This window comes from Daucus carota, chromosome 8 (genome assembly GCF_001625215.2).
Source record: "Daucus carota subsp. sativus chromosome 8, DH1 v3.0, whole genome shotgun sequence".
NCBI lineage: Eukaryota > Viridiplantae > Streptophyta > Magnoliopsida > Apiales > Apiaceae > Daucus > Daucus carota.
Window position 1 is genome coordinate 5,044,643 of NC_030388.2, and position 144,179 is coordinate 5,188,821.

The 144,179-nt window shown below is 36.6% G+C and overlaps 8 protein-coding genes, 1 long non-coding RNA gene, 1 other non-coding gene and 2 pseudogenes across 11 annotated transcripts; 4 read left to right on the forward strand and 8 right to left on the reverse strand.

Annotated features, from left to right (window-relative positions):
• The first annotated feature begins 942 nt into the window (after positions 1–942).
• LOC108198048 (F-box protein At5g07610) lies at positions 943–3,503 on the forward strand. The gene has a single exon (XM_017365830.2). It carries the CDS (start codon positions 958–960, stop codon positions 2,110–2,112), a length of 1,155 nt encoding a protein of 384 aa, XP_017221319.1. The 5' UTR covers positions 943–957; the 3' UTR covers positions 2,113–3,503.
• A 1,765-nt stretch (positions 3,504–5,268) lies between these two features.
• On the reverse strand, positions 5,269–7,849 carry LOC135148431 (uncharacterized). Its single transcript, XM_064083648.1, has 3 exons — positions 7,619–7,849; positions 6,341–7,402; positions 5,269–6,268 (listed from the first exon to the last, which is right to left on the reverse strand). Exons 1-3 carry the CDS (start codon positions 7,847–7,849, stop codon positions 6,173–6,175), a joined length of 1,389 nt encoding a protein of 462 aa, XP_063939718.1. The 3' UTR covers positions 5,269–6,172.
• A 3,562-nt stretch (positions 7,850–11,411) lies between these two features.
• LOC135148432 (uncharacterized mitochondrial protein AtMg00810-like) lies at positions 11,412–12,302 on the forward strand. The gene has a single exon (XM_064083649.1). It carries the CDS (start codon positions 11,412–11,414, stop codon positions 12,300–12,302), a length of 891 nt encoding a protein of 296 aa, XP_063939719.1.
• An 8,672-nt stretch (positions 12,303–20,974) lies between these two features.
• On the reverse strand, positions 20,975–29,175 carry LOC108198049 (uncharacterized; annotated as a pseudogene).
• A 17,947-nt stretch (positions 29,176–47,122) lies between these two features.
• On the forward strand, positions 47,123–48,613 carry LOC135148353 (uncharacterized). The gene is made up of 2 exons (XR_010286461.1): positions 47,123–47,196; positions 48,402–48,613. It is a non-coding gene; the product is annotated as an uncharacterized LOC135148353 (long non-coding RNA).
• A 940-nt stretch (positions 48,614–49,553) lies between these two features.
• LOC135148561 (small nucleolar RNA R71) lies at positions 49,554–49,660 on the reverse strand. Its single transcript, XR_010286641.1, has one exon. It is a non-coding gene; the product is annotated as a small nucleolar RNA R71 (small nucleolar RNA).
• Positions 49,661–53,440: 3,780 nt separating this feature from the next.
• LOC108198051 (uncharacterized) lies at positions 53,441–54,061 on the forward strand. The gene has a single exon (XM_017365831.2). It carries the CDS (start codon positions 53,441–53,443, stop codon positions 54,059–54,061), a length of 621 nt encoding a protein of 206 aa, XP_017221320.2.
• An 11,726-nt stretch (positions 54,062–65,787) lies between these two features.
• On the reverse strand, positions 65,788–66,330 carry LOC108198052 (uncharacterized). The gene has a single exon (XM_017365833.1). The coding sequence runs from the start codon at positions 66,328–66,330 to the stop codon at positions 65,788–65,790; it is 543 nt and encodes a 180-aa protein (XP_017221322.1).
• A 3,872-nt stretch (positions 66,331–70,202) lies between these two features.
• On the reverse strand, positions 70,203–77,860 carry LOC108200089 (WD-40 repeat-containing protein MSI4). The gene is made up of 15 exons (XM_017368156.2): positions 77,504–77,860; positions 76,202–76,265; positions 75,969–76,055; positions 75,828–75,890; positions 74,999–75,064; positions 74,653–74,727; positions 74,247–74,322; positions 73,844–74,003; positions 73,511–73,592; positions 72,461–72,534; positions 72,181–72,277; positions 71,983–72,057; positions 71,485–71,558; positions 70,573–70,672; positions 70,203–70,490 (listed from the first exon to the last, which is right to left on the reverse strand). The coding sequence occupies exons 1-15, from the start codon at positions 77,749–77,751 to the stop codon at positions 70,380–70,382; spliced, it is 1,452 nt and encodes a 483-aa protein (XP_017223645.1). The 5' UTR covers positions 77,752–77,860; the 3' UTR covers positions 70,203–70,379.
• An 8,120-nt stretch (positions 77,861–85,980) lies between these two features.
• LOC108199031 (U-box domain-containing protein 1) lies at positions 85,981–88,333 on the reverse strand. 2 transcript variants are annotated; one of them, XM_017366794.2, is made up of 2 exons: positions 86,854–88,333; positions 85,981–86,697 (listed from the first exon to the last, which is right to left on the reverse strand). In XM_017366794.2, the coding sequence occupies exons 1-2, from the start codon at positions 88,118–88,120 to the stop codon at positions 86,081–86,083; spliced, it is 1,884 nt and encodes a 627-aa protein (XP_017222283.1). In that variant the 5' UTR covers positions 88,121–88,333; the 3' UTR covers positions 85,981–86,080. The 2 variants fall into 2 exon arrangements, with proteins under 2 accessions (XP_017222283.1, XP_017222282.1); XM_017366793.2 differs by having other exon boundaries at positions 85,981–88,331.
• Positions 88,334–123,184: 34,851 nt separating this feature from the next.
• LOC108198054 (transcription factor MYB73) lies at positions 123,185–124,224 on the reverse strand. Its single transcript, XM_017365835.2, has one exon. The coding sequence runs from the start codon at positions 124,078–124,080 to the stop codon at positions 123,373–123,375; it is 708 nt and encodes a 235-aa protein (XP_017221324.1). The 5' UTR covers positions 124,081–124,224; the 3' UTR covers positions 123,185–123,372.
• Positions 124,225–127,790: 3,566 nt separating this feature from the next.
• LOC108197358 (GDP-Man:Man(3)GlcNAc(2)-PP-Dol alpha-1,2-mannosyltransferase-like) lies at positions 127,791–132,107 on the reverse strand (annotated as a pseudogene).
• Between the last annotated feature and the right edge of the window lie 12,072 nt (positions 132,108–144,179).

A 144,179-nucleotide genomic window follows, 5' to 3' on the forward strand; every position in this document is an offset into this window, starting at 1 on the left:
CCAATTTTTATACTAAATTTGACGAATCCAAAATATATATTTTGTGTTGGTTAACAATATCTATCTATCTATCTATTCTTGAACACATAATGATTCTTCCCCACACATGCTTGATCTACCCAAGCTATAGCTAAAATAAATACCGATACTTATTAAAACGGTTCTAATTTGGTGACAGAAAGTAACTAATCAAAATGCTGATGAGTGGCCAAATAATAAGGCCATTAGAGCATCTTCAACCATCTAAAACCCTTGGCTAAAAGGTGAGTTGGCATACTTAAAATAAAAAAATTTAGCCAACAGCTCCAAAAACTCAACTCCAACCATGATCAGCTGTTGTCTATAAATTTAGCCAACCTCCTATGAATGGCTAAATTTATCGAACCTCTACAGGTCTGTAAGAAAATTTGTAGGAAGATTGTAAATCATTTATTACCATATTGAACTGATATATTCTATTTTAACAATTTAAAATATTAATAACATACTATTTTTAAATTATAACCAACCAATATAACCAGTACCATTGAAGCAAAATGTCTTACAGGTTCAGCAAATTTTACATAATGTCTTACATGTTCAATTTAGCCAACGATTATAGCCAACACCGTTGGAAATGCTCTTAGGAGAATTGAAGCTTCCTTCTCGTCTTGCGGAAACACAGCGTAGAAAGCCAAGTTCTTGCTCAAACTCAACAAAAAATCCTCGAGACAAAGCGTCTTTTTGTCCTGGTGAGATGAAAATTTTTAGTGCATTTAGCGACCATGGATAAAAATAGAACAAAAAGAGTTTCTGGAGGTTTCAATTCTAATTAGGACTTTTAGAGGAGTGTTTGAGCTGCCCTTGCGAGCGGTTGTTTGAGGGATTGGAAGTTTTCCTAATCCTATTCGGATTCTCTGATTGGATATATATATATACTCACACACACTTATAGATATATATAATCAGTGAATAACCATGTCTATGAACCTCGTTGATTCATCATCTAACGATCCGGTTATTTCAGACGATGACCTTTTGAGTTTGATACTATTGAGAGTCCCTATACCATCAGTTTTGCAATTCAAATCTGTATCAAAACGTTGGCTCTCTATCATCGATACTCCCCGCTTCTCTCTCCTCCGTAATGCTCTCCCTCTCCGAACCTCTGCCCTATTCCTCCTACCCCCTATTTCCTTTTATGGTGTACCCGATATCATCCATTTTGTTCCCCTGGACGACCACACCCACATAACTTCCCCCTTCAGAAACCTCACTTTTCTCGGTGATCCTGGCTTGCTTTCAAAAATACGTATTGTGCATTCTTGTGGTGGACTGTTGTTGTGTTCTTCTGGCCCATTATGTACCTCACTCTCAGAAATTACAGAATACATCTACAACCCCACCACCAATCACTTACGAACCCTTCCTAAACACTGGCCTCTTCATTATGGCAGTGCCTTAGCTTTTGATCCATCAAAGTCACCTCATTACAAGGTTCTTATTTGCGGTTCACCCCCTGATTTGTCTACCGATCACGGCCAGTTTCAGATCTACTCCTCCAAAACTGGGTCTTGGAGGGCCTCCGGTCACCCTTTCAATCTTACATGCAAGGCTGATAAACTTGCTTGGAGGAATAGTGTCTTTTTCAATGGGTGCATCCACTGGATAAGTAATTTGGAATACGGTTGTTCCTATTTTAATCTGGACGAAGAAAGGCTACACACGATGCCCAGACCTCCTGTTGGTCAGGATTTCTTCGTTGGGGTTTCTCAAAACCATTTGCATGTTATTGAGGCTTGTCCTCGTGATAATTCAGTCCAAGTGTACGATATGAAGTATGATTACTCGGGCTGGCTTGTTAAGTACAAGGTTGATCTTTCTCCGGTTTGTCAAGTCTTTCCAGAGATGTACGGTAATTGTAGTTTGGTTAAAGTTCTCTCTCTGGTTAGAAGAGAAAATTTTAAGGATGATTCTTTCTTGGTATTTAAGATACCTGGTAAGGTTATACGCTATAATATCGTGGATAGAACTTTCAAAGCCATATGGGATATTCCCGTACCTGATCCCCTGACGAGTACCCCCGGCGACTTCAAAGCTTTTCAGTACATCGAATCTCTCTCCTACGTGTAAGTGTTGCGTCGCTACTTGCTGGAGCTTTAGCCACTCACTATGGAGTCAGTAATTTATTAGTGTTATCGCTTCACCTTGTACTGAAGCTTCAGCTATATGTTTTCTTTGAGCTTCAATATTTACAAGTTATATAATTTGAGTTTGTCAATGGTTTCATTATTCATTGTCGGACCAGGAATACTTTATGCACTAGGTCGAAGAAGTGAACACTGTTTTGCTAATGTAACGTTTTGGATGCTGATCTTCTTTAAATTAAAATCTGGTCTTCATAATGTTTTATTTTCTATTTTATGAAATATCAAGCAACTTTACGACAATATCTTTTTCTAGTATATGTGTTTGAATAAATCATCTGTGTGTATTTTGGAATGATTCTGATCTCAGAGCTCAATCCACAGAATTCATTCAGAAGAATATTGTGGCGTATTTGTTCAAAAATTGTATGAAATTGACTATCTGTGCTACTGCTAATTTCAACTGAGGGGAGCATGCAGCTTAATTTTATTATCAATGAAGAATATATTCTAACTATACAGAGGAAAACAAAAACTCCCAGACAAAAGAAGTGACCAAAGATAATACTAATTCTTGTTATTGTACTGTGTTTTATTGAATGGTCCGGAGGGTTAAAGCTATTAAGTGTTTGTTTTCTGTGTTGGGACTTCAATTGGAAGTAATTCTGAAAGATTTTTCAAAATTAGTTGATGAGTTTCTTTCATGGTATGAGGTCTAGGACTTAATATATTGGTCGATTGTGGTATGATGCTACTTAACACGGGGTCTAGCAATAAAAAATAATAAATATATATAATTGGCCAGGTTTACAAAAAAAGAACTCTAAATTAGACCGAGGTTTTGATAAGATACGGTACTCTAATAATCTGATATATGTAGATATCATTTGAGTGTCCGTATGAATAAAAATCAAGGGGAAAAAATAACAATTCAGTGGAAAATAAGGCCTTTACCATATTATTATTCATCAAATTTGACTTGTTAAAACATAAACAGAGGACTCAACAGGAGGTGTGGTGATGTTAATAGCATCTTGATTAGAAATATATTTTCTTAAGTGTCATTGCATCTATTATGATATCTCAAATGTGTGGTGAAAGAAGGAAAAAAAATGCTTTACTATATTCTTTGAATTATATAAATATCTAAAATAAGAACTGTATATCTGGCTACGATTAGAGTTTTAAAGTATATTAGCTTGTTAAAGTAATATTAAGTCTTTGATTTGCCTATTAATGACAAGGTTGTGGGATTCATGGGATTTTTCTCTGTTAATTTCAAGGTTCAGATCAGGCAAGTATCCTATTTTCTCTCTTTTCTTTGTACATTCTAATCAGAATTATTTACTACTGAATAGTTTTTTTCCCCCCTCTTATTTTGTTCTTCCTTGTTCTGGAAATTGGGAATAAAAGTTCTGGAAATTGGGATAGATTTATTCTGTCATATCGCATACTTGAACAACTTGTGAAAAAAATATATTCTTTTAAGCGACAATGGTGTTGACTGAAATGAGAAATCATATCGAGTCATATTCAAGTAGCCTACATGGCTAGGTAAACAGGGCAGTATGAATTTAAGCTAAGTTATACTTATAACAAAGTGGTGGGGGTTTTGCATTATTCTTTCCATGTTAGGAGTCTTCTATAAAGGCAAGTTCACTGATTTCGTTTGTTATATGCATATCTACCGGGATCTTTTACTTCAAGTAAGTGTTTTTAAATTCTTTATTGTCTTCATGTGAACTCTCAAGAGTTTGTGAATTTTGTCTTCATGAGAACTGATATTCATTGTTGGGTGTTCTTAATGATTTGTCGACCCCTTTATATCTTGACTTTTGTTTATTACCTTGATTGTTAAGGGGAAAACTCTTATGAGATGGATCATTGAGAAATCTTTTCTTTATCAATATTTCTTATCAGTTTGAGGAATATCATGAACTTTAGTATGAGGAATATCAAATTCTCATTAGAGCTTACTTCAGTATCGTTCTTTACATACTGAAGCCATAAGTGGCTTCCGAAATTTTTGTAGTTAGTGTACTAAAATCTAGTAGAAGTCATTTTTACTTACCCAGAATAATATTCTTGCTGAGCATATCTCTAGCTCACACTTGGTTTTCTTTGTTGTGTTTTCCCCCAGTTAGACATAAGGTAAAAGAAGCATCAAATCCGAGGAAAAAAAAGGAAGAAGTATGTCGATATGCAAAGGTCTATTCATTCTTTGGACTAAAGAGGTAATTTGTTAGTTCTTTAAGGCTTTGTTTGGAACTCGGAAAGTTGGAGGTAGTATACTTTACCATGTAAAATGAAATACAAGGAAAGTAAAGATGGAAGTAAAATGTTTTTCAAAAGTCTCTAAATAACAAAGGATTTACCATTTTACTTCCTATTTTTATTGCTATCCAAACACAACAAGGAATCTATTTTACCTTGTATTTCATTTTACTTGTATAGTTGTATTTCATTTTACTCCCAGCTTTCCGAGATCCAAACACACCCTAAGCAAATAAAAACATGTAGAGTGTATGAAGTGGGCGTATATACATGTAACGAGAATGTTCTTGTAAGATACAGTATTGTAGGTTACTTTGTGATTCCTTGTCTAATTAAAGGACTTTGTAGAATTGTTTATTTAAGACTACGTTATGAGATGTAAGATCAAATCTGGGGAGTTACAAGTTGTTATCAGAGCCATAGCTTATATCTCTAGGTTCCACTAATCTAGGGATATACACTTAAGAGTCCGAACAATCATTAGAGAGAACGAGATAAAGTTTATTTATTAATACCGGAAGCAAAATTCCGTTGAACGTTTCTTTCTTCCTTGTTAACTGTTTCCAATTATTTGACATAGTGGTCATTCTCCAGTCTGCATACGTATCATTTTCTCTTTCACTTATACGTGTTTGGGAACTAATTGGAGACTTTCTATCTTTAGTTGGATCCACAATTCTAGTTTTTTTTTTTCGAAACTTAAACTACTTGTACCAGCATTTGATGTAGCCTCCTAAACTTTCCTGATTCTGAATCTTTCCATATTAGAGTTTTAGGAGAATCATAGAAATGACCCTGCCTTATTATTGTTGGTGGAGTAATGAGTTTTGATGTAAGAGTGATTCCAAGGAGAGAATAGTATGGCATGCTAAACATGAGCATACAAGATCTGGAGCCCAAGAAAATGACTAAGACAATAGTGCACATAAGTAAATGTGAATGAATAAGCATGGGATGAGAGCGATGTCTAAACACCAATCGGTCTAGTTTAGCTTGAGCACCAACCTATCCATAAGACAGTGACATGTATCGTATCCATATTTACACGAAGTTGCACCAATGCCTACTTAACAACATCTGATTTGGCCACTACGCTCGTGACGGATCAGTTAAATCAGAACTTGTTCAGCAGTAACAGAAGTGGGGATTATACTGTGGAGATGACCACTTGAGAGCTTTATATGTCTCTTTCCTCATTCGGAGAAGACCAGATACAGTAGCTACTAGAGTGCCACAGTGGTTGTTGAGATCAGTCTGCAAGATTAAAAGTTTAGAATCCTTCATATATATATTGGAGGATAACTGACGTGTGTCATAAGGTAGTAGAGGAGGGATATCAATGAGTGGGTTTTGATCATATGATTGTCTGAGTCACTTTATTTGATCTTTTTATATATCTACTTTGTGGGGGAGCGGAACATACTCTTTTGCAGTTTCAGATGGATCAACAAATTGCAAGAGGGGAGCCTGCATCCGTTTTCTGATGATGCGTTGGCAGATTTGATGGTAGTGTTTACTGCCAACATTAATTTGATGCGAGTATCTTTAGGTACTTGGGATGAGCCTTAGGTACTCAGTATTGGTTGTATGTATCCGGATGTTAACTATGGGAGTGTGACTAAAAACATAAAAATATATGATAAGCAAAATTAGGCCAATCTCTGGGGAAGGTGAATAGAAGAAGGTAGTAGTAAGTAATTAACAGAAAGGAGAGTATTTGGAGTTAATGTGCGAGAGTTAAGCTTTAACTTGGTAGGTGTGTTTGTCCTGGATTAAGATGAATTGTAGAAGGGGAGTTGAATATAATTTACCGATTCTTTGACTGGTTTTCCTTCAAATATGAAGTGACAGCAGTCTCCAGAATTTGCCTGCAACATTAGTTAAATTATCATGTAGTTCTTGTCATATTTCAGGGGAAACACCAAAACCTGCAACCTTACCGCAGCTTTTAGCTCTGTGGCTGTTTCTCGGTTGCCTATGAAATCTGTTAAGGTATAAGGCCGATACGTGTCTGCCCAAGTGAATGGCTTCCTTTTACCCTCAGTATCACTTTGTTCTGTTGGGTTCATCTCTTTTGTTTCTGATGTTTCTGCTGGCTGTGATACTTGTGGTACTGGTGGAAGTTGTGTTTGTGACGTTTGTAGCTGTGATGGTGCTGCATGGTCTGTTGGTAAATCTCTCTCCCTCAATGGCTTCCCCTCGTTAAAAAGATGGGCTACGTTGCTTTTAGTTAAGGTGCTTTTAACTTCTTTCCCGGAATCTCTGTCCTTTGAAATTCTTGATTGTGATGATGAGGAAGAAGATGAAACATATTTCTTTACCTTGTTTTTGAAAAAGAAGCAAAACGTTCCTAATTGTTGCATCCTGACAATGAAACTTGATCTAGTGCTGGAGGTAACAGAAGCTGCCTCATGGATCTCAATCACTGGAACTTTTTCCTTCTTGATATCTAGAGTAAAGTCAGTCAGCCCTACATAATAAGGACTAATATGAAAATACCTCTTCTCCTCTAGAATTGCATTCCTTCTATTAAATTCCTCGAGGCTTGATTCTGTTAGATCTGAGCTCTTCTTTTTTGTAAAGAATCTGGTGGCTTTCTGGGACCAAGTAGATCCTTTACTTGTAGCGCTACTATCAGAGGATTGGTCAGGTGGGAAGATATCTGGCTTAGAGTGACTGGGAGTTGACTCGTGGCCAGTGGTTGGAATTTTTTCTTTATGGATGTCTAGAGTGAAGTCAGTGAGCCCTTTATAGTAAGGACTACTGGCAGTATAACCCTTCTCCTGTAGAACTGCATTCCTTTTGTTTAATTCATCAAGGCTTTCTTTGTTTAGTTCTAAGTTATTCTTTCCGGAAAAGAGTTTGGCTACTTTTCTGAACCGGCTGTTGCCTCCTGGAATGGTGCTAGGCTGGGCAGACTGGTCTGTCGAGAGAACATCTTTTTCAAACTTATCAGAATTTGCCTCGTAAAACTCGATTGCTGGACTTTTTTCTTTGTTGATCTAGACTGAAATCAGTAAGACCTTTATAATAAGGACTTCTTCTAGTGTACCTCTTTTCTTCTAGAACTGCATTGATTTCCTCAAGACTTTGTCCAGCTATGTCAGAGTTCTTTATTCTTGTTGAGATTTTGTCTTTTGCAATGATGCTTTCTGCTAGGCCCGAAAAGCTTCCGTCTTAGAAAAGGCAGAGGAAGCTGCCTCATTGATATCGATTACCTGAACCTTTTCTTTATTGATATCTAGAGTGAAGTCTGTGAGCTCCTTGTAGTAAGGACTGCTAGAAGTTGAATACCTCCTCTCTTCGAAGACTGCATTCCTTTTTTTAAACTCCTCGAGGCTTTCTTTAGGTAATTCTGAGTTCCCTTTTTTGGCCGAGATTCTGCCTTTTTTCAACCAAGTAGTGTTTTTCGCATGAGGGGCTAAAATGGGAAGCATCATGGATTCCATTTAATAGAACTTTTTCTGTATCAATATCTAGACTGAAATCTGTGAGACTTGTCTATAACAACAAGCCTTCTCTTGTACTCCTCAAGTTTGTTAAAAGTTAAACTTGATTAGTCTGATTCATGTATCTAGTATGTTATTAAGTTCATGCATGTGTGTTGATGTCTAGTTCAGTGAATTAAGGAAGACCAGGAGCTAATCTTTATTACTTATTCATGTACCCAACTTGCTGCTGAAACTATAAATTGGCAGTCCTACAATCATTTCTAATATATAAGAAAAAGTTTGTTATATATCAGTAGTCTCCAGTTTTTCAGAATATATAATTTCTTCTGTTTGTTTGCCAACAGAGTGGCATCAGAGCAAGGTTAAAAAAGAATGAGTAATTCGTTTCCTTTTGTTGTGCCTAAACTTACAAAGGAAAACTATGGTCATTGGTGTCTTCGCATGAAAGCACTGCTGGGCTCACAGGATGTGTGGGATACTGTTGACAAAGGTGTTCAAGAACCAGAAAATGAAGCTGCCTTGAATCAAAATCAAAAGAATGCGTTGCAGCAAATCCGGAAGAAAGATCAGCATGCTCTTTCCATCATCCACATGGGCTTAGATGAATGTTTGAGAAAGTTGCTGGAGCCACAAAGGCAAAAGAAGCCTGGGAGATACTCGAGAACAATTTCAAGGGAATTGATAAAGTAAAAAAGGTTCGTCTTCAAACTCTACGTGGTGAATTTGAAGCATTACAAATGAAGGAAACTGAATCAGTCCAAGACTATTTCACAAGAGTATCGTCAGTGGTCAATCAAATGAAGCGCTACGGAGAGAAGATTGATGATGTACGTGTTAACGATAAAATTCTCAGATCTCTAAACACTAAGCTACAGCTTGTTGGAGTCTCCATTGAAGAAGCAAAATGATACGGAAACCATGACGGTAAATCAACTCATGGGATCTTTACAAGCATATGCAGAAAGACTAATAAAGAAAGAAGAGCCAGATTCTCATGCACTTCAAACTAATGTCTCATATAGAGAAGATAATATGAAGGAGCAGGATCAATTCCAAAGAAGAGTACAAAATCGTGGACGAGGAAGAGGCCGTGGCAGAAGTGGAAGTTTTGCTCGAGGTCGTGGTCGTGGCCGTTCTACTGAAACCCAAACTTTTAATAATGAAAGGACATCCAACTACTCAAGAGGACGTGGGTATCAGGTTCCTAGAAGAGGTGGAGGCAGAAGGTATGACAAATCAAACATTCAATGTTATGCTTGCACAAAATATGGTCATTATGCCAATGAATGTAGGAATTCCAATGTTAAAAAAGTTGAGCGGGCCAATTATGTTGAAGCAAAGGAGGAGGAAGAATTACTTTTGCTAATGGCAACAAGAGAAGAACAAGATAGAAAAGTATGGTATCTTGATACAGGAGCAGCAAATCACATGAGTGGCAACAAGGAGCTGTTTTCAACTTTTAATGAAATGGTGACGGGAAATATTGTTTTTGGAGACAACACCAAAGCACCAATCCGAGGAAAAGGTGATGTTCTTATTCGGTCCAGAACTGGAAATCATATTCTAATTTCTCAAGTTTATTATGTTCCTAATTTGAAGACAAATTTATTGAGTTTGGGACAATTAGTTGAGATGGGTTAGGATATTCACATGAAAGACAATCATTTGACTTTGAAAAATGATTTGAATATGCTAATCGCAAAAGTCCCAATGGCAAAAAATAGAATGTTTTTGCTAAATATTAAAGTTGATCATCCAAAGTGCTTGAAAACTTGTGTTGAAGACACTTCATGGATTTGGCACTTGAGATTTGGCCATCTTAGTTTTGAAAGTCTAAAGTTATTATCAAATGCAAACATGGTGTATGGTCTGCCCAGAATCAATCATCCTAATCATATGTGTGAAGGATGTCTTCACGGCAAGCAATCAAGAAGAAGCTTCCCACAGAAGGCGAATTTCCGAGCAACAAAGCCGCTGGAACATGTTCATGCTGATATATGCGGACCCATCAGACCTTCATCATATGGTAAAGCAAATTATTTTTTGCTTTTTATTGATGATTTTTCTCGCAAAACATGGGTATATTTTTTGAAGACAAAAGATCAAGCTTTTGGTGCTTTTAAGGAATTCAAAGCTCTTGTGGAAAAGGAAATGGGTTGTTACATCAAAACTTTAAGAACTGATCGAGGAGGAGAATTTACATCAACTGAATTTAATCAGTTTTGCAAAGATAATGGAATTCATCGATTTCTTACTGTTCCACGAACACCACAGCGAAACGGTGTTGTGGAGCGCAAGAACAGAACCATTTTAAACATGGTTCGTAGCATGCTTAAAAGCAAAAATTTGCCAAAGGAGTTCTGGGCTGAGGCAGCAGCATGTGCTGTATATTTGTCAAATCTGGCAGCATCAAAAAGTGTTCAGGGTGTGACTCCTGAACAGGCTTGGAGTGGTAAAAAGCCCACAGTTTCGCACTTGCGCGTCTTTGGAAGCATTGCCTACATACATGTTCCTGATGAAAAAAGATCAAAGCTTGAACCTAAAAGTGAAAAGCGTGTTTTCATTGGCTACGATCCAGGTACAAAAGGTTACAAGTACTATAATCCCGTTAGTAAAAAAATTACTATCAGTAGAGATGCTCAATTTGATGAAAAAAGTTGTTGGAATTGGAATATCCCTCAAGATGAAGAATTTGTGGTTTTTCCTCTCCTGGAAGAAGAATCAGTTGAAATAGAAAATGCAGCGACACCACCTCACTCACCTAATGTTTCTCAATCATCTGGTAATGATGAATCTTCTGAAGGGCCAGTTCGTACAAAAAGACTTTCTGATATTTATGCAGAAGCAAGTGAGGTTGATAATCCAAGTTCCTATATCGATGATAATCCAAGTTGTTTCTGTTTATTTGCTGAAACAGAGCCACTGAATTTTGAAAGTGCGGAAATGAATAAAGATTGGAAGCATGCTATGGATGATGAAATTAAAGCAATAAAAAGAAATGATACATGGGAGCTTGCTACACTTCCTAAAGGTCATAAAGCAATTGGCACGAAATGGGTATATAAAGTGAAGAGGAATGCGCAGGGAGTTGTGGAGAAAAATAAAGCGAGACTTGTCGCCAAGGGATATAGTCAGAAGCATGGAATTGACTATGAAGATGTATTTGCCCCTGTTGCACGCTTGGAAACGATTCGATTAATTATCTCCATGGCTGCTCAAAACATGTGGAATATATTCCAAATGGACGTCTGCGTTTTTAAACGGCCATCTCGAAGAGGAAGTATACATCCAACAACCTGAAGGATACATTATTAAAGGTCATGAAGACAAAGTCTTGAAGTTAAAGAAGGCATTGTACGGACTGAAGCAAGCGCCTCGCGCGTGGTATAGCCGGATCGATAAGTATTTTCGAGATCATGGTTTTATCAAGTGTCCAGATGAGCATGCCCTCTATATTAAAAATGATGGGAATGGAGGTTTTATGTTAGTATGTTTGTATGTAGATGATTTGATATTCACGGGAAATAATGCACAGTTGATTGAATAGTTTAGAAGGGCAATGACGCTGGAGTTTGAAATGACAGACCTTGGTCTCATGTCCTACTATTTAGGAATGGAAATACAACAAAAAGGAAATCAAATTTTTGTTTCCCAGAAAGGTTATGCAGAAAAGATTCTTAAAAATTTCAGGATGGACAATTGTCAGCCCACAAGTACTCCAATTTCTTGTGGAACCAAGTTGTCTAATTTTGATGGCAGTGCCAAAATCGATCCATCACTTTTTCGAAGTCTTGTTGGAAGCCTCAGATATCTAACATGCACACGACCTGATATCCTTTATGGCGTTGGTCTGATCAGTAGATATATGGAAACACCTACTATCACTCACATGAAAATGGCGAAAAGGATACTGCGTTACGTCAAAGGTACTCCTGAATATGGTCTGACTTATTCTCCATCTACACATTTTAAACTTTATGGATATAGCGATAGCGATTGGGGAGGAGATGTTGATGATCGCAAGAGCACTACTGGGTTTATATTCTTCCTGGGAGACACTGCTTTCACCTGGTGCTCAAAGAAACAGCCTATAGTGACTCTCTCCACTTGTGAAGTTGAGTATGTTTCTGCTGCATCATCAGTTTGTCATGCAATATGGTTGAGAAGATTACTAAAGATGATTCACATTCCTCAAGAAGAAGCAACACCCATATACGTTGATAACAAGTCTGCCATTGCGTTGGCAAAGAATCCTGTTTTTCATGATCGCAGTAAACATATCGACACGAGATATCACTACATAAGAGAATGTGTTGAAAAGAAAGTAGTGGAGCTGACCTATATCAAGACAAATGATCAGATTGCGGATATTTTCACAAAGCCGTTAAAATTTGAAGATTTTGTTAGACTGCGTGCTTGGATTGGAGTTACAAAAAGAGATCAAGTTTAAGAGGGGGTGTTAAAAGTTAAACTTGATTAGTCTAATTCATGTATCTAGTATGTTATTAAGTTCATGCATGTGTGTTGATGTCTAGTTCAGTGAATTAAGGAAGACCAGGAGCTAATCTTTATACTTATTCATGTACCCAACTTGCTGCTGGAACTATAAATTGGCAGTCCTACAATCATTTCTAATATATAAGAAAAAGTTTGTTATATATCAGTAGTCTCCAGTTTTTCAGAATATATAATTTCTTCTGTTTGTTTGCCAACAAAGTTTTGCTTTAGTTAACTCTGACTTCTTTCCTGTTAAGAGTTCAGTTGGGCTTTTAGGCCAAGTGGTTCCTTTAGCAGAGGTACTAGTCTGAGGTGACTGTTGAGACGAGTGAAATTCAGGTGAACATAGGGCTACTTGTGTTATGAATCCATCAGGTGCAGTTATGGAACATGCTCGGCATTGAAAAGCAAAAGCTTTAGAAAACTTTTTTAGGTTAATGAGGGAGATGAAATATATACATACAGGTATGGCATGGGAGCTGTCAGGTGTTTTTGTTTCGGTTTTTAGGTGAAAACATCAGTATCTCGTGATGAAACCGAGAAGGTGCAGAGTTTTTAATTTAAAAGAGAATCTGAATATGATGTAAACAATGTTTGTAGATTGGATGTAGTAAATGATATAAATATTAGTGCCTACCTGTACCTCTTTGTAGTTTCTGTTATACCTGAACTGCTCAAGATTCATTGTTTTGTCTGCTTGCATCAGCTGTGAATATTGTTAGCGCTTGTGAAACTCAATTATCAGGAGTATATATTTTCGTAAAATTATCCTGATAGTAATACGAAGATAGCGAATATCATATCACAAGTAAAGGTAAATAAATGATAGAGAAATATAACTTTTAGGAGTATAGAGAACTTGTTTGTCCATAGTGTATGTAGTTTTGTGTTGTGATCTTGTTTCGTTTTAAGGTGATTTTTGTCGTGGAGATTCATAATCCGACCGTTAATGTGAAAGTTATTAATCTAACGGTTGTTGTTTAATCAAATAAAACAATTACAGACAAAAATATAGAACAGTAAAAAATGCGGGGAGTTGCGCACAATACACACGCATACATAGACTGCCTGTGACAGAGAGAGCGAGCGAATGAGCAACCAGAAGGAAAAGGTGAAACAGGAAGGTTATCACAAGCATAGATTTTCAGATTTGAACTTCTGTACGTGGATTATCGCGAGCATCGAGTAGGACATCTTGGAAAAAGGTACTAATTATCACCATTTCTTTGATTTCAACTTGTTTTCCATGAAAAATTGTAGAAGATATAAACGTATGTATGTTTTTTGTAGATTAGGTATGATTCTATATGCATATGTCTTTGTAAGATTGAATTAATTTCATAGATTTGATTTTATATATGAATTAGCTAATTAATTCGATTTTTATGTGTATTGTTTAGAAATTTAGGGTTCTGACCATTTTTTTGTAAAATTGTGGTTCTAGAGTAGAAGCATTGATGTAGTTTTATGAAATTAGTTCTGTATGAATTTATTTATCGGTTTTCTTTTTGTTTTATAATTAATGTTCTGTAATAGAATCAAAATTTGTGAAGTTGTGCTTCTACAGTGGAAGCATATGTATTTCCTGTCTTTATTGACTAGTTAATGCTGAGATTAAGGGAGTTGTGCTTCTATAGTAGCACTATTTTTATTTTTCATTTTAGTCCATATATTGTAATTCTACTATAGAAGCATATTTTTTGTGTTAGAAACATAGAATTTATGTGCGTAGATTTTGATTCCGCAGTAGAATCATTTTTTTTGTACTTTTATATTGTTGCGTGTAGATTCTGATTCTAGTATAGAAGAATATTTCATGTGCGTAGATTTGATTCTATTATGGAAGCAGATATATAATGATTTTAGTATAATCATATATTTTTATTTTTTTAGAATTATTAAGAATATTCGTACATTGTTATGTTATGGTTTTATAATAAAATAAATATGATTCTGTAGTAGAATAAGTAGCGGAATGATTCTATAGTAAAATCATATATTCCTATGTTTTAGAATATTTGTGTAGTTATCTTATGATTCTAGAGTAGAACAAAGCCTTCTTTAGGCTTTGAATTATTAAATTTCTAAATAGAATCTCTCTTTCCAGCACAGGTTTGTTTACTTCCCATGTTCTCCTCAATTACTTCAATCACACACACACACACAACTACATATGAGACTGATTCTACTTTTGGTGCAACTAAGATTTTAGTAAAATTATTAACATGATTTGCACCAAACAGGAAGTTAATTGTTATGAGGTGCTGCAATGTGTGACCAAACGACGTGTCCGTACATGTGGAGATTGACGGTAATGTTACAAAGACGGGCAAAGGGTGTTAAATTGTAGGTGAACAGTGTTGATTCATTGGTGAACTGCAAAGAGGATCATTATCCTTTTGGTGCAGTGTTGGGGAGTTCTCTGATGTAGTTTTCAGTGCTTGAAGCTCTTCTAGTGTGGCTAAACTTCTGACATTTGTGATTCTGGCGTTGCTTTAGGCTCGGAACTCGGGCACTGTAAAGTAAGTGTTATTTTAAGGATTCAAATTTGTTCTGTTATTTTGATCCGTCGTCTGTCAGCTTCTGGGTTCTATTTGTTTGCCAATTGATATAAACCTTATTGTTTTTAAGTAACTCTAAATTACAATGAAACAGATTAAATATATACAAAGTAAATTTTAAGAGCAATTCCAACAATGTCTTAAATTGATGTCCTAAGTTAGAATTTAAGGCATTTGGATGAAATGTCTATTTGGAAAATATATCAAAAAGATGTCCTAAATCACTAGGACACTATTTTTTATTGTATTTATAAGGCACTTGTTAGGACATTGTTGGACTTGCTCTAAGGGCACAAAACATACAAGTTATATCAGTTTTATTACCATCAGATCCCTTAAGATCCTTTTTTTATTCATCGGCTGATGTCATGGTTTACTCCTGTAAGTGTTTTTGTATTGTGTTGGTGTTTTATAGAATGTAACTGCTAAGAACAGCCATATAACAAGATAATATGTGTACCTTTATTTTAAGCGCTCTTCATGGTCTGAAATTCCTAGAAGTTCAAATCTCTATGGTCAGAGTTTACCTGGAAAAGTTTCCTTTAGTGAGAATTGAGGAAGTGTGGCAGACACAGTGGCTCTGCTTTTAGTTCCAACAAGTCGTTTCCATGTGAATCTGAACTCATGCACATGAAGAGCAAGTCCAGGCTGATTGATCCACCGGAGCAAAATGACAGTTTTAAGAGAATCATGAAGTCTGGTGGATGTATAGAGGAAGAAAGTGATGCTCATGATGACGATCCTCATGTGAAGGAAGATTTTCCAGAGGAGTTTAATATGAACAAGTTTAGTAAGTGGGCTGTCATTCAGTTTTTTTTGCATGATTTATATATTTATATGATCTTTCGTCGAACTTTCTGATTTGGTCCTTTTATCAGTCAAGTTTATTTTGAAGCCTGATCCTGGAAATTCACAGGATTAATAGTAGAAGCATATATGTGTTAGTAATAATGTGGAGTAGTGGCTGCATAGTAGAATCTTATATATATATTTGGTTCTATAATTAATCTGATCATATGAGTTTTGGTTCTATAGTAGAAGCATATGTGTGTTAGTAATAAAATGTCTTATTTCTTTATTAATCAAGGCTTCTGTCATAGAAACAAATTGTATAAAATTTGTGACTCTAGAGTAGAAGCGTCTATGTTTTAGTTAATTAAAGGACTAATTATCTGTATGGATTTAAGGTCCTATGATAGAACCAAAATTTAAGGTCCTATTAGTATAGAAGAACTATTTAAGGTTCTATAGTAGAACCAAATTTACTCTAGACCTGTTTATTAGATTTGTGTAACTAGTATCAAAATGCTAAATTACATAGTAACTCATACTGTTCTACATTGGAATACAGGCCTAAATATTGCTGGAGGAAAAAAAAAGGAGGCCTAAATCTGAAAAATAACAAAAACAAGAGTGAAAACACATATATTTTTACTTTATATACCACTTCAAATAACACAAAAATTGCGATATGATTTTAGCATTCTTGTTTAGCAAATCTTATAAATCTGCTAACACTCTCTTCACTGTTGCAGGACTCTCAGCCAAGGACAAATACGGGGACAGGTAACCTTTGTAGTAAGAATCTCCATTAGGAAGAAGACTTAAACGCCTGAATTGAATACAGAAATAACAAATAAGGAAACAGAAGGAATTACACGAGAGAATTAAGATATCAACTGCATTGAAATAAACTACACTAATATTTGTAAGCACTTTCAGATGCATAAATGTTTGAAGTTTCTTATGATATACCATAAAAATGTTGGTCCCATTTGAATTTATGATAATTATATAGTTAGATAGTATATCTTATCTATTTTAAAATTTATTATTCAGTAATTTGAAATTTTGAAATGAATAGTTCTTAATTTGTAGTAAAAATTTTGTTAATTTGATGACAAAAAAGTCAGACATGACTAATATTTTGTGGTGGGAATTAAAAAGATCTGGCATACTGACCATTTATGTTTTCCTCCTTTGAATATCTCTGAATAAATTTCTGTTGCAAATTGTGGAGAAGTCACAAACTATCAACTCAAAAGTTACTTCTTCTGGAGCCTTGATCATCTTTATAGCTTCGCCAATTCCATTATATTTTACATCATAAACTTCAAAGCCAAATACTTTATTTGACCAAGCTAGACAGGCAAAAAGTGTGGACTGTGGAAGGACAGGGGGATCACCTTCATCCATCTTCAAGTTCAAGAAGTTTCGCTGGAACAACAATACTTCTAACTGGAGAAACAATTACAACTGCTCCTTCACATCCTGAAACTGTCACGCATAATATCACATTTTGGACATATGGGTTCACAATAGATGATGGTCCTTTGCGGAGGATGGATGATCCAGAAAATGCATCCTTCTTAAAGGTACTATAAGTTTTTCATAAAGGAATTTTATGTGTTTGTGCTTGTTTATAGCGTCTATAGTAGAATCACATGAGAATTTATATGTGTTTACTAGATCCGGCTTTTTGATCATGTATGTGTATGTATTGTTGTTTTTGATCCTATAGTAGAAGCACTATTTTTATATTTCATTGTTTTGTGTATATTGTAATTTTACTATAGAAGCAATATCTTTTGTGTTAGAGTCATAAATTTATGTGTGTAGATTTTGATTCTAGAGTAGAAGCATTTTTTTTGTACCTTTTTTATTGTTGTGTGTATATTGTGATTCTAGTATAGAAGAATTATTTCATGTGCGTAGATTTTGATTCTATTGTGGAAGCAGATTTATAATGATTTTGTAGTATAATCATATATTCATATTTTTCTAGAATTATTAAGGATATTTGTACTGTGTTCCGTTATGGTTCTATAGTAAAAAAAATATGATTCAGTAGTAGTATAAGTAGCGAAATGGTTTTGAAATAAAACGAAATCCATTCTTACCACATGCTTTTAATTTCATATATTCGTATTTTCTTAGATTTTTTCAGAATATTTGTGTAGTATGTAATCTTATGATTTCATTATATCCGAGTCCTGATTTCTCAGATTTTCATAAGTTTAATTAGTTTAGCCAGATGCAAGTGATCGGACAAGGCTTGGTAACAGATTTGATTTTGCTAAGATTTCAACGTGACTGCTGCTGCAGGGTATTGCAGAGGTGGGCTGATCATGTCTGGCACGTTGAACATAACATTTGGAGGTATCACTTGCTCTTCGAGTCCACGGTCTTAATCCATGCCTAAGCTACTTCCTTTTCTGGCTTTTACTAGACTTAATTCTCTGTTGAATGCAGGGCTATGATATTGTATGTGGTAGCTGGTGCATTCTCAAGGCGTTGGTGGCACTTTGTGAGGCGTAACAACCAGAAGCAGCTGCCATGTTCATAGTTGCTTTCCATTAAATCCAAAAGGCATTGGCATCTGATTCTGAATCCAATGACGAATCAGGTCCAGCTGTCAAGGAACCTGTGCCTACCTTGCCAAGGTTGAACTCAGATAATGAAGATGTTATCGCTGTAGGAGAATATTATGGAGAAGATGAAGATGTTATCGCTATTAGATAATGAAGAGGTATCGGGGTTTCTAATCATTTTTATAGGTGTCTAGTTAAGTCAACTGAGCAACCTTGCTCGCGAAAGCAACATAACAAATATAATCATTGAGGCTGATCGGCTTCACACAATGTTTCTTGCTATGGATGATGCCAAAGCTGTACTCATTAAATTGGCAGATCGATTACATAATATTATGACACTAGATGCATTACTAGTAACTAAGTAAAAGAGGTTTGCTAAAGAAACATTGGAGAATTTCTCTCCTCTTGCTAATCGCTTAGGAATTTCTAGTTGGAAAGAGTAGATTGAGAATCTTTGTTTTAAATATCTATATTCTGGTCAGCACGAACACCTGTCATCCCAACTTGTGAGATCATTTGACGAGGCAAAAATCACTTACTCTGCTGAGAAGCTGGGCCAATCTCTAAAGGATGAAGGCATTTGTTCTCTCAGGGCGGCACAAAAGGTTGTATAGCATCTACTGCAAAATGTTGAAGTATGTTGTCTTCTTTACTCTTAATACTAACAACAAAGAATATTAGTAGTATAAGATAGTTTCTTAAAAGTTGTTATGCAAGTCTCTTGGTTGATGGCTTATTTGTAGAGTTGAGGTTAGTCTACGTGTCTGCTCACCATGAAAGCATAATTATTTTCCTCCCAATCACAATGTAAATATATGTGAACCATAGACTTTTGTTTGTGCATTTGTATGTATTTAATTCCACGGTATCTTTAGCTACAGCTTGAATTTTTTTTTCCCTGTTCTAATAGGTATTCTATATCTCATTATTGATGTGTTACTTTGTGCAGAAAGAATCTAACAGTGGATGAAGTTCATGACATAAAGAGCTGAGGCCAAAGCTAAATCATGAGCCTATGCTGCAAGCTAAATACGGGTGATGTTGTAGAAGCTTATGATTCTATTTTGTGAATTTGTTTGTTCCAGATGTTGGACTTCATGAACCAGAAATGCTCTGTTCCTGGGAAGTTTCTGCCGGTTGGTTTAACTTTCGAAATGTATGAAATAGAAGCAATTTTCGATTTAAGTTATATACCCTGCAACACTTGCCTACCATATATTAAAGAAACTCACTTATTTATCTAGATTGACTTTGTTTTCTAGATTTTAGAATTAGTTTAACACTAATTATTATTAAATGGTTTGTTATTAATTGTATGTTCTAGGTGAAGCAGCTGGAATGAAGGGTTATAAAGTAAAGGATATATTACAGTTAAACCTTTTAAAGTAATAACGTTGGAACCAACGAAAAAAATTATTTTATCGAGTTTATTTACTTTATTGAGGGTAAAAATACACTATTTACATTATATTGGGAATAAAAAAAAATTATTATTTTAGTGAGGATATCACTTTATCGATTATTACTTAATCGAGTTTCAAATGTACCCCAAACTGCAGCAGCTATGGACTCAATAATAGCAAGTGATCTCCGCACACTGGTTTTGTACACACCTGGCAACTCAGAGAAGAAGGAAGTGCCAAATTTTCTTGTAAATTTAAGAACCAATTTTTTTTGCAAATTTAGCATATTTTCGATACATGGATTAGCAATTTAACATTATCAGGAGTTTGGTATTCCAATCAGGAGTTAGTCAGATCACCACTTCCATCTTTTGGTGTATAGGTAATTAGGCATTTTGTAAAGAGACTCTTTGGTAATTTATCCATACACATTCAAGTTCAAGTTGATGATGAAATTTTCCTACTTTAGGAAAACTTACGGGGTCATAATAATTTAATCATAAACATTTGCAAGCTTATTTATTTTTTTGTTATAAATCGTAAAGAATTTTCTTGCAAATTTCCAATAAAATTTCCTTGCTAGTTTGGTTCTACACCTGATTCAACACTTTTGAATTTATAATATGTCAATTGTACATTATGATTCTATATTAGCATCATATCCAGACAAGAATTATAAATAAAAATATGCCAAAAAATTAATAATTTATGTTATATATTCTACACAAAAATTAAAAACTAAATATGGTTCTATAAATGAATTAATAATAAAATCTTGACTTAAAGTAATTACGGTTTACGCTCGAGTGATTAGGTCCTAAAGGCCTTAAACTCTCGGTCTTAAACCTTAACCATCAGCCAATTTAAATTCAAGTATAAATTATTCATTCTAAAATCAAAAAATGAACCCTCAAATATTAACAACTGTTAATTTACGTTCAAATTATTACTTTACTAAACTGTTAATTTACATTAGTGTCTTGATTCTACAACCTATATACTATTTCAATTAGGACTTGTTAAAAAGATTACATCATAAAACCAAACCTACCTACAATATAGAAATATGGAAAAAAATTAAAGTTTTAATAAATTAACTATCTTGATTCTACAACAGAATCTAAATTCAAGAAATAATTTCAAATTGTATTATTTACAAAAAAAAAAAAAAAAAGATTTCACAGTAGAACCAAAACTACAGTAAGCTAAAAACCAAATTATTTAAACAACTGATTTGATTCTAGAACAAGACAAACAAAATATAATACAAATTAAATCAAGAACATATCAGATGAATAATAAAACTTAAAATTCAAAATTTAACAAATCAAAATTCTTAATGAATCTACCGTATTTTGCCACAGAAAGACAATTGCGAAAACCATGTCTAATGTCTCCCTGAAAATAAATATACAGGGGAAATATGATAATACATAATTACATCCAGCATGAAAAAAATAGCATAATCTCATATTTGAGTAAACTTATATTTTCATGTTCCAAGCTGATATATTCTTCTCATTCAGCCTGTGCAAGTGATCAATGATAATAACCTCATCTTTCTTCTTATTGAAATTAGTCGAACTCCAGGACTGTTCCGGGCTACAGAGTTCTTCCGAGGTGTGTTTGTAGCAGTATCAATCACTTTCCCACCCTTTGGAAAAATAGTTGCCTTTAAGCTCAGCACGCATAAAAGCCCTGACACTCTGAAAGAGTTACCAACAGATGAACATTTAATTACAAGAAAAATATATTTGAGAATGTTCTTAACACACATGTCACAATATTACATGTTCTTATCAGGAAATGAACTAAGCTAATATACATAATAATTTGTATAATGGCTAATTTATCATCAGTTCTACATTATTTAACTATGCATTGATTTACTATTAAGCAACAAAATGTAAGCAACTTCAAGTTCCTTAATTTTTTTACTAGTGTGCAGTATCCACAATGTCGCTTTGTTGATAATGACATGAAGAAGTAAAGAAAGCATCTATCGTGGTTCATCAGTTATAGAACACAAATTGAACCCTTAGAAAATCAAGGAGGGCCTCAGCAGTAGTGAGGTTGCTCCTAGTGCCAGAAGAACTCTAGAGTTTGATTCTGTCCTCCCACTGTACCCAATAAAATGAACCTGTGACAACTATAATAGGCTAATCTACAGAACCAAAGAAGTTCAAAAGATAGGAAATAACTATTCTATACATTCAGCTGAGGAAAATTAACAGACTACAGTTTAACGTTTTCGAATTATGCAAGTACGAAAATATGCCCAAGCACAAGAGTTTGGCAATTTTGTGGTCTTGCTTTATCTGGCAATACAGTATGATCACCAATCCCACATTAAGGGAGAAGGGAAGCCGGGGCTTTTTTATATGTAATGGATGTATCAGTTTAAGGCAAAACATGAAAAAAACAAAATATAACATGTCATATAAGAAAAGTCATTGCCAACCATAACCTCCACTGTGACTTACATTGTATGCTTGAATGCAGTTTGAATTCGCGTAGCTGCAAGATCCTCAACTGAGACCTCAGCATCCCCGTCAGGGACATGATGAGAAAAATTAGCGGACTTCAACTGAAACCTGTCGTGAATCATAACCGTAGGCTGTGGCGCCACCTAGATAGCAACAACACTCCCAGGCCTTTCAAATTTCAAGTGCTTGTTTTGAATTTAGGAATCAGGATTGCGATTTGTGTGCTTGTTCAACCACATCAGTTAAATAGAATACTAGAATTACTCCTTTCTCAACTTCCTTTCTATCAGAGTTTTCATTCCATGCAATTGAGACTTCCATCCCCTGAGATTTCTGTTTGGGCCACAATCCAGTGTCCTGGGTGTTTGCCGACTGTAATATCATACACGTTGCAGCATAATGCAAAAGAATCTCCCAGCCTTCTTCACTTACATTATTAGAACACCCAATCAAGATGCCCAATGAAATTCTTCTAAATAACATATCTTGCCCAAGTTTTGCACAAGGAGCAGACTTTACTTCAATTGAACTATTAACAATATTGTAGATATGTTTACTATACATGTCCCTAAAGTCATTGATCCACAATCGAATTATCTGACAATCATATTCCTTCCCATGCACACCATGGTAAATTTTAGGTCTTTTGAGCTTCTTAGGGTTCGTATGTTTAGCTAAACCATACTGCTTGGAAGGGAAGTTACCAGCCATTTTCACTAAATTCTGGGCTAGGACATCCTGATGGCTTTTACCAATGGGGTTCAGAATCCAGGAAATGTACCTTGCAGCATCAGAACAAAGTGGTTCTGCTTCCTCTGTATCCTGTGCGAAAGCAGCCCCAGATATAAATGTGGACCCGAAACTGTCTCCTGAGCTTTTATTTAAGTAAAGTACCACACAGGAAAAATAAAACCAATCTGGAAAGTTCATCGTGATAGCCCTTCCAGAGAAGGATCGAAATATATTAAAAAATTCAGTTGACGCCAATTTTGTATCAGCACGAACAAAGTATTACCACATAGACTTGTGATCCACCAATGAACTTTTAGTTGCTGCCTGGTTAGGAGAACATCTTTCGTCCTGGACTTGTGACTTGCTTATATAATGAACTAACTGCAGCAAACCTCCAGATGTCAAAGGTCCAGCCAAAATCTTCAAGAATTGGCGACTGCGGGGAAAATATGCATGAGAAAATGGCAGCAGCATTGAACTCACATCTGCTAATATTCCCCATCTCATTGGTCTGGAAATGATATCTAGTACCAACGAGACTAATTTAATTTGAAACTCCAACAAAGAAGCCAAACCCCTGTATGTCAACCATGTGAAGAAATTAGTTTGACCCCCAACTTACATCCTCTTTATCAACAGGTTATCTATTTTAATGTGCACTGAGTGTACTACAAAATAGATGCAAAATGTATAACCTGATGCAGCCCATAATCTGCTCCCAAGCATGATAAAGTTTTATCCATCATAATTCATCAGTTCATGTTCACTAAATCAAGTTTTATAAGTTTCTGAGCTGGCATTGTAATAATATAGCATCATAGACAAAGTTACTCAGCAAGCATGCAAAATACAAAATTTTGTGTGTGTCTGTGTGTGAGAACACATAAGCAATTAGGTACTTGGTCTGCCCTATGAAACAAAGATTATGCTCTCATCCAGGGCGCCGGGTTCTTGGGGGTGCGGGGATTCTCCTCCCACTTGGCGGTGAAAGAAAGTGATGTAGATTACACGTAATGGGTGTCTAATTACTTTACATCATATTAATGTGAATTAAGTAATTAAGTAATAACTTAATCACCTAACTATTTTATAATGAATCAGCTGTGTTATTGAGTAATTTTTATTAATTATTAAAGAGAATGAACTTATTTATTTGACTATTTAGTTTAATTAGAATGCAACTCCTGAAATATATGTATAATATATTTTTTTATTTTTTAATAATGTATTAATTCACCCGCACCCGAATCCACGTATTTTTTGGATTTGTTGAATTACCATCTCCATACTACGCAACCCCAACCCTGCACTTACGTTTCTTAGGGTCCGCCAAAATGCATGTTCGAGTCACAGATCTTAATAAGAAACACATCTCCATATAGAGGCATTAAACTCAAGCGATATAATCCAAAACATATGCTGTAAAAGTTTCTAACAAGTAACATCATCTGAAGCTGGGGAAAGGCTCAAAACTATAGAGCTTCTTGGAAAGAAGCACGTGTTCAGGATGTTACAATCATAAATAAAAAATGGAGGGAAACATTTTGAACTGTTTTTGCACATTAATGAAGTAAAAGCAACTATCCAATACTGCAAGTTTTATCATTTTTAATATAATTTAAATCTGAAAGTCCTCAACACCTGCCCAAAATACATATTATGATATTATCGATAAGATATTAGCACAATTATATGATTAAAAAGACTTGCATCAATAAAAACCAGTTATGCAGCAAGCTCCTCGTCTTGATAAACATAAGAGGAGAAAATGCTAAAGATAGAATTGTAGAACGCCGTTCAATCCTTTCACAAAGCTCAGTATCAAACAAATAAAAGGCCTTCTAATAGATTCTTGCAGGATCTGTGTTGCATCATTCTTCAAAACAAGAGGGTCGAGATACCAAAACATCAACCTGAAGAAGATATACATAAAAAGTCAAGAAGCTTGAAAATTGCATACCTCAATCAAGCAAAAAATGCTGAGCGGGTAATGTCATTCTTTTATATTCCATTAATTGACTTCATTCAGCACTCTCAACACCAACATTACAAACACAATTGTCGAAATGTACAAATTTATTAAGACACCCCTTTGTATAGTAATGTCTAAATTCATCAGTAGAACCTTAAGTTCACCCTTGTACAGCAATGAGATAAATGAACATGCCAAGGTTGCATTCACTTGAATGAAATGGAACGAGAAAAGAATAGAGTGAAAGATATAAAGCAGTTTTATGGAGAAAGAATAATGTATAAGACATAGTGACTAATATGTGTGAGCCTAATTTTCTTATGATGTAAATTGTAAGGAAATTGATAAAGTGAAATGGAGCATTCGTTCCAAATCATTTGGTTAGATTTTTAGTTCCAATAGTATGGAATGGAATGATTAAAGGAATGAGAAATATAGACATATTTTCATTTCACCCCCAAATTACAGTACAAATTTCATTCGATTCTCCCCCATCTCATTCCATCCAAGTGAATGCAGCCTAAGAGTATACCTCAGTGGAATCTCCCCTTTCTTAACAGTCAGTTCTTTTGGCAAATAGTGCAGCAGCTTTGATAAATCAAGCGTTCTTCTAGCACCAGGTCTTACATCAATAACAGGACCTAATTCCTTTACATGTCGAAAGCTGGATGCTGATACTGCCACTTTTACAACAGCATACAATAGTGAGTCACAAATGATCCCTGCAAGGTTACAACACACAGGAAAAAAAATAGCATTAGCTAAACATCTATCATGATAAACGCAATATTACATACCATCCGACTCCTTCACAATTAGAACAAACATATAGCACCAAAAATTATCATAATAATAACAAAATTTAAAAATCGCCAATCAGTGTGTATGGACCTGCAATGGTCTAATCAGACATTTTGCATTGATATTCGAAGCCATATTGACATGTCACCATTAGATACAAGAAGGTGATTAATCTAAATTCAACGCATAAAAGTCCGACAATCACGAAACGCAAGTAAAATTATGAGTGGCTAAGTACATTGCAATTTGGCAAACTTCAAACGTGAATAACATTTCCAGATAACTAAGTACAGTGCAATTCACCTCTTCCGACACGCCACGTGCCTTCAATTTGCCCAAAATATCGCCACACGTTTCCATCAATTCCCCAGCATCACGACACGAAATTAAGCAACCAATAGACAAAACTGCTTCTTCACCACACCGAATAGCCTTGCAATTAATCGACGAAGACAAAACAGAAACAATTGTCTTGACAGAATACTCAATCATCGAATCAAAAACCTGGAACAAATCAAAACTGCTTAACAAAACATCAAAAACCTTCACACACACACAGGGAGAGGGCGAGAGGGGGGAGAGAGAGAGAGAGAGAGAGAGACCTGTGGACAAGTAAAGCACATGAGTGAGAGAGCAGTGTCCAAAACCCTAGTCCTAGAATGATAATTAAAATTGAGAGATTGGTTCAATTTTGCAATTGAGAGATCAATTGAGTTATTAATCTCTTCACTTTCACAAGCTTTAAGATTCAAAGCATAGCATTAGCACCGCAACAAGCCAACAACACTGATCAGAAATGAAACAGTTTCCCGCTAAAATTAAAGCGACAGGCCTCCACTAATGGGCCTGGATTCAGAATGAACCTTGCCCCCAAGTACTTTCATTTGCAGAGAGCCCAACCCAACCCAGTACCGAATGTATTCCTCGAAAACCGTACCGAATAATCGAAATTATTTTGATTTGGTTAACAGGACTAACTATTTCGGTTCGGTTTTCAGTAGCCAGATATCTAAAATTTGGTATTTCAACTTTTCGGTTTTTAAACCTCGGTTATCCGAAAATCGAACAGTTAACCGATATTTTTATTAAAATACTATTTTTTTTGCCAGAAAAATACTAATCATCAGAGCGTGAAAATAGATCGGCGCCAAAAACACATGAGATCTGGACTATACGGTCGCCGGAGGTGAGTCGACAACGAGAACATGATTCTCGGATGTTGTTTGACGACGAACACATCCAACACGCTCAGATTCAGACGCAGCCGTCGAGCTCTGAAAATGACGATCTATTACAACCGGAAAAGGAGTAAAGGGAAGTTAGACTCGATTTTGAGAATGATATTGGTAGCAGTAATGAAATCTCTGGCGCGAATTAAAGCATAAGCAATCTTCGATGAGACGCCGCAATCGAGTTTGAGCAGAGACTTGATGTACTTAGATCTGATTGAAAAAGGAGGCGTGGAACCATTGAACCGATATAGTATTGAAATTTTCAGAAAATTATCTAGCACAACCCTCAAGTGGTTCAACAATTTACCGCCATGCTCCATCGCCTCTCGTAGTTCATCGGGCCACCAGCTTATCGGCTCACCAGCTCATCAACGTCCTTAAATCCAGCTCCTAGAACTTTCTTAAAACTCACAACAAAATATCTTATATCTTACTCAAAAATATAAGATATTTCGCCTCTCCGCTCCATTGGCTCTCGGAGCATCCTTGAAAGTAAAAGGCATAGCCCCAAAATGGCTCCGTATTTTGCCTCTTCGCTTGCTCCATCAGCTCTCGAAGCATCCTTGAAAGTAAAAGGAATAGCCTCAAAATGGCTCCATAATTCAGTTTTTTGCTACATCAACTCTCGAACAATTAAAAGTGGGTTTCGCACGAAGCAGCTATGTTTTGGAAGCGTCCAATTTTTGATGCGCCCCTCTATGAGGCGCACTTCTTGTGAGGCGTCTCGTTTGTGAAGCGTCTCATTCGTGAAGCGTCCTTAATTACAGCCCTTGGAGCGTCCTTAATTGCTTTTTGAGCTTCCAATTCTTGAAGCATTCTTAATTGCTCTTTGAGCGTCCAATTTTTGAAGTATTCTTAATTGCTCTCCGAGCGTCCCAATCTTGGAACGTTATGCTCTTGAAGCGTCACATCCTTGAAACATCATGCTCTTGAAGTGTTCTTAAATACAAAATACACCTCTTAAAGCGTCCAGCTCTTGGAGAGTCCTTAAATTCAACTCTAAGAGCTCTTTTAAAGCTCTTTTAGATGATGATATTATAGTGGATAAACACTTCACCAACTCTCACTTTGGAGGCCTCGAGGTCCCCACCGATAGTCCTTTATGAGAAGATGGTGGAAGCCCAAAAAATGACTGAAACTTGAAGATTTTTATAGATTTGTCTCGAGAAGAGGATGCTAAAGTGGTTCGACGACATACATCTTCGCTTCAGCGGTTCTGCTTCATTATTTCTCTGGCTTCTAAAGTATTTTAAGCTCTAGTTGTCCTTAACCTTCAAGGTCAAACCGCCTCTTCGCTTCAGTGGCTCTGCCTCCTTACTTCATCGGCTCCTCCAACGTCCAAAGCTCTAGTCGTCCATGACTTCCAAGGCTAGCAAACTCCTCGCCTCATAGGAGGGTGCCTATTAGTTGCTTCTTGAAGAGTTTGAGCAGAGAGATGATATTCTCATATCTGATCGGAAAAGGAGGCGCTGAAATATTGAACCGATGAACCATGTGGCTCTGTCGTCTACCTCATCACTACATCGCTTCACTAGCTCGGCGAGCATCCTTTAAATGGCAGGCAAAGCCCTACAACGGATCTCAGGTATAATGCATCCTCACTACATCGCTTTACTAGCTCGGCGAGCGTCCTTTAATTAGGCAGGCAAAACCTTACAACGGGTCTCAGGTATCACGCCCCAAGGCTTCATCTGCCCAAACACATTACCTCCAAGATAAGCCCGATTCGCGGACAAGCTATTATGTGAATCAAGGCATCTACATCAACTTCCTTATCTGTATGCAATAGTCTGCCAACACTTTTCACTTGAAAAATGTCAAGGGACAGCCCCAACGAGGGCAAAATCCGGAGCGCATGATAGCTTACTCTCATATCCAGTGTTTTCATTTACCCATTAGATGAAAATTGAGGTAATCGCCATAAGATGACCTCTTATTCATGCTGAAATCGATCATCAAGCCTGAAAGCTAGAAGTGACAACATTGATATCATCACCAAAGACAGTTCTCCGAGCTAAGCTCATAGCCCCTCTACTTCACTCGGTAGTTTATTCTTTTAGCCATCACGTTCTTTCAGCAATTATCATTTATCACCATCAGATTGGCTTCGATTGTTTGGGAGAAAGCAACTAGAGAGGAAAGAGACTCTTTGTTCGCAAGGATCTCATCAACCTTCACTGCAGCTTCCAGCTCTCCAACTTCACTGCTTTTATAGCCTCCCAAGTTTTTATGCAAGTCAACAGTCCTCGCCACAACGGTCAACATCAACCTCACCACCTCGTGTACCTCCTTACAGAAATGGCTCACCGCCTCCACGCCACAATAAACTTGTCAAGCAACAAAAATTACATGCGGTAAAAACGCTTTCCAAAATAATCTAATCCACATCTAAAGATCTGGAACTACTTTAGTGGGGGACTAATGTTGGGCCTCAGCCCACTAGACTGAAAGCCCATTTACGGGCCCAAGGACATGTGGTCCAAACTACACACAAGTATTAGACAAGTAGTATAAATAGAGAACATGTATCCCCAAGAAACGGGTTGGAAATTAAGAGAAAAGAGCCTCCCTTATAATATCTCAATTCTCAACAATTCCTAGGCAACAGGCAGTAGTACTGTATTCTCAGTTTGTGTAGTTTGTTTTGCTTAGTCTCTGGCCTTGTAAAATGGTATTTTCATCTTTGCCCTCACTTGCTCTACTCAATTTTTGATAGTGTAAAAGCGCAGTTGCTGTTTTTTTTATATAACTATTTTGGTGTTAAACCGAAACACAACATTAATTTTCCAATTTTCTAATTTTTTTTTAAATAAATTCGGTTAATAAATGCGGTTTTCGGCAATAACCGAAATTTAAAGTTCGATTCAGTTATAAAACCGAAATTGATTCGGTTCAGTATTCGGTAGAGAATTTTGATGAATTTCGGTTTCAGTTAACCAGGAAAAAAAATCGATTTTGGTTTCACTTAACCAAATGCACACCCCTAAATAAAGGATCAAATAAAGGATCAGAAAAGTTTAGGTTTCTCTCTCCAGTTTTGAGAGGTTCTCGTCTAGCCATCACTTCTCCATTTTCTAGATCTTCATCCTCTTATCAATTAAATCATCTTCGCTCTTCTATCCTCTCTTTCATATTTTAGTTTTTGAATAAAAAAATCTAATCCTTTTTGGGTGAGATCTTGCTCAGTACCTTGTTATCAAGTTGTTAGTCGTACCCATCTTTTTTGGATGTTATGTTATGTGTTGAAATTATTGTTTGGATACGGATGTGATCTATAAGACTCGTATCGGTTCTGGTAATACCGCAATAGCTCATCTTTCGCAACAAAAATTTGTTCATATTTTGGGGTATTTGATACTCCATTATCAGTTGATGTAATTGATATTTTTGCATGCTAGACTACATATGATTAGACCTGGCAATTCGGTACATGACACGAAAACACGACACGAACACGACACGAAAAGTTTGGGTTTGGTTTTCAATATTCGGTACACGAACACGAAAGTACACGAACACGAAAAGTACACGTTACTATTAGTGTCGGGTTCGGTTTTTGATATAAGTACACGAACGACACGAAAGTACACGAACTAAATAAATAAATATAAATTAAAAAATATATTATACTTATTTATATATATTCTTTAATCAATTTCAGTTCTGTTATTTCATTTCTGTTATCTTATGAATTTATTATATGTCTAATCTATTGTTTGTCACAGAAAAATTGTAAAAATAATAAATTTATTGTGAAATCCGTGTACTTTCGTGTACAAATGTGTATTTCGTGTACATTTCAATCGGACTGTTCGTGGTACACGGAAGGTACACGAAATTTTTCGTGCACTTAACGTGTACGGTTAGTGTTGACACGAAATAATTCGGTTCGTGTACGTTGATAGAATATATTTTATATATATTCTAGATGATTTTATTCTCATATTTAATTGTATTTTGCATTGATTTGGATATTTATTTAATAGATTTTAATGTTTTTATTGTAGAGTGCAAGGAATTCCTAAAGTTGGAAGGAATTGAAGAAATAAAGCTTAATTGGACTCAAATTTGGATGGAAATTCGGATTTATTGGGCTACACGTATTATTTCGCTGTTTGAGCCATATCTGGAGTTCCGTACATCAGATTTTGACGATCTTACAGCCCACGCGAAGCTTAGAGAATTTTCTTTATGTTAGGTCCAATCAGACGTAGAAGGGGGGGGGGTTGAATACGTCGTACCAATTTCTTCGATTTAATTTAATTGCGGATAATCTGTTTCAGTCCATGTTAAATCAATCGTAAATAAATAACTCCAGCAAGTCGGGGAATATTCTTTGTATTAGAAATAATCCTCGGGTGCTACAAATTCCAACACAAGTGTCGGCTGCAGAGACTACAATCACTCTATTACAAACTCTCGATAAATACGATCTTCTAATTGAACTCTCGAGAATGTGTATAGTGTGTGCACTTACAAAGTGTGTAGTTAGTTTCAAATGAAACTACAAGGCTCTATTTATAGGCTTTACAAAATCTAACCATGGTTAACGAGTTCGTCCTGGACGACTTGAGTTCGTCCTGGACGAATTCATTTTAACTGTAGTTAAAATGAATTGTCCAAAATAGAAACTAACTCAATTAAGCTGAACATGCGCCAAAGGAAAGTCAAAGTTTGCGCTGGTCAAACCTTGCGCTTCCAGTGTTCCACTGTATGTGAGAATTACTTAGAAAATATTAAGGCACTTCAATTTGTACCACAGTTGAGTCAAAGTTTGCGCCAGTTTAGGTCAATACTTGCGCTAATAGTCTGTTCAGAAGAGAAGTCAAAGGTTGCGCTTCTCTGATGGTCAAACTATGCGCCAATACTTGTTCCCCTGTAGTTTTACTTAGTCTTCAATACAGAAAACTAGTGTTTTGACTCTTGGTCAAAAGCTGCGCTTCCCATGGTGCATAGAGTGAGTACTTAGAATTTTCTAAGGGAGGGGGATGCGCAACATTTGACTAAGTCAAATGTTGCGCCTTCAGGGATACAGTGTAAGTGTGTATTTGCCTTGGGCAAATTCACTTCAATTAGTGAACTTGCGCTTCATTGTCACAATATGTACATATTTATATATATATTAATTAATTGTTTGTTACTTGAATTAATTTAATTCAAGTGACTTAATTAATATATATATATATATATAAACATATTTAATTAATATCTTTTGGCAATAACTTCTGGAGCAGCTTAATTGACTTGATCAATTAATTTGTTGAACGAATCCACTGAATACTTTCGAACGTCCTGACGTCCTGTGCACTGGTCTGGTTCACGAACGACTTGAACTGAAATAATTCCTTGAATTCTTTTGCTTGATAATATACTTGATCAGTCATTCCGGGTTAGGTGTTGCTTTGATAAATTTGATTATAAATAATCAAATCAAATATACTGGAATCTTCTGGTCTTTGATACTTGATCTTCAGGCAATCTTGATAGCAGACACATTGAACTTTATTCTTCACTGAGGCTTGAACATATTAATGAACTTCTTTCAGTGGACGGATGCTTGTCTCAGATATCTTGATTGTCTTTGTCTGTTCGTATCGAATCTCCAACCTGTAGATTCCTGTATCATACTTACGTATTGTTTCCTGTCTTTAGTTGTGTTGAGTTATCGTAATTACAGTTACGTTACATTATGCTTTACAATCTCCCCCTATTTGATTGTTAGAGTTCGACAAGCAAATCCTTTAAGAGGATAACTCAACTGACACAATGAAAAAGCATACTACTTTAAACAGGAAATGATACTAAGTACAGTCTGGATTATATCTTACAATTTCCAGAATTCAAAAGTAAATACAAGTAGCCATTGTTCCTCTAGTCTGAACTAATCTCTCCTTGGTTTCTTGGCTCTTGCATTAATCAGCTTCTGCTCAGCTTTCCTCTTTGCAGCTTCCTCTACTTTCTTCTGAGTAAGCTTGTTTTCAATTTCTTCAATCCTTGCTGTAATGGTACTCAGTGCCACTTGCTCCAGTGTATTCTCAGGTGGAGGTTGCTCTAGATTTTTCTTCATCTTCTCTAAAGTTTGCAGGTGAACCATCTTCTTCAACTTCTTAAATGTGACATTCATCTCCATTCCTTCAATTTTCATGATGATCCTTGATGGATGAGCACGAACTCTAGAAGTGTTGTGGACAGTCTCTACAGCTTTTCTTATCTCCAGAAGATCAACCAAATCTTTGAGCACACTCTTGTCTTCCTTTACCACTGACCACTTAACAGCTGCAACTGCACGAGTGATTCTTTTGGAATTGAGTTTCCCAATCTCTGTGAGTGGTATAGCAGTGACTTCAGAGTCTTTCTTCTTCTTGAATATTACAGATGTAGGATTGTAAGTAACAACAGGTGCATTTGGATTTTCAGGAACTTCAGGGTCTAGTGGAGGCAGTGGATATGGTGGTTGACGATTGATGGCTGATAAGTCTAATTCTCTCAGAGCAGCAAAGTTCAGACGATAGGCATATAGCAGTTCAGCAGTTAGTCTTCCCTTGCTAGTCCTTGAGCACTTCTCCCTGACTTGGGCTTCCAGATATTTCAGTATACGAGGATTGTATGTTGATAGTGCTTCATCAGTGAGTCCTATACTCTGAATCATACCATCCTTGAAGTACTTAATAACTGAGGGCTTGTCATGAATTTCAACTCCAATATCAGTGATCCATTCTTCCACCATGTCTCTGAATACTTCATTATGCTTTCTGCCGGTAGAGATGATCTTGTTTCTTACCACAAACAGCTCAGTTAAAGATAGATCTCTAAGAAACTGACTTGACACATGCTTGAGTCCATGGCCTTCTCTTTGTAGCTCAAATGATATGTTAACCATCCATCCTCTTCTGGGAAGAACAGCAACAGACACAGTAGAAATGATATCATTCAACACCTCGTGATAATCATGTAAATCTTTGTAGTTGTTCCTGAAGGAGTCAAAGATATCTTTTACTTCGTCATCATCATTATCTTGAGTGACCTCTGGAAAGTCAAACACAGATCTAGCAACATCCCATTCAGCTCCATCTTTATGTAAGTTGGCAAGTCTCCTTTCCCTTCGAATCCGTCTTTGATTTTCTAACTTCTCCCTTGCTCTCTTTTGCTCAGCATAATCCCTAGCAACATTAGCAATGTCTTGTGGATTTGCAATTTCAAACTCTTCAGCAGGAAAGATGTCATTGTGATATGCAAGTTCATCAGCAAAGACTTCAGCATCTGGGATTTCTCCTTCTTCAAGATCTTCATTCTCAGCACCAACCATCCTAATCACCCTGTCATCCACAAACTCAGGGATGTATTCATCATGAGTGTAACTGAATTGATGCCTAAGAGCAGAATCAATCAGTTCTTCAGACACCCCTGTAATCACCCTCTTTCCTTTTGCTTTTTCTGCTGCTCTCTCCCCCTCAGTTGAGTAATCCTCTCTGGAAGGTTGAGATGCCAGCAATTTAGCCTCCAGGGCAGCCAACCTTTGCTCCATTGTTGATTTGATTTCTACCAACTCCTCCCGTAGAACAAGATTCTCAGCTTCTAAGTGTTGAACTTTGAATTTCAGAGCTTCAAATTCTGTCACAGATACAGTTGGAATGGCAGAGTCAATTGTAGGTTGGGATTTGGGGTTCTCACTAGTACGTTCTGCAGGTGTTTCTCTCATTTCACTCAACGCTAGAACACTCAGTGGGTTAGAGGGTTTCTGTATTACTGGTTCTGTAAGTGTTTCCCTCTCACTCAAAGAAGTTCCAGCATCTGTTGATGTACCTGCAAGTGAAATCTTCTTAGCCTCTTCTAGAGAGGTCACAGAAGGTGCAATGAAGGTTCGTAAGCCTTCGTCCTCGGTTTCCTCGTCAGATGAATCTGAGTCATAAGAAACAAGTTGCCGACCACTTGAAAGTGGTGAGTCCTTTGAAGGATCCTGAGTTGGAATCTCAGGGTGGGTAGACACAGGGCTCGAAGGATGTGATCCTTGAATTGGCGAAGCACCCTGGTTTCCCACAACTGCCTTTGACGGCGAAAGACTTTGTGACAAGTCCTCTACAACTGGCTCACTTCCTGATATGAAGGGCTCAGAAATAGATTGCCGTTCACCTTCGAGAGGTGAAGAGTCCTTTGAAGGATCTGGGAATGTTCCTCCCAGGGGGGTAGACAAGGATGTAGAATGTGGCAATTCATCCAAGTTTCCCCCAGAAGCCTGTGAAGGCAATTGACCCTGAAAAGGATCAGAAACAACAGTGTCTATCCCTGACATGGACGACAAAGTGTTCGCAACCGTCAATTCTTCAACTGTGTGTGCAACCTCACTGTGCATTGGAATAGTATTTGGCTGAGGTGGTGAAGAAATAGACATATCTGCAGTTGTCTCAGGTTCTATTCTCCTTTCTTGACTAGGAGACAGAGCTGCAGTTTCAGAAACAATCTCCTTATGTGGTGCAGCTAAGGCACTTTCTCCCTCGCTCTCAATTATTTGAAGTGGTTGGCTGAGGGGTTGAGATATTTCTGCTTCAAGTGTTTGGGAAGTGGTGCCTTGGTTATGAATTTGGGGGATTTCAAATTCACTGGCACGTGTGAGAGGTGGTGAAAGCTGATTGGAATCCAAAAGATTATGAACCCAATCAGGTGCATCAAAGGACAAGTTGTCAGAGTCAGAAGGAATACCTGACTGTAGCAGTGGATTGTAAGTGTTAGAGAAAAGTTCATCAACATCCACCATTACATCAGCTGCAGTGGTTTGAATAGGAGTATTCACTTCATCTTCTGAATCAGTGGAGTTGTCTTGCAGTGAATCCTCTCCTTCAGATTGAGCATTGTCATCTGAGGATGTCTGTGCATCTTCCACTATCACCTCTTCTTGAACTTGAGAAGTTTGAGTCTCAGGAATATCAGCTTGATGAGATGACTCAGTGACTTCTTCAGTTTGTGTTTCAGGGGCCTCCTCTTCCTGAACCACAGGATCAGCAACATTTTGAATGTGTGGTGGAGGCAAGTTCTGGTTGTTTAAGAATTCTTGCATTGCCTCCGGAAGAACCACATCCTCATTGTTAGTGTAGTTTTGGTGACTCTCCAGCATAGATATCACCCTTGTGGTCATGAAGGAGCATATGACATTGTCTATATTTGGATAGACAGCTCTCTCAGCAGGAGTCAGCATTTGATTCAGAACAATCTGAAAGAACCGAGGGTAGAGAAGTACATTCCTGTTCTTTCTTAGAGAATCCTGAAAAGCTCCCATGATTAAGTGTCCCAGATTTATCCTTGTGTTCTGTGCTATTGCAATTCCTATTTCCTGGTTGAAGATAGTGATGCCATGGAACCCTCCAGTCTTTGGTGCAAATACATGAGAAATGGAATTAAAGAAGAAATTCCATTCTCGAGGTAAATGCTTGACGTACATTTTGCTTGGAAGATCACCATTCTCCCTCTGGCAATGAATAGCAAAGAAGAAATTTGTTCTTTCAGCCCTATCTGGAACAGCTTCAAAGTCCTCTGTTGGAAGTTGCAGAGCAGTGTTCAGGGTATTTTCAGTAATTGATAGTGTTCGTCCCTGAATTTGACAAGTAATACCAAGTACCTGTCCTGCATTCACAACAGAAATAGAAGACAAGAAATCTCGTAGAAGAGATTTGTTAAGATATACTGACTCTGTCATAGCAAATCTAGCAAATGAATATTCTGACATATATCTAACCCAGCGTCGATAATTCGCTTGCGTAATTAAATTATTATTTTCAACAATTGTGAAATTTGTTTTCGGAATCTCAAAATTTGCAGCCATTTTTAATCTGAATTAAAAATGATTATAAATTTCGTTTCACGAAAAATAACGAACAAATTTCAACTAATGTCACGAAAATAATTAATTAATAACGCTCCGTAAAACCCTAAATCCAAGAATTTTAGATTTCGATGAAATTCAAGTATGTTGTTCCTCTCGAAATTCTAAGATTAAAGGGATCGGTTATGCAAATTTTCGACCCTTAGATCACGTTCAAAACTAGCCTAGAATATGAAAAGCTTCGAAAACCCTCTACGAGAAATCGTAACGGATCGTTGTGAAACAGGTATGTATTGAAAGCTCTAGACTTAAGGAATCCAAAACTGGTCTCAGATAATCAAATGGACAAGATCTCGTCGGTGAAAAATGTGATTATCAATCCAAGAACTCGACAGTTTTTGAATGAGAGAGAGGGTTTTGGCTTCGTGTATATATGTGTGTGTAATGTGAATAAACTGAAGAATAAAGAAAATGAGAACTCCCACGTACACGTACATATACACAGTGTAACATGAGGCGCAACTTGGTCAATTACCAAGTTGCCCTCCATGGGACAAGCTGTGAGATGCGCTAGGCGCAACCATTGAAAAGACGAACTTGCCCTCCATAGTGTCCACTGTGGAGGCGCAAGTTCGAGGAGATAGATAATTTTTTTAAGTGTAGAGGGGATAGACCACTGATGGGGCGCAACGTTTGACTGTAAAGTCAAATGTTGCGCTTACAGAGGTGTATACAGTGCACTAGACTTAAGAAAAATTCGAAATCCCACTGTATATATATATGTTAACTTGAGGCGCAACGTTTGACTAAGTCAAATGTTGCGCCTGTTATCTATTAACAGTATATGTACAAGAAATCGAGATAGCTTTTCTCCCCAAAATCATTTTGTCAAACTTATTTTGATAAAATCAAAATATTCTAACAAATTGATATCACAATTAAATCAAATAAATTTTAACTAAATTAAGAATTTAGTCAACAAATATTTAATGAATTGTGCTGCATTTATTTTAATTAAGATTTAATTAATGGTCAACTTAAAATAATTTGAATTGCTTCAAATCCATTAATCAAATATAATTAAAATATGAATTAAATAAACACTAATATTCATTAATTGAATATAAGCACTTAAATACTTCAAGAAAATTATGTAAAATACTGGATGCACTTAGTAAATTCACAAGTCCTGAAAATATGGACATTTTAAAACTTGTGAACTTACGAACAAATTGCAGTTATTTCTTGTCTAATTAATTAGACATATTTAACATCCCAAGTTCACCAACCAATCTAGAGAAAGTGGATTCGTCTAGTGGTTTAGTGAAGATGTCTGCAATTTGTTGATCAGTAGGTACAAAGTGTAACTCTACTGTTCCATTCATGACATGCTCGCGAAGGAAATGATACCTGATATCAATATGCTTTGTCCTGGAGTGTTGAACAGGATTGTTGGCAATGGCAATGGCACTCGTGTTATCACACAGAATCGGAATTTTATCCAACATGAGTCCATAATCTTGTAGTTGATTTCTCATCCACAAGATTTGAGCACAGCAACTTCCAGCAGCTATATATTCAGCTTCCGCTGTAGACGTAGACACGGAGTGTTGCTTCTTGCTATACCATGACACCAATCTTCGTCCAAGAAACTGACAGCTTCCTGAAGTACTTTTCCTATCAATCTTACATCCTGCAAAGTCAGAATCTGTATAGCCAACCAGATTAAAACCTGTATCTTTAGGGTACCAAATCCCTAGATTGGGGGTTCCCTTAAGATATCTAAAAATACGCTTAATAGCTATAAGATGTGATTCTTTAGGATCAGCCTGGAATCTAGCACATAAACAAGTTGCGAACATGATATCTGGTCTACTAGCAGTTAAGTATAAGAGAGAGCCAATCATACCTCGATACTTCGTGATGTCAACTGACTTACCAGATTTGTCCTGATCAAGTTTGACAGCAGTTGGCATAGGGGTTTTGGCAGTAGATGCTTCTTCCATTCCATATTTCTTCAGAAGATCCTTGATGTATTTAGATTGGCAGATAAAAATACCGTCAGGCTTCTGAATGACTTGAAGTCCTAGGAAGAAGGACAATTCCCCCATCATGCTCATCTCATACTTGCTCTGCATTAACTTAGCAAATCTCTCGCACAAAAGATCATTAGTAGAACCAAATATAATGTCATCGACATATACTTGTACAAGAATTATATCATCCTTATGCTTTTTATGGAAAAGAGTTTTATCGATGATACCTCTGGTGAAACCATTTTCAAGTAAGAACTTGGAAAGAGTGTCATACCAGGTTCGAGGGGCTTGCTTCAGGCCATAGAGTGCTTTGAAGAGAAAGTATACGAAGTCTTCAAATTCTTTGTCTTCAAACCCAGGGGGTTGTTCAACATAGACTTCCTCTTCCAGATCACCATTCAGGAATGCACTTTTCACATCCATCTGATATACTTTGAAGTTGGAGTGTGCTGCAAATGCTAAGAACATCCTGATTGCTTCAAGCCTAGCAACTGGAGCGTAGGTTTCATCATAATCAATTCCTTCTTCTTGTGAATAACCCTTTGCAACCAGTCTTGCCTTATTCCTCGTAACAATACCATCTTCATCCAGTTTGTTTCTAAAAACCCATCTGGTGCCAACTATAGATTTTCCTTTAGGTCTTGGCACCAGCTTCCATACTTTCTGCCTTTCGAATTGATTGAGTTCTTCCTGCATTGCAGATACCCAATCTGGATCACTTAGAGCCTCTTCAACTTTCTTTGGTTCTGTCTGAGACAAGAATCCAGCAAAGTTACATTCATTCTGAGTTGCTCTTCTAGTCTGCACTCCTGTGTCTGGATCACCAATGATTTGTTCAACAGGATGGTCTCTACTCCATACCCTTTGTCTTGGCAGATTCAATCTTGATGATTCACCAAAATCATAGTTGTGTTGAGTGTGATGACTAGTGGATCCACTTTGACTTACTCCCCCTGAGCTGATGTAGATTCTATTTGATGATCCTCCACTTTGACCACTGTGACCATGATGATCATTTGTATTGTTGCCAATACTTCCTCCAGATGGTTCAGGATCAGCATTCTCTTCATTTGCATTAGGATCTCTTATATCAGCTTCAGGTTCATCTTCTCCTAAATAGATGTCTTCTAAATTCTCAAACTCCAGAGAATCAGATTCATTTTCCTTTTGAAGACTTGGGAGTCTGGTATCATCAAATCTTACATTGATGCTTTCAATCAGCTTGTCGTCATTGATCAGATAAACCCTGTAGGCCTTAGACTCCAAAGAATAACCCAGAAAAATGCCTTCTTCAGCTTTGGCATCAAACTTTCCCAGATGCTCTTCTTTTAACACAAAGCATTTTGCACCAAACACATGAAAGTAACTTAGTGATGGTTTTCTGTTGGCCATTACTTCATAAGGAGTCTTATCCAAATCCTTGTTAATCAGGGTACGATTTTGAGTGTAGCAAGCAGTGCTTACAGCTTCAGCCCAGAAATAGATTGGAAGTCTTGATTGACTAATCATAGTCCTTGCTGCTTCAATCAAGGTCCTGTTCTTCCTTTCTACGACACCATTTTGTTGTGGAGTCCTTGGAGCTGAATACTGACGAGAGATGCCCTTATCAGTACAGAAGTCATTAAGAACAGCATTACGAAATTCTGTTCCATTATCTGATCTGATTGCCCTTACTGGCAGATCTGCTTCCTTTTCAATCTTCTTGATATGATCAATGATGACGAGAGCTGCTTCATCCTTTGAATGTAAGAATAATACCCATGTGTATTTTGAGTAGTCATCGACGATCACAAGAGCATATCTTTTCCTTGATATAGAAGGAATGTTGACTGGTCCAAACAAATCCATATGAATCAGTTGAAGGGGTGAACCAATATCAGTCATGCCTTTGCTCCTGTGTGATGCTTTCTTTGACTTCCCTTTTTCACATGCATCACAGAGTCCTTCTTGACAGAATTCTTTCTGTGGCAAACCTCTCACAAGTTCCCTTTTGACTAAAGAGTTCATAGTCTTAAAGTTCAAGTGTGAGAGCTTCCGATGCCATAACCAACTATCATCAGCAGAGGCCTTGGTGTAGAAACACTTGACCTCCCCCTTACTTGCTGAGTCTATGTCGGCTATAAACAAACTTGATTTTCTTACACCACGGAGTGTAAGATCCTTGTTCTTCCGGTTCTGGATTAAGCAAACTTCCTTCTGAAAGATTACGTCGTATCCTTTGTCACAGAACTGACTGATACTTAGTAAATTATGCTTGAGTCCTTCCACCAGAGAGATATCTTCAATTATGACATTTCCAACTTTCAGCTTACCATATCCCGTTGTAAAACCTTTGCTGTCATCTCCAAAGATTACAATTGGGCCGGTTCTCATCACCACATCTGTGAGCAGGGACTTTTCACCAGTCATGTGTCTTGAACAACCACTATCAAGAACCCACACAACTTTTCTTTTCTTTCCTGTGCCCTGCATTCACAAATGGATTAAACTTTCTTTGGTACCCAGACGTTCTTGGGTCCAGGTGATTTAGTAGAAACAGGATTATCAACAGAAACTGGTTTAACATGTGCTTGTTCAGGGGTGACTGGACTCTTCTCCTTTTTAGTCTTAGCAGAAGTGCTTTTAGACTTGGAGTTGGGAGTTTCCTTCTTCTTAGAAGGACTAGCAGTCTTTGCCACAGGGGCAACAGAAGGTGCAGGCATATTCATATTCATGTTAGATGGTGCAGAAAAAGATGCATTCAACATGGTAAAGCATGCAGACATCATATTCATAGCACATTGCATGCAACCTACTCTACCACATGGCAAATGAACAGCATTCATGTTAACAGTATTAGGCATGCTAGAAACAGAATTATCTACTTTAATCACTTTACATGCATGAGTAAGATGATTAGTAGAATTGCAATTATTACAAACCTTTCTAGCATTAGAATTCCTAGAGTTGGTGTTCTTAGGATCTAACTTGCCATTCCTGTTGTTCTTCTTTTTGTTGGAACTAGTACTTCCTAATCCAGTTTTATCTGAGTCATCTCTGACATGGGGATTAGAAGGTACATCTTGTGATTCCTGTTTTACTTGAGGCTTAACAACTTCCTCATTTTTCAACTCTTCCTTGATGACAAGGTCTTCTTCTATCAGAGGTTCTGTTTGAGCCATTCTAAAGATAGGGGTCTTGGTGTTCTTCAGAATTTTAGGTATATTTGTTCCTTCAGGAGCATTCTCAGTTCCTGCTGAAACAAATATGCCTTCATTCTCTTTTCTCTTCTTTCTTTTAGCTCTTTCCAAAGAACTATAGTCAAGGCCAATAGCAACCTTCTTATCAACCCTTTGACTATCCAAGATCTCTTTCTGTAGAAAGGCAGAATTCTGATAGGCCCTAAGCTTAGTTTCTAGGTCAGCAACCTGAGACCTAAGGGACTCCTCAATTTCTGTACTACACTTCTCCTTATTCTCTAGATAAGCAATTCTATCTTTAAGGTTAGTGTACATGAGTTTCTCTAAAGCCAATTCATCTACTTTTTCTTCAAGTTTAGCTATTTTTAGAGAGAGACTACTGTTATCTGATTCTGAAGCTAACAAACTAGTGTGCAAGTTATACATCTCTTGACCTAGTTCATTTATAGTCTTTTTATAATCAGCAGTAGTCATGTCATCAACAGAAATTTCAGGAGATACCTGAGATGGAGATTCCTCGACAGTGTCAGCCATTAATGCAAATGCATAATTGCTCTGGACAGGTTCATCATCAGAATCTGTGTCATCCCAGCTTTTTCCCTCAGCAATGTAAGCCTTTCCTTTGTGCTTGGCCACCATTGCTTCCAACTTAGCTTTCAGCTTCTCATTCTCTTTCTTCAGATCCTCATAAGAATTCTTCTTCTCATATGAGTTGCTTCTGACAGGAGCTGCTTTGGGTTTCCTGCACTCTGTTGCAAAGTGCCCTAAGTCATTGCAGTTGTAGCATCTGACCTTGCTCTTGTCATACATGTTTGGTTTGAAACTGCCAGTAGTTTTTGACCCTGAGCCTGAGTATCCTCCTTTACCCTGAAACTTGTTCCCTGAAGTTTTCTTGTACCGGGGGTTCTTCCTGAACTTGATATGCTTGAACCTTGCAGCCATATAAGCCATTGACTTATCTTCCAGCTGCTCCAGCTCTTCTTGAGTGTAGAACTCATCCTCCGGTTCTTCAGAAACTTCATCAACTTCAGCTTCTACAATCTCAGTAATGGTAGAAGGATAGTCAGCTTTGATGGATGAACAATCACTCTGAGCAACAGTGTGATCATTGATACCATATTCAACTAATTGTTGATAACCAAAGTATGGTTGATCAGCAATCAGTGCAGTGGTCTTCTGTAAGGCCATACTCTTGGATTCTGTTGATCCACCACCATATATAATCTTTCTCTGTTCAAGTTCCATCTCAAACGTCTTCAGTTTTCCAAACAGCTTTTCCAAAGTCATAGTCCTGAAGTCGCTTCTTTCCCGGATGGTCTCTGTCTTAACAACTAGATGGGGTGGCATCACAAATGAGAACTTTCTGTTTATCTCTTTCTGTGGATAAGTCTTTCCATGCAGGGTGAGTTCATTTAACAACAACATGAACCTCTCGTAGATTTGAGAAATGTTCTCTCCAGGTATTGCCTGAAATGCTTCATATCTGGCAATTAGCATATCGTATCTGTTTTCCCTGACTTCTTCAGATCCCTCCATCAATGCCTCAATAGTGTCCCACATCTGCTTTGAAGTTTTCAGACTTAGTATCAGATGTGTCATTGTCTTGGTCATTGATTCAACAATTATGAGTTGCAGATTATGATCCTGTGCAACATATTCCTTATCAGTGTCAGTGTATTCACTTTTCTCTTTGGGAACAGACTTCTGTGGAATACGAGCACCATTTTCAACAGATTCAGGAATAATCTTCATAGGCACAAATGGACCATTTTCCAGAATCCCAATGAACATGGGATTAGCAACTCTGATGTACAGCAACATCTTCATCTTCCAGTTGTTGTAGTCATCCTTGTCGAATGGAGGTACTTTGATTCCTAACTTGTGTGTCGACATTGTTATCAGATAAAATTACGATTGTACGGACAGCTAGCTTTTCAGATTGGTTACGGATCTCAGATCTGTATATCGATCAGCTAAGCTCTGATACCAATTGTTAGGTCCAATCAGACGTAGAAGGGGGGGGGGGTTGAATACGTCGTACCAATTTCTTCGATTTAATTTAATTGCGGATAATCTGTTTCAGTCCATGTTAAATCAATCGTAAATAAATAACTCCAGCAAGTCGGGGAATATTCTTTGTATTAGAAATAATCCTCGGGTGCTACAAATTCCAACACAAGTGTCGGCTGCAGAGACTACAATCACTCTATTACAAACTCTCGATAAATACGATCTTCTAATTGAACTCTCGAGAATGTGTATAGTGTGTGCACTTACAAAGTGTGTAGTTAGTTTCAAATGAAACTACAAGGCTCTATTTATAGGCTTTACAAAATCTAACCATGGTTAACGAGTTCGTCCTGGACGACTTGAGTTCGTCCTGGACGAATTCATTTTAACTGTAGTTAAAATGAATTGTCCAAAATAGAAACTAACTCAATTAAGCTGAACATGCGCCAAAGGAAAGTCAAAGTTTGCGCTGGTCAAACCTTGCGCTTCCAGTGTTCCACTGTATGTGAGAATTACTTAGAAAATATTAAGGCACTTCAATTTGTACCACAGTTGAGTCAAAGTTTGCGCCAGTTTAGGTCAATACTTGCGCTAATAGTCTGTTCAGAAGAGAAGTCAAAGGTTGCGCTTCTCTGATGGTCAAACTATGCGCCAATACTTGTTCCCCTGTAGTTTTACTTAGTCTTCAATACAGAAAACTAGTGTTTTGACTCTTGGTCAAAAGCTGCGCTTCCCATGGTGCATAGAGTGAGTACTTAGAATTTTCTAAGGGAGGGGGATGCGCAACATTTGACTAAGTCAAATGTTGCGCCTTCAGGGATACAGTGTAAGTGTGTATTTGCCTTGGGCAAATTCACTTCAATTAGTGAACTTGCGCTTCATTGTCACAATATGTACATATTTATATATATATTAATTAATTGTTTGTTACTTGAATTAATTTAATTCAAGTGACTTAATTAATATATATATATATATATAAACATATTTAATTAATATCTTTTGGCAATAACTTCTGGAGCAGCTTAATTGACTTGATCAATTAATTTGTTGAACGAATCCACTGAATACTTTCGAACGTCCTGACGTCCTGTGCACTGGTCTGGTTCACGAACGACTTGAACTGAAATAATTCCTTGAATTCTTTTGCTTGATAATATACTTGATCAGTCATTCCGGGTTAGGTGTTGCTTTGATAAATTTGATTATAAATAATCAAATCAAATATACTGGAATCTTCTGGTCTTTGATACTTGATCTTCAGGCAATCTTGATAGCAGACACATTGAACTTTATTCTTCACTGAGGCTTGAACATATTAATGAACTTCTTTCAGTGGACGGATGCTTGTCTCAGATATCTTGATTGTCTTTGTCTGTTCGTATCGAATCTCCAACCTGTAGATTCCTGTATCATACTTACGTATTGTTTCCTGTCTTTAGTTGTGTTGAGTTATCGTAATTACAGTTACGTTACATTATGCTTTACACTTTAATTCAGAGATGGTCCAATATCCAAAACCCAACTGGAAAAGCCCAGAAACTGTGGAGAAAACAGACCTGCGAATTTTAGTTACAGACTCCTATTCGGTTTCGGAGACTGCCTTGTAATTTCATAAAAGCATTAAAATACTTTTATTTTAGAGATCAATTAGTTTTTATTAGAGATACATACATAGAGATAGAGAGAGAAGAGAGGAGACTTTTAATGTTCTTCTTGTTCAAGATTTGAAGCTTGAAGGTTGTTTCTCTATTCTCAATAATAGTTAAATTATGTGTTTTTATTATAACTTGTGTTTTGTTAGTTTAATTATGAGTGAGTAGATTTATAATCCGGGGTTAAGTTGAACCCTAGCTATGATAGATGCATGATTCCCCCAACCCCAAATTGATTATTTAATTGCTCTTGCTTATTGAGTTGTGTTAATTAGCAATTGCATGTCAGGTATGATTATGTGATTTGTTCGAACCAATATCTATTTACCATCGGAAGTTGGATTTAGATGGTTGTGATTTATCCAATAAGGACATGAAATTCTTCATGGAAATAGGTAGAATGAATTGTTAGAAAGCCAGGATGCTGTGTTTAATGTCTCTAAATTGCATGATATCATGGAAATAGGCTTGATTGTATATTTAGAGAAGCTATTAATACTCGGAAGAGATTAATGGTATTTTATAGGGCGCATCTTTCCTCTTGAGTATTATATCTGATTAGTTGGGGTTGGGAGTCGTAATTGCATTGATTCATGCTAGTGGGGATACTTAATTCTGGATGTTTTTAGTTATTTGATAAAATCCTAAATTGCTCTAATATAATTAGTTTAATAAATCTCAAAAATATTATTGTGTTCCTTGCTTAGTTAAAATTGGTCAGAAATAACTAGTGTTTGACACATTTGTCTCTGTGGGATCGACTCTGACTTGCCCTGCTACATTGTTAGGAGGAATTGTTAGAATTATTATTTAATAGGTATACGACAGCCTTGTCATACGTGTTCCAGAACTGATACACGAAACCGAAACAGTTCGGGTTTGGATTTAGAGTTCAGTACATGAAAACACGAAAGTACACGACACGAACTGTTTGCCAGGTCTACATATGATGCTTATGTGAAGGTCAATGCTACTAGTTTCAAAACTGATGTAGGTTGGATTGGTCTAGATGTCATTGTAATACTTGAATACTTGTTTAGCTCATTCTTTGTTTCACATAGTTTTGGAGTTTGTCCCGACTAGGTTCCGATATTTTTTTGTTAAATATTTTATGTTAATAAAATCATTTATTTGTCCAAGAAAAAGGAACAGAAACAAAAAACTTCAAAAAATGTATCTTCAACTATTTTTGTCGGTTACAATGTCATCAAATTTATTTATATCAATCTCTTGCATCAGTCTTCTTCAAGTGTTATCATTTGATCATCAGCCTTAACACTAGTGCGTGGGAGCAATCTTGTATACAATTATGCGTTTTTAAATATCAACGGCATCAAATATTATAATTTTTTATGTGCTTCGGCCATATTCATGTAACCCTACTAAAACACAAGCATCCTTGTAAAAACAATACTAGCAGGATGAAATTCTACAGGAGCAAAAATAAACACAAAATCAGTGGACTCAAGCGCGCAATCCCATCTTCGCCTTATGTTTTCTCAAATGATCTGCACTATCAGGGTTTTTCTCTTTCTAAAACCCTTCCGATTCTCAGATACCTTCAATAGCTACTGGGTGTGCTCCGGGGGAGAGTATGCATTTTCTACTCATTTTTGTTTGTTCTCTTGGTGTGTATACACGGTTCTTGATGTGGTTATGTGCAGATAATAGATACCGATCTTTGTATGTATAATCATGTGCAAAGGTGGATTCTTTCTTGTGTGATCTGTTAGAATATATGTTCTTTCACCTTCAGTTTCGTAGATTTATTTTTTGTTTGATTATCTTGTTTTGTCTTTTTCTGTTCTTGATTCTTCTTGAAAAATTATTGATTTGTGTGATGGATAGTTCTGTAATTGTTTTGATTTTTTAATTGGTGATCTAGGGGTTTGTGTTTTATTAAGGGTTTTTAATTCTGATTGTTGCACATAGAACTATATGGTTTTTAGTTTTTCTCTGGTGTCCGTGATGATTGTTTGTAGTTCTTGGATAGCAGTGGTGGAGGTGGTGACTTAATTAGGGGGAGTGGTATAATTAGATTAGTTTGATTGACGAATTTTGTTGCTTGTTTGTAGTTTTCCTTATAATTTTGGATATTGTTTGGGGATATAGTAATGTAGACCTTAACTTTAGTTTTTTTTGAATGGCAAGTTTGACATTTTTAAAATTCGTTTTTTTAGAATTTGACTTTTTCTATGTGTTATAATTTGAATTTTTGTGTCTTCATTAGAAAATTAATTGATAATCTTTAATGTTGATTTTGTACCTGAATTCTATTATTCATGGGGGCCATAAAAGATGGCTTTATTGTGCCTTAATGAGGTATTATTGCACCATTAATGGTTGACTGTTTAATTGGTGTATACCAAATTTATATTTATCCTAATATTGATGATTAGTTAAAATCGTGATACATTTGTTTGACAAAATTTTGTCTTATATTTTAGTAGATATATGTTAGCTATGTTTTATATTTTCAATTAATTTTCTTATTTATATTTTAAAAATTTATTGAGATATCAGTTAGTTATTTTTTGATGAGATTTATTCTTTATTTTGTATTATTTTCTTATGTATCTAACCAAAGAGATCTCATTATCTCTTTGGTGTAGATGTTTTAATATTTTGTTTTACATAAATTTTAATTTTATTTTTCCTATTTCTTAAAAATTATATCATATTCATTTTATTTTCTGATCATGAGTTGGTTGACTTTTTCCTTTTCGTTTTAAATAATTTGATTATTTATTGTATGTATGAACTTATTATATTCTTTTATTTTATTGTATTTTTTCAGGACACGCGAGTGGAAGGAAGAAGTGGGACCTTTTATGGGTGTTTTCTTATCGAACATTAAAGATTTATTGTCTAAGCGTCCCCGGTCATCTTTGCATGTCCGAGGGTTAGATGGTAAACTTTCTTGAACGAAAGGAACTCCTGGCAGCAGCTTTGTATTCTGATACATTCGTTTATACGAGAAAGTATCTTGTGACAAAAAAAAAAAAACAATTTATTTATTTTAGGCATTTCAACTGCAAAATCATTTTAAACTATCCTATAACTTTCGCAATATGCAATTGTTCCCTTGTTGAAAGCTAATGATCATACGTCAAAAAATAACAATCTTTTAAAAATATATTCAATATACAATTTTTGTTTTGAAAATACGGTGTGTAATCACGAATGCACTCTCAATTGCAACTTTTACAAATTAAAAAACTAATATATTTTGATCAAAATCTTATATATAATTTTAACCATATTTTTGAAAATAAATTTAAAAATATAAATAACTTCACAGATTTAACTCCTGATTATTAATCGAGTAAATATTTTAGATTCGTCGGCTTTTTTTAGTTCCTAACCATTAAAAATAAGGGGTTGGAGTTTGATCTCATTCTTTGAATATAATAATTCTATGAGCTATTGAATACAGAAGATTAATTAATCAATATAATACTCCGTGAGCAATTGTGAAGCTAAACACATGAAAAACATAGAGATACAAGAATCAGTAATGTTTGTTGCACTATGACTTATTAGTACCACTGATTCGCTGTATACCAATCTTCGATACAATAAGTCTAAATCTATCTCTTCATCTATATGCATATATTCCAAATGTGCGGGTATGTATAATAATAATAATAATAATAATAATAATAATAATAATAATAATAATAATAATAATAATAATAATAATAATAATAATAATAATAATAATATATATTAATATCAATATTTGAAAGTTTTAAGTTAGGTACCATTAATAAATATTACAGGAGTATCAACTATCAAGCATTGTTGGCTTGCTGCTACACAATCAAATTGAAGTAAAACAAAAGAGCTCCTGCACCTTTTTTTCCTTTCACCAATTTCTCCTCCGACTACTTGGGATGCTTTAGCAAAGGCCTTTCTACTTAAATTCTTTAGCCAAAAGAAGACTGCCAAGCTAAGGAATGACATATCTAATTTTCGTCAAGAAGATGATGAATCTCTTCATGATGCTTGGAAAAGATTCAAACGTCTCCAAAGACAATGTCCTCACCATGGAATTCCTGATTGGTTGCTGATCCAAACATTCTATAATGGGTTGACACAAGAGTTTCGAATCTTTATCGATGCTGCATCTGGCAGATCTGTTATGGCAAAAAGTACTGATGAAGCAAGAACTCTTTTGGATGAGATGGCGTCTAATGATAACTATCCGTACAGTGATCGAAATCAATCTAAGAAGGGTGGTAAGTATGAGGTTGATTCTATAACCATGCTCAATACTACTATGCAAGCAGTTGTTAAGAAGATTGTGCAATTAGATGCCAAAATTGCACCTACCGTTGCTTCTTGTGAAATTTGTGGGGTACAAGGGCACAATCAACATGCTTGTCAAAACAATTTACCTGATGCAACTATGGAGCAAGCAAATGCCCTTTATAATCAAAATCAAAGGCAACAGTATAATCCTTATTCCAACACGTACAACCCAGGTTGGAGGGACCATCCAAATTTCTCTTACAAGAACAATCAGGCGAACCCTCCGCAAAATAACTTTTCTCATCCACCAGGTTTTCAACAGGGATCATCTCACACTACTAGAAAAACGTCAATAAACATCGGTTAAACACCGATGTCTATGAAAAACAAAAAACGATGTCTTTGTGGGCGATGTTAAAGGTCCCCCCATTTAACATCGGTTTTAAACTGATGTAAAAGATGACAATGACATCGTTTTTTCAGTTGTAAACTGATATCTATCTCTTGATGTTAAATTTTTAATGCACATCTATAATTTATATATTACTATAATATGATAGTTTTATCAATTTAAAGATATGCAAGACAAGCAAAAATCTTCCATTTTCCTTATAAAGTGATGTTACTAACATCTCTCACATCAGTTTTCGAAATAAACCGATGTTAGTAGAGCTTTTAACATCGTTTCTTAAGCTAGAACTAATGTCTCTGTAGAAGGCACTGATGTCTATGAAAATTAATAACATCATTTCCTTTTTTTACACTGTTGTGTAAAGTCATATTAATTTAACATTATTACTTCCTTTTAAAATCGGTTGCTTTGTAATAAATGATGTCTGATTACCTGCTTTTTTATGCAAATTTTGAAAAAAGAGGTGCCAAAAACATTACCAAAACCAAAATACTGCAAATCAAACAACCAAATTAACATTCAAATAATCAACTTCTAGTATACATCCAAACATCCACGAGCATCCAAATTAACATCCACTAATCTTCAAATATCATCCACACTAATATATCCCAACATAGTAATACTAAACCATCAACATCAACTACTACTACTTGACATTCATCCATGATCTTTTCTAACTGTATTAGCTACAATATCCGAAAAAATGCAGGCGAAATAGAGCACATGATCGCCTCGGCACGTCCATGGGCTGGCTGGGGAAAGCAAGGCCCTGTCACATATAATTGGCACAGTGCTCATTAGCCACCATGCAGTTCCTAAATGCACCAATGCTGATAATAGAGAACTAACTACCTGAATAATAATATCGTTATGTATAGATCAATGTGCTGATGAATTAGCCACATATTAGCCACAGGGTAACCTGGATACAAGTAACCAATGATATACTCTGTGATCACATTCAGGCCTGGAGTCTGTGGATGACGAAAAGAATTAGGAGTAAAAACAATTTTAATATCATTAACTTAAAGAATATTAAGTGTTCATAGATAAAAGCTGATCTCTCATAAAAACTTAGAATGTACACACTCGGTCAGGCAAGAAGCAATTACATGTAATTACTATATACTGCAAACATTAAAATATATCTTTTGCAGCTAAGATGGTGGTAAAATAATCCCAGACTATAAAAATTGTATTGATTTTGTTAATAACTATTTTGGCCCATCACTGTTTACAAGTCTACCGCAGCAAATGCGTTATAAGTATATCTAAATATGTATAAACAACTTTCAGGGCACAATAAGTAAAATGTTACATAGAGTGATGGCGTGATACCTGATTAGTCGTGGCAGTGATGATCCCAATAGGTAGGGTGAAAAAGATGGCAATACCACATGCTAGCAAGACACCCCACCATGGTAACTGGAGTTGGGCTTTGTAATATTCACATACAAATATGGTTGCTACAATGTTTGTCATTGTCAAGAGAATGCAAGCGAACCACCATTCTGGAACTTGCTTGTACTTTCTCATAAGCCTTGTGTGCACATCCATATGTTTATTTTGGAAAACGGACTTGCTCTGCTGCCATAGTTCTCTAAGACCTTGTAAATGTGAGTTAGATTATATAACAGGGTAGTTGCTCAAGAAAGATATCCAATTATGTAGGTATGCATACACAAACAATGAAACATTATAAATTACTAAACAAAAGCAATAACAAATCACCACTAGAGATAATATTTTCAAATCAAAATGAGCAAAATTTACTAAAAGAAAACATCACAAAAGCAATTTTCTTCCATGATATTCTCCACAAACTTGCAAAACCACAAGATATAGGGTATTGAAAAAAGTATAATCTGATTCACCAAAAAGATAATGTAAGATTAACTTGGAAGTTCAATTTACCTTCCAGAAAAAGATAATGAGCAATTATGTAGTTTTTATGTTAGTTATACACTTGTTCTCTTGTCAATTGGCCTTTATGTGCAAGCTAATATAAGTTTTGAACAAGATCCCTTGTGATATCCAGAAAAATTAGGACTAATTCAAAAATGACTTAAAAGTGACTTGTTTATTAAAATTTATTTCCTTATAACAAAACAGGTGACCCCTAACACAAACATTGAGATACTTGTAACTTGCAAAATACCTGAAAAGCGAGACCTGTACAAGATTTTGCGGCCACCACATAGCAGCCAGCTCCACCTTAAAATTCAAACTTAGATTAACATGAAAACATGAAAATATGCTCAATAAAATTACTACTAACAACAATAATATGCTCAACATCATATTATTACATCTGAACTGCAACATGAGAAATTTAAAAATTAGGACATGCTCTGTAACATGCACAATAAGAACAATCACTCAACTAATTACAAATTTAAAAATTAGGGTTTCAAACTGAAACCCCCAATTCTAAAATTAGGGTTTAAAACTTACCCAATTCAAGCTTTAACCTCCGAATTAGCTCTAAACTCCCACTTGAACTCCGATTGGAACTCCGACTTGAGCTCCGACGACCCTATAACCTTCAACTTAGCTCTAAACTCTAACCCTTTAACCTTGAACTCCCGACTGTAACTTCGACAGAGAGAGCTAGAGAGACAACCCAGAGAGAGAGCGCTTCCACCAGAGAGAGAGCGCTTCCACCAGAGAGAGAGAGAGAGCAGCTCCGACCAGAGAGAGAGAGAGAGAGAGTGACGAGCGAGGAGAGGAGACTGATGTTTTTGTTTTTATGTTTTAGTTTTAAGTTTTATGTTTTAAGTTTTATGTTTTTGATTATAATTTTTATTTATTTTTAATTACAAGATGCACTTTGAAAAGAAAAGAGCGGGGGTGGGAAATTTTGCTAAGGCAAAAAACAGGGGGGAATTTTTAAGAGGGAATAAATATTTGGCTAAGGGGGAAAAACGGGGAAGGCGCGCTTGTTAATTTTTTAAAACAGACTTATAACATCGGTTTGACTAAAACCCCGATGTTTATATTAACAAAAGACATCGCTCGTTAAAAACTGATGTGGAAAACACTGTTTACATCGGCTGCAAGAGCAACCGATGTCTAAGGGGCGATGTCTATTCTACTTTTTCTAGTAGTGTCAGAATGCAACAGCTCAACCACCGAAATCTAATTTGGAATCTCTCTTAGAGGGATTTATGGTTTCACAGACACAGATCAATCGGGATATGCAAGCTCAAAACAGAATGCTAGAAACTTCAGTGGCTCAAATGGCTCTACAATTGAATCAACTTACAAAGTCCCAAGGCCAACTTCCTGGCCAAACTAAACAACCACCAAAAGGTCATATCAATGCTGTAACTTTAAGGAGTGGCAAGGAATTGCAAGAGCCAGAGTTAAGAGTGAACAAAAGCACTGTGGATGCTCAAGAAGATGGTGAGGGAAGTATGTCTGAAATTGTCACAGAGAAAAAGGCATTGGAAGAAGAAAAGAAAGAACCTGTTGTTCCTATTACACCATATGTGCCACCAGTTCCTTTCCCACAAAGGTTGGCAAAAGCTAAGCTAGAGAAGAAGTACGGTAAATTTCTTGACATACTACAGAAGTTGCATATTAACATTCCATTCATGGATGCTATAGTTGAAATGCCTTCTTATGCAAAGTTCCTTAAAGATATTTTGTCAAGAAAGAGAAAAATTGAAGAGACTTCTACTATTTCATTGACGGCAGAGTGTAGTGCTATCTTGCAAAATACTTTTCCGAAGAAGCTAGCTGATCCGGGTAGTTACTCTATTCCTGTGAAACTTGGTGATGTTTAGATCAAAAGAGCTTTATGTGATCTTGGGGCAAGTGTAAGTCTAATGCCATTGTCAATCTGCAAAAATCTTCAAATGGGTGAACTGAAACCCACGTGTATATCCCTACAATTGGCAGACAGGACTGTGAAGTACCCTCTTGGTATACTTGAAGATGTTCCTCTCAAGGTAGGAAAATTTTATATCCCATGTGATTTTGTTATCATGGAGATGGAGGAAGATGCAAATATTCCTATCATTCTTGGGAGACCATTCTTAGCTACAGCTGGTGCTATTATTGACATGAAAAGTGGAAAGATTTCTTTTCAAGTGGGAGAGGAGAAGATGGAATTTCAGCTTCAGAACTCAATGGGTCATCCCTCAATGGATGAAACTGTAAACAGGGTGGATGCACTAGAAGAAGCAATCAATGTCAAAATCAACACTTTATCATGTGATGATCCACTTCAAGCTGTTCTTTTGGGAGAAATTGATGCTGAAATTAGAGAGTGTGCGGACTATACGAAATTTCTTGATGCAACACCAACAGTCATGCAACCTCATCTCAATGTACTAAGCCATGAAGATGTGAAGGAGAGTTCTACGCCTCCTCAGGTAGAACTAAAACCACTTCCTGCATCTTTAAAATATGTGTTTATGGGTCCTAATAGTACATATCCTATTATTGTCAATGCTGAGCTTGATGACAGTCAAATTGAGCGTTTGCTCATGATTTTAAAAACATATAAAAGTGTCATCGGGTACACCATTGATGATATTAAGGGCATCAACCCATCTTTGTGCATGCATAAAATCATTCTTGAGGACGAGCATGCCTCCTCTAGAGAACCTCAAAGGAGACTTAATCCTAATATGATGAAGGTAGTCAAAAAGGAGGTTTTAAAACTTCTTGATGCAGGTATAATCTACCCTATCTCTGATAGTAAGTGGGTTAGCCCTGTACAAGTAGTTCCAAAGAAAGGAGGAATGACCGTTGTCAAAAATGATAAGGGTGAGTTAATTTCTACTAGAACTGTAACTGGATGGCGTATGTGTATTGATTATCGTAAATTGAATAAGGCCACTAGAAAAGATCATTTTCCTCTCCCTTTTATTGATCAAATGCTTGAAAGGTTGGCAAAACATTCCTTTTTATGTTATTTGGATGGATATTCAGGTTTCTTTCAAATTCCCGTCCATCCGAATGATCAGGAAAAGACGACTTTTACATGTCCATATGGTACGTTTGCATATCGTAGACTACCGTTTGGATTATGTGGTGCTCCTCCAACCTTTCAACGTTGTATGATGGCAATTTTCTCAGATTTTATTGAAAATATTATGGAAGTTTTTATGGATGACTTCTCTGTTTACGGAACATCTTTTGACATCTGTTTGCATAATTTAGAAAAGGTGCTTCGTAAATGTAAGGAGGTTAGTCTAGTTTTAAACTGGGAAAAATGCCATTTTATGGTACAAGAGGGAATTGTTCTGGGTCATGTTGTCTCAAACAGAGGCATCGAGGTCGATAGAGCTAAGGTAGAGGTTGTCGAGCGCTTACCACCCCCAACCTCGGTGAAGGGTGTAAGAAGTTTTCTTGGTCATGCGGGATTTTATCGCCGCTTTATAAAAGATTTTTCAAAAATTGCTCGCCCTCTAACTGAGCTCTTAGGCAAAGATGTCCCTTTTGTTTTTAATGATGCTTGTGTTGAGGCCTTTGACAGGTTAAAGAAAGCTCTTATCTCTGCTCCAATCATACAACCACCAGATTGGAATTTGCCATTTGAAATCATGTGTGATGCTAGTGATCAAGCTATTGGTGCGGTCTTAGGACAAAGGAAGGATGGAAAGCTTCATGCCATATATTATACAAGCAAGACCCTAGATGGAGCTCAAATGAATTATGCAACAACGGAAAAGGAATTGCTAGCAGTGGTGTATGCTATGGAAAAATTTCGGTCATATCTTGTTGGCTCGAAAGTTATCGTTCACACTGACCATGCAGCACTGAAATACTTGATGAACAAGAAGGATGCAAAGCCTCGCTTGATTCGTTGGATTCTACTTCTTCAAGAATTTGACTTAGAAATTAAAGATAAGAAAGGGGCTGAGAACGTAGTTGCTGATCATCTTTTGCGTCTTGTTCTTGATGGTGATTGTACAAAAGACCCTCCAGTTGATGATTCATTTCCTGATGATCATCTATTTTCTCTTGCAAGGATAGATGTTCCTTGGTTTGCTGATATAGCTAATTATTTGGCTAGTGGTACCGTTCCTCATGGGTATTCATCTCAGCAGAAAAAGAAGTTCTTCTATGATGTGAGGAAGCACTTTTGGGATGATCCCTTTCTCTATAAATCTTGTGCAGATGGTGTCATTAGAAGATGTGTTCCAGAAAGTGAGATTTCCTCTATAATCTCACATTGTCACGATTCACCATGTGGAGGCCATGCTAGTACTACTAAAACTGCTGCAAAGATTCTTCAATGCGGTTTTTACTGGCTAAATCTCTTTAAAGATGTTCATCTCTATGTTCACTCATGTGATCGTTGTCAAAGAACTGGAAATATCTCGAGGAGAAATGAGATGCCTCTAAACAACATACTCGAAGTGGAACCTTTTGATGTTTGGGGAGTTGACTTCATGGGACCATTCCCGTCATCTTTTGGGAACAAATACATCTTACTCGCTGTTGACTATGTTTCTAAGTGGGTCGAAGCCATTGCAACTCCCACTAATGATGCCCGTGTTGTGAGCAAATTCTTCAAGAAGACAATTTTCCCTAGATTTGGAGTGCCAAGGATTCTAATTAGTGATGGAGGAAAGCATTTTCTTGAAAATCGCTTTGAAGCTATGTTGAAAAAATATGGAGTACATCATAAGGTAGGCCTTTCCTATCATCCTCAAACTAGTGGTCAAGTTGAGATCTCTAACCGCGAAATTAAGACCATCTTGGAGAAGACGGTTGCAAAATCAAGGAAAGATTGGTCTATGAAACTTGATGATGCACTTTGGGCGTATAGGACTGCATTTAAAACTCCTATTGGGACAACTCCGTATAGACTAGTTTATGGGAAACTTGTCATCTTCCAGTTGAGTTAGAACATCGTGCATTTTGGGCCATTAAAAGCTTAAATTTTGATCCACTGGCAGCTGGTGAGAAAAGACTTCTTCAACTTAATGAGCTAGACGAGCTTCGTTTTGAGGCTTATGAAAGTTCTAAGCTCTACAAGGAGAAGACAAAAAGATGGCATGACAAGGGTCTATTGCGCAGGGAATTTAATGAAGGTGATTTGGTTCTTTTGTTTAATTCAAGATTGAAACTCTTTCCTGGTAAGCTTCGTTCCAGGTGGTCTGGCCCATTTAAAATTCGAAAAGTTTATCCATATGGTTCCATTGAATTATGGAATACAACTGGTGGGACTTTTAAGGTGAACGGCCAAAGAGTAAAACATTACAAAGCTGGTGAGCCAATTGATGAGAAGGTGGAGATTCTGCTTTCTGCCCCTTCGTCAGAATAATTCTTGAGGAGGTCGAGTTAAAGACCTTAAAAAAGCGCTTCTTGGGAGGCAACCCATGATTTTAAGGTTAGTAATATTTATTCTAATTTTTGTATTTTTTTTAGATTAGAAATTTTTATTTGTATTTTATATTTTACTCCCATAAGATGCCTTGATAATTTTTGTGTGAAGTGTTTCAGAAAAGAGAGAATTTACATAATAAAAAAAAAGAGCGCAGAACCTCAAGATGGCCGTTCAGCATTTGTAAGTTGGGCGTCCTCCTACGGTCTTTTTCTTGCGCGCTACACTGATATTACAGTAGCTGAAGACGAGCGTTTTGTTTTATGTGAACGGGCGTTTTCTTCTACTGTCCAACACATATTTTTTGCGCTTGTTAACTCTACTCAGCCGGTGTCCAATTCAAGTGTATGAGCCCATGCATATCTTGGTTTAATGCCCAGCAGCACAATCACTAGTCCAGCGGGCCAATTCATTTTAGGCCCAAGTCCATGCTCCTTCTCTGCTTCGCCAAACTGATTCAGGCCCAAGTCCATGCTGCTTCTCTGCTTCGCGTACTACTGCAAATAGGTTACACTGAATCCAGCTGATTAATTATAAAAATTAAGTTGAAGGACAGAATCGAACCCAAGCAACTGTTTTCTAAGTGCAGCTACACAACCACTTGGGCAATTGTGACATTGAGAAAAACTCCTAAAATCTAGTATTTGGAGCCATCTTGGAGCTGGAATATTAATTAAATGGAGCCTATTTTTCACATTTTTTCCTGAGCGACACTTCGTGCTTATGCACTAGGGGAGTATTTCTAACCTTTCTTTGTATAATTTTTACTTTATTCTTTTTGTATTTTCATAGAATTTATATTATTATTAATTTATTCATTGAGGACAATGAACCATTTAAGTGTGGGGATGAGTTCTTAATGAATGGAAAAAAAATCCAAAAAAATTATATATGAAAAAAAAAATTATTAGAAAAATTAGAAAAAAAATTGTATATTGCCATGTCTTAAGTTTAGGAAATTCATGATAGTTGCATTAGATTAGAGCATGTAGTTTTTTTTAGTAATTTTTTTTTATTTTTAATTTTTTAGTTTGCATTTGCATAATTCATGAAAGTATATAACACCAAGTTAATTTCTTGTGATGAGTTTATTTGCATAATTTCTTGGCTAGTAGTCTTGATCATATGTGATGTCTTGCATGCTTAGAAATTGCTTGTGCGGAAATTTTAATTACACTATAAAATGCTCTAGAGATGAGACTTAGGCTAGCTTAATTCTTGAGTCTTTGCTATGAGTCGGGCGTAGAATTTTGACTATTCCCTTCTGAGCTTAGAGTATGTAAATCTTAAGTTTTGGGAAGCTGTGGGATGTATATGCCTTTCTGAAAAAAAGAAAAAAAAATTGAATATTGCAATAAAGTATCGAGTACTCCTTTGAGATCAGTGGGTGACAATTTAATGCCATGTGAAGGGGACGATCCATGTACCTGTGCTGGTATTAAGTGTAATGGTATTAGAAATAAAAAATTTCTTGGTGACTTTTCACAACCCTTGGTTACTGGAGAATTGCTTGATAGAAAAAAAAAAGGGAAAAAAGAATAAGCTAGCGAAGTCTTATGGTGGTCGTAACTCACTTACCCTGGGAAGCGTCCCGACCTTAGACCGAGCATAGAAAAAAAAAGAAGAGAAAAATATAAGAGAGGCTAGGGGTGATCGCGGTGCGGGCGGTGCGGTTTTTTGTTAAAACCGCGAACCAAACCGCGCATGCGGTTTGGTTAAAAACTCAAACCGCAACCGCACCACGCTAGTATAAAAACCGCGTAAACCGCACCACGAAAATGCGGTGCGGTGCGGTTTGTACGCTTAAGAATAAATATTTTAAGTTGAAGTTCGAAATAAAATTTAAATATATAATAATTAAAATTTTTTTCTTGTAATGAATTTATATGATATTTATCATTTCAAAACTACAACTACTAAAAAACACAATCAAAAATGTAAATATGAGTACTAATTACAAAGAGACATATTATAATAATATAATCATTTTATACAAATTTGGTATAATAGTAATGCGAGATTGATAAAATAATAATTAACTATTATTTGAAAAGATTTAACAAATACATGTAACATAATTATAAATAATATATATTAATATAATATAATATTATTTGACACACACTAATATATATATACACACACTAATATATATATATATATATATATATAAAATATATATTTTATAATATCGCGGTGCGGTGCGGTTTAAACCGCACTACTAATATGTCAAACCGCAACCCGCACCGCACCGCGCGGTTTGTGAAAAGTTCAAACCGCAACCGCACCACAAAAATTAAAAACCGCGTTTTGTGGTGCGGTTTGGTGCGGTGCGGGCGGTTTATGCGGTTTGGGCGGTTTTCTGATCACCCCTAAGAGAGGCATATTCCTTGGTGACCCTAGGCTATATAGTTGACTCTAATGTAACGAAGTGTTTAAGCTTAGTTCTGATTAACGGCTCATGGTTAAGACTCTATTGAAGTTTGTTGGTCTCTGTTTTGTTTCATTAGAGAGCATGCTAAGCACACACGATACAGTCCGTACTTGTAGTGGATGAGTTGCATGACTAACATGTGAGACAGATGAATGCCTTGAATGTTGCCTATTCTGAAGATTATATGTTGACGAGGTTAATGCTTTCATGATTGTATATGCATATTCTTTTAGTTGCATTCATATTAGTTGCATTCTTGAGACTTGGTAGAAAATATTGGATTTTGTGGGTATATCTTCTACAAACCCTCACGAGACAAAACTCGTCCTACTAGGGCTGCCTAGGGGTTTAACGGCTTGTTGCATGCGCTCAATGCAATCATGTCATCTACGAAAATGATGGTAGTTAGTTATAGATATTTTAGTTCGCTTACTTGTCCGAGGACGTGCAAATGCTTAGTGTGGGGATATTTTGATAGAATATATTTTATATATATTCTAGATGATTTTATTCTCATATTTAATTGTATTTTGCATTGATTTGGATATTTATTTAATAGATTTTAATGTTTTTATTGTAGAGTGCAAGGAATTCCTAAAGTTGGAAGGAATTGAAGAAATAAAGCTTAATTGGACTCAAATTTGGATGGAAATTCGGATTTATTGGGCTACACGTATTATTTCGCTGTTTGGGCCATATCTGGAGTTCCGTACATCAGATTTTGACGATCTTACAGCCCACGCGAAGCTTAGAGAATTTTCTTTAATTCAGAGATGGTCCAATATCCAAAACCCAACTGGAAAAGCCCAGAAACTGTGGAGAAAACAGACCTGCGAATTTTAGTTACAGACTCCTATTCGGTTTCGGAGACTGCCTTGTAATTTCATAAAAGCATTAAAATACTTTTATTCTAGAGATCAATTAGTTTTTATTAGAGATACATACATAGAGATAGAGAGAGAAGAGAGGAGACTTTTACTTTTCTTCTTGTTCAAGATTTGAAGCTTGAAGGTTGTTTCTCTATTCTCAATAATAGTTAAATTATGTGTTTTTATTATAACTTGTGTTTTGTTAGTTTAATTATGAGTGAGTAGATTTATAATCCGGGGTTAAGTTGAACCCTAGCTATGATAGATGCATGATTCCCCCAACCCCAAATTGATTATTTAATTGCTCTTGCTTATTGAGTTGTGTTAATTAGCAATTGCATGTCAGGTATGATTATGTGATTTGTTCGAACCAATATCTATTTACCATCGGAAGTTGGATTTAGATGGTTGTGATTTATCCAATAAGGACATGAAATTCTCCATGGAAATAGGTAGAATGAATTGTTAGAAAGCCAGGATGCTGTGTTTAATGTCTCTAAATTGCATGATACCATGGAAATAGGCTTGATTGTATATTTAGAGAAGCTATTAATACTCGGAAGAGATTAATGGTATTTTATAGGGCGCATCTTTCCTCTTGAGTATTATATCTGATTTTTTTTTTGTCAGGGTCTACATGCTCGTAGATGAGTTGTATCATAGATACAATAGCCGCATCAGGGATTTCTTTGATCTAAAAAAGTTTATCATCTAACCGAAAGATACGCAAAGATATCTCCGGACGTTTAGATAATAAGACTTTAAAGACTCATAAGAAAACCCATAAGGTCTTTTTCCATGATCCTGAAAATCAAAGTAAACAAAGAGAAACATAAGAATGATAATATAAGAAAAAAGTAAAAATTGTGGAAAAATAAACGAATTATAACATATAATTCCTCACAAAAAACATAACATCTTATTCAAAAAAATAAGAAATATTAGAACTTATAAAGAAAGTGATATAAATGCGAAAAGATTAAAAAGTCTAACCAAAGTGAAAACTTTGGTTAGACACAAAGTATTAAAATATTCTTGTGAAACAATAATAGCAAAAACAAGTCTCGTAAACTAAGTATAAATACAATAGCCTCTCAAATACGAAAGATTCGGGAATAAATGGATTTTAAAGCATCTATATTAGCAAGATCGATAATTACTCCTAAAATATTGTTTATTGAATGTGATCATATCAAGTCTAACTTAATTTTATTATTAAACCTTCCTAAAATGAGAGCCTACTCTATGCTTTAAAAAACCTGATATGACTCCTATAAACTTTTTATATTTTTATAATCCATCAATCTATTCAATCCTAGTCCGTTTCATTAAACTAATTATGGTAAAAATTGAATGTATTGACTCCTAAATAATGATTTTTAAGTTATCCTAATTAAATATCTACCGTTATACACCCTCCTTCCACTAACCAGATCTTAACCTAGGTAAAACTTATATGCTATAACATATAACATATCCACACATATGCAGCTTACTGGTTCCATCAACCAGACCCCGTAAAGGTACCAGACCCCATTAAGGTACCGAATTCCTCATAATAGGAAACAAACAAACCATTCTTAATAGCCTGCGCAACTCATTTGTTATGAAACTTCATCCATCCACCGGAAATTGTTGCACACCTTCGAACTGTAGGATACCTTTGAAAAGCTAACAGATAATAACACGTTATAGACAACACTAAAAACATCTGATCTAAGTCAAGAAACTACCAAAACATCACTGAAAAACAGTCAATTCAAAATCCACAGTTAAACCCACTCACACAAGCGAAAAAACAATTGCCCACAATACAATGATAGAAAATACTGCTCCCCAAATAACAGATCCCAGACAAAATATTACCAAGTAAACCATGCAGTTGACTTCAAATTACAGCATAGTCTCATAAAAACCAAGAGAACACTTAAAACAATAACAAACAAAGAGGGTATTTGCACAAATCAATTAACAAGAAGAATAATCAATCAAGTACTGACATCAAAAATTCCAATCCCTGATATCCTTTCTCATTGCGACATTTGATCGAACATATGGCAGGCAATAGAGAAAGACACACATAAGTCGAAATACAGATAAGTTTCAAGTTACCTGACAAGACTATACAAATAATGAAGCAATCTCTTACTTGGTTTTGACCATACAAAACTTATCTCTCTGTCTCGGGCTGAGACCTCCTCCGTTGCCGTTCTCGACGGCGAGGATTCCGTCAGCTCCAGATTCGAACACATCAGCTTATCCGAGTATTATATCTGATTAGTTGGGGTTGGGAGTCGTAATTGCATTGATTCATGCTAGTGGGGATACTTAATTCTGGATGTTTTTAGTTATTTGATAAAATCCTTAATTGCTCTAATATAATTAGTTTAATAAATCTCAAAAATATTATTGTGTTCCTTGCTTAGTTAAAATTGGTCAGAAATAACTAGTGTTTGACACATTTGTCTCTGTGGGATCGACTCTGACTTGCCCTGCTACATTGTTAGGAGGAATTGTTAGAATTATTATTTGATAGGTATACGACAGCCTTGTCATACGTGTTCCAGAACTGATACACGAAACCGAAACAGTTCGGGTTTGGATTTAGAGTTCAGTACATGAAAACACGAAAGTACACGACACGAACTGTTTGCCAGGTCTACATATGATGCTTATGTGAAGGTCAATGCTACTAGTTTCAAAACTGATGTAGGTTGGATTGGTCGAGATGTCATTGTAATACTTGAATACTTGTTTAGCTCATTCTTTGTTTCACATAGTTTTGGAGTTTGTCCCGACTAGGTTCCGATATTTTTTTGTTAAATATTTTATGTTAATAAAATCATTTATTTGTCCAAGAAAAAGGAACAGAAACAAAAAACTTCAAAAAATGTATCTTCAACTATTTTTGTCGGTTACAATGTCATCAAAAACAATTTATTTATTTTAGGCATTTCAACTGCAAAATCATTTTAAACTATCCTATAACATTCGCAATATGCAATTGTTCCCTTGTTGAAAGCTAATGATCATACGTCAAAAAATAACAATCTTTTAAAAATATATTCAATATACAATTTTTGTTTTGAAAATACGGTGTGTAATCTCGAATGCACTCTCAATTGCAACTTTTACAAATTAAAAAACTAATATAATTTGATCAAAATTACAATCTTATATATAATTTTAACCATATTTTTGAAAATAAATTTTAAAATATAAATAACTTCACAGATTTAACTCCTGATTATTAATCGAGTAAATATTTTAAATTCGTCGGCTTTTTTTAGTTCCTAACCATTAAAAATAAGGGGTTGGAGTTTGATCTCATTCTTTGAATATAATAATTCTATGAGCTATTGAATACAGAAGATTAATTAATCAATATAATACTCCGTGAGCAATTGTGAAGCTAAACACATGAAAAACATAGAGATACAAGAATCAGTAATGTTTGTTGCACTATGACTTATTAGTACCACTGATTCGCTGTATACCAATCTTCGATACAATAAGTCTAAATCTATCTCTTCATCTATATGCATATATTCCAAATGTGCGGGTATGTATAATAATAATAATAATAATAATAATAATAATAATAATAATAATAATAATAATAATAATATATTAATATCACTATTTGAAAGTTTTAAGTTAGGTACCATTAATAAATATTACAGGAGTATCAACTATCAAGCATTGTTGGCTTGCTGCTACACAATCAAATTGAAGTAAAACAAAAGAGCTCCTGCACCTTTTTTTCCTTTCACCAATTTCTCCTCCGACTACTTGGGATGCTTCTTGTGAAATTTTTGGGGTACAAGGGCACAATCAACATGCTTGTCAAAATAATTTACCTGATGCAACTATGGAGCAAGCAAATGCCCTTTATAATCAAAATCAAAGGCAACAGTATAATCCTTATTCCAACACGTACAACCCAGGTTGGAGGGACCATCCAAATTTCTCTTACAAGAACAATCAGGCGAACCCTCCGCAAAATAACTTTTCTCATCCACCAGGTTTTCAACAGGGATCATCTCAGAATGCAACAGCTCAACCACCGAAATCTAATTTGGAATCTCTCTTAGAGGGATTTATGGTTTCACAGACACAGATCAATCGGGATATGCAAGCTCAAAACAGAATGCTAGAAACTTCAGTGGCTCAAATGGCTCTACAATTGAATCAACTTACAAAGTCCCAAGGCCAACTTCCTGGCCAAACTGAACAACCACCAAAAGGTCATATCAATGCTGTAACTTTAAGGAGTGGCAAGGAATTGCAAGAGCCAGAGTTAAGAGTGAACAAAAGCACTGTGGATGCTCAAGAAGATGGTGAGGGAAGTATGTCTGAAATTGTCACAGAGAAAAAGGCATTGGAAGAAGAAAAGAAAGAACCTGTTGTTCCTATTACACCATATGTGCCACCAGTTCCTTTCCCACAAAGGTTGGCAAAAGCTAAGCTAGAGAAGAAGTACGGTAAATTTCTTGACATACTACAGAAGTTGCATATTAACATTCCATTCATGGATGCTATAGTTGAAATGCCTTCTTATGCAAAGTTCCTTAAAGATATTCTCCTCCGACTACTAACATTTTATCGAACAAAACATACACGATATGTCCCCATATATTCTCGTTAAATTTAGAAAAGTCATGATACTACGAAATATATCAACAAAAAATAAGTCATACAAATAATTTTGGTTACTATTGTTGTATGATAATTTTAAATCTGATGATACTGATAAGATAAATAAAATATCCAATCATTAAAAAATATAAATTCATTATCTTTTTTCTTCTCCATTGAATACAAAATGATACTACTTTTGCTAATAAAGAAAACCGTACTGAGTCCTCAATTGGTCCCCACAAAATCTTCACCCAAAAAACTTGCCAGCATGTCATCATCAAAATCAAACCCACTTTTCCTACCATCCATCTGACCATCCCCTTCACTCACACTCTCACGTGCCACCACAACCTTATCACGCGCGCCGCCGTGTTCCATTATTCCACTCTTCCCACTATCAAAACAAAGACAACCTAAGTCAACACTTGCCATGACCGACGAGTTAGCGTCAGAAAAGGAGGACCCACATGACTCATCACCGTTACTATTTATAGTAATGTATGACGCCGACGCCTGAAATATCTTCGGCGAGCTAAACGGCGTGGATGAGATTTTCAGTTTGAAGGGAGGTGGAGCAACGAACTCGGTTTCGAAGATCTTATAGAGCTCAATGGCTGAGTCATCGTCCATGTTGAGCCATGCCAGCAAGTCTCCGTCGTCTTCTTCTTGCTTCACCAGAGTTTTTGGTCGTTTTTCGACGAAGGTATCTTGTTCTTCGGCACCTTCTGGAGATGAAAATCCACGTTTGGTTCTTGCTGTTTGCTCCATCATTTGAAACAAAATGAGAGAATGTGTTGTTATGTGTGTGGCTGCCAACACTATTTTACTATTTATATGAAAAAATTGACTGCAGAAATGGAAAAGTGAATGCAAATGGGATTGAAGAGGAACATATTAATCAAAATAGATTTTAAATTTTAGGATATTCCTATAGTGAATAGAGCTTTTTTTTTCCCAATTCATTGCATCAAGGTAGATATACACAGTCTGTCTGTTTGTAACTGAGTCATTGATTGAATGTAGAAGAAATCCGGTCAGAATAGAATGAGATATGCGAGAAATTTATGTATTTAGATGCACGAGTCATTGATCATTTATGAAGAAATTCAGTCTGGATCGAATATGATATACGAAAAAATTTCCGTTTTATGAATTGATTAAAAATATACTGAGTTTTCATATGATCGAAAATGAATAATTAATCATATTGAGAAAAAGTTGAACGCGAAAAGAAAAGAAAGATATATTCATGTAATCAACATTTTACCAAAGTGAAAAAATATTTCTTAACTCAGATAACTAGATTGTTTTGGATTGGAAATGTTTTGGTTTAGATGTATATTTGTCATAATATATTTTATTACGATCTGATTCGAATCGACAATTTAGTTCATGTCTAATTTCTGTTTTAGATAATTTGTATTCAATTTGATTTGGATTCGGTTCATTCCGGTTCGAGTTAAATTTAGGAAGAAAATGATAAATTTTTAATTAAGATCATATCAAATTCAAATTTTAGTTCTAATCTGGATTTTCTTATTCTGAATAAATTTAATTTAAACAAAAAAATTGGTTCCTGTTAATATTGTAGTAATCTTAATTTATCGTCAAACAATGTTAGTATTGCATATAATCTCGATACACTTGCCTCATTTCAAATGATTATAATTCGATTTAGTATTATTTGAAGTTTTAATATCGGCAAGTGCATATAATTTTATTTTGACAAACATATAACAATATCGCATTGGATTCTAGTTTGTAGAATAACATTGATTTCTATTTTTTAAAGTGTTATATGTTGGTCAAAATAAAATTAAAACTTCAAATAATACTAAATCGAATTATAATTTTAGCTAATATATATATATATATATATATATATATATATATATATATATATATATATATACATAGACAAAAGTTATTTGGAGTACTATAATTATTTGGAGTCTTGGAGTCCAAATCTAAGCCCTCCATTCTAAAATGATCCGACGGATGGTAGTTTTATTGTTTTGTTTTTATGAAAATATTTTATTTTTAATTTCTTTCAAGCAGCGGCAAAGTGTGTTATGTTTGTATTGTTTCTGCGGACACTGCGAGTCAGTCGGCGGTTACAACAAGATGAGAGTTTTACGGAGTTCAGTATGCAATCGTGTCCTGCAGTTGTTCTATCAATTTCTAATATCTTTTTCACCCTTTCGTCCATGTAGTAGCAGCTTCGATAAAAGCGTGCATCTGCAGGACATTACTATAATTTGCAAGACACACGTTATGTGGAACATCAAGAACAAGAAAACGAATTTAAATTTTCAATAAACTAACTCAAAACAAAATACCCAAATGTGCCCGGTCTTAAATGTTCTACCCTAACATAACAATTTTTATACGATTACCCATTGATGCTCGTAGAACTCTGAATCACTGTATACTCTCTTACAAAGCCCATTAAAATCACACCCTCAATCCCCCCACCAATTTCTAAATAAGCCCCAAAAAAGAAGCAGATGGTCACGATTGCTTCGAGGCGCGAAACGCAGGACTACCCATTGAAGTACAATGCTGCGATCATACAGTACTGGTATGATAGTGCTCGAAAATTCGGCATGCAAACCAAAAGTGAAGAACATAAAAGATGGGGAGAATGGTGAGTACTTGAACTCATAATGCCGAAATCGTCCTGCAAAAAACTACTGAGTTGTTGAATGAGGTCCGTGGAGTCCCGCACCTCGATTTTATCCCAGCGAAAATCAAGCCCTGGGAGGATGCGGGATATGGGTTGGAATTAGCGTTTAAAATTGTATAAAACTGATTTTGTAGTATTTTGCTCCATTAAATATCAGCCGCAGGATTTTTTAAGATCTAACGGTAGATCTTAAGGACTCCAAATTCTCACTAATTTTAGTACCCCACAGATCTCCACTCATATATATATATATATATATATATATATATATATATATATATATATAAAGTGATCAAATAGAAACCAATTTTATTCTATAAACTAGAAACCACTCCTTCGATACTCACTATTTTATGCAGTGAAATCATCAGTTATTATCTTTGATAATTGAGAATATTTACTTATAATTAATATTGGTGGTCAATTACCGACGATCAATTATAGTTGTAGGAGGTAGCAAATGACCGGATGAGGTTTGTGCTGGTGGTAGATAGTCGTTGGTGGTGGTAAGTTATGATGACAAAGGGTGATAGACAAATCATGGTTGTTGGTGATAGCGGGGTTAGTGGAAAGGGTTGATAAAGAAGCTAGGAGCTTCATCAATTCCGTATGATTGAAGATGATGATGATAGACGTTGCATATATGTGTTTTTTATATATTTATATTTGTCAGATTTTGCATATATAAAATAGTGAGTTTTGATATACAAATGAGTAATTTATGTAGTTAAGAACAGCGATGAAAAACTGTCCAGGGACTAGTTTCCAAGCTAATTTAGTTTCTGGTGGAATAAACCCACACACACAGATATATATATATATATATATATATATATATATATATATATATATATATATATATATATATATATATATATATATTACACATAATTTATATAATTATTTATATATAATATGTAATGAACAAAGTGAAATGGAGGCAATTTTGGCGGAAAAAAAAAGGTATAATGGAGGCAAGGTAGGTTACCTGGAAGTGGGGTTGAAGTGTGCTGAGGTTATTTTGTTAAAATTATTTTGTCCGAACGTGTTCCTCCACCGAACACTTTTTTTTTAGCATCACTACAGTTGAGTCGCTAATCTTCTTCTATCATGATACCTACAAAATATATAAGTTTTATTATTAATCCAATCTTGTTTAAATTCGATAATATAATAATGTAGTTCATTATTAAATTTGAAGTCTATATTGAATCAACATATATTCTCTATTATTTCAATTCAGAAGTATGTTTCTTATATATATTTATTGCGATTTTAAAATCAAAACCGAAATGAATGAAACTGAACCGAAATTTTTCGAAGCCGAAACTTATCCGGTGGTTCGGTTGCAGTTTTTAATTTTAAAAATTGAATATTTGCGATTTCGATTACAGTTTTACTCTAAAACCGCACCCATCCCATGATTATATGTTTGGTGGGGTGGTAAAGAAGTACTGCTATAATTACATTTACTGATTTACCAACAAACTTTGCTTTATTATTCTAGAAAAAAGATGAAAAGTACTTGTAATTATAGTGAAAGATGAAGTACTCTTTTATTTCTCGAGGCAGAAGAAATGGTACAGAGACACCGGGATACAGAGATTTAGCATCATCTTTTGCTGACCCTGTCATTCTTATCATTATCCTCATTGCCAAAATTAGTATACGAACTTATTCTGGAAAATGTATTTATAATTTCCACAAGAATCCGGAAATGAAACCAAATTTTTTATTTCTGTGTAATTGGGATAAATTTTTTTCGGTTTGGATTTTTAATTTTTTTTGGCTTGAATTGTTTTGCTTATCCTTGCTATCAAACTCAGGGTCCGGTGCCGAATGAGAACTGAGAAACACTGTAAGAATAGGAATGCGGGTGGAGTCACGCTGTTTTTCAAACAGCAATAAGGATAACTAGTTATTTAGGCTATACTTCTCATTGCGATAGTTGCTCTGTATCTCGAAATCTTAACATAAATAACCATGCACTACACATTCAAATTCCACCCATTATCACAGTGCTCAACATTCAAATTGCGATATCAAAAACCAGCAGTCACTTACCAGCTCATTCTTCCCTACATCTCCATAAACTAATGCAATAACAGAGTCTAAAGCTAAATTAGCTACATCAAATTTTAGGGGACTTGGAAGTACACTCCACCACATGAGCTTTATACTGCTCAAGCTCAGCCAGAACCTCCTCCTCTGGTCTGTAAATCAAGTCACTCATGCGCCATATCTGTACTCGTGCACAAATTCACCATATTACCAAATACTGCAGAATAAGAGTGTCAATATACATGTGGTGTATTATGTCATACCTGTAGTGTACCACCTCCATTAGAGGTGTCAACGTCGTCAGATACACTGACGACTGTCCATGGGTCCGACGCATTCCAATGGAAGTCAACAACTTTATCTCTGGTTAGAACAAGTGCTTACATGAGCTCCACAAAATATTTAAATTTCAAAAAGAATTAAGCAAAAGGTGGTGTCACCTTGCAAAAAAACTAGTCCAACTAAATTTTGCACAATGTCAAAGATGAAATAGTATGGTCACAACAAAAAGTTACATATTCCGAATTGCAAAAACCTTACGTTGATTACTTAAAAAAGTAAGCACATATTTAGTCAGAAGGGGTGCATATTTATCCTGCCATAATTGTACGCAACGAGATCTTGCATCTAACAAAACTGATAGCAACCTCAATTTCTAGAATACCTGTAATAAATTGAATTCCCAGCACTAAAAGTTTGAACGGGGTAACGTATGAATGCTTGAGTACAAAGTGTTATATGCATGCTTGAGTACAAAGTGTTATATGCATCAGGGAATAGGAATATATAATCCACGCTAAAATAGCTAGTAAGCATTTCACAATTAATCAGTTTCCTTTAACTATTATTCAAATACACGGAGCTGGATATACAAGACGCCATGCATCAGGGAATATCATTATATAATCAACGCTAAATAACTAACAAGTACATAACTATTTTAGTATCCTTTACCTATTGATTTCAATAACAGGGAGCTATATATACTATATGCCCATAATATCATATATCAGAAGATAGTATAATATATCCAAATATGTATTATAGAGAATAACATTTAATGGGGTATTAATTTAGAGAAGAAGAAATAACTTTCAATAATACAGAAAAGATGAGAGACAGGGGAAAAAAAATAATGCAATTAAAATGTAAAAAAATAAAATGAGACATCAAACCTGTGTCCTGCATGCTTGAAAAATAACCCTGGAGGACAATTAGGCGATCTGGTCCCTAGTTCCTTTTTCCCAATCTAATGGCAAAAAAAGATGAATTGTCAATGTAAATCAACATACTCTGTAAAATATTTTATGGCAAATGGTGATACTCAAGGTGACTTGGAAATAGCATGAGAATCATCTCAAAAACACTTAGTTTTAGTTCTAAATCGAGCGACGATCTACATAACAATCACGCAACCAAACTCATATGGCTCCCATTAGGCAGCCGGTCAATTTTCTACATTTTAAATATGGCTTGCAGAACAAATCCGGATGGTTGGCTACAATAAAGCATAGGGTCATTCAAATTATTATTGTCTATTTCTATTTTGGATGATCACGAATAAATGGTAGATATTATTTGGGTGGTATTGACGTTCTACATGATATTAGTTATAGTTGCACATCATACTTCTATGCCTACAAAATAGTCTTGACATTGTAAAAATTTCTCACCCTCTCATAATCCCAGATGTTCAGAGAACCATCCTCCGCAGAGCTTCCAAATACAGATGACTTGTCTGGGCACCACTGAACATTAACCAAGTGATTTCAGTCAACTGATTATCTCTATTAGTTAAAAACAATAATTTCCAAGCATAGCTAACAAAACGCAAATATCAATTTGGAGCTTAGAATCAATAAATTTACCACCTGAACACAGAGAACAGCTGCTTTGTGATCTTCAAATTTATGAACAGGAGAACTTAAATTTCGGCGATCAAACATGCAAACAGAATGATCTGCAGACCTGAAATAATCCACATAACAAAAAATCACCTGCATATTGTATGAACATGTGCAAGGAAGAGAGACATTGCTGGAAGGCAAATGTGTCTAACGCAGACCACTGTTATAAGAATTAAAATATATATATGTATTTCAAAAGAAAAACCAAAAGGAAAGAGAATAAATAGGAAAGACGAGATTATACCCAGTTAAAATAAGGTTTATATCAAGAGGATTCCAATCAACACAGTGAACATCAGCATTGTGAGCCTTTTCAACCTATTAACCAAAAGCATAGCAGGACCACTAAAATCAGAAAAACATTTACAGAAAATCTGCAAGTACATACATTTTAGGAGTCCAAGTCATGTAAGCTTTTAACCTGGGCAAGATCATGTATTTTTCCAACTATAGATTAGTTGTTCCTTTTTAAATGTATTAAAAATATTCAAACTTGTGTAAAAGCTTTCAAAGACCTTAAACAAATGTTGCTAATGGGCCACGCCATATTAAGGAGTATAATGCACCAAGTGCAAAGAGGTCAAACTTGATCTAAAACGAGCTCAACAAGAGAAAGCAACCAACTATAGTGGCACAAATTGAGTAATGTATGAGTCCATCAACAGTGAAACTAGGTCCGTAGTAATTAACCAGTGTAGTGAAAATAAATGCGTTTTAAAAGGACAAAAACTTCATTTCACCACAAATGCAACCTAAAAACAAATGTCCGAGGAATCCATGTCAACAATTGGTAAGTTATGATCCTAGATGAATATGAAAAAGAAAGCTGAACAACAATATCTTCTCTACACCTAACATTAGCTGCATAATACAATAAGTTCTGGGCATTCAGTGAGAAATATTGTTCATATTTATAAATTTCTAAAATTAGTTTCTGCTCAAATGTTCGAATTTCAAGCATGCTGACAAACGGTAAGAATTAATACGCATTAAGCGCGGACTTGAACTTAAACTGTCATCAATTAAAGAAGTACTATCTCACAACTTCTGTAGAACTACAAGAAAATAGTATTATCTTCAAAGTTTTAACAAGATAGCACTTTGGACCCAACAATCAATACATTGTCCCTACGTGAATCTCATGTCCATTGCTTTTAACCACATATCATAACAAGATACAGACCAAAGAATAGCTAAAGATGATATCATTTAAAGTTTGATTGCTGATGAATATTCAAAATATTCCTGTTTGATGAATCAAACTGATTACAATTTAATTGATCACATATCTAACCTTGATTACAGGGTTGGAACCAGTTCGAGCATCCCAAAGTATCAGACATGAATCATCTCCAACGCTGCAAAATTCCTGTGCACTTTATTAATGGAGAAGATGTCAGAATCATAAAAAACTTAAAATATAAAACATAGTGGCAGCAAACCAGTTAATGTGAAGAGAAAATTTTAAGGGTTAAGAGACTCATATAACTTAATCCTACAAAAACGGTATGAAAAAATTTAAGATGCAAATAAGGACCAGAAATACTGTTATAGCCTATAGGCTCAAAAGCAATTCAACAAAAGACATTCATGAGCTTGAAATGATAGTCAAGTATAAGCAAGGTACCTAGATGGGCAAAATTGCACGTCTTCAACAGTATCCTCGTGGCCTTTAAATATCCCGCGAGGAGCGATAGAAGGGTTTTCAGCAGCTTTAATAATCGACCCGCCAGAAGCTGCAGCTATATGATCTTGCAAACTCCACAAGATTACATTTTTGTCTTTCCCTGCCATTAAAGAACATCATTAGTGCAGAACACAGTGGAACCTTAGCTCATTAGTGCACAGTCAATAGTGCGTCAGTGACTAGCCAATTTGTAGGTAAGGGGACTTGTTTTAATGCTGCCATCTCAATGTGCGGATAAAAAGCAGGCTAAGCATTCATAACACAGCTTGTTATAGCATGAAAAGATAATAATAATACTTAAGATGTGATGTTTTTGGATGAAATAACAGTAACAACTTCTAACCTCCAGAGAGCACATATGGCTCAGTAGGAGACATCGCAAGGGCATATTCTGCATTATCCTCGTGCCCAGTCAGTACCTACAGACAGGAACAGTGAGCAAAAGATTTTACAGATCAGAGCACCCAGGAAACTTTCAAGTGCACAGTAGCTTTACCAAAAATACCTAGAATGCCTAAAATAGTTTCACAAAAAATGTAGAAGCAGTGAGCAACTAGTTAAGTGCCTACATGCTGTATGGTGTGCTGAAATATGGGAGAGGAACCTAAAAATTCATATAATTACAGATGTCATTGACAACACATCTTCATATTGGCATGAAATAAAATTTATTACATAATGACTACGCATGATAAGGGTGAAATAATAAGACAAGATGAGATAATTCAGTCTGGCAAAAGGAAACGCACCAAATCTGGGCGAGATTCAGCAGCTCCAAAGACTGCATGGCGGTTCGGTTGAGCCTCAATATCCCATATGAGAACCTGATTCAATAACAATCAAAAAGAGATTTGAAAGATAATGTTACTTTTTAACAATATAAAAAGAAAATGAGAATGGATCAAACAACCATTTATTAAAGTAGCATGGGATCACACAACAGTGAATAATATACAGGGTAATTTGATCTCTAATTGATAGATATAATTTTCACAACCTTAGAACATGCGTATATAGTGAAGATGGTAAATCTTCAATGCAATAATACAATGACTCGGATGCATCCATTTGATCTTAATAAATTTCTGCACTTACCTCCGGACAGTCTGTATGTGTTGCCACAATGCTGTTGTACTGAGGAAACTCTCTTATTCTGTTCACCTGCAACAAGATTTTAGTTATTATGGCAAAATAACATCTACTACTTAGTACTTGCCAATATCAGGATTCAAATGTCCTTGTATTCAACAAATTAAGTTTTCTAGTGTGTGCCCATGGACACACATTAACAACCATTTTTTAGTTAGGTGATGCATTTTCATTGGCTACAAATTCATTAATAATGATGGCCCCACTGCATGCGCAAAAATCTCCACCAATTAAAATCTTCCACGTAAGTCAAAAGTAGTTGTTAGTGTGTACCCATGGGCACACACTAGAAATACCCTTAAAGGGCGTTTGGAAACATGCATTTCATTTCAAATGATGGATGATTTGAGTTGTCATTTCAAATTTTCAGATTTATACTAATATTTTAATGTCTAAATTTCATATAAAATCCAAATCCAAATTCCCAAATAGGTTATTTGATCAAATCCATAATTTCAAATGAGATCTAGGTTCCCAAACGGGCCATTAAAGAAATTATGGAGCATGTGAGTAAAGGAGTAAACTATCACCGTATCCACCTATTTTATTAGATTGACCAATAAATATGTCACAGAAGTTATAGGTCACATAGCATATGGCAGAGAATTAAACAAGGTGCAACAACTAATTAACTACTTCAAGCGTGCTGGACAGTTGTGGGAAGATAGTTTTGGTAGCACAATTTCGCCAATGGAACGAAACACAGATATAAAAGGAAATTTGACAAAGCTACAAGCACTTCCACTACAAAAAAACATCTCCTGTTGATGCATACCTCTCCGGGATGTATTATAGTTTTGTACTTCTTCACGAACGGCGAGCGTGATTCCTCATTGAACTGAAAGATTCAGGTAATTAGGGAGACAATACAAGAAGGTATGAGGAGAGATAAAATATATGGAATGAAAAGCATTACATTAGCAATGTGGTCCCCTGCTGCGACCCTTTTTTTAACTACATCACAGTTTGCAATAACCAGTGTATTTGGTACACTGCCATCAGTCTACAAAACAAGAAGAAATTATGATAGGAGCTGAACATGATACAATGTGGCTTAGGAGTTCATACATTAAAGAGAGGCATAACTGACCATAATTGTGACACTTCACTTATAAATGAATTAGCACAAAGAAATGATGAATTATTTACCTGTTCGGAGAGGTAAATGCGTTGTCGATTCTTTTGGTTTGCTTCCTCAAGCAGAGGACCCCACCTGAACACAAGTTGAACATGCATGTACATTTTATGAATTTTAATTACAAGATTTAAACTACTTCCAGAAAAACTATAAAGAACTTTCCAAGTCATTTATCAAATTAAAGAGTGTAAGAAGCATTTACTAGCTCCATGCGAAAATATATCCCATCTTTTACTTACAATCATTTTAGCAACAAAACATAAAATAGATCCCAATCACTTAAACCAGTTAGCAACCCCTTCCCTGTACCCCCACAGACTTAAATGAAAAAATGCTCCTGTAGGCTTTGCAAGTAAATTAATTTGCTTCCCAGTGTTCCTTCACCCCCAAAATAATTCAAAATCAACAGAAACAACTATTTAACTATTTGAACAGAATATCCATCACATTTATCACATTTAAATATCCTTTTGAACACATACCAAAATCAGATTTTATTTTTAATTTTTAATTTTAGACACGGCAATCAGCGACTTAATTCGAGATTCTCAACCCACCACACTCATGTCTAAAAATAAACATAAAAGGCACAAAAAAATGAGCATAAGCTCAAACACAAGCGCCTGTATACTTAACCTAAAATTTTCAGTTCCCAGCAATCGAAGTCTCATTAATAGAAAGGCCCTAATACACACACCCATGTGTATATCTTAAAACAAACACATGAAATGCTCAAACTGAATAAAAATATAGCTTAAACACGGAAATGAACAACTCAATTTGAGAAACCCTAACCACACATCCTGCCTAAAAACAAAGCTATAAAGCAAATAATTGAGTACAAATAGTGCCTAATTCTAGGCTCTCAGCTAACCTAGATATTCCAGCTCGCTGAATTCCAAGTCTTATTAGCAAAACGAAAAAAACAATACAAGCATAAACCCTAGATACACATACACACACAAATGAACACAGTTTTTATACATAGAGAGAGGGAGAGAAATGGGTAGAGATTCATAAACCCTAAACAAAAACTATACAAACACATCTATACACACAGTGAGAGGGATATGGGCAGAGAGAGTGGGGGAGGGAGGGGGAACAGGGAGAGAGAGAGAGAGAGAGAGGGAGAGAGAGAGAGGGAGAGTGAGAGAGAGAGGGGAGAGAGAGAGAGGGAGAGTGAGAGAGAGAGGGGAGAGAGAGAGAGAGAGAGAGAGGGAGGGAGGGAGAGAGAGAGAGAGGGGGGGAGGGGGGGAAAGAGAGGGGGGAGAGAGAGGGAGGGGGAGGGGGAGGGGGAGAGAGAGAGAGATTACCGGCAAGAAAGAGAGGGCCAGATGAGATTGTGGTTAGCAAACCAGTCATAAAGAACGGGAACAAGGCTCTTCCACTGAGTATACTTATCATCCACACCAGCACCCACCACTTTCTTCTCAGCCGTGCCTCGCATCTTCACAACAGAACTGCTCTTAACAGAAGACGGCGTCTCTCTCTCCTCCTTGCTCTTCGAACCCTTTGGCCTTCCTCTCTTCTTCGGCTGCTGCGCTGTTGGTGTTGATTCCATTGAATCTCTCTCTCTCAATTTCTCACTCTCTCTCTTTCTCTGACACTCAGAAACTTTTATTGCAACCTCGCTAAGTTACAACCAGCAGCAACGGCTGGTCTTATTCTCGGTTTCAAATTCATTTCGGGGGATTTTATTTTAATTTAATTTAATGGGAAAATAGATTTTTTTGCCACTCAACTTATTATGTTTTTAGAAACTTGCCACCCAACTAATTTTTTTTTCCTTTCAGTCACTAATGTTAGGTTTGGATTTTGTTTTAGCCACCAACTTAGATTCGGATAACATTATGATAATTTTTTTGTAGCATCATTTATACATAGTAATAGTATATAATATTTTGATGATGTTATGCTTATATCTTTATATATAGCAATAATATAAAATGAGCCGATGAAAATTTAAAATTAGGAAAAATCATAATTAGAATTCTAAAAATTCAATATATAATGAATATGAAATCAATAATTTCAAACAATTCACCCTGATAAGATAAAGCGTAATTGAGTGATATGATGCATCATCTTTCGCTATTAAATTAGTTTCAATCAACTAGCTCAGTCTAAGATCTCTCTTAAATTTACCTTCATAAATTTTAATAACTTTATCTTATTACAATTTTCAAGATAAATAAATAGAGATGAAAACTTAATTTACGATGATTGTCCTCTATAATGCATCATTTTATGTTATTACAACTCTCTATGTCTCTCTCATTAGTTTACAGTTTTTTCTACTGCTTAGCACGTATTTTAATACTATTATAAAACATAGTTTCATAACTGATTTTTGTGATTTTTGGTGTATGTAAAAATTCAAAAGCTGAAATTTTATTCAGAAGAAAAAAAAATTTATTTATGAACTACATCTTTTAAAAGTCATAATATGCGTGTAAAATTCTTATCACCCAAGGTAAACGACTTTAGGGATATAAAAAGTACTATATACAAAGATACAAACATATATCAAATCATCAAAATATTACAGACTACCACTATATTTTAATAATGCTATACAAAATTAATATAATGTTAATAATCAAATTCGAACCTAACTTCAGTGACAAAAAAAACTGAAACTAACATTAGTGGGTAAAATAAATAAAAAATATAGTTGAGTGGTTAATTTCTAAATACGCAATAAGTTTAGTGACAAAAAAAATTATCATAATGATGGTAATCAAATCCGAACCTAAGCTGGTGGCTAAAAAGAAATCCAAACCTAACATTAATGAGTAAAAAGAAAAAACAAATAGTTGGGTGGCAAGTTTCTAAAAACACAATAAGTTGAGTGGCAAAAAAATCTATTTTCCCTAATTTAATCTAGTATTTAATATTACAAAGATACAATCTTTTAGATTTTTTATTTATTCAAAAAAATCATTTTAAATTATCAAATTCCTTCGTTAGTAAATTTATATAGACTACATATATAAAATTGTGTTTCATGGGTATTTAATTTGAATTTAAAAAAATATATTAGAATATCTATATTTTCAATTAAGATTTTAAATGAAATTTATATTAAAATGATCATCCCTTATACTCAAATATCTCACTCAAACACACCGTTCTCAACAGGAACTCGTTTAAATCATTATATATCTTATTATGTTGAATTTTTTAACAATAATTATAGAAAAATTGACAAAATTAATACAGGAAATTTTTAATTATTCATTATTTTTGGTGTTTTTTCATATATATACTCAGTCGTAAAAGACTTTTTGTATAAATATTGTTATTTTTTAAAATAAATTGTAAAAATTTTATCTTTCAAAAAAAATTGCAAAAATAGGATGGTTGCCTTTGCAATGATATTTACAACTACTAGCAACCTTGTATGCAACCACAAATGTAATTGGAAAAATCTGTTCAAAATTACATTTAATTGCAAAATAAATTGCAAGTGATTGCAAATGGTGAAAAATGAGTGTCCTGCGGGACACATATTAATATCACAAAAACAACTGCAAAAACAACTAAAAACAGCTACAAAACTAATTTTAAAACAAACAATTAAAATTGAAAACACTTACAAAACCAATTTAAAAACAAACAATTAAAATCAGTTACAAAGACCATAAAAAAAACAGTTACAAAAACCTTCTTTTATTTCAAAGTAGTGTGGAAATTTTAACAAAAAAAAGAAAGGAGCGAGGAATCGGGAAACTAAGGATCAGGTTTTATACTTAAGACAATCAATCACACGTAAAAATCGTTTATATGTGTGTAAGTATATCTATATGTATATGTGTTTGTGTTGTGCTTGTTGGTGATTTGGATTGGGTCAGGCGGCGGCGATATCATTGGTGGGAGAGCTTAGAGACGTTGATGGAGGTTGAAGGAAGATAAAGGTAGTGATGTGGTGGCGAGAGATTGGGTATGGTGGTCGTGATGGAAATCGTTGGCCGGCTATGCATTTTTTGAATGAGAGGGAAATGAAGCGGGTGGGAGAAAGAGAGATAGGGGAGAAAAGATGATATTTTTGTAATTTAATTCCTTGTATGTGTTAAAAGATAGTATATTTGCAAGATTTTAGACAATAGAGTATATTTGATTATAAATATTCAAAAATTGTATATTTATCAAATTCTCTTATTTTTATATTTTACCCACAATACATGGCAGGAATTAACTCCGGTCTTCGCATTTGCCCATTTGTTGATCTTCACATTTTACCCACATAAAATTAATTCTAGTTCTTTTTCCTTCATTATCTTCAATATTATTTTTACAAATATAATTTTTTTTAATTTAGTTGGACAACACAAGAATACGAGTGTACCTTCATAAATCTAATTATTGTTTAGTAGTACTTATGTCCACTACGCAAGGGTTTTGAAATTGAAGAATTTTTTTTACATTATAATATAATTCAAATAATGTTGCTATACCTTTGTGCACTCATATTTTGTTTTACCTATCATATTATGTTCTTACATTACTATCAAATTAGTCAAACTACTGCTTCTCATTTATAAAAATATAAATATTCATTATTGTAAAATGACAGAATCAGAAAGTCGATCTTCGAAATTTACTAAAATGAATATACTTAGAGTCGATTTAGTTATCTTAAATTTTGTTTTGTAATTCGTATCATAAATATATTACTCAAATAATATTGACAAAATTTGGTCCGAAAGTTCTCATATTCTATTTGGAAATGTAATCCATTTATATTTGATTATGTTTATTTTAGTGCAGGGAAATAGATTTTTTTGCCACTCAACTTATAGCGTTTTTAGAAACTTACCACCCAACTAATTTATTTTTTCTTTTAATCACTAATTTTAGGTTTGGTTTTATTTTTAGCCACCAACTTAGGTTCGGATTTGATTACTTGCATTAGGATAATTTTTTGTATCATCATTTATACATAGTGATAGTATGTAATATTTTGATTATGTGTCGTATGCTTATATCTTTATATATAGCAATAATAATATAAAATAAGCCGATGGAAATTAAAATCAGGAAAAATCGTAATTAGATTCTAAAAATTCAATAAATAATGAATATGAAATTAAGACTTCAAACAATTCACCTTCTCTCGTAAGATTGTAATCGAGTGATATGACGCATCATCTGTCGCTATTAAAGTTTCAATCAACTAGCTCAGTCTAAGATCTCTTTTAAATTTATCATCAAAACTTTTAATAACTTTATCTTATTACAATTTTCAAGATAAATAAATAGAGAGGAAAACTTAATTTTCGATGATTGTCTATATAATGCATCATTTTATATTATCCTTACTCCCTCCGTCCCTCTCATTACTTTTTTCTACTGCTTAGCACGTATTAAGACTCTTATAAAACATAGTTTCATAATTTATTTTTGTGATTTTTTTTGTGTGTAAAAATTCAAATGCTGAATTTTCATTCGGAAGAAAAAAATAAAGTTATATTTGAAACTACATCCTTTAATGACCATAAAATGCGTGTAAAATTCTTATCATCCAAGGTAAACGACCTCAGAGACATAAAAAGTACTACATATATATATATACAAACATATATCAAATCATCAAAATATTACATACTACCACTATATTTTAATAATGCTACACATAATATGTAATGCTAATAATTAAATCCGAACCTAACTTCAGTGACGAAAAAAAAGCTGTATCCAACACTAGTGAGTAAAATAAAAAAAATATAGTTGAGTGGTTAGTTTCTAAAGACGCAATAAGTTTAGTGATAAAAAAAATTATCATAATACTAGTAATCAAATTCGAACCTAAGTTGATGGCTAAAAAGAAAACCAAACCTAACATTAGTGACGAAAAGAAAAAATAAATTAGTTGGGTGGTAAGTTTCTAAAAACGCTATAAGTTGAGTGGCAAAAAAATCTATTTTCCCTTTAGTGTACTGATATGTTCTTGTCCTTTTCTCTTAATTTCCAATATGGATAAATCATTTTACAAAAAATTAATAATTTTAAAATAAGAATTCAATTATGTATTAGTCAAAAAAGCTTTAATTTAATTATTTGAACATGATGTTTTGAAAAATTTTAAATTAGTCCAACTAATGCTTCTTATTTGTAAATCAATGTATAAATCTTCCTTGTTGTAAAAATACAAAAGGGGACAGTCGGTGTTTAATGGTGTAGAAATATCCGACTAATGCCTGCATAGTTGGTTTAGTTATCCTAAATTTTGTTCCGTAATTTGTATAATAAATATATTACTAAAATAATATCAAAAAAATATTTGGTTCCCAAGTTATTAATTTAATAAAGTTCCTTGTTTGGCGTGTGATAGAAAAGTTTCAATGTTGTACTTGAAAATGTAATCCATTCATATTTGATATTGTTTTTTCTTGTCTGTTTATTCTAGTGTAGTGTTATGTTCTCTTTCCTTTTCTCTTAGTTTGTATGATGGATAAATTATTTTACCAAAAATTAATAATTTTAAAATTAGGTAATCAAAAAAGCTTTACTTTTAAAAAAAAAATTGTTGTCCATAATTAGTCTGAATTGTAATATAAAAAAATGCAAAATGTTCTTATCATTTATTTAATTTTTAAACTTTTGTTTTCTCCTGAAATAATTTTGATCCCCAAAAAACATTTTACATAAATTCCGCATACCCCAAAAAATAATAAAATGGTGAATTTAAATTTCTTAATCAAATGGTGCCTGCATTCACTTTAGTGAACTTCCTACCTAACTTCCTACCTCCGTCCCTATTTATATGTCCACTTTGGAAGTAAAATTTTGTCCCTATTTATCTGTCCATTTATACTTTCAAAACTAATTTAATGATAGTTTTTCAAATATATCTCCATAATTTCAATTTTCAAGGCTTGATTTATTTAAAACTTGGTTGAATTCATGTTTCCAAGACATAAAGTAGGGATATTCCACCATTTTCAAGATATTAATTAGAGGTATTTAATGAAAAAGTTCATACAATCAATTGTTTCTTGATATGTGTTTTTTTTTTCAAAATGGACAGATAAAAAGGGACGGAGGGAGTAACATCTAATTTGTATTCAATTGAATCTTGGTAATGATTATATTAAACACCTAATTGTTCATTACAGTGCACAAAACTCATTCTCTGTCCTCTCACAAAGCACAAAACTCGTTCGTTGTCTTCTTACATTGCTTTGCCGCTTCAATCTGAACTTTGCGTAGGTATGGTTCTCATTCTAATTCTTCAATTTATATTCCTGTTTCATTGCCTGCATGCAAGTCAGATATAGTTTTATGTTTTAATTTATATAGGGCTATGGAATTTTCGGGTGTTATTGTAGAGAAATTTATTAAATTCCTAACAATGGCGGATACAATCTCAGATGAAATGGTTAGTTCCCTTTATTTTCTAGTAATTGGTATTAGGTGTTCCTTTTTTCATTTTCTTTATTTCACAGAAATTGCTGACGAAGATTTTGAACAAAGATGGTAACCGTCTTGAAACTTGTTTCTTGTTGAAATTCCGGAATAGTTATGAAATTTCGGTTATGCGCAACGAAGAGAAAGGGACGATATTTGGCCTTTCTACTTTGTATGAGGATTTCACAATCATGTTGTACACATAGCATTCCATGTTCCGACCGATCTATTCTGCAAAAACCTTATTTACCATTCTCTGGAAAGTTGCCCCGTATTATTCAGACCGAAGGACGTCTTGATATAGGTATATGTTCTATTCGGGGTGATGAATACTGTCTTGGGGATATCCTCGGCAATCATTGCAATTTGATGGTACCCGGAAAAAGCATCCAAAAACTTAAGAATCTGATATCCCGAAGTGGCGTCTATCAGCTGATCAATGTTTGGCAAGGGGTAGTGGTCCTTCAGGTAGTTTTTGTTCAGATCAATATAAATGACACACATCCTCCACGTGTTATTCGATTTCTTGATAACGACCACATTAGCTAACTAGTCCGGGTACTTAATCTCCTCTATGAACTTGGGCTCCAGGAGTTTCTCTACTTTGGCCTCAATCACCTTCTACCTCTCCATTGCAAAAGTTCTCTTCTTTTCTTTGACAGATTTAGCTTCAGGATCCACGTTAATTTTGTGTTGTGCGACCGAGAGGTCTAGGCCTGGCATATCTTTGGGCCCCCATACAAACACGTCATGATATTGGCAGACTACCCTTATAACATATTTCTTTAGCTCAGGCTCTATGTCCTTTCCGATCTGCATAACCTTTCACAAACACCCTGCATATAGCTCTACCTCCTCGGTTTTCGCTCTTGGTTCAACTATTGGGCAAGACATATCAGCCCCAAATTTCTCCAGCTCAATGTGCATGGTATGTCAGTCGGCCCCAAATTGGGTAGCAAATACGTTGACATCAAATTTCATTATATTCGTGATCTTGTCAGAGATAATGAAATAACAGTTGAATTTTGCAAGTCCGAAGGACAAGTTGCCGATATTCTTACAAAGGCTTTGAAGAAGAAATTGGGTTTTTACTCTGCTGAAAATTTGAGTGTAAGGGAGGCTGTTGGAATTTAAACTAAAAGTGTTCATTATTTTGTTAAGTGTCCAGGTGTTTGTACATGTAGTTATATTTTGAATAAGTATATTGACCTAGTAACTTAATGGGTATTTACATATTTGAAGCTGTTAGCTAGCTTAAATTCAGGATAGTTGGGTTATCTTTTTTGTGATGTAGTGGGTCAGTTAGGAGTATGTAGTGTAATCACATACTTATATGTGGTTTTAGTTAACCTAATGTGTTAGGTTTATCTCCAGAGAATTTATATTAAAAGCATTCAGTTTTTCTCCTGCATTAGAGCATCTCCAACGGTGCTCCTAAATCATTTCTTAAACAATAATATAAAATATGGCTTCCAATAAGTTAAATACATTGGAAAACGTGAGAACTCCAATGCTACTCTTTATATTTGGCTCCTCATTCACATTTTATATTTATTTTATATAAATGAGAGGAAAAAGTTAACTATAAGAGATAAAAGATTTGAGGGAAATTAATATTATATTGAGTTAAGAGCTACTAGATGCTCTTTAAAAGAAAGGAGAGAGAGTGGGCTCTTAAACTTTTAAAGAGTTTCTAAGAGCTCGTTGGAGCTCTAATTCTTGACTTGCTCTTTAAATTTAGAGTTATGAGTTTGTTTAAAGAGCTCATTGGAGATGCTCTTAAGCTCTCTCTTGAGTTTTTTGGGTTCTAGTATATAAATATTTGCCTTAATATCTACAATATATATATAACAGAAAAATCTTTAATTTATGCAGTTCGAGAATAAAACTGGACATGGGATTGGCTAATGTTATAGTTTAGCCAACAAGATTATAAAAGTGTTGGAGAATGTCCAATAGGGTTGGTTATAATGGTTGGCTAAATTGAACCCGCAAGACATCACGTAAAATTTGCTAAATTTATAAGTGATTTTGTTTCGATAGTATTGGCTTTATTTTAAAAATAGCATGTTATTATTATTTGAATTTGTTATAATAGAATGTATTTTTAATATGTTAATCGATGACGTGACATTTGGTACATATGTTTAGTGGTTCGACATATATAGTCATCCATACGTGCTTCGGTATAATTATACACAAGGAAGAGTATGGTTGAGGTACGATATTTTCAAGTGATTATCTATATTTATATTTTTTATTTTAATATACGAACTATTTTTTAGTTAAGAGTTTTTCCCGATTTGATTTGATTTGCGTTTAGCAATTAATAGGTGGATGAATATGAAAGGAAGTCCAAAGACAGAGATGCACAAATACAAATCCATTATCAATAGAAATATCTCCATAAATTTACATTTCTCTCTTCCTCAGCTATTAATTTTGTTTAGACTCAGCTGTGACTTTTATCTGACAGGAAATCAAGACTGGAAGCAACATCTATTGAGCAATCTGAGCAGAGCATCAGCCTTTCTTCGAGCCTTTAAAGATCCATCAGCAGCCAAGCTTTGCAGAGAAGGAATGCTCCTTGGATTCATCAATAATCTCCTTGCAACTTCCTCACCACTATCTTTACATAGTCCTAAAAGAAGTGTTATAGAATTTTCCTTGCCCTTGGGGGATCCATATCTTAACAAATCAATAAGAAGAGGCACCAATACTCTGCTCTTTTTAATTTCTTCTAGTCCTTCAGAGCACCCCAAAAGCAGTGCAAGAACTGCCAATGCATCATCAGTTATCCCTGCCTTGTCATCCATCAAGAGCTCAATGAGCAAGGGAATGGCCCCAGAAACCGCAACACATGACTTGTTTATGTTGTAAACGGCAAGATTGAAAAGCGCGGTTGCAGCATCCCTTTTCCCAGCTGTAGTTCCATCTATGAGAAGTTCCACCAAAGCGGGAATTGCTTTTGGATGTCCGCCAATGAGTACCTTGTAATCATCAACCATCGACAAGCTGAAGATCGTTGCTGCTGCGTTTTCTCTGGCCTCCATGGTTTTCCCCGAAAGAAGCACGTGTATTATGCTGTCAAGTGAACCTGCAGACATTATTAGTATCTTGTTGTTGTCGAATATAGAAAGGTTTAGTAATGCAGTGACTGCATTCCCCTGGATTCTTGAATCAGGGGAGCCTAGCAGTGTGACCAGAAACGGTATGGCTCCGGCTTCTGCAATCATTCTGCGGTTTTCCATACCAGTTTTTGCTAGTAAACGGAGCTCGTATGCAGCTTGTCTTTGGATGTCTGGTGATCCGGTTGCTAGTTTGCCCACAAGGAATTCTGCGGTCATCTTAACTGCATCACTTGCGGTTTTTGTGGCAGAGATATGATCGACAGCTTTATCTTGTAACTCTCTCTTGCCACTGCTCCGGTCCAAGTCTGGAGGAGAGGAAGTCGATTCACGTATCGTTATATTGTTCTCTTCACACCATTGGTGTATAAGGCTCTTGAGTGCATAATTGGGGATCAATGCCATATGAATTAGTCTCTGCCCGCTCTTAGGGCACGTGTGATGCCCTGTATTAATCCACTGGGCAATTGAGTTTCGATCATAAGTGTGTCCTGATGCTACTATCACCGGATCTCTCATCAAGTCTAGTGAAATTGGGCAACGGTACTCATCAGGGATGTTGAATGACGACTGAGACGACGAAGAGTGCTCGTGTTGCCAATTTGATGCTGAAGATTGCTTCAGATCCTCCGGGATTTTCTCTTTGTTCTCCCTACTAAAAATCATGGATTTTGACAAGGAAATCAGAGACATAAGATTGTTGATGTTGGAAACGACGATAAGGCCACCTGTTCCTGCCTGCTTCTCTGCTTCAGCCTCAAGCTTCGAAATCTCCTCCTCAAAATCCAATGGACTTCTCACACCAATGCTGATCAATATCTCTTTCACTCTGTTAAAATCATCTAAACCCGTGTTTCTCTTGTTCCTGTCACGATAGCTACCCATCATTAGGAAAAGCTCCTCGCGTCTCTGAATCTCTCCAGGCTCAACAAACAATTCAACCCTCTTTGCTTGCTTGCGAAGAAGTTCAACTTGCTCTTTCGTGTCAATTGTTATCTTAAGCAAGCTAAGAGGTAAAATATCCAACGCACTTCCCATCTCTTTTACTGTTACATGATATTGATTTGATAAAAGATCCGTCTGCATGAGGTTCCACAACGCGCTACCTTCTTTACAACCATCTATCAATAATTTTACCCTTCTGATCACCGAAAACAGCTCAGTAAGACACAGAATTGATGAAGGTGGAAGCGGGGCATTAGTCTCCTGAATTTCTTGAAACAATGAAGAAAGCAGCTTGACCCTTCGTATCATCATCGACACGTTCTTAACCTGTACAACCGGAAATTTCTCAATTGATGCAACTTCATTGGAGATGTGAATCAATGACTCCAGCAAAGACCCTACTGGAAGAAAGCCTGAGGAAACCAGAGGAGGTAGAGTCATATCCATGTAGTTCTACAGCACCTCAGGCTTCACATTGACTTTATATTCATTCCTATTTACGGAATCAAGCGGGGGCGGATCTAGGATTTAAACTTTGGAGGCATCAAGAAAATTTCCGGAAACCACTTATATATTTTTAAATTTTGTGGGGGCGCTTCTATAATTTTGAAAAATTTAGAAGGATGAAAAAATGTAACAAACAAAATTAGGGAGGGCACGTGTCCCTCGTGCCTATTCTTAGATCCGCCTTTGCGATCAAGGCCTCGCTACGTTTAAATTTCTTGACGACAAGTTCCATGTTAGAATAATGTCATGGACTAATGACTTGTTCTGTTTGTCCTGTTATTGTGGGTGACATCTTTGGTGGCTAGTAGAACAAGCCTGGGTTTTCTGCCACTTGGAGGACTTAGCGGGTTAGTTATATTCTTCAGCAATTTAAAATGCACAAGAACATTGACAAAACCTTGCCTTCTATTGGTCAATAGCTTGTGAGAATGTGTTTGCAGACCTTATATTAAACTGTGAACAAGTAAGATCTGTTTTATACTCCCTCCGTCCCTCCCATTTCTTATCGAATGGGTTGGGCACGGAAGTTAAGAAATATGAATAAATTAATTGAAAAGAGAAAGAAAAGTGGGTGAAGTGGTGGGACCCGTTGATTTTTAATGTATAAAAAAGAGATAGTGGAGTAAAATAAGTGTGAAAAAAAAAGAAAAGTGGAGAAGTGGTGGGACCTATTGACCATATTTGGTAAGTTTTGAAATGTAAAGAATTGGATGAGACATTTCAAAAATGAAAGTGTAAAAAAATGGAAGGGACGGAGGGAGTATATCAAGATTTGAATGTTGCGCTTGGACAGCAGCGAAATGACATTGCAAGTTGAGTGAGCTTTTATAATAATCTATGCAGGTGAGGTTTACCTTGAAATCATCTGAGTCCAGACACCGCCAAATTAGTTCTCAATCACTCACACTCTTCGGCTCTAGGTGCCAGTTTGGCCCATCCTACTTCCGATAAGAAGTCGGTTTCTACTTTTCTTAACCCGTTTGTGTAAAAAATTTGAAGCACTTATAAAAAGTTAAGAATGTTAACTTTTGTTGCAGGACTTCTACAAACAATTTAATCACTTATAAGTTTTAATTTAGTTCTTACTTTTAGTCCAATTCTTTACTACAAGTAAGAAACACTTTTTTAAGATTACTCAAGCGCTCCTAAATTTCACGAATCTTAGTTAAAATAGGTTTTAGGATTTTAAGTTAAAGTGTATGCTCCACCTATTTTAAATATTGTATGATTACTCTATGTTATTCCTAAATTCGGATTCTTAAATGCAAAATTTGTCCGTCAGGAGTGAATCAGATTAAGGTATTTCGTATTCATGTTTCTCTGTGGTTGCGCATAAGTATTAGCCATAAAGGTGAGTTTGACTCTATTATATATATTAAGTAGGGTTTCCACTTTCCATTTGTTGAAACCTGGAAACAGGTTAATTTTAGTCAGTGTTATGAAAAGCGCAAATCGGCTCTAGGCGGTGGAAGGACCTTCTAGCGCTTAAGCGGTAAAGCGGACGCTTAAGCGGAATCTTAAGCGGCCAATAAGCGGATTAATAAAATATAATTAAATATTTAATTTTAATATTAATATATTCAAAAATAATGTTATATTGTGGTAAGAATTTAAAATTTTAATAATATATATATTTTTTAATTTTTTAATATAATTATAGTTATATTATATAAAAAAAATATTTTAAAACTGAAAAATTAGCAAGTCAAAATCATTTTGACCGCTTAAGTACCGTTTAATCCGCTTAACGACCGCTTAATCCGCTTAATAGTCCGCTTAATTTTCAAAAACGCTTAAGAACCCGCTTAATACAAAATCGAGACGTTTTAGGGCCGATTCCGCTTAGGCGGCCGCTTAAGCGGCCGCTTAATGCGCTTTTTAAAACACTGATTTTAGTTTAGTCCATTATGCAATAATCTTTCGTGATTTTTATGTAATTGGAGAGGTCATATCGCTTTCTCAGTATTTAAAATTCTAATGACGAAGACGTTGACAATAACAATTTGTTAGAGCGAGTCCAATAATATCTTAATTGAAGCACTAAATATAATATAAAAATTTATGTCTCTAAAAATTTATAATAGATTTAACTAACATCAACTCCAACAATATGTGTTATATGTTTATTATTTTATTAAAAATTCTTCTTTATCATAGAGAGAGAAAAAGAGTGTATATAAAAATTTATTATAAAATATAGGATAGTACAAGAAGAGATGTGTATCAAGAATAAGTTTTGAAGGGGTTGTCCCAATAATATAAAGCATCACTGGAAAATTTTTGGATTAATTTTTCAACAAAATATCCTAAATTTTTTCAAGTTTATTTATTATTTATTTTTTATTATAAACTTGATAAAATCTAAATATATTATCGTAAATATTAGAAGTCATAACCTTTTAGACATTTCAAAATAATGTGTAAAACTCTATAAATAATATTTATACTAGTTAAACTCATATTTCAAGATACTTTGTATGATATTTTTGGTCATTTTAGTGACCAACTTGATACGATAAGCCACTTCACCACCTCAGTAACCAACTAGATAATTAGTCTTTTTAAATTGACACTTGCTTAGTTGCGAATTTTTATGTCACGAAAAAAAATTAGAAATGGAAGTTAGTTTGGAATTTTGAAATGAGAAATTGGGCAAATTTTATGTGTTCGGGATAGGGGTGTTCATCAAACCGCTCACATCGCATAAATCGCCCGCACCGCTCCGCACCACACCGCAAAATGCGGTTTTTCATATTCGTGGTGCGGTTGCGGGTTGAAATTTTAACAAATCGCGCGGTGCGGTGTGGGTTGCGGTTTGAAATTATACGTGTGCGGTTCAAACCGCACCGCACCACTATTTTCAAATATTAAAAATATATAATATATAATTACAAATATTTATATTATATAGATTAATTATTTATTACGATGTTATCTCCTATATGTGTGTATATATATTCAAGTTACTTAACTTAATTTTAATAATTTTAGGTTATTTCTAAGACGACAAATAAATATTATAATTATATCTGTTTTCCAATGAAAAATTTGTTAGTGTTGAAATCTTTTCATCTTTATCATACTTATATTTTAGTTTATATTTCTTTTGATGAGTAACATAACTCTAAATTTTTAAATACATATAGTTTAAAATTATTTTTATATTTTAATTCAAAAGTATAAATTCTTTGAATGTGTAAACCACACAAACCGCACCGCAATTTTGTGGTGTGGTTTACTCGGTTTTTATATTACGTGGTGCGGTTGCGGTTTACGAATTTTCTCAAACCGCATGTGAGGATTGGTTTGCGGTTTTAAAAAAAAATCGCACCGCACGCACCGCGAACACCCCTAGTTCGGGATATCCGGATCAAATGATAGAATACATTTGAATGTTGAGTTTTTCTTTCAGAATTCGAAAGTTGAGTTCGAATTAAGAATTTATTTAAAATAAATACTTGATCATTTTAGGATGCAAAATTGCAGTCCAACATCAATCCCCATTGAAATTGATGGAAATTGATTTATGCGGAAAAAAGAAATATTAAATGTATAATATATGTAAGTAGTCTGAATTTGATGATTCATTTTTAATTGATTAACTTGACTTGGCATATTTAGTAAGTCTTGTAAGTAAATTGTATAATTAATTTTGGATGACCCCTAAGAAAAGAAGTAAAGAGGATCATGCTCAAGTACTTAAAAATATGTTGTATAAATTGGTATATCAGGAAGACGTGTTTAAAACCTTTTTTTATTATTGTGTAAATATCGATTGTGATATTAATAATGAGAATTTAACCTCGGGTTTAATGTTTAATTTTTGTAGAGTAGAAGTTGGGATACAAGAAACATGAATGTATTTATAAAAGTTGAAAATGATAATGATGGATATTTTAACATATGAATGAATATTTTGATATCAAGTATTGTTACTAAAATATTTGTGACACACGTTTAATTGATTGGAGTAAAAATATTTTTAATTTGTTATGTTTGGATTGTCATACACTCTTAAAAATGTGGGAGCGAGGAAAAAGATATTTATCAAAATGTCAAGTGGGATATTGTATTTGACTTAGTTTTGTCGAATATAAAAGAAATAAAATATATTATTTATATATTTGAAGATTAAAATATAATATATACGTGTGATTTCCAAATACGCATTTAGTATGTGAATCAATTGCAGAATTTATAAATCAATGTATATTATATTTTATGTATTGATGATGGCAATATTAATTTTTATTTAATTGAGACCAGGTCTCGTGGCTTACAGAGGTTTGAGTGTTATTGTGTTATCCTTTTTGGAAGAGATTTGCACCCATCTCTCTTCTCCCACGCCTTCAACATTGCAATCTGTGACAATGATGGTTCTTAATTTCTCCATTCGTTTCTTCCACCGGACTTCGCTACCAACAATGATGAATGTTTAGGTAAGTCCCATGTCAAAAAGGCCGTGGGCTAAGATATTATAGTCATATTGTATTACACACTATTTTATTTATCGTACACTAAGTCGAGGGTCTTTACAAAAACAGATTCTCTATTTTAAGGATAGGAGTAGGGCCGCGCGTACATTTTACCCTACTCAGACCCTGCTCTAAATGAGAATACTGAGTACAGATGGTAAGGTATGATATTTAATACAGTAGCAATTATGATTATTTCAATTTTGAATTATGATATCATTTTTAAATATCAAAACATAAAAATATTCTTATATTTATTATATATTTTACACTTTATTTAATAAATGCTGTGTGTATATTCTGTTTGGATAATAATTTTTTTGAGATTACGTTGATATATTTATTGGAGAAATTATACGATTCGCTTCATATTTTTATATTTAGACCTAGCAATATAGGCCCACAACTATATATACAGTCCAAACCAAACTAATTTTCAAAATTTGGTCCAACAAAAAATCACATATTTTATTTTGATTTGGTTGGTTTTGAAATCACCTTTTTTATCCAAAATATGGACCAAATATATCATATCCATATTTCCATGACACAGTGCCCTCCAACTTGGAACTTGTACCAGCTTTTATCCCATAAGGATTGAGGCCTTGACATCGTTTCACCCCGAAAGGAACATGGCTGCTTGACGAGAAATTAATGAAATTATACACCTGGGGTGAATAGGTATTATGGTTAATATACCTGATTTTTATAAATTACCGAATAATTAAAAACTGTCGCAGAAAATTTGCTGTTAAGATTCAAGATATACAATCAGTTAGCTAACAATGCATATGCAATGCAAAACAGATATAAATAGTAAGCCAGCAACACCAAGAATTTTAGTCAGGTTCGACCCGTAATCTTATTGGTCTATGTCCTGGTCCCCTACCAACTGGTAAGAGATAATATTATCAATCACTGAAATGTTACCGATTACAAGATTTAATAATATAACTCCCTTCAACCCTTGTTCCTATTTTCAGTTTGCTGAAACCCCTGAACCCTGAACCAAAAGCTCTTCAGACTTATACTTCCCAAGTATACTCTTCTAGCTAACTAGTTCCTTTGTTTCCTTGTTTCACAAGCTGGATGCACAGCAATAAAAACACTTACACCTTGAACAATACAATATAGGTGAAAGAATACAACCGAAACTATGAACTCTTAATAGAAATATATACGAATATAAATACTAGATCTCAAAGAAAGATTTAGCAATGATAGAGTTGTATTTTCAGAATCTTGAGGTGTGTTCTTGTATATTAAAACGGAAACCACACTCAAAGTATTCATACATAGCATTCCAACGGTCATAATTCAACAAATTCACAACGTTCTTGGCCTAACCACCTCACGTTTAATTTTCTTGAAAAATGAACGTTTGAACACTGCATATTTTACTGAGGAAAAGAATAGGAAAGCTGTAAAAACAACTCAGTAAATCATTTATATAAAACCACACAGTTTGAGTAGAAGTAGGAGTCTTAAAGGATAAAAACGATTTGAATTATAACTTCAATAAATTAAGAAAACAATTTTAATAAAACTCTTTTAAAAAAGGATTAGCTCTAATGTTTATATACGGTATATATGTGTATTAGAGTCCTTACACAATGTTTCCTAACAAATGTCCTTGAAATTTGGACTTCATTTTTATCCACTTGGTAGTCTGTTAGTATGTTGTGAACTTGGCTGATAGTTTGTCAATTGTCCCTGTAAGCTTGCTGACAGATATAACTTCAACTGAAAATCATGTGAGCTGTTAGCACATTTAAAATAAAGTTCATAGCTAGCTTACATGTCTCAGTTTTATGCTATTAGATTGTTGTTAGTGTTGTTGTTGTCTCAAGCCCCGAAACGCCTTCCCTGTTAAGTCAAACTCTCAGCTTATCAAAAAAGTCACGTTAAGTCATAAGCCATAAGCTCAGTCAAACGGGCCTAGAAATGGTTTAGGGCATGTATAGTGGTGTCTTAAAAATAAGACAATTGTTGGATGTCCTAGTGTTTTAAGGCACCACTAAGAGCAAGTCCAAGAGTGCCTAAACTATAGTCCTAAACTAGAATTTAAGGCATTTTGCATAGATAGGTACTTCAACAATGTCCTAGTGGTACCTTAAAACACTAGGACATCCACTACGTGCCTCATCTTTAGGGCATCACTAAGCATGCTCTATTTCACTTCTATCAATAAAAAATATATTTTCCTTACTTTTTACACATCTCTTCTCTCTCATCTTTTCTCTTCCCTCCAACTTTAATTCAAATATAATACTCCCTCCGTCCCACAATACATGTCACTTTGACTTTTTTCACGTAATTCGAGGTGCAAATAAAACATATGTCTATATATTATTTTTCAAATTTTCTTCTTTCGAATAAAAATATGGATGTTATACTTTTATGCAGAAAAAGAAAATTTGAAAAATAATGTATAGAAGTATGTTTTATTTGCACATCAAATTACGTGCAAAAAGTCAAAGCGACATGTGTTTTGGGACGGAGGGAGTAATATTTTAATCATAAGACACATTTATAAGGCATATTGTTGGAGTGAATATACAAAAATCATTTTATTATATTTATAAGGCATCTAGTAGGACATTGTTGGACTTGCTCTAAGACATTGTTGGAGCACTCATTTACTTCAAATGCCTTAAATTTTGATTTAAGACATCAATTTAGGGCACTTTTGGAGCTCCTTCTGGCTGGTTTTGGTGAGAGCTTGTCATTAAGTCCCAAAAATATGAGCCCCATTAGAGCAAGTCCAACAGTGTCCTAGCAAGTGCCCTATAAATATAATAAAAAATAGTGTCCTAGCAATTTAAGACATCTTTTTTATACATGAACTACAACAACATGCCTTATATGTGTGCCTTATTATTAAACTAATAATTTATTTGAATTAGAATTGGAGGAAAGTGAAAAAGTAAGAGGAGAGAGATGCATTGAAATGGTGGGAAGTTAATATTTTAATGAGAAAATTAGTTTAGGACATGCTTAGAAGTGCCTCAAAAATGAGGCACTTGTTGGATGTCCTAGTGGTTTAAGGCACCACTAGGACATTGTTGGAGCACATATTTCATCCAATTGCCTTAAATTTTAACTTAGGACATCAATTTAGGACATTGTTGGACTTGCTCTTAGCCCCTCAAACAAGATCAAACTATTTTCTCTAGAGCTTCGCAATTTCCATGACAACTTTGACATTTGCATTGACACATTGTTTACTCAAAACGAATTTGTCTTGCCTAAATTTATATAATTATCTTTCAAGATAATTGTATTGAATCATACTTATTATTTTTGTAGCAATTATATGGATGTATGATTTTTTAATTAGCTTAATCAGGTCTATATTCATTTCGGTAGTTTTTAATTGACAAATTTACTAACCTGCAGCATGCATGTGAAAGCTCAGAGAAGATGTGTAATTAATATAAATTTTAAAATTTTGATACAAATATGGATATCAATATTTTAATCCATAACCATATAAAACCAAATCAAATTATAAATACATTTGATATAATTCAATATGGTCCAAGTTATACGGAGATCACAATTAATTGGAGTATTGGAGTTCTCCATCTAGTCCGTTCGTTTTATTCAGATCTAACGGCTGTGACATTTTCTCTTTTTCTTTTTTATAAAAACCTGTGTATACAGTTTTGATCATATACGTATGATATGGCTCTGAAATTGGCCCTAAAAATTATTGGGTAATTTTGAGCCCGGGTCTGATTAAAGGCCAGAATATAAGGCCCGGATTCTGGGTTTATCAACCAAAATTCGTGGCTAGCAGATTGAGGTTATAAAAAGCCCGTTGGGCATCCATGTTTGAGAAACATGGACTGCCCAAACTCAAGGCACGAGCCCCCAACCCGGTCAGGGCCCAGAACTCGAATCCTAGTCCTACTAGGAGTCTGACTGACGAGTCCAGGACTCCGAGAGTCCTACAAGAACTCTGAATTTCGTGGATAACTATCTAGAGTCCTAGATAACCTCCAGTAGCTCAAGATAAGGATCAGAAATCAGTCCTATCCTATCTCTGACTCAAATACCTATTTCTACTAGGACTCTAACACCAGGGATCCTACTTCTAATCGGTCTCTAATCCTGAGACATCTATATAAAGGGCTCTACCCCTCCACAATAGAACTACGTTTTTTGACTTGATTCTTCACCCTGCTGAAGATACGTAAGCATCTCGTGAGGACCCGTCTAAGTTCCGACTGGCGAGATCAGTCAAAAAGCACGAAGCTTAACCTTCAATTTTTGATCCATAACATTTGGCGCCGTCTGTGGGAAGAAGACAACAACCATGGTGTCCACCAGATTACGCTCAGAAATTCATGCACCTTCAAACGGAGACAACACCGCAACCCAAGATCCACCATTATCTCAGGTCACCGCTGGAACCTCGAATCCCGTCACCACCACACCACCAGTCACGTTGACCCTTGCTAGCAGTGGCACAACCACCGCTGCTCAAACCTCGATTCCTATGATTTTTGGCACGCTGCCCCCTCTGACAAATGTTGTGGCCACAGCCACTGATCATGGGACTCATTACTCTACCGTTGTGACAACCACAAGAGGACCAACAGATGAGTATGTAGTTTATACGGACGACTCTTCTGAAGATTCAGAGAGGGACTACGATATTCCCCCACGAAGAAGGAGAGATGGAAATCAGAGCCGAGGCTCCCAGCACAACATTAGGCCGAATAACCCCGAGTCCCGTCGACCCACGGACCAGGAGTATGAAGCTAGGATTCGAGCTTATGAACAGGAGATAGCTCAATTGAAAAGAGACAGGGGGGCACAACAGGCCAGGCAGCCACCGCCCGAACCTCGACAAAGGACTGAAAACCCTCAGAACTCAGGTATGAATAGAATTCACTTGTTGGCTGCAGGTGATCCAGAGAACCCGATCCCCCCATTCACCGAAGAAATCATGGCAGCAAGGATTTCTCGAAAGTTCAAATTGCCCACTATTAAGGCATATGATGGAACGGGTGACCCCGCGAATCATGTACGAACCTTCATGAATGCATTGTTGTTGCAACCAGTCACGGAGGCCATCAAGTGTCGAGCCTTCCCCCAAACCTTGAGCGGGATGGCTCAGCACTGGTATAGTCGACTACCCCCTAACTCTATATCCTCATTTGGAGATTTGAGCCGAGCTTTCATAGGCCAGTTTATTGGGAGTAAGACCCACGCTAAGAGTTCAGCCTCGTTGATGAACCTTCACCAAGGCAGGAACGAATCCCTTCGAGACTATATGAATAGGTTCACCAAGGAGGCGCTCAAAGTCCCGGATTTGGACCAAAAGGTAGCGATGATCGCCCTTCAACAAGGAACCACGGATGATAATTTCCGCCGCTCACTAGCCAAGAGGGCCCCTGACAACATGAATGAGCTCCAAGAGAGAGCCGGGAAGTATATTAAGGCGGAGGAAAGCATGAGAAAATCCCAGAATAACCAGGGTCCAACCACGGACTCTAAGAAGCGTGGGAACGATACTGAATATGATGCTGATAACAAGTATTTGAAAAGGGAAGATGGTGAAAAGTCACCTACCAAGAAGCAATCAGGACCGAGGTTCACTGAGTATGCAAGGCTGAATGCCCCCAGGAGTCAGATTCTGATGGAAATTGAGAAAGAGGGAGGAGTTCGATGGCCGAAGCCAATTAGGACTGACCCCGAAAAAAGAAACAAGGACTTGTATTGCAGGTTTCATAAGGATACAGGACATAAGACCGATGATTGTCGGCAGTTGAAGGATGAGATTGAGTTTTTGATCCGGAAAGGCAAGTTGTCCAGGTATACTAAGGATGTAGATAGGAATCCCCATGACAATGATAGTCGCGATAGGGACAATGATGATCATGATAGGAGAACCGAGCCTCGAGGGCCCGTGATCAATATGATCTCTGGAGGACCGACTGCAGCAGGCTTGTCTAGTAACTCACGAAAAGCTTATGCTCGTGAAGTGATGTGTATCGTTGGAGAACCCCCGAAGAGGGCCAAGACCGAGATTGCGTTAACCTTTGATGATTCTGATCTAGAAGGGGTGAAGTTCCCCCATGACGAACCGTTGGTCATAACTCTCGTTATTGGAAACTCATCTATTAAGAGGGTTCTTGTTGATAATGGAGCTTCTGTGGACATCCTCTTCTATGATGCTTATCAAAAGATGGGGTATGCTGATTCACAGTTGACACCGTCCAACATGCCGATCTATGGTTTCAACGGAGTAGAATCCAAGATTGAAGGAATGATCCAATTACCAGTAACCATGGGAGCAGAGCCACGACAGGCCACTTATATGTTGAACTTTATGGTCATTAAGGCCTCATCAACCTACAACGCTATCCTAGGAAGGACAGGGATGCATGCTTTTAAAGCCATAGCATCCACATATCACTTGAAAATCAAGTTCCCCACAAGAAACGGGGTAGGAGAAGAAAAAGGAGACCAGAAAAAGGCCAGGAGTTGTTATGTTGCAGCCTTGAAACCCGGGGGAGTCGGGGGGCAGGTTCTATCTGATATGGCTCTGAAATTGGCCCTAAAAATTATTGGGTTATTTTTAGCCCGGGTCTGATTAAAGGCCAGAATATAAGGCCCGGATTCTGGGTTTATCACCCAAAATTCGTGGCTAGCAGATTGAGGTTATAAAAAGCCCGTTGGGCATCCATGTTTGAGAAACATGGGCTGCCCAAACTTAAGGCACGAGCCCCCAACCCGGTCAGGGCCCAGAACTCGAATCCTATTCCTACTAGGAGTCTGACTGACGAGTCCAGGACTCCAAGAGTTCTACAAGAACTCTGAATTTCATGGATAACTATCTAGAGTCCTAGATAACCTCCAGTAGCTCAAGATAAGGATCAGAGATCAGTCCTATCCTATCTCTGACTCAAATACCTATTTCTACTAGGACTCTAACACCAGGGATCCTACTTCTAATCAGTCTCTAACCCTGAGACATCTATATAAAGGGCTCTACCCCTCCAAAATAGAACTACGTTTTTTGACTTGATTCTTCACCCCGCTGAAGATACGTAGGCACCTCGTGAGGACCCGTCTGAGTTCCGACTCGCGAGATCAGTCAAAAAGCACGAAGCTCACCCATCGATTTTTGATCCATAACATTTGGCGCCGTCTGTGGGAAGAAGACAACAACCATGGTGTCCACCAGATTACGCTCAGAAATTCATGCACCTTCAAACGGAGACAACACCGCAACCCAGGATCCACCCTTGTCTCAGGTCACCGCTGGAACCTCAAATCCCATCACCACCACACCACCAGTCACGTTGACCCTTGCTAGCAGTGGCACAACCACCGCTGCTCAAACCTCGATTCCTATGATTTTTGGCACGCTGCCCCCTCTGACTAATGTTGTGGCCACAGCCACTGATCATGGGACTCATTACTCTACCGTTGTGACAACCACAAGAGGACCAACAGATGAGTATGTAGTTTATACGGACGACTCTTCTGAAGATTCAGAGAGGGACTACGATATTCCCCCACGAAGGAGGAGAGACGGAAACCAGAGCCGAGGCTCCCAGCACAACACCAGGCCGAATAACCCCGAGTCCCGTCGACCCACGGACCAGGAGTACGAAGCCAGGATTCGAGCTTATGAACAGGAGATAGCTCAGTTGAGAAGAGACAGGGCGGCACACCAGACCAGGCAGCCACCGCCCGAACCTCGACAAAGGACTGAAAACCCTCAGAACTCAGGTATGAATAGAATTCACTTGTTGGCTGCAGGTGATCCAGAGAACCCGATCCCCCCATTCACCGAGGAAATCATGGCAGCAAGGATTTCTCGAAAGTTCAAATTGCCCACTATTAAGGCATATGATGGAACGGGTGACCCCGCGAATCATGTACGAACCTTCATGAATGCATTGCTGTTGCAACCAGTCACGGAGGCCATCAAGTGTCGAGCCTTCCCCCAAACCTTGAGCGGGATGGCTCAGCACTGGTATAGTCGACTACCCCCTAACTCTATATCCTCGTTCGGAGATTTGAGCCGAGCTTTCATAGGCCAGTTTATTGGGAGTAAGACCCACGCTAAGAGTTCAGCCTCGTTGATGAACCTTCACCAAGGCAGGAACGAATCCCTTCGAGACTATATGAATAGGTTCACCAAGGAGGCGCTCAAAGTCCTGGATTTGGACCAAAAGGTAGCGATGATCGCCCTTCAACAAGGAACCACGGATGATAATTTCCGCCGCTCACTAGCCAAGAGGGCCCCTGACAACATGAATGAGCTCCAAGAGAGAGCCGGGAAGTATATTAAGGCGGAGGAAAGCATGAGAAAATCCCAGAATAACCAGGGACCAACCACGGACTCTAAGAAGCGTGGGAACGATACTGAATATGATGCTGATAACAAGTATTTGAAAAGGGAAGATGGTGAAAAGTCACCTACCAAGAAGCAATCAGGACCGAGGTTCACTGAGTATGCAAGGCTGAATGCCCCCAGGAGTCAGATTCTGATGGAAATTGAGAAAGAGGGAGGAGTTCGATGGCCGAAGCCAATTAGGACTGACCCTGAAAAGAGAAACAAGGACTTGTATTGCAGGTTTCATAAGGATACAGGACATAAGACCGATGATTGTCGGCAGTTGAAGGATGAGATTGAGTTTTTGATCCGGAAAGGTAAGTTGTCCAGGTATACCAGGGATGCAGATAGGAATCCCCGTGACAATGATAGTCACGATAGGGACAATGATGATCATGATAGGAGAACCGAGCCTCGAGGGCCCGTGATCAATATGATCTCTGGAGGACCGACTGCAGCAGGCTTGTCTAGTAACTCACGAAAAGCTTATGCTCGTGAAGTGATGTGTATCATTGGAGAACCCCCGAAGAGGGCCAAGACCGAGATTGCGTTAACCTTTGATGATTCTGATCTAGAAGGGGTGAAGTTCCCCCATGACGACCCGTTGGTCATAACTCCCGTTATTGGAAACTCATCTATTAAGAGGGTTCTTGTTGATAATGGAGCTTCTGTAGACATCCTCTTCTATGATGCTTATCAAAAGATGGGGTATGCTGATTCACAGTTGACACCGTCCAACATGCCGATCTATGGTTTCAACGGAGTAGAATCCAAGATTGAAGGAATGATCCAATTACCAGTAACCATGGGAGCAGAGCCACGACAGGCCACTTATATGTTGAACTTTATGGTCATTAAGGCCTCATCAACCTACAACGCTATCCTAGGAAGGACAGGGATGCATGCTTTTAAAGCCATAGCATCCACATATCACTTGAAAATCAAGTTCCCCACAAGAAACGGGGTAGGAGAAGAAAAAGGAGACCAGAAAATGGCCAGGAGTTGTTATGTTGCAGCCTTGAAACCCGGGGGAGTCGGGGGGGCAGGTTTTATCAATTAAGGAATTGGTTCCCATCTCCTTGTTCCGAGGTAAACCAGAAAAGGTTATGGCGTTTGATCTTAAGAATGCAAGAGCCACGTATTGGCGCTTAGCTAATAAGATGTTTAAGCATCTAAATGAGAAGACCGTGGAGGTCTATATCAATGATATGCTAGTGAAGAGCTTGAAGAAAGCTGATCACCTTGAGCGCCTGAGAGAGGCTTTCAGAGTCCTGAGGACAAATAAGATCGAAGTCTTGACTGACCAACCCCTTAGGATGATAATGCATAGCCCGAAGGCTAGTGGAAGATTGATTAAGTGGGCGGTAGAGCTTGAAAATTTCGACATTCGATACAAGCCACGGGTGGCAATCAAAGCTCAAGCTCTGGCTGACTTCCTAGTTAAATGCACCATTGACAACCAGGAAGTCGGGGGGCAGGAGAGTAGGGTAGAGGAACCCAAAGAAGAGGAGAAACTTAATGAGCTTTTTGATGAAGTTTCAAAAACAAATGGTGCAGGGCTTGTGCTCCAAACCCCTGATGGGTTCGTCATTGAGTTTTCTACAAAGCAAGATATCCCGGCCACAAATAACGAGGCTGAATGGGAGAAACTTAATGAGCTTTTTGATGAAGTTTCAAAAACAAATGGTGCAGGGCTTGTGCTCCAAACCCTTGATGGGTTCGTCATTGAGTTTTCTACAAAGCAAGATTTCCCGGCCACAAATAACGAGGCTGAATGTGAAGCCTTATTGGCGTGCCTTGGACTAGCTAGAACTCTGAGAATCAAGAACTTAAAAGTCTGTGGAGACTCAAGACTCGAAGTCTTTCAGTTAGCTTATGGAGCCAAAGCAGTGGTGTCACTAGTCGCGACTCGTACAACTTTCAGACCCTGGATGGAGCCAAGGTTCCAAGGAGTTGGCACGCCACCAATATGAAGATTTATTATGTTTGATTGTCTTAGTAAGTAGATAACCATTGAATAAGGTCTGATAGACCATTGTCATTTAGTTTTAAACTTTGTTGATTTTAGTTATTTATCTCTTCTACTATAGTTTCAATAAAATTTCTCGAGGATTGTTCCATATCTAATGTTTCAATGTTTTCCTTGAGTATTTGTTTATCTACAACGAATTAATCAACTCGAAACAGGGGTTCTATGGTCTTTCTGTGGCCCTCAGCTTGATCCTTCCAAGCTTTAGCCTGAGAAAGCCTAATACATCCCCATTATAGAATAAGCCTAGAAATGGCCCCTAAAACACATGCCATGGCTCAGTCTTAGTTAAGAGATTGGCCTATGATATGCCTAAGGGATTATTGTTTGCTTAACAAATAAAAAACTAGTCTCGATTAGACAATAAGCTAACTAGACACAGCGAGTCTCGGCTTTAAAAGCCTTCTAAACTCTTAAATCAACCTGAACTGGGTCTATCATAATCAAACATGATTACGCTCGAGAGCGCCCTATGAGCGCCTTGGGAGCGCCCTATGAGCGCCCCAGGAGCGCCAAGAACGCCCGAGGAGTGCCTGATAACACTCACCATGGTCAACCTGGGCTCCCAACACGCCCTAAATCGACCTGGGTGAGGTCGACAATTAACTTGGGTGTTAAAAAACCCCTAACGCCCGAGAGCGCCCGAGAAGTGCCCTGTGAGCGCCCTATGAGCGCCCCAGGAGCGCCAAGAGCGCCCGAGGTGCGCCTGAGGACCTCACCAGCATCGACCTGGGCGCCAAGGATGCCCTAAATCGACCTGGGTGAGGTCGACAATTAACTTGGGTGTTAAAAAACCCCTAACGCCCGAGAGCGCCCGAGAAGCGCCCTGTGAGCGCCCTATGAGCGCCCCAGGAGCGCCAAGAGCGCCCGAGGTGCGCCTGAGGACCTCACCAGCGTCGACCTGGGCACCAAGGATGCCCTAAATCGACCTGGGTGAGGTCGACAACTGACTTGGGTGTCAAGAAACACCTAACACCCGAGAGCGCCCGAGAAGCGCCCTGTGAGCGCCCTATGAGCGCCCCAGGAGCGCCAAGAGCGCCCGAGGTGCGCCTGAGGACCTCACCAGCATCGACCTGGGCGCCAAGGATGCCCTAAATCGACCTGGGTGAGGTCGACAATTAACTTGGGTGTTAAAAAACCCCTAACGCCCGAGAGCGCCCGAGAAGCGCCCTGTGAGCACCCTATGAGCGCCCCAGGAGCGCCAAGAGCGCCCGAGGTGCGCCTGAGGACCTCACCAGCGTCGACCTGGGCACCAAGGATGCCCTAAATCGACCTGGGTGAGGTCGACAACTGACTTGGGTGTCAAAAAACACCCAACGCCAGAGAGCGCCCGAGAAGCGCCCTGGAAGCGTCCTATGAGCGCCCCCGGAGCGCCCGGAGCGCCAAAAGCGCCCGAGGTGCGCCTGAGGGCCTCACCACCGTCGACCTGGGCACCCAAAACGCCCTAAATCGACCTGGGTGAGGTCGACAATCGACTTGGGTGTTAAAAAACCCCCAACGCCCAAAAGCGCCCGGGAAGCGCCCAGGGAGCGCCCTATGAGCGCCCCTGGAGCGCCAAGAGCGCCCGAGGTGCGCCTGAGGACCTCACCAGCGTCGACTTGGGCACCAAGGATGCCTTAAATCGACCTGGGTGAGGTCGACAACTGACTTGGGTGTCAAAAAACACTTAACGCCCTTGAGAGCCCATAAGCGCCCTAGGTGCGCCCACGGTGCGCGCGAGCGTCGACCTGGGCGAGGTCGAGCGCCCGAGGTGCGCCCGAGCTGCGCGCCAGCATCGACCTGGGCGTCCAATCCGCCCTAAATCGACCTGGGCGAGGTCGAGCGCCCCTGAGCGCCCGAGCTGCGCGCCAGCGTCGACCTGGACGCCCTGAGCGCCCTAAATCGACCTGGGTGAGGTCGAGCGCCCCTGAGCGCCCGAGTTGCGCGCTAGTGTCGACCTGGACGCCCTGAGCGCCCTAAATCGACCTGAGCGAGGTCTAGCGCCCTGGAAGCGCCCGGAAAACACTTAAAAAGCGCCCCAGAACACTTGATGTACCCCCAAAATGCCTCGGATCGACTAAGGAAAGTCCAGAATCGGCCTAGATGGCTGACCTTACTCAGAATAGGCTCGAGAAGTGATTGAAAAGGCTTGAAAAGTCGTCTGAGATGCTCTAAAACTTTAGAAAAGTTTCTACGAAACTTATCCAAAGTTGGGGGGCAAATGATATGGCTCTGAAATTGGCCCTAAAAATTATTGGGTTATTTTTAGCCCGGGTCTGATTAAAGGCCAGAATATAAGGCCCGGATTCTGGGTTTATCACCCAAAATTCGTGGCTAGCAGATTGAGGTTATAAAAAGCCCGTTGGGCATCCATGTTTGAGAAACATGGGCTGCCCAAACTCAAGGCACGAGCCCCCAACCCGGTCAGGGCCCAGAACTCGAATCCTATTCCTACTAGGAGTCTGACTGACGAGTCCAGGACTCCAAGAGTTCTACAAGAACTCTGAATTTCATGGATAACTATCTAGAGTCCTAGATAACCTCCAGTAGCTCAAGATAAGGATCAGAGATCAGTCCTATCCTATCTCTGACTCAAATACCTATTTCTACTAGGACTCTAACACCAGGGATCCTACTTCTAATCAGTCTCTAACCCTGAGACATCTATATAAAGGGCTCTACCCCTCCAAAATAGAACTACGTTTTTTGACTTGATTCTTCACCCCGCTGAAGATACGTAGGCACCTCGTGAGGACCCGTCTGAGTTCCGACTCGCGAGATCAGTCAAAAAGCACGAAGCTCACCCCTCGATTTTTGATCCATAACACTATCAATTAAGGAATTGGTTCCCATCTCCTTGTTCCGAGGTAAACCAGAAAAGGTTATGGCGTTTGATCTTAAGAATGCAAGAGCCACGTATTGGCGCTTAGCTAATAAGATGTTTAAGCATCTAAATGAGAAGACCGTGGAGGTCTATGTCAATGATATGCTAGTGAAGAGCTTGAAGAAAGCTGATCACCTTGAGCGCCTGAGAGAGGCTTTCAGAGTCCTGAGGACAAATAAGATCGAAGTCTTGACTGACCAACCCCCTTAGGATGATAATGCATAGCCCGAAGGCTAGTGGAAGATTGATTAAGTGGGCGGTAGAGCTTGAAAATTTCGACATTCGATACAAGCCACGGGTGGCAATCAAAGCTCAAGCTCTGGCTGACTTCCTAGTTAAATGCACCATTGACAACCAGGAAGTCGGGGGGCAGGAGAGTAGGGTAGAGGAACCCAAAGAAGAGGAGAAACTTAATGAGCTTTTTGACGAAGTTTCAAAAACAAATGGTGCAGGGCTTGTGCTCCAAACCCCTGATGGGTTCGTCATTGAGTTTTCTACAAAGCAAGATTTCCCGGCCACAAATAACGAGGCTGAATGTGAAGCCTTATTGGCATGCCTTGGACTAGCTAGAACTCTGAGAATCAAGAACTTAAAAGTCTGTGGAGACTCAAGACTTGAAGTCTTTCAGTTAGCTTATGGAGCCAAAGCAGTGGTGTCACTAGTCGCGACTCGTACAACTTTCAGACCCTGGATGGAGTCAAGGTTCCAAGGAGTTGGCACGCCACCAACTTGAAGATTTATTATGTTTGTGTTGGGTTTCGGGGAAACAAACGCAGCGGATAATCGACGTAAAATAAAAAAATCCGAAACCCTAACCCGAGGATCCATCTATAAAGAACGGCTGATCATGGAGATACGAGATAATACCTTGTTGAAGCTTTACGTTAGCGAAAGATGGAGGTCCGGAACAAGCAATCACCACGCAGCCCTCGTCTAAGGATCGCGTCTCTAAGCAGTCCACACGAACGTCTGATCGCCAAAGATCACCGGAGCCGGTACTAGCCGAATGCAGCCTCTCTCTCTCTCTAGCCTCTCTTGATGTAGAGCTGCTAGGGTTTTATAATAAAACGAATTTTATGTTACTTAACCCTAAAACAATACATCATTATGTATTTATAGGGAAGAGAGATAGATGGGCCAAACCCTAATCGGATTTGAGCTTCTCCAAACCTAATCCGATTTTGGTTTTAATATTAAATTCGAAATTCTAATTACTTAATTAAGACTGGCTCAATTAAATAATTTATTTCGAACTTAATCATTTAATTTAAATTCAGAATTTAAATTAAAACTCCTTTAAACGTTCAAAGTGTGTGACCCTTTAGGTTATTATTACGCTGGCAATAATTTTAATATCCAATAATAAAATTATAAACAATGAGCGGCATCTAGTATTACATCATTGCTACCCAAGTAATAATAATAATTGGTGATTCAATTAAACCTTTTGTGAATAATGTACAATGTAATATAATCCCTTTAACCTTATATTATAGATCAGACTCAAGGCATGTATTGTGTCATCCTCTTCATCGTCTAATCCGAATTTCCTTGATCAATGAGTAGACTATTAAACAAATCAATATTTGAGCACGGCCATGCATTTTATAGTCTCACTCAATCAAGAGGCCAATAATATCACTCCTAAAATAGGAGGGTTAAATCCTTTCTAGATCATTCATATTTCTCATACGATTCATAATATACCCAATGTACATTTCATCATTACCCGGTCAAAGGTAACTTTTAGTGCAACCAAAGTATATTAATTCTCATATAGAAATATAATGATATCAAGTCAGAGGATCATTACATCATTATCACAGTGAGAATTTCTAATGACACTTATTAACATGTAAAATCTCACGGTGGGTCATTCCAGTGCCATGTGTCGATACATGCACTTATGTTCTTGACTTTAGCATCACTATACCTATGATCAATGAGATGTGATCATCAGTCAACAAACATACTAGTCTTAATGCATCATTATTGTCCCTTAACAATGATACTCGACTAGGGACATTTAGGAATATTGATATTATTCTCATAATCTCATTTCTAAGTCACGTACTTAGAGATATAGAATTACATATAATATTCCAAGGACATTTATTATGCTTTCAATTTATTACGCAGTAAATAAAGACACAATAAATATTTATTCCATAATCAATATAACATAATCCATAAATGTCTACGATAGAACACAATAGTATTGTCTCTAGGACACCAATACTAACAATCTCCCACTTGTACTAGAGCCAATCTCTGATGTATCTAATACCCATGGAACTAGTATGACCTTCGTGCTTCTGCTGCGACAAAGCCTTGGTCAGTGGATCTGCAATGTTATCATCTGTATGCACTTTACATATATGTATATCCCCTCGAGTGTTAATCTCTCGGAGTAGGTGGTATCGTCTGAGTATATGCTTAGTGCGGGAATGAGATCGGGGTTCCTTAGCCTGTGAAATGGCTCCATTATTGTCACAGTACAAATCTATCGGATCTGATACTGAAGGAACCACATCAAGTCCTGTAAGAAATTTCCTGATCCAAACAGCTTCCTTGGCTGCTTCACAAGCAGCTATATACTCAGCCTCCATTGTAGAATCGGCAACCGTCTCTTGCTTTGAACTTTTCCAACTAACAGCACCTCCATTTAGACAAAATACAAAGCCAGACTGAGAGATCGAATCATCTTTGTCTGTTTGGAAACTAGCATCTGTGTAACCTTTTACAACTAGTTTCTCTTCTCCTCCATATACCAAGAATTGATCTTTAGTCCTCTTTAGGTACTTAAGAATATTCTTGACTGCCGTCCAGTGACCTTCACCTGGATTAGACTGGTATCTACTCGTCATGCTCAAGGCATACGAGACATCAGGACGAGTACATATCATTGCATACATTATGGAACCAATTGCCGAAGCATATGGAACTTTGCTCATACGGTCCTTATCATCCAATGATTTCGGACTGTTTTCTTTCGAGATCAATATCCCGTGAGACATTGGGACATATCCCCTTTTTGCCTCTTGCATCCCAAATCGATGCAATACCTTATCAATGTATGTACTCTGACTTAGGCCAATTAGTCTTCTTGATCTATCTCTATAGATCCTGATCCCTAATATATAGGTCGCATCGCCCAAGTCTTTCATCGAAAAATTTTTGCTCAACCAAGTCTTAACAGCCTGTAAAGAAGGTATGTCATTCCCCATTAGTAATATGTCATCCACATATAGCACTAGGAATGCCACATGGCTCCCACTCACTTTCTTGTAAACACAAGGCTCATCTTCATTTTGAATGAAGCCAAACTCTTTGACTGTTTCATCAAAACGAATATTCCATCTCCTTGAGGCTTGCTTCAATCCGTATATAGATCGTCGCAACTTACAAACCATTTTGGGAAATCTCGGATCGACAAAACCTTCAGGTTGTGTCATATACACATCCTCTTCTAGGCTTCCATTCAAGAAGGCGGTTTTGACATCCATCTGCCAGATTTCGTAGTCATAGTAAGCAGCTATTGCAAGCAAAATCCTGATGGATTTGACCATAGCAACTGGTGAGAAGGTTTCATCATAGTCAATACCATGAATCTGTCTGAAACCTTTTGCAACTAGTCGTGCCTTATAGGTCTGAACATTTCCATCCATGTCGGTTTTCTCTTTGAAAACCCATTTACACTCAATAGGTTTAACTCCCTCGGGTAAATCAACCAAAGTCCATACTTGGTTTTCATACATGGAATCCATCTCAGATTTCATGGCATCAAGCCATCTCTTGGAATCTGGAGTGTTCTTAGCATCTTTGTAGGTTAGAGGCTCATCATTATCCATAAGCATCACATCACCAGTTTGAGTCAAGAGAAAACCATAATATCTCTCTGGCTCATGGCGAACCCTACTAGATCTACGAACAACCTGTGTTTCCGGAACAGGATTACTCTCAATATTTTGATGTACATCCTGCTCAGGTTCCTGCTCTGGTTCAATGTTATCATGTGGTTCTCGAACTTCATCGAGATCTATTATCCTCCCACTGTTTTTCTTAGAAAGCATCTCTCTTTCAAGGAACACAGCGGTTCGAGCAACAAACACTTTGTTCTCAGAAGGATTATAGAATGAATAACCTCTTGTTTCAATTGGGTATCCCACAAAATTACATTTATCAGACTTAGGTCCTAGCTTGTCAGAATTTTGACGTTTCACAAACGCCTCACATCCCCAAATTTTCATAAATGACATGCTATGACGTTTCTCAGTCCATATCTCATATGGAGTGTTCTGGACCGTTTTAGTAGGAACTCGGTTAAGTGTATAGGCAGCCGTCTCTAGGGCATAGCCCCAAAAACTAATTGGAAGATCTGCATGACTCATCATTGATCGCACCATGTCCAACAAGGTACGATTTCTCCTCTCGGAAACTCCATTCCATTGTGGTGTTCCAGGAGGAGTAAGTTGTGATACAATACCACACTCTTTTAAGAAATTCTTAAATTCTTGGCTTAAGTATTCACCTCCACGATCTGATCGTAGAGTCTTAATACTTTTGGTAGTTTGCTTTTCTACTTCAGCTTTGTACTCTTTGAACTTTTCAAAAGAATCAGATTTATTCTTCATAAGATACACATATCCATATCTACTGAAATCATCAGTAAATGTTATGAAGTAGTAAAAGCCACCTCTTGCCATAGTTCGCATTGGACCACATACATCACTATGTATTAGTTCCAATCTCTCAGTGGCCCTCTCACCTTGTCCTGTGAAAGGTGCTTTAGTCATTTTTCCAATGAGACATGGTTCGCATGCTTCGTATGATTCAAAATCAAACTTATCCAAGTATCCATCCTTATGTAACTTGGAAATGCGCTTCTCATTTATATGGCCTAAACGACAGTGCCAGAGGTATGTTTTATTTGAGTCATCAGTTTTAAGTCGTTTATTATTCACATTATAGATGGGAGTATCCAAGTCAAGAACATATAAACCGTTAAATAAACGTGCAACCCCATAGGTAACATTATTCAAAGAAAAGGAACAACTATTGTTCTGAATTGAAAAAGCAAAACCTTTCTTGTCCAAACAAGAAACTGAAATAATGTTTCTGCAAATTGCAGGCACGTAAAAACAATTCTCAAGTTCTAAAATAAGCCCAGTGGGCAACGATAAATGATAAGTCCCTACAGCTATAGCAGCAACTTTTGCTCCATTGCCAACTCGTAGGTCGACTTCTCCCTTTGCCAACGTCCTACTTCCCTGTAGCTCCTGCACATTCATACAAATGTGAGAACCACATCCAGTATCTAATACCCAAGATGTTGAAGTAGACAAATTGACTTCTATAACATAAATACCTGAATCAGAAGCGGCAGCAGCCTTCTTCTTCTTCAGATCCTCCAAATAAGCATGACAGTTCCTCTTCCAATGACCTGGTTTCTTGCAATAGTGACAATCACCCTCCTTCTGAACACCACCTTTTGGCTTCAAGGCCTTAGTTGGACCAGGTTTCGGATTGGCATTAGAATTAGATCCCATCTTCTTCTTGCCTTTCCATTTACCCTTTCCTTTGGCCTTCCCCTTATTCACCATCAATATGGGAGTAGGGGACGCCTTCTGAATGTTGGTTTCAGCAGTTTTCAACATTGCCAACAATTCGGCGGGGTTCTTGTTTATCTCATTCATATTGTAATTCATTACAAACTGAGAATAGTTATTGTTTAGAGATTGCAAGATCAGATCAATTTGGTGCTCAGGACCAATCGGGGCACCCAATTTTTCAAGATAATCAATATACCCTATCATCTTCAGAACATGCGGTCCTACCGGATCACGTTCACCCTGCTTACAAGCATTCAAAGATTTGAAAGTATCAAACCTCTCATGACGAGCCTGTCCCTCAAACATACGCTTAAGGTGCTCAATCATATCATAAGAATCCATATTCTCATGTTGTTTCTGAAGTTCAGCACTCATGGTCGCTAACATGAGACATTGAACATCCGTGTCATCATCGATATGCTTCTGATAAGCAGTATGCTGAGCACGGGTTGATCCTTCAGCGAGAGGTGTAGGGCGAGGAATATCTATGACATAGAGCTTGCGCTCTTGTTTGAGGACAATCCTCAAATTCCTTTGCCAGTCAAGGAAGTTGGTTCCTGTCAGCTTGTCCTTCTCAAGGACTGATCGTACAGAGAAGTTGTTTGAATTATTTGCCATTGGATATCTACAATATTTTCAAATGCATAAGATAAATTAGTCTACAGATGTTTATTAAATTATGTTCAAGTGATTATAAATATATATTCAAAATATATATCTCCCACTATTTTGTTCAAATCAATAGCCCTAACTATTAATTCGGAAAGCATTTCTGCAAATCTTTCTAGTGAGCCAAGATCCATATTTCATCCATGTTTTAAGTTAGCGTGGGCTAATACTCTCAAAACATGACTATTTAGGTAGACAACATTTGTCAATTATATCAAATATAACTCTTGGATAGTTTGGTGGAGCAACCCTTTGCACATATTTATGTAATAAATCTCACCAAACTCCATGCCTCTAAACCCACAATCCTATTGTGATGGTTTAGTTAAGTTAGACCCAATAATTCAATAACTAAGTACATTTACTTATCACGTCTTCCCATGATTGATTAAAGCACTTTGCTTTGGCAAACCTACTTCTTTCAATCTAGATCTTGACGAGTATTAATCATTGGAAGGCATCTGATTAACTTAATATTTTTAATTAGGGATTTTATTAAAACGACCATGATCCTGTCATAAAGAGATCCTCAATTTTTCCTTGAATCAAATATTTCAAATCAATACTCTTTGATTGGTTGAAAACCCGACCTGAGGTGTTGGCACAACGGCTATACTTAAAAACCCCAAATCCGACGGAATCTTCCTCTCATTGAATATCGAAAATCCATAATTAATTCCGTGTTTCATAAACACGAGAATCTCATGATCGTTGTATTCCTTTTTAAAAATCTTGAGTCGTTACAGATTTTATCTTGTTTAAACAAGCATGGCATGGGTGTCGTATCGAATACATACATCTTAATCTAATTAAGCATGCATCTCTATAACTACGCATACATATCATCATCTCATGCATCATATATGTAAAGTGCAGTATGTAAACGTGCATGGTTATGGCCTTTATCCTATATGATTCTTTCAAGCTAATGAAAGAATCTAGGTCAATCTATGGTGAAGATGTATAACTATTACAAGTCTTCATGCTCCTTGATTGCCCCTCCTTGTGGATCATCCTTCAATCTTCAAGTACATTACAATGAATAATTGAATACAACCTATTTCTAATGTACTTACATGAGAAAACTCGAGTTACATTCGAGATTAAAATTACAAGAATGAATATCACGACATGCAAGTCGTATTTATACAACCAAAACCAAAAAACATTAAACTAGGGGTCCTTAAGGCCATAACCAGCACCATGCTCAAGTAAACAAACAAGAACACATAACCATACAAAGCGGGGGTCCGGGGGCGGCAGCCCCTGGGCGGGGGTCCGGGGGCGGCAGCCACCGGGCGGGGGTCCGGGGGCGGCAGCCACCGGGCGGGGTCCGGGGGCGGCAGCCCCAGGCTGGGAAATTTTTGATTCCTGAATACAAGTGCTATACAAAAATCATCAATTTCGGAACAACAGATCATATCTGTTACCTTCTGCCACTACTGCATCATATGCAGTTTCAGAAGCATGTATCATATACATGCTGATCTTTCCCCAGTGACCAGATCATGTCCATACACCATCTTGTTGAACAGTTTATATCATTATATAAACAACACATCATATGCAGAACATACAAATCGCATACTAATCAGTCATGGCAAATCATAATCATGCTGGTATCATCATATCACTATATTTAACATAACAGAATCATATATGATCAATATAGCATGTTATAATCAACATATCTCAAAACCATATCATGGCAGATTCATAAAACATGCATACATGCATCGAATACTGTAAACACGTAACCAAATCAGCCCCTTATAGACGTAGCTCTGATACCACTGTTGGGTTTCGGGGAAACAAACGCAGCGGATAATCGACGTAAAATAAAAAAATCCAAAACCCTAACCCGAGGATCCATCTATAAAGAACGGCTGATCATGGAGATACGAGATAATACCTTGTTGAAGCTTTACGTTAGCGAAAGATGGAGGTCCGGAACAAGCAATCACCACGCAGCCCTCGTCTAAGGATCGCGTCTCTAAGCAGTCCACACGAACGTTTGATCGCCAAAGATCACCGGAGCCGGTACTAGCCGAATGCAGCCTCTCTCTCTCTCTAGCCTCTCTTGATGTAGAGCTGCTAGGGTTTTATAATAAAACGAATTTTATGTTACTTAACCCTAAAACAATACATCATTATGTATTTATAGGGAAGAGAGATAGATGGGCCAAACCCTAATCGGATTTGGGCTTCTCCAAACCTAATCCGATTTTGGTTTTAATATTAAATTCGAAATTCTAATTACTTAATTAAGACTGGCTCAATTAAATAATTTATTTCGAACTTAATCATTTAATTTAAATTCAGAATTTAAATTAAAACTCCTTTAAACGTTCAAAGTGTGTGACCCTTTAGGTTATTATTACGCTGGCAATAATTTTAATATCCAATAATAAAATTATAAACAATGAGCGGCATCTAGTAATACATCATTGCTACCCAAGTAATAATAATAATTGGTGATTCAATTAAACCTTTTGTGAATAATGTACAATGTAATATAATCCCTTTAACCTTATATTATAGATCAGACTCAAGGCATGTATTGTGTCATCCTCTTCATCGTCTAATCCGAATTTCCTTGATCAATGAGTAGACTATTAAACAAATCAATATTTGAGCACGGCCATGCATTTTATAGTCTCACTCAATCAAGAGGCCAATAATATCACTCCTAAAATAGGAGGGTTAAATCCTTTCTAGATCATTCATATTTCTCATACGATTCATAATATACCCAATGTACATTTCATCATTACCCGGTCAAAGGTAACTTTTAGTGCAACCAAAGTATATTAATTCTCATATAGAAATATAATGATATCAAGTCAGAGGATCATTACATCATTATCACAGTGAGAATTTCTAATGACACTTATTAACATGTAAAATCTCACGGTGGGTCATTCCAGTGCCATGTGTCGATACATGCACTTATGTTCTTGACTTTAGCATCACTATACCTATGATCAATGAGATGTGATCATCAGTCAACAAACATACTAGTCTTAATGCATCATTATTGTCCCTTAACAATGATACTCGACTAGGGACATTTAGGAATATTGATATTATTCTCATAATCTCATTTCTAAGTCACGTACTTAGAGATATAGAATTACATATAATATTCCAAGGACATTTATTATGCTTTCAATTTATTACGCAGTAAATAAAGACACAATAAATATTTATTCCATAATCAATATAACATAATCCATAAATGTCTACGATAGAACACAATAGTATTGTCTCTAGGACACCAATACTAACAGTTTGATGGTCTTGGTAAGTAGATAACCATTGAATAAGGTCTGATAGACCATTGTCATTTAGTTTTAAACTTTGTTGATTTCAGTTATTTATCTCTTCTACTATAGTTTCAATAAAATTTCACGAGGATTGTTCCCTATCTAATGTTTCAATGTTTTCCTTGAGTATTTGTTTATCTACAACGAATTAATCAACTCGAAACAGGGGTTCTATGGTCTTTCTGTGGCCCTCAGCTTGATCCTTCCAAGCTTTAGCCTGAGAAAGCCTAATACAACCCCATTATAGAATAAGCCTAGAAATGGCCCCTAAAACACATGCATGGCTCAGTCTTAGTTAAGAGATTGGCCTATGATATGCCTAAGTGATTATTGTTTGACTTAACAAATAAAAAACTAGTCTCGATTAGACAATAAGCTAACTAGACACAGCGAGTCTCGGCTTTAAAAGCCTTCTAAACTCTTAAATCAACCTGAACTGGGTCTATCATAATCAAACATGATTACACTCGAGAGCGCCCTATGAGCGCCTTGGGAGCGCCCTATGAGCGCCCCAGGAGCGCCAAGAACGCCCGAGGAGTGCCTGATAACACTCACCATGGTCGACCTGGGCTCCCAACACGCCCTAAATCGACCCGGGTGAGGTCGACAATCAACATGGTGTTGAAAAACACCCAACGCTCGAGAGCGCCCTAGAAGCGCTTTGGGAGCGCTCTATGAGCGCCCCAGGAGCGCCTAGAACAACCAAGGAGCGCTTGAGGACCCAACGCCCTAAGTGCGCCTTGCAAGCGCCCTAAGTGCGCCTGATGACCTGGGTGAGCTCCACAATCAACTTAGGTGCCAAAAGGCGCGCAACGTCCAAGTGCGCCCGAGAGCGGCCAACAAGCGCCCTGGGAGCGCTCAATGAGCGCCCCAGGAGCGCCAAGAGCGCCCGAGGTGCGCCTGAGGACCTCACCAGCGTCGACCTGGGCACCAAGGATGCCCTAAATCGACCTGGGTGAGGTCGACAACTGACTTGGGTGTCAAAAAACACCCAACGCCCGAGGGCGCCCAAAAAGCGCCCTAGGAGCGCCCCAGGAGCGCCATGAGCGCCCGGGGAGCGCCAAGAGCGCCCGAGGTGCGCCTGAGGACCTAACCAGCATCGACCTGGGCACCAAGGATGCCCTAAATCGACCTGGGTGAGGTCGACAACTGACTTGGGTGTCAAAAAACACCCAACGCCCGAGGGCGCCCAAGAAGCGCCCTAGGAGCGCCCTATGAGCGCCCCAGGAGCGCCATGAGCGCCCGGGGAGCGCCATGAGCGCCCGAGGTGCGCCTGAGGACCTCACCAGCGTCGACCTGGGCACCAAGGATGCCCTAAATCGACCTGGGTGAGGTCGAAAACTAACTTAGGTGTTAAAAAACCCACAACGCCCGAGAGCGCCCAAAAAGCGCCCTGGGGGCGCCCCAGGAGCGCCAAGAGCGCCCGAGATGCGCCTGAGGACCTCACCACCGTCGACCTGGGCACCAAAAACGCCCTAAATCGACCTGGGTGAGGTCGACAATCGACTTGGGTGTTAAAAAACCCACAACGCCCAAGAGCGCCCTAGAAGCGCCCTGGGAGCGCCCTATGAGCGCCCCAGGAGTGCCAAGAGCGCCCGAGGTGCGCCTGAGGACCTCACCAGCGTCGACCTGGGCACCAAAACACCCTAAATCGACCTGGGAGAGGTCGACAATCGACTTAGGTGTCAAAAAAACACCTAACGCCCGAGGGCGCCCGAGAAGCGCCCTATGAGCGCCCCAGGAGCGCCAAGAGCGCCCGAGGTGCGCCTGAGGACCTCACCACCGTCGACCTGGACACCCAACACGCCCTAAATCGACCTGGGTGAGGTCGACAATCAACTTAAGTGTCAAAAAGGCGCGCAACGCCCAAGAGCGCCCGAGGTGCGCCCCATGAGCACCCAAAGAGCGCCCACGAGCATCCGGAACGCCCAAGAGCGCCCCGGCAGCGAAAATTGACGCCCTAAATCGACCCGGGTGAGGTCGAAAATTGACGTGGGTGCTAAAAAACACCCAACGCCCGAGAGCGCCCGAGAAGCGCCCTAAGAGCGCCCCAGGAGCGCCAAGAGCGCAGGAGATGCGCATCAGGACCTCACCAGCGTCGACCTGGGCACCAAGGATGCCCTAAATCGACCTGGGTGAGGTCGACAATTGACTTGGGTGTCAAAAAACACCCAACGCCCGAGAGCGCCCGAGAAGCGCCCTGCGAGCGCCCTATGAGCGCCCCAAGAGCGCCAAGAGAGCCCGAGGTGCGCCTGAGGACCTCACCAGCGTCGACCTGGGCACCAAGGATGCCCTAAATCGACCTGGGTGAGGTCGACAACTGACTTGGGTGTCAAATAACACCCAACGCCCGAGAGCGCCCGAGAAGCGCCCTAAGAGCGCCCCTAGAGCGCCAAGTGCGCCCCCAGAGCGCCCGACAGGCGCCCAACGCCCGAGAGCGCCTTAGTTGCGCCCCACTACCGTCCCGGGAGCGACCGAGGACCTCATCAGGATCGACCAGGGCACCCAAGGCACCCTAAATAGACCTGAGTGAGCTCTACTATCAATTTCGGTGCTAAAACACACTCGGAGCTCAAGAGTGCTCGAGGTGCGCCACATGAGCGCCCAACGCCTGAAGGCGCCAGACTTGCGCCTGAGAGCACCCGAAGAGCTCACCAAAAGCAGTCTAAATCGACCTGTGTGAGCTCCACAATCGACTTGGATGCCAAAAGGCGCGCAACGCCTGAGAGCGCCCGAGGTGCGCCCCATCAGTACCCCAAGAGCGCCCACGAGCGCCCGGAAGGCCCAAGAGCGCCCTAGGAGCGCCCCACGATCAACCCGGGTTCCCCAGGATCGACCTGGGCGCCCCACGGCACCCTGATTCGACCTGGGTGAGCCCCAAGGTCGTCATGGGCTCCCCAAAATGTCCTAAATCGACCCAGATGTCTGATTTTACTCAAAAAACTCTGAAAAAATTCTAGAAAGTTGAAGTCAAATATGAAAATTCCAAGAAAAATAGAATTGAGTCCCGGAAAAACATGAAAATGCTTGAGAGCACTATAAACGCATACGATGTGGCCTATAGGAACGATTTTCTTCATAGGAAAGGCTTGAAAAGCCGGAAAAAGACTCGTAAAGTCTGTAAAAATCATTGAAAAGGCTTGAAAAGTCGTCTGAGATGCTCTAAAACTTTAGAAAAGTTTCTACGAAACTTATCCAAAGTTGGGGGGCAAATGATATGGCTCTGAAATTGGCCCTAAAAATTATTGGGTAATTTTGAGCCCGGGTCTGATTAAAGGCCAGAATATAAGGCCCGGATTCTGGGTTTATCACCCAAAATTCGTGGCTAGCAGATTGAGGTTATAAAAAGCCCGTTGAGCATCCATGTTTGAGAAACATGGGCTGCCCAAACTCAAGGCACGAGCCCCCAACCCGGTCAGGGCCCAGAACTCGAATCCTAGTCCTACTAGGAGTCTGACTGACGAGTCCAGGACTCCGAGAGTCCTACAAGAACTCTGAATTTCGTGGATAACTATCTAGAGTCCTAGATAACCTCCAGTAGCTCAAGATAAGGATCAGAAATCAGTTCTATCCTATCTCTGACTCAAATACCTATTTCTACTAGGACTCTAACATCAGGGATCCTACTTCTAATCGGTCTCTAATCCTGAGACATCTATATAAAGGGCTCTACCCCTCCAAAATAGAACTACGTTTTTTGACTTGATTCTTCACCCCGCTGAAGATACGTAGGCACCTCGTGAGGACCCGTCTGAGTTCCGACTCGCGAGATCAGTCAAAAAGCACGAAGCTCACCCCTCAATTTTTGATCCATAACAACGTAGACTATTCTTTAACCTTATTAAAAGCCTGTAACCGTTACTTACGTCTACGCTATAATCTAGGATGATGATTTTTCAGTTTGGAGAGAGTTTCTTCTCTTTGTAGTGGATTGCAAATTTGGTGCTCATTCTTTTCTTGTCAAGGTTGTTCTTTCTCGTTGTCCTGCAAATGGCTAATAATGAAGAACAACCAAGTACGTTGTTTACATACATGTATTCTGCAGATTTTTTCACATATTTTTGTTTTTCAATTCGTGGAACTTTAGAGAACTGAACATCTATTCATGTGTTCTGCACATCTCAGCATATACATACCTCTCTAAATTACAAAACCCTTAAACTTGTGGATTTGTTCTACTGGATTTGTTTAACACAATTAATTTCGAAAGAGTCACACCTAAACTCATGTCCTGCAATTTCCGAGTACCTTTCGTCTTGTATAAAGCTATTCGACTACTTCTACGGTTGTTCTGCAAGATCTTCGTGGTGCCGACCTTATCCGTGAATTCATTATATTCTGATTTGGGGACAAAAGTTAAGGTTGAGATTTGGATAGTAACTGTCAAGAGTATATCCTTGTTCGCTAAAGTACCGATTATACGGTCTTGTATACAGACTGATTAGATTTTATTTTAATTTGAAAACATTTGCTAGTTGTCCTCACATCTACCGTTGATTTATGTATTGTCTTAATGGCGTAAGATGTGGTCTTCAAGTACTCTAATACTCTAATAATACAAGACTCCAAGGAGCCCAACTCAATCTATACTATATTATAATAAGCCAACATAGTTATAATTTGTAGCCGTGCAAATTTTTGGTTCGGTCATGTTTTTTTTGGTTTAGTACTCTTTTATACAACCAGAAGTCTCCAACATATGGAAATCTACTACTTTCTTATTATCAAACAATTTCAAATGCTAAAAAAACTCATCATGTATTATAAGACAAAAAATTTATCATTATCCTCTTAAATATAATTTATAATTAGTTGAAAAAAATGAAACTGCTATTAATAACATATATTAATACTAAAAAAATACTTATAAAATAGATGTATAACTTATAAAGACAAACTAGAAGCCAAATAAAAAAATTTATATAAATAAGTATGAATCTTCTTAACTGATACAAGATAAATAATATTTTGTTTCTTATTAATAAAAAATATTGATTTATAATTAATAATAAGTTAAAAATAAAATTTACGTAACCATTTTTAACTCTAATATGTTACACGATTAATATCTTTTTCCATACATATTTTTAATATGCGAGATATTCAGAATTTGATTCAAAATCAATTGAATAATAAATTATCACATATTAATATCATAAAAATATTTATAAATAGACAATAAATTGTAAAAGCTAAATTTTCATGAGAAAATATAATTAGTTGATTAATATAATTTAATTAAATCCAATTCATTAATACTAAAATACTAGGATAATTTTAAAATTTAAATTATAAACAGTAAATTATGAATTATATACTCGCTCGTGCTTCGCACAGATTAAAGGCTAGTATAATTAATATATGATTTCGGTTCATAAACGAGTCCTAATCCATGTTATAGGTTATATATACAGTATTTACTGTGATATCTTATTTGATTTGTTTTTTATGTTACTTTCTTTCAAGGATTTATTTTTATGTTACTTATAAACGCACCGATGATAAAGAGTCGGTTTATTTAAAAATCTCAGCTAAATCTCCTAATACAACTTCGAAAATATTATCTTCTTCGATTAACATGTTGTGCACCGACCCACCGAGAAGTTCGGCAGTAAAATGTAAGGGCCGTTGACTTAAATTTATTATATACAAGTACAAATTAGTTTTTAATTTATTTATTTGGATAAATTTTTGGAAATATACAACTTATCACGTATTATAATTATTTTTTTTTGAAACTACGTATTATAATTATTGATACTAGTTTTTTATCCGTGCGAAGCGCGGACGAGTATATAATTCGTAATTTAATATTTAAAATTTAACACTATTTTATTAATATTTTAGTATTAATAAGTTGAATTTTAATTAAATTATATTAACCAACTGATTATACGTTCTCACGAAAATTTATTTTTTACAATTTATTATCTATTTATAAATATTTTTCTGTTATTAATATATTTTATTTTAGGATTTTTTTTATTCATAACCACGTTTTCAATTTTATTTTCAAAAATACTACATTCTCCAATCTTATTTTCAAAAGTACTACCTTTTCTAAAATATTTTCAAAAATACTACAAATCCTTCTAAAATATTTTTAAGAATACAACTTCATATGCAACCATATATGCAACAACAAATCCTGATTTCAAGTTTTAGTTTTCAAATGTCATTTTCGACCTCATCTTTGGACTTATCAAGATTTTTAAAGGACAAGTTTCATTTGTATTCTTGAAAATATTTTAGAAGGATTTGTAGTATTTTTGAAAATATTTTAGAGAAGGTAGTACTTTTGAAAATAAGATTGGAGAAGGTAGTATTTTTGAAAATAAGATTGAAAAAACAGTATACAAGATAATTCCCCTTTATTTTATTATTCAATTAATTTCAAATCAGATTTTTTATATTTAGTATATCTTCATATGTATTGAAAAAGATATTTATCGTGTAATAGATTAGAGTTAGAAAGGGTTACGCAATGTTTGTAAAAACATGTTAGAGTTAAAAAAGGTTATATGAAGATTCTTGTTAAAAAAGGTTATATGAAGATTCTTGTTAAAAAAAGGATATTTATAATTTTATTTTTAACATTATTAAATTTTTTTATAAAATATTATATGATAATGTATTGTCATGAGCGATTTTAGTATTTTAAATTATTTAACAATGTAAGAGTAATAGACATTTTAGACTTGTAGATTAGAGGGAGATCAAACCAAAAAATATAACTAAAAATTTGGACTACACATTATATCTATGTTGAATTATTATAATATAGTATAGATAATAATAAAAATATAAGTTATTTTTAAAGTGGTCTCTTAGATATAAAAAAAATCAAAAATAATATAAATCACTAAAAAATTTTCATATTATGATTTATAAGGTCGGATCTCGATTCGAAATACCTGAAATGCACATCCAGATTCAAACTTTTTGTGTCAAAAAATAATATCTAGATACAGATCCAAATTTTTTGGTTTAAATATAAGATCCGATCCAAATTCAAAAAAATCGAGTTATCCAATCGGGTCGGAATTAAACCCTAGACCTACGCGGTGCTCTCTAATTTTCTCCATCTCCACGGGGTCTTTTACATTCACTTTAGGGGTTTTCTGTTCTGTTAGACCCAAAATTGACACGGTACTTTCTAGTTTCTTCCATCTCCGTAGGGTCTTTCCATCTCCATAAAATCTTTTCTATTCACTCCTGGTGCATGTTTTCTATTTCAGTAGACCATAGACCTACACGATACTCTCTAATTACTTCTATCTCCACGGGCTCTTTTCTATTCACTCCTGGTTTAGTATGCTCTTTGGCCGCCTATGCACTTCAGTAATAAAACGATATTTCTTACTACTTAGCCTTGGACAAATGAGGGCATGAGTTTCTGAGGAACAATCAGGAATCTCTTGAATTACATCATGACTTCTGTAGTTGAAATTGAGTTGCTTAAAGCTTAAATACAGTTATAGGGCATGAGTTTCTGAGGAACAAAGCTTAAATACAGTTATAGCCTGTTTGGAAATCAGGATTTCATTTGAAATTCTGGATTTGATCAAATAACTTGTTTGGGAATTTGAATTTGGATTTTATTTGAAATCCAAACAATCAAATTTTAGTATAAATCTGAGAATTGAAAATGCATGACAATTCAAATCCTGTCATTTGAAATTCATCAATTGAAATGAAATATATGTTTCCAAATGGACCCTTGAGTCATACACATTTGAGGCTTTTGAGCAACTAAGCAACTTTCATTTGGCAAGATTTTTTAGTTCATGGACAAAGAAAATTATGAATACAACTAAAAATACAAGAAGTTGAACTCAAAAACTAATTTCTCATGGTTAATTCTGCTCATTGGCAACATATTCAAACCCTGCCCCTGATCCACCTTGCGCCCTCAAGCTATCAATATAGCTTCGAACCTCCTCAGCAATCATCCTCTGCATCATCCTCACCAAACCAGTATCTTCCATCTCCACCACCGTCGATCCTTCCTTTTCTTTCTCCTCGTCCTCCACCTCTGGCGAAACACGCGTCTCTTCCTTGACAGGATTACCTCCCGGAGGCAACAGTGTCAGCAAAGTCTTGGGTTCACAATCATCACAGCTGTTCTCCTCTGGTGACCCTCCCGAACATCGCCTCTTGACTCCCAAACCAGACTCCGAAGACCCACTAATCACATCCAGATAACCCCTCTTGCCCGCATCAGCAATCCTCCTACGCCGCAGCGTGGAGTTCCAGTGATTCTTGATAGCATTGTCAGTCCTCCCTGGCAAAAGCCGAGAGATAGTCGCCCACCTGTTCCCATGCATCGCGTGGGCTTGCACGATGACCGCGTCCTCCTCAGGGGAGAAAGGCCGGTGGTGCACCGCTGGACTGAGCTGATTACACCACCTAAGCCTACAAGACTTGCCCGAACGCCCCGGAATGCTGGTGCTAATAAGCGACCAATTCCTCGGCCCCTGCTGCTCCACCAGTTTCACCAGCGTCTCGTCTTCCTGCGGAGTCCATGATCCCTTGACCTTCTCAGCACCATCCGTGAACTCCATCGAAATCCCAAAATAATTTTCAATACCAAAATGATAGGACGGAAAGAAGATTATAAAGATGGTATAAATAGTAGCGGTTTGAAAAGGGGGAGTGGGGGAGGGCGTGATGAACCGAAAAACTGCTGAAACTCTGAGTTTGTTAGTGTAATAGATGAGGAAAAGAAGTGGTTACATAGGAGAAAACATACATGAGTGCGTGCATGGGTGTAGTTAGTTGGGGAGTAACTAACTGACTCTTAACATGGAGTAACTGATTACATCTACATGTAACGGCCTTGCTTTTTATTTATTTCTCGTAACTGCTCGTTGACATTTCTCTCTAGCTAACTCCTTATCTCATCAGTTATGTTTTCTAATCCTAATGTCACATAATGTCACATTTAACGCGTGTTTGGATTAGCTTAAAATAAGCTTTTTGGGATTTATTTTAACGTTTTAAGTTGTTTTTATTATTTACGTAGTGTTTGGTAAAAGAAGCAGAAGTGTTTATTTTGGATTTTTTTTAAACTAGAAGCTGAAAACCAAAAATGCTAGTTTTTGTGTGGGTATTTTAGTGATTTGCATATTATTTTTTAAATTTTTAATATGTAATAAATTTTATTTATTAATAAAATTTCTTTTATTTTAATAAATTGATTTTAGTAATTTATAAATTTAAATTACGAAACACTCAATTGACTTATAAATAAAAGTTACTGAAACACTTTTAATATTTTATAAATCAAGTTGACTTATCACTTTTAATCCATTTTTTTATTTTAAGTAATAAGTCACTTCTTTGAATTTAAGCCAAACGGCCCCTTAACAATTTGTCTAACATCCTTTTTCCCACAACACACATGTTTTGACGAGCGGATTGAATTAACTATTTTACGTAAAATTAATTGATAAATGGTTATCTGATTATTTTTGTTATACTTTAATTAATCACATGCCTATCATCCAGTTTAAAATATAAAATTTTCAAAATTAGCTTGTCAAGTCCAAATCATTAATTTAATTCACTAACTTTCAAACATGTGTACTATTTGACAATTTACACTATCAAATATCTGATATTTGAGAATAATTTCAAATTCTCGTTTGTAAAGTTGAAAAAGCGGACCGGATCGAATAACAAAATAGGCTGTTTAACGAACCGAGCTGTTCGCGAACAAGCTCGAGCTCGGCTCGTTAAGAGCTCGTTCGGCTCGGCTCGTTAAGTTAACGAGCTCGAGCTCGAACACAAAAAATTTTTCGTTAAGTAAACGAGCTCGAGCCGAGCTTTTAGTATGTTCGGCTCGAGCTCGGCTCGAGCTCGACTCGAGCTCGCTCGGCTCGAGCTCGGCTCGTTAAAGCTCGAAAAAATGTAATATTTTTGGGGTTTTTTTTATAATTTATATATGTTATTGAACTCAGAATTCAACATATAATTTATATATATATATTTTAGTGATGTAACCAAAATTTCGGAAAATAATAATTTTATATGGTTTGCTATTTTGACAGTCAAGTAGAAGGTTAACTAGTACCGCTAACTAGTGTTTAATCCTAAATTAGTGTTTCAATTTTTTAAAAAATATTTCTTACCGATCCAACCTCATGGATGTTAACATATATACATTTTAGTGATATAAACAAAGTTTCAAAAAAATTAAAATTATTTGGTTAGCTATTTTAAGAGTCAACTAGCGGTTTGTCTTTATTTTTTTTCTGGCTCGGCTCGACTCGACTCGACTCGGCTCGGCTTGTATTTGTTCGCGAACAAGCTCGTGTTCGGCTCGTTAGTTAACGAGCCGAGCTTGAACACAATTTTTGTTCGATAAAAAAGCTCGGCTCGGCTCGTTAGAAAAAAAATTAAAGCTCGGCTCGGTTCGGTCAAAACTCGGCTCGGCTCGGTTCGTGAACAGCCCTAAACAAACAAACAGATAAATTATGCATGTTCCTTATTTATGTTTTTTAGTGTAAAATATCATACACAACTATAGTTACTTGGGAATAGGGCTGTTCACGAACCGAGCCGAGCCGAGTTTTGACCGAGTCGAGCCGAGCTTTAATTTTTTTCTTATCGAACCGAGCCGAGCCGAGCTTTCTTATCGAACAAAAAAGTGTGTTCGAGCTCGAGCTCGATAACTAACGAGCCGAACACGAGCTTGTTCACGAACAAATACGAGCCGAGTCGAGTCGAGCCGAGCCGAGCCGAGCTGGAGAAAAATAAGGCCAAACCGCTACTTTACTCTTAAAATAGCAAGCCAAATAAAATTTTTAGTATGTTTTGATGGTACCATATTATAGTTGATATTCTCATGATCGATTTGATATATTATATGTTGAATTCGGCGTTCAATATCATATATATATTACGAAATTATTATGAAAATATTCTTTTTTTTTTCGAGTTTTAACGAGCCGAGCTCGAGCCGATCGAGTTCGAGCCGAACATACTAAAAGCTCGGCTCGAGCTCGTTTTCTTAACGAACAATTTTTTGTGTTCGAGCTCGAGCTCGTTAACTTAACGAGCCGAGCCGAACGAGCTCTTAACGAGCCGAGCTCGAGCTTGTTCGCGAACAGCTCGGTTCGTCAAACAGCTCTACTTGGGATGATATTATTCAGACTATTCAACAGATTCGCAGAATTATTAAAATCGCGCAAGTTGTTCCGTAGATTACATTATGGCAAAAGAGTCGAAGTCAATATATTGTTGCATGAACGGTGGTAACTTGTGTTCGTCTTTGGCTGCATAGATGTACAAGTTTATATAACTTGATATATGATACGATATGACGATAGATATATAGAAGATGCGTTGAAACTTTTGGAGTGTTATGATTCGGATTTGTTGCAACTGTTGTAGTTATTTTAGGGGTTTATGACCAAATTGCGTTCATCAGCTTCTCAACAAACTCACCCCTTTGGGAAACTTGGTACAACTCAACAGGCTGGTGGGTGACAATTAGTATGGACCATCTTGTCATGCTTGTAACGGCCTTGTTGTACTTTGATTTCATCTTGTGCTTGGAAAGGGAGTTTTTGTACTGGATTATTAACTAGACTACAGTACAACTGCATTATTAACTGGATTTATGTTGTTCATTCCGAGAGAAAAGAAGCAGCTGAATGTGAGCTTAAAATAAAAAAGTGGAGTATAAGTTAGAAACAAGTTAAGACTTATAAGTGATTAAAGTGTTTGGGAAAGAAGTAGAAGTTCTGAAACAAAAACTAGCATTCCTAGCTTTTTATAAATATTTGTTGACTTATTACACAAACGGTGGGAATAAGTGCTTCTAACCTATAAACCCAGAAACCGGCCTTTTAAGCAGTAAACAAACACCCCCATAAGGGAGTTTTATGCACCGAGTACCAACTCCGACTATACGATGTTTTCGAGTTATCAACTACATTCATGTTACTTGCAGGTGAAAAACACTATGGTCACATTGAGAAGATAATTATCATTAGTTGGATCATGTTCATTATGAGTAAACTATTTGTGTTTCATCTTTCCTTGAACAAAACTAGATGCTCCAAGTAAGATCTATCTACATCTTATCATCCTTGCACTGATCTCGGAACATCCATATACCCTAATAACCACCAGGACCAGCCATTCAAACAATGCATTTATTCCCCCCTATAACAAAGCCCAAACACCTGACTCAGCAATTCAAAGGCCAACTAGCATGTATGGAAACAACAAACAAGTGATGGCAGCTAGCTGCATTGTATAAATATATCATAAACCCCTAGCACTTTCAACCATATAAAAATAGAATAGTATCATGTTATAGTTAACCCCGTACTATTCTACAGCTCACAACTCTCAACCATATTATCAACTTGGTATACAACACTAATAATTCAACTGGTACAAGTGAGAACACATATAATAACCTATAATGTAAAGCATGATACTCACAAGGTAAGTCCAGTATGAGTACATTTTCCCTTTATCTACAAGTTTATAGATAAGTTACCTCAATAAAGTTTGTAGGAAAGCTTATAAGGGTAGTTACTCTTTTGTACACATTGCTAACGGAATCTAGTCTAACTCCACCTTTTTTTCGATATACAGTATATCTTTCGGTTAGTTTTCCTAGCAAAGTGAAATTAAGTGTCATCGGTTTTAGAGCCCTCTGCCTTCCTCTAACTAAGGACATGGAGCACCAATTTCTATTATCAATGCCAAATAGTCTTTATTCCTTCTTGGAATGACATAAGATTGGTTGAACAACAGCTTTATAATCTTGATAAAACCTCTGCTCTGAAAATTTGCCTGCCCTCAGCCTTGCAGCCTCAGCTATTTCAAGCCTCTCACTCTCTGTAATCATTATAACTTGCAACATGGCATCTTTATATTCTTCTGCATCTTGAGCTAGGAACCCAACCTTTTTCCCATCTTCTGTCAATACAATGTCCATTTTTGGTCCTGCCGAATTATGAGCTGAACATACACAGGTTCCAAACATCAACAAATGCAATAATATAATCGTGTGCACAGATATTCTGTAGTACTCTATCCTCACATAGGACAATAGGAATATAGGACAGAAACATGTAGTAGGAAAAACAATCCTCTTTCAATTTGATGATTCAGGGTTATGACATATAGTGCGTATATAGAATATATGTTCAGTAAACATGTATGTTCATTGTTAATGTACATGTTGACACAAACCAATAAAGACTATCAAAAATTGTATCTAGAAAATTGAGGTGAATAGAGTACCAATTGGTATTGCTCCTGCTGCCATGTACTCCACAACGCTGATGCCAAAATGCTCATCAGTCATTGCATGAAGTCCTGCAATAGCAGCGCCCAAAAGTTCCACCAAATTCCTGCACACTTAAGAAACTCAAGAAGGCTCGCCAAGGAAAACTTACAAAACAAAAAAAAAACACAAAGATACTTCCTTTAATAATTTGAAGGTAAAATCCTAATATATCATAAAGTATTTCTTATAACATAATATACCTTGTAAAGAGACCTAAAACTTATGGTTGCTTTAGAATATCACTTTCCCCACATCTTACAAGATTAACCGGCATGACTGAACTTTTCATGTACATCAAGAAAAAGTAGATTTTAAATGAAATATACCTATACGTAACATTCTTGTGGAACTCCACATGGCCATCGACCTTCAGTTCTATAGCTTGATCTTTCAGTTTCTGCAGCCTCATTTCATCAGCCTCATTCCGACAACTACCGACAAATTGAAGTTTTGGCGTTGGCAAGGCTGAATCTAGATTCCTTATGACAAGCGCAAATGCCTCTAGTTGAAGACTGTGTGCCTAAGATACAAAAATCAGAATCAAGGGGCATATAAGTTATAATAACTAAAGCTAGAGTACCTCGTATACATAATTCAAATTCACATGGCTACCTTTTCTGGACGAAATTGAGACGCAGAAATAAATATTGGAGGTGTTGCTGGTCTCTTTAAGGGAAGCACCTAATTTAGGCATTCAGCTAAAACTAGTAAACACCCACAAGACTATAAAAGTGCACGAGTTGATAAAGAAAACCAAAAAGTTTGTAAACCTGAAGCCCTGAGGTATCACAAGGCGGATAGACTCGGTAGATACGATCTGGATTCCCCCACAGCTTAACAATGTGAGCTCGAGTCCAAGAAGAATTGACCATCACAAGGTGTGCAAAAGAGCCTACAATCCCATAAAGCCAGCTAAAAATTGTGTAATAGATGACTTTCACATGGGATAGCAGAACACTGTCCTTCAGTTAAGTACAAACTTTGACATATGAGTGGATGTGAAACAAAAATGATTATATTTATCATCTTTCAATTGCTAAACAACCAAAAAAGAAAGCATATTACTTGAACTTGAAGCGTGAAACAATACTACATTCACTCATAAACAGACAGCTGATCGAGTAACAAAGTTCACATTGTTTGAAGATATAAACCAGCTTCATTAACAAACAGTTTATCTCATAGTAAGATTAAAAGCATAGCCTTGTAGGCGATCCCATGAAAATAAAAACCTGTATAAGAAGAAACTTCTTCGTACATTATAAAAGTACCAAAGAACCTTGAATAGGCACCTTAATTTTTTTGAATATTTGTGGTTCCTACGTTATTTATTGAATTTGAGCTATCATTTTGAAGACATTTCAACTACACAACACATATAAATAATCAGGATCAATAAGGCAAAAGGGCATATAATATGTTTTAAAAATTCTTCAGACAGATCCAGAAGTATCTGTAGACCTCTTTATGAAGAGGCTGTATTCCAAAATCCAGTAAAATGCATCAAACTAATTTGGATACAAACCTTTTAGCAACCAATGGATCATTATTGTACATTGAAGTCCGTGCGTTGACACGAGATAGCATGTCTAAACTGATTGTTGGGTAATGCATGTAGCATATAACTTTGCAACCAAATACCCTCGCCACAGGATATGTAAAAGCATATCCACTTGTATCAAAATAATATACAGGAACCAACTTGCATAAGGCTTCACATGAAAGGTATATTGAACCAAAGCTCTGACCAATCATTGTAAAGCGACGGTATGTTGTATCTTCAATCCACTTCCTCTTGTATAGATGTACCACCTGGCATTGGCATAGTCAGGTAAGTCAGCAAGACAAAAGGATGTTTGTTTGCAGTGTAAATCAATTCTCCAAACAAAGCATATATAAAATCTTAAAACTCCCATGTCTGAAAATTTAACATTAACACCCCCTTAATGGCCAAGTCCTACAACCAACTAATAACTAAGAACCACATCCACTTTGCTACTATTTTTATCAAATGCAAGAATTATTTTTAATTACTTCATTCCAAAGTCACGCACAAGGAAGATTTGAAGCTTGAATACAAAAATCCAGAACCAATCTCTTCAAACTTGGTGCATCTTCTAGAAGCTATTTGAACCGAGTTTCAAGCCAATGTTATTTATTTCCAACACTATACGAAAGCTAGCTACCACTAACCCACTAATTGGCAACCCCCTCTTCAATTCACTCCAATATACATCAAACCAAAAACTACTTACCCTATAAACTAAGTTGTTTCAGGTCAACCTGATAATCAAATATAGTGTTTGATATACTGCTAAGAATAGACTATTATAGTTTTTATGTAGCAATTATAAATACATAAAAAATTGTGATGATAAAAAAAAAAAAAAAAAAAAAAAAAAAAGAACAAAGAACAAAGGAAAGCAATTTGGCACAAGTAGATATCTTTTCTACTGAATTCATAAGCCTGATTAGAAACCCACAATAAAATGTTAATTGCCTCTCGCTTTCACAACCATTTGAAGTTTAACGTAGCACATTACTGGATCCTAACTTCAATTTATCTTTATTTAATAATCCAGTAAAAGTGCGAAACCTTAATTGACTAAAACTTAACTTCAATTCACTAAAACTTTGCTTCATATACCATTATATATATAAAAAATTATAACTTCACAACCTAACATCAAAAATCAAAATTTTAATCAAGATCAAAACCCTTTATCAACAACATATCTAAACAGCACAATGTAACACAATCGAATTTCACATTTACAAATAAACTAAACCAAGAAACTATAATACCAAAAAAAATACAATTTTAAGATACAAATCGAGAAAACATAAAGAAGCTACGCAACGGGATGGCATTACCTTCGGGGAACTAACTAACTGAACTCCAAAGCGATCGATGGCACGAGCTTTGAGACTCTCCGGCGAGGCATCATGATCGCCGGTGTAAACAACACAGTCGAGATCCGGCGAGAGTTCTTGAATGCCTTTGACGGCGCACCATAGCACTCGCTCTCCGCCGCCGCCGTCGTTGGTGTAGGGGTGGAAGAATCCGACGCCGGCGAGATTTGACGACGGTTAAAATTAGGGTTATAATTGGAAGTGAAAATAAAAGGGTGAGTATTGGTAATAATCCTACCATTACAATTAGGGATTGATGATTTGGGTTTTTCAGCTCGATCATTCTAACACTGACTTTTATGTGATATGATAAGGTTAAGCATGATGTTGATGCTTTTTGTGACGTTGTTGAAAATTTTGATTTCATTTTTAACTTAGAATTTTTTTAATTTTATATGTCAAACGATCATGAACCAAATCAGTTAATCTATATCTATATATCTATATAGGGTAGCACTCCGTAGCATACCCTCTTATATGGAGTTACGTAGCACACCATTATAAATATATACATAATATATATTCTATTATATTTTTATGAAATATAATTGCAAATTTTGATTATTAAACCGAAAATGAAGTTATACAATTTTTTTATTCCAAAGATCATCTAAAATTATGCAATATCTCAACATGATTCTATAACAGAATAATAATCATCCAGAATTATTCTATTGTAGAATCAGTTTCGAAAATATACTTTTTTAAATCAAATTTTAAGTGTTAAATTACTTAAAATATATTTATTTTATAGTATTATATATTAGAATCACGTTTTATATGTATTCTATAACAGAATTTATAATAAAATTGATGATTTATAGTGGCGCACTATGTAACTCCATATAAGGAGTCCCTCTCTAGAATGTTGGCCTATCTATATAATTCTTAAAGTATGAGTCATTTTTTAAGGCCGCTTTGGTAATTTCACATTCTCTTGGATCAACCCGTTAAGCTCCGGATCGACCCAGCAGCTTTCTCATTCAAATTAACACTATGAAAGCATATTTCGGGTTTTTATGCGACCCACCCGATTTCCACTGGATATGCAGCATGTTCCTGCCATATCAGGAGCGTTGCATTTAATGTTGTTCCTTCGATCATGCCACTCATTACGCTTTTTGTATGACAAGTCTAATTATTTTTGGTATGTTTTCAAATAAAATTTATACCTAAATTTTAGTATATTCTAAAAGGAATACAAAAAATCATATGTGACACAAAACAAATGATGTCCCAATCGTAATGAGATGAGATTTTTGGTATGTTATCAAACAAATTTTTATATAGAAAATCATGTTTACTGATATTATTGACTAGAATATCCATTAGTGATACGGTGTTTTTATTTGTGAGTTCCTTTTCATTGAAAAGAATATCAATCACCAGTGATCTTCTTCAACATTCCTTCTAATTTAAATACTTGATATCTTTGTTATTATCAATTAGCACGACAAAATTATCAAATTATGAGATGCTTCTACTCTAAATCTTTCTTTACATACCTTTATACAATTTAGTTAAAGCAGCTGTGATATCCTTCCGATTGAATACAGAAGGAATGCATGATCAGACATGCAAAATCAGTGGCTTTGACCGTGTTTCCTCATTTAATACATCAATGCTATAAATAAAGATGCAGAATTGTCATCTTTCTCCAAGGCTCCTGCAGGACACGCCAATCATACAGGTTGTGTTTTCTTTTGTCATAGTTACTATGTTCTTGAGTGCTTTCTTTCATACACACTCTTCAATGTGCTGACCCCGTATTTTTACATATATTTCTTCCAGTGATGAGCTTCCACGAACATATCTTCTCTATTGACACAAGTAAGCTGACATGGACACTAAAGGTGAGGGTTACAAGGATGTGGCCGACACTTGATAATCGAGGCAACGTTGTTAGCCACAATATGATTATTCAGGATTGTTTGGTAAGCGTCTTTTTCCCTTTTTTTGCATGGTCGGAGTGTTGCTTTACATTTGAAAACTGTTCCAAATTTGCTGGACATGCACATTCACGCAATTGTAAGGCCAGAAATATGGAATCAAATCAATCCTAATGTGCTTGAGGGAGGTTTATACATTATAAGGAATTTCCAGGTGCTTCCTCCACAGGGCCGTCTTAGGCCAGTAAGAATTAACAAATGTATTTTATTGATCCTGACCACCACCATTAATGCTATTCCCGTCGACGACTTTGCTATTCGTTTGCATAAGTTTGAAATTGCACCACTGTCCATTCTAGAGGAACTTATTGAATCTGATGATCCAGAGTACAAGCCACGTTATGCAGCAGGTATGAACAATTTTATACATTATAATACCTTATGTACTATATTAGGTAAACAATATATTGATGTTTCGAGCAGATGTGGTGGGAGTTCTTCATGTGCTACAACCTATCCGGATTATAAGGTCAAGTAATATTGACAAGCATGTCGTCCGTTTCTCTATATCCAATGGCAGGTTTATTTTTTTCGAAAGCTCTATCACGTGCTAATTACTATCATTTTCTGTCAACTATACTATATTGGACGAATTAAGTTTTTCACTGTAACATGTAGTGATTCGTGCTAATTACTATCATTTTCTGTCAACGTGCTAATTATTTTGCTGGTTCTGTCTCGAGTCTTGTTTCCGAGTCCGTTTTCGTGTCCGATAGGCTGTGCATTACTGAGTCACTTTTCAAGGTTTATTACTGAGTCGTCCGAGTTCAGAATTGTGGTTTGAGTTGGCTGTTCTGAAGTTGTATGTTGCTTGCGGTTTCGCAGAGTCGTAGTATGTCGAGTCTGGTACTAAGTTTGTTTTGTACTCGAGTAGCTGAGTTGCTGGGTTTTGTATTTTACTGCTGCGTTTAGGCTGTGATTTGTAACTCTTTGTTCCATTTATTTGGTCGTGTCTTAGCTCCGTGCCTTCGTGTTATTTCGAGCATTTTGTGGTGTGAAGTCAATATGGTTTATAATGAGTTTTCGAGGCTTGCTTTTGTTGATTTTGAATCTTGTGTTAATTAGTTTTGGTGGGTTAATTAAGTTGTTAGTGCTGCGTAGATTTTATAATCAGAACAACAAGTAAATGGCCTGGTTTCATAGTGGATTTTGATAATTACAAAAGCTGAGTTTTGTTTGTCTGTTTGTTTTATTTTTTGTTTCCTTCTAGTTTCTTTTACTTTTTAATTTTGCTTCGAATTCAAATTGGAAGTTCATATTTTAATCAATTATTGTTTTAACTTTGATCTTTTAATTAGTTAATTTAGATTTAAACTATTTCTTTAGTTTTTAATTAGAATAAATCATAATTTCCCAAAATTTCAAAATATTGTTCTAATTCGCCTAGGTTAAAGATTAAGGTTGCGAAAATAATTTTAATCTCTGTGGACGAATCTTAAATATTAAAACGGTGATCGTGCGCTTGCGATTATTTTTAAAATCTCTTTTCGAGCACATCAAGAGTTAGAGGACTAGATCAGGTTATATATCTTACGTTAAATTATCTAAAAAAAAATATAAATTTATGTATATTTGTTTTATAATAAATAATAAATATTTCTTTTATAATATATGATATATAATATATATGGAAAGATTTATGTACAAGATCTGTCTATTTCTTAGACTGATTTTCATTGAATTGAATTTGACTTAACAATCCTACCGTTCCTATACAAAACTTATTTGTTTTTTTATTAGAAAATGGTAATTATATTTGTATTTTTTTGGAAAATTATTTAAGGGTCTTATATCTATGCGACCTTTAAATTGACTTTGTGTCCTGGTTTTTCAACAAAACTAATTACCATTTTTTGATATGTAAAATAATATGTTTAAAAAAATAGATACTCGGATATTGTTTGCAAAATTAAATTCCGTGTAATAAAATCCACAGAGGTATTGAAATATGTTAGGTCCAAAGTATCGTAGAAGGGGGGGTTGAATACGATACTCACTACAATTTAAGATTCTTTCGAATCTTGCGGATAAACAAATTGCAGTCCTGTAATGGGTTTCGTGTTCCGGATATTTATAGGGTCGGTTTCTGAGGATATGAAAATATTAAACCAACACACAATATTTTCCAAGGTATATCTGTATATTGATAAATACCTCGAAGGTGCTATAAATCCAAACCCGAAGGTTCGGCTACAATGGCCACTACTCTCAATATTACAAACTCTAACCACTACTGATATTTCTATTACAAAGCTAGGCTAGGGTGTGTGTATAGTGGGAGTAGCCGTGCAGAGCACTTGGCCATTTCATCCCGAAGGATGATATGAATTGTGAGAACCACAATCACATATTTATAGGCTTTCATAAACTAACCATGGTTAACGAGTTCGTCCTGGACGACTTGAGTTCGTCCTGGACGAATTCAGTTTAACTGTGGTTAAATTGAATTGTCCAAATAAAAACTAACTCAAGAGAAACTCAAAGTTGCGCCAAGAATTATAAGTCAGAGGCGCAACATTTGACTAAGTCAAATGTTGCGCTTGACTGATTCAAGCAAAACTTCTACTTAGAATAATTCTAAGCAATTGAAGTTGCGCCAAGCAGGAGTCAAACATGGCGCCTATTTGAAAGTCAAAGGTTGCGCCGGTCAAACCTTGCGCCTCCATACTCCTTCACTGTGTTGCCTTGTTGCTTCAGTACTTGGAGAATTTCCAAGTGAAGAAAGTTGCGCCATGATTTCCATGTGAGTGTGTGTGGCGCCAACTTTGACTTAGTCAAAGTTTGCGCCTCACAGGTCTCCACAGAGTCTTCTACTTAGACAAATGTAGTTACTTCAACTAGTGCCACAGTGAGATGAATTAGAGTCGCAACCTTTGACTTGGTCAAAGGTTGCGCTCCAAGTTGCGCTTCCCAGTTGATCAGCCAAGACTTAGGAAATAATTCTAAGTAAAAACTCCAACTTGTGCTCCATGGTGAAGGTCCCTTGTTCTCTCTCATCTCTTGGGACGAACTTTGACTTTGGTCAAAGTTTGCTCCTCAAGAGTGGGATACTCCATTGTGATGTACTTAGAAAATTTCTAAGTGAGGAAGAGCTGTTGACTTTTGGTCAAATGTTGCTCCTCACATAGTAAAAGCTTTCCTTGTTATCACTCCTTTGACTGAGATTGACTTGAGTATGCACCATCCATATATTTATATTATATTCATAATATTATATAAATATATGTATAAATAAAGATATATATATAAATGTATATAAATAATATTTATATAAACATATAGTAATATATATATATACATATATTTAAATATATTCTCATATATTTAAATATATATAATATACATAAAATTATATGTAAATATAAATATAAATATATATAGGGATATATATATATAATTATCTATAGATATAAATATACACATATTTATGCACATAATATAATATATATATATATACACTTAAATATATAACTGTTTATGTAAAATATAAATACATATACTATATACATATATATTTATTTAAATATATATACATATAAATATACATATACATATGTTTTTAAAAACATATATACATATATATTATATATATCATATTTAATTAAATATACATATATACATATATAATTATATTTGTACATATACAAATATATAAGTGCACACATATAAAAGATAGGTCACTTCCTGATATGGCTTTCTGTGGAAGCTTGACATATGACATTTGAGCAGTAGACTTGATACAGCTTGCAGAGGCTAGGCATTTGGCTTGGCTTTGTAACAAATGACTTGTTATGACTTGATCAATTCTTCGATTGATAAATACTTTGCAAACTCCGTACGTGCTGACGCTTAGTGCACTGGTCTGGTTCACAAGCGACTAACACTGAAGTCAAACATTGTACCTTCTTTGTCAGCAGACATTGATCAGTCGGTTCCGGGTTAGTTTATGCTTCAGTTTGTTGATTATAAATAACCAACCAAGATATATAAAAAATATCTTGCTTCAGGGGTTGCACTGAAATCTTTCGAGTACTTGGACAACATCTTCATTGCTTCCACAATCTTGAATACTTCAATCTTTATTCTTCACTGAGGCATGAACATATTAATGAACTTCTTCCAGTGAACTTATTCCTTCAAGACTGTAGATGGCTTCTTCAACCTTTGTCTTCGTATCTTCCGATTCCGGTGCAGGCGTAGTGTTATTTACTTCTCCTGTTCTATTGTTGAGTTATCATCCCTATGTAACAGATAGGGTTGTCTTTACATTTAGACTTACAATCTCCCCCTATTTGTTTGTTAATCATAACAAGCAAATCCTCTGGAGGATAACTCAACTAACACTAGAAAAAGTAAAGTCCTGGACTAGTAAATAATGCTACAAAGTTTCTGGATCATATAATACATTTCCAGATTTCATGAATAGAAATAACAAATGTGCATATCACCTTTATTTCTCTTGTTCTTGCTTACCTGCCTGAAAATCCTCATAGTCTGTCTTGAAGAGAATTCAAAACATTCCATTATGCAAAGAACAATCAGCAGCTTCAATGAATTCTTCAGTGGTAAGGAATGAGTTCATGTCTACCACTTACTGAAGAATAAATGTATCACCTTATACTTCTCCTCCCGTTACCTTGATCAGGTTCCGCTTAGTGATAAGTAGTTGTCTCCCCTTAGATGAAAGATCAATCCTCCTCCTTAGTTGAAAGAAGAATCTCCCCCTAAGTAGTACACAGCTAAAGAGTAGTTTAATCCCCCTTAGTTGTAGACAATAGAAGAACGCTAACTTACTTTTTCTTTCCCCTTTCATATATTCTCCCCCTAAATATATTCTCCCCCTTAGTTGTGGAATCCTCCGAGGATATGTGGTATCAAATAGGTCAAGGAACGTGTACAATACTTCCTGTACCAAAAGATAGTCTCCCCATAGAGAACTAAACAACGCTAAAGCTGGGGTCGAAGAAAGAGTTCAGAAGAAGGGTTTACTTTGATTGGGTTGGTCCCTATGCTGAAAGAATAGGTTCCAAACGGAAAAGTAATGAATAAAACTAACATTCCAGTAACAACATCCACTTTTTCTTTAGGTATAAATTTGGTAATTAGTGGGTGTCTCACTAAAATGTTCTGCAGGTGTATCACTCAACACTCAATTTTCTCTCGGTTTTTTGGGTAAGGGTGTCACTCACGAGTTCTGTAAGTGTATCCCTCCACACAAATACTGAGCTTCCAAAATGCTGAGTACCTGCAAGAAAATCACCTTAGCCACCCTTAAAGGGGGTCACTGGTGGTGCAATGGGAGTTCGTAATTCCCAGTCCCTGTAGACTCATCAGATAAATCCGAATCATGGTCCACAAGTTGCCAACCACTAAGTGGCTTATCCAATTAAGGATCCAGAGTTGTTTGCTCTGGGAGGTTAGACAAAGGCTTAATTATGGCAAAGGCCTAAGTCCTCCTCAATGTCTGTGAAGACACTTGATTCAAAAGAATCATCAACCATAAGTTCACATCGTGAAATGGAATGAACCGTAGTTGCTTCCGTCAATTCTTTCAACAACTTGTGAGCTTCCAATACCAATTATTATTATATGTACCTCACAAGTGTTTCACTCTTCTTAAAATCCTATGTGTTTGCACTCACTCATGCTCACATATTTCTCATTCTGATATCTCACTGAATCTTCTCAGAATCTCACCAAGTGTTTAACTCTCAGTGTTTGGCTCAGAGTGTTTCTCTCAGCACTCAAAGTATGGTCTTCTGTACCTGCATGAGAAAATCACCATAGCCCCTTCAAGAGAGGTCACTGGCCGTGCAATGGGGTTTCGTAAATCCCCGATCCTCAACTGACTCATCAATAAATTGACTCATAGTCAGAGAGTTGCCGATCTCCTATAAATAGGAAATCCATTCCGATTGGATCCAGATCTGTTCTTATCTGGGGAGGGAGACGAGAATCCTGAAGATTTGGCAATTGAGATTCTCGTTTCCTCCTTACACCTGTAAAGGCATCAACCATCTTATCTACCGTAAAATGGTAAATGAAGAAGTTGCTTCTGGAACAAAACCTTTAACCTTACTGTGCACTCTCTTGTATTGTGTCCATAAGATTTTTTGTTTAGGCTCTTCATCAGAGTGATTACTGATGATGTGCTTGACTCAATACAAGATGCTCTGGCTGACGAGCGAATTTCAATGGACTCATCCTGTTGAGAGAATGATTCCAGAGACTGTTTAATTGCCTTTTCAGCTCTATATTCTGTTGAGAGAATACAGATGAGCAACAGTTACCTCAATTTCAAAAAAAACAACTTTTCTTCTTGGGAGGTAGAGCTGTGGGTACACTATCCCTCACATCCTTATTTGCTGCAACGAGTACAGTTTCTCCCTCATTGACCTCTAGTCTAACAAGTTCCTTATTACTCCAGGGAAAAGTTGGGATGTGTTCTGAATTTGGTTTTATAGTCTGGGATAAAGATTGTTGGTTTTCAACCTTATGACTATCTAGGAAAGCCAAGAGGCTGATTAAGTTCCGAAGAACAGAATGAGATATAAATGCACTTTAGAAAATCTATGATTTTGAATGAAAGCAATTGCATTTAATCTTTTGAGAAAAAATGAATCAGTTGTGACTGTAAAATGATTTTCATAAAGAATGACAATCACAACCGATGAAAGAATCAAAGTTTTCCATTAAAAATTGGTTTGAGTACGAGAGTCTGAAAAAGGTTTAAATGAACTTGTCTTTGAAAAAGACACAGACTCCTGTTTCTCACTACAATTTTAAAAAGGAAACAAGAAAATTTATGCGCTACAGTGTATAAAGCACTCGCCACACTAATTAGTGAAAAAGCCTCATACTAGCACATCGTCAAAACAGACGCTGCAAGTGACAAAGATCACCAAGTACACAAATACAAGATAATCAATATCTCGTCTTATGACGCTACATGTATAGATGCAAAATATTCTAAGAAGTATTTATGAAATAGAGTAGTGGATACCAATTGTTGAAATCAATTGATAAGAAAATTTCTTTGAAGAAACTCACCACTCCAGAACATAAATATGAGACAGAATAAAGATTATGTTGTCTCCCTTCTACTCAGAATATTAAACACCTAAAATATATTAGCACCAGTGGTTTTAAGAAATATGCAACAATATTTCACCAGTGCCAATACATCACAATCAATTCACAAATAAAACATCAATAAAGCATCAAAAATAGATACCAATTAAATATTTCAAAAATGAATTAATCATGCTTCTATTATTCTATCAAAGTCAATCATGAAACAAATAGGAATATAATTGTCATGGATCACAATTTAACTAAGATAAAATAATAATTACCTACGCAATATCATATAATTATCAGATCAGCATATAACAACTAAAATCATGACAATCATACAAAGATATTCGCAAGCCCGAGGGAAAGTTGAAGAAAAGTTCACGAGTCTTATATAAATAATCATTAAACACAAGTGAACTCACACAACTCCTCGCAGAAAATATTAACAATTAATATTAGTGATCTACATATAAGCATCCAAAATATCACTAACAATAAAAGTATCACAACTATATGCAGTTAGACATGAAATAAAATATCAATTAATAAATCATCAAATATCCAACACAAATAGTTATGCTTCAAGTATATACACTAATATAAATGGATTCATCCTAGAGAGAATCTAAGTAACTCCACAAATACTAGTATATCATGACTAAATTCTAACTAGATTCTAACCATATACCAATTACTGATACAAGTCACAAGTCTAGAAACAAAAAGGTCATGCTTCATGTCATCTCTAATCATTTAAATCATGAACAAATAAGTCACTTAATTGTCATGCAACACAATTTAAATAATTTGAAATAACAAACACTCATGCTAAAACATATAATCACCATCTAAGCATGCAAAACAATAAACATGGCAATCACATATAATAGCAAAAAGCACGAGGTACTGGATTTTGAATAAGTTCACAAGTCCTATGTATAGACAATTTAATACTCATGAATTCATTCAAGAAATACGATAGACATGCTCATGAAAGAAGTAATACCTTATAGAAAGTATAGTATGTGATCCACTTGCAGTTAAGTAAAGTGATAAGTTGAATACCTCTGAGACTTGACATTTCAGTTGATGTTACTTTCTTGTACTGATGAAGTCCAGTGGTTGTTGGCATAAGTCTTGGCAGGTCTAGAATCTTCCAAAATGCGCATATTCAAAAGATCCTTGACTTCCTTTTATTGCCATCATTCTTTAGGCTAACTAGTAGACCATAAAAAATTGCAACTTTCCAACAAACTCATCATATCACTAATCTGCATTCACTTAGCAATTATCTTGCACAAGTGACGTTAGTCCACATATAATATAATCATGGTATTACAGCACAGATAGTTGTATTGTGTGTGCCTTGTATCATGAGAGGTAATAATTTGGATACCAAATATGACTCTAGCAAACAGATATTAAGATAATATGCTAGTCAGAAGTCATACCATGTCTGTGACGATCATCAGGTATTGGATAGCAACTCATAGAGAGCTGGTGAAGAAATAGGTATACAAATTCCGTTGGATCTGCAACTGCAAAGTCCTTGAAATATTGTATGAATCTTCATCTTCTAGCTCACTGTAATATCCTGAACCCGAGTCTCGTCAATGGTGCTTTAGTTAAATCATGAAGGTCGTTGAGTCCCCTAAGTTGTAGAGTCCTGAACTTGAAGATTCTATTTCCATCATCTTCATAACCTTCTCCTTTGTAATAACTCTAAGCAACCAAATTGGCTTGTCCCTCGTAACAGAGCTAAAAACATCCAGTTGGAATCTAAATACCCGACAAATACTAAGTACTGAATTGTCATTAGGTCAGGGTATCAGACTCCGCACAATCTGCTTTCAAACTGATTGAGATCATCTTGCTGTGCAATCATTCCATCTGGATCCCTTTAAGAGCTTCTGAATCTTCCCCAAGTTTCACTTCAGATTGAAACCCAAAGAAATAACATCCTTTCACCATAGCTCTCCTAGTCTTCACTTCACCATTAGGAACATTTAAGAACTAGAACCCGAGAATGATATTGATTTCAAACCCTTTGTCTAAGCAGATACGTTCTTGATATGTCCTGTTCATCTTCAATTTGGTGTTGAGTTTGACTAGTGGATCCACCAAATGCTCCCCCTAAGCTGTTGCTGGGATCTCCTTAATAATCCTTATCCTTGCAAAGAGATTCTGCTTGGATCTGAATCATTATTATACCAATAATATCATCTTTAACAGCTTGGAGCAAAGTGTCGTTCAATGTCCTGTCCAGACTTACAATCACCTTCTGTTGATTAATCACAATCACCCTGTAGACTGTAGACTCCATAGAGTAGCCGAGGAAAGTATTCTTTGATCTTCAAATGCAAGACTTGCAAAGAGGCATTTTCCTCCAAACACATACCAAGAGTTAGTGTTTGCTTCTGATTAGCCACTAACAAGAATGGTGCCTTTCTGGATTTATCAACGATCAGGGTTCATCATGATCAACCTCTTTTGTGACGTCTTGTCCTTCGAACACATACGAACAACACAAAAGAATCTAGAGTAGTCAATGATCATCGCAAAAAGATATCTGGATTTGTTTGCAGACATGACATTAGCTACTCCGTTGAAATCCATACGTATCATCTGAAGCGGCTCAGTAATGTTGATCATATCTTTGCTTCTGTGCGATGCTCCTTCGACTTCCCTATTGACATACCTCATGAGCTTCATCCATATTGAATTCCAGATGAGGTAGTCCTCTCACCAATTCTCTTCTTACGAATAGAAAGAGCTACTTGTTTTGACATACAAGTGCGAGAGCTTCAAGTGCCATAGCTAATACTCATCTGATGAGGCTTCACTATCAAAACAGCTCACTCCATCTTCAGTTGAAGTTCCATATTAGCTACGAGCAAAATTCACATCCTTCTTGATTTGAGATAAAACACAATTCCATGAACTGACATACTGTCATTTGTTAGAGAACAGTCTGATACTAGGAATTTGTGTGCTTTGACTCTTCCAAGAAAGATATGCTTCCATGATGACATTCCAAAAAAAAAAAAAAAACAGGCATGTCCCGCAAGAGAATCTTTGTTGTCATCTTTCAAAGATTATTGACGGAACTGCTCACATGATCACATTTGCTAACAGGGTACTTTTGGTGAATCATATGATTTCAGCTACTCAGCAAACAGAGTGCACCAAAAATCATATGGATCATATGTAACCTGCAATCACAAATGGAAAGAGTTCTATGGTTCCCAATCATAACTGGGTCCGGATGGATTAGAGATTTTTCTTTAACAGTGGTAACAACAGAAGCAACCTTAACATGCTAATTCTTATCTAGACATTGCCCTAATGTGATTCTCAAACATGCTTTTCTAAAATCAATGCAAGTACAAAGACATGCATTCATGACATG

Coding starts and splice junctions, on each gene's coding strand:
- LOC108198048 (XM_017365830.2), top strand. CDS start 958: ATGTCTATGAACCTCGTTGATTCATCATCTAACGATCCGGTTATTTCA.
- LOC135148431 (XM_064083648.1), bottom strand. CDS start 7,849: ATGGAATCCATGATGCTTCCCATTTTAGCCCCTCATGCGAAAAACACT. Junction 7,403..7,618: donor TCAATAAAGAAAAGGTTCAG/GTAATCGATATC, acceptor ATTTCAGTCTAG/ATCAACAAAGAAAAAAGTCC. Junction 6,269..6,340: donor CCACAGAGCTAAAAGCTGCG/GTAAGGTTGCAG, acceptor CTAATGTTGCAG/GCAAATTCTGGAGACTGCTG.
- LOC135148432 (XM_064083649.1), top strand. CDS start 11,412: ATGACGCTGGAGTTTGAAATGACAGACCTTGGTCTCATGTCCTACTAT.
- LOC108198051 (XM_017365831.2), top strand. CDS start 53,441: ATGGTTTCACAGACACAGATCAATCGGGATATGCAAGCTCAAAACAGA.
- LOC108198052 (XM_017365833.1), bottom strand. CDS start 66,330: ATGGAGCAAACAGCAAGAACCAAACGTGGATTTTCATCTCCAGAAGGT.
- LOC108200089 (XM_017368156.2), bottom strand. CDS start 77,751: ATGGAATCAACACCAACAGCGCAGCAGCCGAAGAAGAGAGGAAGGCCA. Junction 75,065..75,827: donor CTATAATACATCCCGGAGAG/GTATGCATCAAC, acceptor ATCTTGTTGCAG/GTGAACAGAATAAGAGAGTT. Junction 72,535..73,510: donor GTTCCAACCCTGTAATCAAG/GTTAGATATGTG, acceptor TTTGGTTAATAG/GTTGAAAAGGCTCACAATGC.
- LOC108199031 (XM_017366793.2), bottom strand. CDS start 88,120: ATGGATATGACTCTACCTCCTCTGGTTTCCTCAGGCTTTCTTCCAGTA.
- LOC108198054 (XM_017365835.2), bottom strand. CDS start 124,080: ATGGAGTTCACGGATGGTGCTGAGAAGGTCAAGGGATCATGGACTCCG.